This window comes from Mustela nivalis (assembly GCF_964662115.1).
Source record: "Mustela nivalis genome assembly, chromosome: X".
Classification (NCBI taxonomy): domain Eukaryota; kingdom Metazoa; phylum Chordata; class Mammalia; order Carnivora; family Mustelidae; genus Mustela; species Mustela nivalis.
Window position 1 is genome coordinate 29822272 of NC_139040.1, and position 143297 is coordinate 29965568.

The 143297-nt window shown below is 46.0% G+C and overlaps 2 protein-coding genes and 1 long non-coding RNA gene across 8 annotated transcripts; 2 read left to right on the plus strand and 1 right to left on the minus strand.

Moving 5' to 3' along the window:
• The first annotated feature begins 11325 nt into the window (after positions 1-11325).
• Positions 11326-13187, plus strand: LOC309855754. 2 transcript variants are annotated; one of them, XR_014306973.1, is made up of 5 exons: positions 11326-11387; positions 11462-11659; positions 11911-12265; positions 12686-12816; positions 12966-13187. It is a non-coding gene; the product is annotated as an uncharacterized lncRNA (long non-coding RNA). The 2 variants fall into 2 exon arrangements; XR_014306974.1 differs by having other exon boundaries at positions 12170-12265.
• Positions 13188-39642: 26455 nt separating this feature from the next.
• Positions 39643-109962, plus strand: KIAA1210. Of its 5 annotated transcripts, none has more exons than XM_082716287.1 (13): positions 59536-59608; positions 60478-60534; positions 61532-61602; positions 67571-67739; positions 74306-74432; positions 74754-74891; positions 78275-78430; positions 92700-92897; positions 95710-95818; positions 97142-102835; positions 103724-103923; positions 105773-105878; positions 108065-109962. In XM_082716287.1, exons 3-13 carry the CDS (start codon positions 61542-61544, stop codon positions 108235-108237), a joined length of 7131 nt encoding a protein of 2376 aa, XP_082572413.1. In that variant the 5' UTR covers positions 59536-59608; positions 60478-60534; positions 61532-61541; the 3' UTR covers positions 108238-109962. The 5 variants fall into 5 exon arrangements, with proteins under 5 accessions (XP_082572412.1, XP_082572414.1, XP_082572413.1 ...); XM_082716285.1 differs by having other exon boundaries at positions 59549-59608; positions 60462-60534; XM_082716286.1 differs by lacking the exons at positions 59536-59608; positions 60478-60534 and adding an exon at positions 39643-39796.
• Positions 109963-113710: 3748 nt separating this feature from the next.
• CT47C1 (cancer/testis antigen family 47 member C1) lies at positions 113711-117773 on the minus strand. Its single transcript, XM_082718428.1, has 3 exons — positions 116229-117773; positions 115330-115473; positions 113711-114326 (listed from the first exon to the last, which is right to left on the minus strand). Exons 1-2 carry the CDS (start codon positions 117319-117321, stop codon positions 115370-115372), a joined length of 1197 nt encoding a protein of 398 aa, XP_082574554.1. The 5' UTR covers positions 117322-117773; the 3' UTR covers positions 113711-114326; positions 115330-115369.
• Between the last annotated feature and the right edge of the window lie 25524 nt (positions 117774-143297).

A 143297-nucleotide genomic window follows, 5' to 3' on the forward strand; every position in this document is an offset into this window, starting at 1 on the left:
GGCTGGAGCAAAGAAAACAGTAGGACAAAATTGTGGCCCTTAGTGGTGATGTCCTAGTCAAAATTTCCTTGCGGGCCAACCAATCTCAAAATCCCATTCTGGAGGTGGAAAAGAATTAATCAGCTGATCCCTAGTGCTTTGTCCCAGGCAACATGGAACTTTAGGTCAGTGAAAATCCTCACATCCTGCACCTGAGTGGGAAAGACTTGGGGTCAGAGAGTCCTTTTTTCCTGGGGTCTTTTATGTATTTTATTTTATTTTTTAAAATTAAAAAAAAAAAGATTTACTTATTTATTTGAGAGAGAGAGGGTGAACAAATGCACATATGAGGGGGGAAGGAGCAGAAGCAGAAACTCTTCAAGCAGACTCCTGCCTGAACATGGAGCCCCACACGGGGCTCTGTGTCATGACCCATGAGATCATGATCGGAGTCAAAACCGTGAGTTGGATGCTTAACCAACTAAGCCACCCAGGCATCCCACTTTGTGCCCTTTAAATCAGGTTTTCACCATTCCCTTTTTGGTCCTCAAAACAGTGGGGTTTAATATGAGGGCTGCACTTGGGGCGCCTGGGTGGCTCAGTGGGTTAAAGCCTCTGCCTTCGGCTCAGGTCGTGATCTCACGGTGCTGGGATCGAGCCCCACATCGGGCTCTCTGCTCGGCGGGGAGCCTGCTTCCCTCTCCCTCTCTACCTGTCTCTCTGCCTACTTGTGATCTCTGTCTGTCAAATAAATAAAATCTTAAAAAAAAATATGAGGGCTGCACTTCATTTCCCCAAATATGGTTAAAAATGTAGGTGCCTGAGACAAAATCAGCAAGGATGGAGAATAATGGAATAACATTACCGACCAAAGAGATTTGACATTTCTAGAACACTCCAACCATTCCAGCAAAATACAAATTTTTTCAAGTGTATGAAGAATATTCATCAAAAGGGGCTATATCCTACGTTATAAAACAAACCTCAATGAATTTAAAAAGCATTGAAATCATACAGAATATGTTCTCTACAATGGAATCAAACTAGAAATCAATAACAGAAAGATATAAGGAAAATCTCTAAATATTCGGAAGCTCAATCTCAGATTTCTAAGCAATCCAAGGGTTGAAGAGAAAGAGTCAAGAAAAATGAGAAAAGATTTTGAACTGAATGAAAATGAAGGTAAAAGATATCAAAATTTGTTGGGTGCAGCTAAAGCAGTGTTGAGAAGGAAACGGATAGCATTATGCTTATGTAAGAAAAGAAGGAAGGTCTTAAATCAATAATCTAATTTTCCACCTCAAGAAACTACAAAAAGAAGAGACAAATAAACCCAAAGCAAGCAGAAGCCAGGAAATAATAAAGAGCAGAAATCAATGCAATTGAAAACAGAGAAAGAAAAGAGAAAGAAGAAGAAAAAAAGCAATGAAATCTAAAAGCAGTTTCTATGAAAATGACAGACCTCTAGCAAGATTGACAAAGAAAAAGCAAGAAGACATAAATGACTAATATCTGGAGGCAAATCGGGGATATCAATGCAGACACTGTAGATATCAAAGGAGTAACAAGGGAACACCACCAATAATTCTGCACATAATCTCGACAATTCAGATGAAATGTTCCAATTCCTTGAAAATCACAAACTATTAAGACTCAGTCAAGAAGAACTAGATAACCCAAATAGTTCTATAATTATTAAAGAGATTGAATGAGTAATTCAACACTTTCCAAAAAAAAAAGCACGGGCCCAGATGGCTTCATTGGTGAATTTTACCAAACACTGAAAAGCATAACACCAGTTCTACACAATTTCTGTCAGAAGATATAAGAGGAAGGAATACTTCTCAACTTATTTTATGAGGCCAGCATCAGCCTGATACCAAAACCAGACAAAGATGGTCCAAACATCAAAGTACAGACCAATATCCCTTGAGCATATAGACTCAAAAATCCTCAACAATGTATTGCCAAATAGAACTTGGCAACATATAAAAAGAATAATATGGCACAACCAAGTGGGGTTATCCAATAATTTAACGCCAGGCAGATTCTATATTTAAACATCAGGGGCGGCTGGGTGGCTCAGTCAGTTAAGGATCCAACTCTTGGTTTCAGCTCAGGTCATACTTGTGGGGTCGTGAGATCGAGCCCTGTGTCAGGCTCTGCACTAAGCACAGAGTTGGCTTAAGGTTATTTCACTCTCTGCCCCCAACTCCCACACTCTGTCTCTCAAAAAAAAAGAAGAAAGAAAAAGAAAGAAAAAAGAACAAAAAAAGAAAAAGAAAAAAGAAAATCAATGTAATCCACCATATTAACAGTCTAAAGAAGAAAATATAGATGGCTGGGTTCTATCACTTAGCATCTTTGGGAACAGAAGCAAGAAATCTGAATTTTCACACCTCTCTGACCCCCAGTGTTTCTGGGGATGTTTCAAGATCTACAACCCTTCAGGATAAAGAACGCTTTTCTTAGCTTGGCACACAGCACCCTTCATTAGCAGATCCCTGTTTACCACTCTGTCTTCATCTTTTCTCTCTTCGCTTTTAAAGCTGGGGAAATGGTCAGCAACTTGGAGTTACCACTACCTTCCAAACAGAGATGCTACCCCATCCCTCTGTTCCAGTCCCTTCTCTGGCCTTAGTCTAGCCCAGCCTAGCCTTTGCCTTGCAAATTCCCATTCTTTTTTCGTAACTTAACTTACATGTCACCTTCTCTGGGACCCCTTCCTGACCTCCCAGGCTGGGGCAGTTGCCCTTCTTGGGGATTCCATGGCCTCCTTGGGCTTTCCTGTCTCAGAGCCTTGGTCAAACTGCATTGGGATTGTCTGCTACTTGTCCACTTTAGCCATCTCTATCTCTCTCTCTCTTTTTAAAGATTTTATTTATTTATTTGACAAAAAAAGGTCACAAGCAGACAGAGAAGAAGGCAGAGAGAGAGAGAGAGAGAGAGAAGCAGGCTCCCCGCTGAGCAGAGAGCTCCATGTGGGGCTCGACCCCAGGACCCTGAGATCATGACCTGAGTCAAAGGCGGCAGCTTAACCCACTGAGCCATCCAGGCACCCCTCTCTCTCTCTCTCTCTCTTTTTTTAAAAAAAGATTTTATTTATTTATATATCAGAGAGAGAGAGGGGAGAGAGCGAGCACAGGCAGACAGAATGGCAGGCAGAGGCAGAGGGAGAAGCAGGCTCCCCGCCGAGCAAGGAGCCCGATGTGGGACTCGATCCCAGGACGCTGGGATCATGACCTGAGCCGAAGGCAGCTGCTTAACCAACTGAGCCACCCAGGCGTCCCTCTCTCTCTCTCTCTTTTAAATAAAATATTTTATTTATTTATTTGAGAGGAGAGCACGAGAGAGCACAAGTTGGGGGAGCAGCAGAGGTAGAGGGAGAAGAAGAGGGAGAGGCAGGCTCCTGACTGAGCAGAGAGCCCAGTGTGGGGCTTGATCCCAGGACCCTAGGATCATGACCTGAACCAAAGGTAGACACTTAACCAACTGAGCCACCCAGGCACCCCTTAGCCATCTCTTTAACCCAGGGTAGGGCCAACAGAGCAGTTGCCCAACCCTTAGGTCTTAGTGGGGAGGCAAAGGGTCCCTCCAACAACTGTAGGGCGAAGGGAATTAAGCAGTGGGAACCTGTGGAAATCCCTCCAAGGCCAAGGGACTAGCGACAGATAGACTCCTGGAAATCTTCCTCCAGTAAGGAGCTCCACTGGGAATTTGTTCTGAGCCTCATTCCCCCAGTTGTGCCTTAGTTTTGTGTGGTCCTTTCGCCTGATTGGAGGCTGCAATAAGCCTGGGGCAAGATTCCAGATGACTGTTCACTGTCTGTTTGAAGTGAATGGGGAGGTGAGGCTCAAGAGATAAGTGCAAGCCATTTAGCGAAACTGTGGCCTTTGAACAGTAATTCTTAACTGGAGGATTTTGACGCTCGGGAGTCATTTGCCAAAGTCTGGGGATCATTTCGATCTTTACATGGGGGTTGTGGAGAAGTGCACTCCCAGCTGCTGGTGGGTAGAGGGCAAGGGTACAGTAAACATCCTGGAAGGCAAGGGAAAGTCCTCACCCACGAAGAATTATCCAGCCCCAGGTCAATAATTCTAGGTTGAGAAGCCCTAGATTAGGTTGAGAAACCCATGGGGCTCAGAGTGCCTGGAATGTGAAAGAGATATCAAATTACTTGTCTGCCAAAAAGACCAGCTACCCACTGCATACCTCCAGGGTTGTTCAGTTCCCTCCTGGGGCTGAACAACCCTGGAGGTATGCAGTGGGTAGCTGGTCTCAGAGATTTTGAATAATTAGTAGGTAAAGGCCCCTACAAGAGTCCCATTCACAGACTGTTTACAAAGAAGTTCTTTTCAAGTAAAACAGTAACTCCAACTAATGTAACCGCATGAGAGTACGTAGAGGTTCCCTTGACTTTTTAAAAATTATTGCAATTAAAAAATTTTTTAAGTAATCTTTCTGCCCAACACAAGGCTCAAACTCATGATCCCAAGATCAAGTCACCCGCTCTGCCCACTGAGCCAGCTAACACCTGCCTTTGACTTGTGTTAATGAATATGTAAAGTAAATCATTAGCATATGATCAACATGCAAATGAGGCTGCTTCAGATCTACTCGAAGCCGTTTTTATTCAGATGGTTTATTTTTCATATCTTACTCCTTTTTTTCTTTAAAAGGGTGAACTTCTGCAGCCTATACTCCTCATGTACTGTGAATTACAGCTCTTTCAATTAATGAGATTTTGTTCGTTTTTCTGGATGTCCAGCCAAGGTCCCATCCTAATGTTGAGTGGCTGTTTAAAGCTAAGACCAAATCATGTAGCCAAAGAGCATAGGTGTATGAGATATATTTATATCTACATTGATTCAAATATCTCTCTATATATTTTTAAAGATTTTATTTATTTGAGAGCAAAAGAAAGAGAGTGAGAGAGCACAAGTCGGGTGAGGGGCGGAGGGAGAAGCAGACTCCCCACAAAGCAGGAAGCCCGACGCAGGGCTCGATCCTGGGTCTCCAGGATTATGGCCTGAGCTGAAGGCAGACGCTTAACCAACTGAGCCACCCGGGTGCCCCTACACTGATCTATTTTTAACTAGTGAGCTCACATGTGTGCGCATGCGCGCGCGCGCGCGCGCGCGCGCACACACACACACACACACACACGCCCCACACTCTCCAGCAGTGGGGAATAAGGCACACTATGGAGAACCTTGGCCATCTCACAAAAAGGGTGCTAGAAAGCACTCACAGGAGTCTGGGCTTCGGTTCTGTGACTTTGGGAGGGTTTAAGGAAGCCGTGGCTTGCTCTAGATCGGATACAGGCCACGTCTGTGAATGCGTATTTCTATAAATCTTATTTGGAAGGAGGGCAGACAAGAGCGGGAATGGGCAAAGCAGCAGCAGTTCCCGTAGTTGCCAGGAGAGGGGGCCGTTTGATCAACCACCGTGGTTTGGACCCCTGTCATGTTTTGTCTGGGTTGAGGCATGATTAAGGAGTGGTCTTGCTTTGGCCTTGGTCCATCACAGTCACCCAGTGGCCTTGTCTGAAGTTGCTGTTTGTGGAATTGTTTCTGTTGGACAGAGCGCCGGGGCCTCCCGATGAGTGCAGGGCCAGCAGCTCGCCAGACCTAGGCCTAACTGATATCGCCAGGACAGCTCCTGGCTGGTGGGGGATGCTTTTCTCTTTCTCAGCGCATTACAGTGTATTCTAGTCTATATATTATGTTAAGCATATCTCTCACACACAAATATATGTGTATATTTATCCATAGTCCCATACCAGACTCAGCTATTACTAACTTAGTGTTCTTCCCACCACTCATTTCGTCAGGGCCCTGTTTTTCATTTAGTGGTTTTATTATTTTATTTTCTTTTTGAAGATTTTATTTATTTATTTGAGAGAACGAGAGAGAGAGAAAGAGAGAGAGAGCGCAAGAGCAGGGGGAGGGGCAGAGGGAGAAGAAGGCTTCCTGCTGAGCAGGGAGCCCGAAGGGGGGCTCCATCCCAGGACTCCAGGATCATGACCTAAGCCAAAGGCAGACACTTAACCAACTGAGCCACCCAGGCATCCCTCGTTTATTGGTTTTCTTTGCATAAAGACCTTAAGCCTACTATGTGGTTACTGAGCTTGCCTTCTGGAACATTGGCTAAGTCTGAGCCTTCGTGAGCCCACCCCCACCATTCTTCTCAGGTCTGCCCTCACCCCATGGTCTTCTTTCTCCCTTCCAACTTGCTCACCTGTCTTTATCTCCATGTGCATCAAGAGTGCTCTCCTACTTGAGATTCACTATGAGAACACCACAGCCTGTGGTCTTTCCAGGGGCGGGGGCCGGAGGGACGGATTGCATTTTGGCAGCTGAGGGGACCTAGCTGGTCCCTACCCCACACAGGAGAAAGGAGGCCCTACCCTAAAGGAAGGAGGCAGTTCTGGTTCAGCACATGAGGGGAGGGACAGGCATCCTAAAATGGTACCATTCAGATTTGAGACCACCTAGGTTTCTAGTTGAACATTGAACATTGTAACATTGAACATTGGGACACTCGGGTTTATGAAACAGGAGGTGTGAAGCCAAACTTGTGACCAAATTGGGATCCACATTGTGCCATGACTTGTTAGCTGATGATCTCCATCTTACAGACTGTCACCAGGGAAATGGGAGCCCAGCAGCTGTGGGTGAGTGTGTGCTGGTTGACTCCCAAGGCTGGAGGGCACGTCTGGAGAACTGTTTTTTGGATGATTCCTCTAGAGCCTTCCCTGACTCCTCCATTGGATGAAGTCTGCCCTATCACCGTCTCTTTCAAGGCAGTCCTCTGGGGCCAGATAAGACCTGGGTTCCTAACCTGGTTATACCAAGCCCCTTGGCCTCTCTGAAGCTGGTTCTACACCTTTAAAGAGGTGCTAAACAATAGCACCCTTTTTGTGAGATTTGTTGTGAAAGTGAGAGAAAATACATGCACAGTTCCTGGCCCACAGTAGGTACTTAAAACATGGTAGCCCTCATTGTCATCACCACTGCCGTCATCATCATCAACCTGCTGGCTCTGCTATGCTCCACTGATCTCTAAGCAGTGAATAAGGGGGTGGTGAGGAATGTGCCTTGAACAGGACGACTTGTCCACAAAGACCATGAAAGGAAGCCTTCTCTCCCTTCTTACTCATATGCTCTGCTCCCTTCTTCCCTCAGCCAACAGCTGGCCTAGTTTCCTCTCATTAAAATCTACTCTTAGCTACAATTAAGGTTGTAACAGGGAGTCTGATCTTAAGCCAAAGGAATGAAACTCTAAGGGTGAAGTTAGTACCAACCAGTAAATGGCAAAGATCTGGATGGGAAAGACTCACCTCAGTGCCCCCCGAATCCTAGCCTACTGTACACACATGAAAAAAGTGAGTTGGGGGCACCTGGGTGGCTCAGTGGGTTAAAGCCTCTGTCTTCGGCTCAGGTCATGATCCCAGGATCCTGGGATCGAGCCCCACATCAGGCTCTCTGCTCGGCAGGAAGCCTGGTTCCTCCTCTCTCTCTGCCTGCTTTTCTGCCTACTTGTGATCTCTGTCTGTCAAATAAATAAATAACATCTTTGATTAAAAAAAAAGTGAGTTGGTTCAGGAAGTATTCTTAGTGAAGTAACATGGTCCCAGTAGGACGCAGTCATTGCCAATGACATGTCATCAGTGGGACTTCCAAGATTCCCTGCTAAGATTTCCCTTTGCTCCTCAGAATTTCCTTAAAGAGTTAATGACCTGTAAACAAATTCATAAATGCAGGCTGGTCTTTCAAAGACCTTTAAGGGGACCCCTTCTCTTACCTCAACTTGTAATTTGTCTAATTTGTCTAATTTGTATTATTTATTTATTTTTTAAAGATTTTATTTATTTGTCAGAGAGAGAGAGAGCGAGCACAGGCAGACAGAATGGCAGGCAGAGGCAGAGGGAGAAGCAGGCTCCCTGCCGAGCAAGGATCCCGATGTGGGACTCGATCCCAGGACGCTGGGATCATGGCCTGAGCCGAAGGCAGCCGCTTAACCCACTGAGCCACCCAGGCGTCCCTGTCTAATTTGTATTTTTGATTTAAAAAAAAAAAAAGCCCTTATGGATTCCTTTATCTGCTCTGTCCAGCTTCTGTCCCTTCTATTCAATACATCCTAAGTCTCCCCCCAACCCCAACTCAGAATGTCACCATAGCCACAGGCCTTGTTACTTCCCCCACAGGCCTGAGTTAGAGGTTCCTTGAAAACTTGGGTGGGTGGGGGGAGAGGCAACATCTATTTTAATAGTAATTACGTTTCATCAAATGTTTTCTATGCCACACACTGCGTTTTGTCTCTTTCTTCCTCCCAACTTAAAAACATTTTTGCAATAAGTATAGAGCCACAGGGAGCTGTGAAGATGGCATAGAAAGTTCTCATGCATTATTTGCTTAGTCTGCCCCGGTTGTTAAATCTTAGTTACTATAATACAATATCAAAACCAGGAAACTGGCCCTGGGACTGTGTGTGTGTGTGTAGCTCTCTGCCATTTCACCATGTGCATAACTGCCACCACCATGACCAAGGCACAGAACTACACAGTGTCACCACGAAATTCTCCCCTGAGCAACTCTGTACAGTCACACCCGCCCTCCGTCCCTCACCCTGGGAAACTGGTCATCTGTTTTCCATTCTCTATCACTTCGTCACTTTGAGAATGTTACATAAATGGAATCATACAGTAGGTAGCCTTTTGAGGTTGGATTCCCGCCCCCTCCCCCCAGCATAATGCCTTTGATGGCCTCCCAAGTCATTGCGTGTATTCATAGTTCAATTTGTTTTCTCACTTATGGGCAGTGCTGTGGTGTCTTGTGTAAGAACCCTCTCGGGGCGCCTGGGTGGCTCAATGGCTTAAGCCTCTGCTTTCAGCTTAGGTCATGATCTCAGGGTCCTGGGATCGAGCCCCGCATCGGGCTCTCTGCTCGGCTGGAAGCCTGCTTCCCTCTCTCTATCTGCCTGTCTCTGCCTACTTGTGATCTCTCTCTCTGTCAAATAAATAAATAAAATCTTAAAAAAAAAAAAAAAGAACTCTCTCAAGCCCTTGGTTCTGGATATTTTCTCCCATGTGTTCTCACCTGCCACTCCGGACAATGGGAACAAACTGAAGCTCCGCAGCCAAAGCTCCCCCCAAATGTCCTGTTGATTCCACTTCGTAAGTGTGTCTGGACTCTTCCACTGGCCTCCGTCTATCCCCGCCCCTTCTTCACCTCCCACCTGAATGACTGTAAGCCGCTTTCCAACTGTCTTCCCATTTCCACTCTTGACTGCCCCCCCAAAGCTAATGCCAACCTGATTCTGTCCCCTGCCAAAGCCCTTCGTGGCGCCTTGAAGTTCTTAGGCTGCAACCTAAATGCCTCTCAGGGACCATGAGGTCCTGCCCACCTGGCCCCTCCTTGCCTATCTCCCAGAATGCATATATATTTTTAAAAGATTTTATTCATTTATTTGAGAGACAGAGAGAGAGAAAGAGAGAGCAGGAACTGGGCAAGAGGCAGACAGAGAAACAGACTCCCCATTGAGCAGGGACCCTGATGCAGGACTCGATCCCAGGACTCTGGGATCATGACCTGAACTGAAGGCAGATGCTTCACGGACTGAGCCATCCAGATGCCCCCCTAAGGCTCTCTCTCCTGACTCCGCTCAGCTTCAAGCCCCAGCCTGCTTTGTGTTCGTTGAAAGTACCCCGCCATGGGGCCTCTGGGCTCCCCCTTGCCGTGTCCTCTGAGAGACAGCCCTTCTGGGCTTCAAATCCTGCCCATCCTTTGGGGTTTCACCTCCTCAGCCCCGAGCCCTGCCTTGACAAAGGGACTTCCTCTCAGTCTCTTCCAAAGTATTCAGCATAACTGTAATGAGCTCTTTCTTCATGAAATTCATTCATTCCTGTCACGTCCACTGGTGGAACTGGAAGCTTCCAGAGAGCCCGGGGCTGTCTAGTTGACCCTCAGAGCTCCAGTTGCCGGACAAGTGTCTGCGGTCTGTGGCCACGCTTTGGATTCTTGTCGAGCACAAGAATCAGGGGAAGCAGAACTGACTGGTCCTAAGTTACTGTGACTTTAAAAGACGGGGGAGGGACTTCGGGCGTGGAGGAGGAGATTGCTGAGGGACACACGGACTCCGCTCCACGGGCTGGGCTGGCCGGCTGTTCAAGGGGCCTCGCCTGCCCCTTTCCTCCCTCTTCAAACCTTCCTTTACAGGGTGAGAGGCCCTGAGAAGGGAGAAGGTTTTTATGAGGTGCTAGGGACCCATTTTTGAGTCTTTTCTGTCTGCAGACCGCTGGCAGTTTGAACGGGACACTTGGATTTCAGGTTTGGCAGCCCTGCCTGGAAAGCATCTGTGGATCCTTATGAAGCAGGGTGTGGCCTCATGGTGAGGGGGGGGCCTCTTTGAACCACCCGATCTAAAGGAGTCCCCCCCCCCACGACCCCCTGCGGCTGTAAGTTCCAGAAGGCACAGAGCCTGCCCTGTCCACCGCTGTTCTCCAGGGCCCAACACAGAACGGGCACTTCATAAGTATTTATAAAGTGGGGAAATGGTTAATGAACGAATGAATGAATGAACAAATGAATGGTGAGGCAGGCTGCCAGAAAGGTCCCTGAGTTGCCTGGAAGCCAAGACTGCCTGGCCTGAGCCTTCATACCTCCTGCCTCGCGCCTTCCCTGGGAGCTCTGGCCCCTCATCCCAAACAGAAAGCAACATAAGGGCAGGCACAGGGCCCCCCTACCCGGGGGCCCATCACGGGGCCAGGCACGGAGAGGGGGGTGCTTCAGCACGGGCTTGCTTGCTCCAAAGTCCTCCCCGCAACCCCACCTCCTCTGACTCCCCCATTTAAAACTTCCCAGCCGCTGCGGAGCGCTCTGCTTTCCAAGCTGGCAACCTGCTAAGGGGTGACCGAATCCAAGCATTCCAGTCTTCTCAGAGACCTGGTGTGGGTGGCCGTGGGGAGAAGGGGCCCCTGGGGAAAGCATTCAGACTGGGGAAACGGGGGTGCCTGTGGTGGTTACCCCTCCCTCAGCCTACCTTCCAGAAAGGCCCTGACTTGCTCTCTTCAGTCTCTGAGTTTCTAAGGATACTGTGGGCTTTCAGGGCCAGGGAAGAAGAAAAGTGCCCTCCCTACCCCACCCCTAGTGGTCACGGCTGAGGTGAAGTAGGAAGAGGGGCCCAGGAAGGCCCTGGGGAGCCACCTCACCTGTGAGAGGCACCCTGAAAGTGAGAGAGACCCAAACCCCAAATTGGTTTCTCTGTCTTTAAATAGGTCACCAAAAGCTCAGAGCCTAAAGGGAGGGAAGCCATCACCCACCCGGGACAGCCCCCCCCCCCCCCCCCCCCGCCAGGTCTGCTGTGACAGCAGCTCCCTCAGAAAGCACATTGGCTGGAAAGACATGGTGAGGCCTGGCCGAAATTCCCTCAGGAGAGGCTCTGGTTGGGGCAGGGAAGAGTTACATTTTTTCTGTCTTAGTGTTTCCATTTGGACACCGTCCCTGCTGTGGAAAAGTTTCTGGCTCTGGAGTCTGGCCCCAGCTGTGCCACTGACTCACTCGCTGTGAGTGAGAGCCTTGGGCAGGCCTCAGCCCTGTTTCCCTTCAGCGTTTGCACATGGACAACGGGGAAGCCCCCTGCTCTGCCTGCCTCAGGAGCACGGGGACAAGTAAAGGTGGTAAGGAATAGCAAAGCTCTTGGGCAAAGGGAGACACTTTTCTTCTCTCCAGTCCTCTCTGGTCCCCCAAATGGCAGGGCTGTTCCATGGGCCCTGCCTCTCTGTCCCATGATGTCTCTGAGTGAAACTATTCCCAGGGAAGGGAACTGTTGACATGGGATGCTACCAAGGGCTCTTCAATGTCTCAGCCGAAGACACGGCCAACGCCTGTGTCCCACGGCGGGGCTGAACCTTTCTTCTCCCCATTACAGCTGACTCCTGGTTTCAAAGAGTCTGCCATTATCAGCATGAGCAAGCATTTTCCAAGCATCTCCAGGGGCAGGGACTTGGGCTAGGCCCTGGGAATACGGAAGAACATCAGACTGCCTCCAGACATAGTCTCGTCCTCGGACTGGAAGGAATACAGACAGGGAAGAAGGGAGACAAGGAGAAAGACCTTCTTTGGTGTACCGCTTTACAATTTATCATGTGTTTTCACTTTTTCAGTTACTATTTAAAATTTGTTTACAGGGGATGGGATGGAATCTCAGAGAAGCCAAGCACTTTGTCTGAGGTCACAAAGCCTAGGAAGACCAGGCCTCAGGGTAACCTGATTTTAAATTCAAGGTAATTTCTTCTTTTTGCCCTTCTGTGATCACCAGGAAACCCCTACTGAGGTAGGTAGGAAGTGCAGATATCATCAGTGCCTTTGCTACCCACTAGCACCCTGTCTGGATTATTATAGGAGGGCCCAAGAGAAGAGGAGAAACAGTGGAACAGAGAGGTCTTTTCTTTTTTTAAATAAGTTTTGGAGATTTTAAAAAAAGATTTTATTTATTTATTTGAGAGAGAGTGAGCACATAAGCAGAGGGAGGGGCAGAGGCAGAAGGAGAAGCATGCTCCCCACTGAGCAAGGAGCCTGATGCGGGACTGGATCCCAGGGCCCTGGGATCGTTACCTAAGCCGAAGGCAGATGCCCAACCGACTGAGACACCCAGGTGCCCCCAGGTCTTTTCTTTTGGAACTAAAATTTTTATTTTGCCCTAGGTTCCTATGCAGTTGTAAGATACAGCACACAGAGAGAAGAAGTACCCTTTATCCAAGTTTTCCCAGTGGTGGCATCTTGCAAAACTATAGCCCATAGTCACAGCCAGGGTGTGGACATCAGTATGGCCAAGGTACAGAATGTCTCCATCCCTGCACATATCCCTCCTCCCTCCGGTTGCATTTTTACAGCCACACCCACTTCCCTCCCACCTCACCCCTCCTCCTCTACCCTGGCAGACGGCTAATCTGTTCTCCATTCTTCTAATTCTGTCATTTCAAGGTTATCTGAGCAAAATCAGACCATGTAACCTTTGGCTTTTTTCGCTCACGCGAGTTTTCTGGGAGTTCATCTGGGCTGTTGAATGGGTCAAGACTTCATTCCTTTTTGCTGCTGAGGGGTTTTCTGTGGTATGGACATAGCACCCTGTTTGCTGAACCTGTGGGAGGACATCTGGGCCCATTCTGGCTTTTGGCTCTTATGAATAAAGCTGCTGCAAACATTTGCGGACAGGTGTTTGTGTGGACATAAGTTTTCATTCCTCTGGGATGTGTGCCCAATGGTCCCGGCTGCCTGAGGTATGAGGCGCTGAGACGGATGCATAGAGAGGCAGGTGGGAGGCCCCCACACATGGCCTGGACCTTACTACCTCAACTGGATCATGCTGAGGCCTCCAAAGTCTTGGGGAGGCCCCCACCAGCGGCCCTGGCCTCTTGAGGGAGTCCGCCATACTCCCAGCAGCCTGCAGGTGGCGCCTGAGATCAGGGAATTCACATGGAGGCCTTCCAGATGGCCCCCTGGCTGAGGTCTTGGCTGGTTGGTTCCAAAAATGTGACTTTAGCCCCTTCAACCAGTCCTTTCTCTAAGCCCTCAGGGCCCCATGGTGAGACGGAGCCCCTACCTCAAAATGCAGAGATCACACCGGATGTGGCTGCATGGACAGCGGCAGTTTCTCCCAAAGCATTCTCCAGTAATTAGGGGCAGGAGGAGACTGCTTTTTTTTTTTTTTTTAAAGATTTTATTTATTTATTTGACAGAGAACACAAGCAGGCAGAGAGGCAGGCAGAGAGAGAGAGAGAGAGAGAGAGAGAAGCAGGCTCTGCACTGAGCAGAGACCCCGATGCGGGCCTCGATCCCAGGACCCTGGGATCATGACCTGAACTGAAGGCAGAGGCTTTAACCCACTGAGCCACCCAGGCGCCCCGCAGCTAGTCTTGATGCTCCAGTGAGGCCCGCTTGGAGGACTCCTGTCATCTTAGAGAGACCAAGAGGTTCTGATTATTGCTGTGACTTTAAGGAATAGCAGTCAGAACAGGTGATTCTCTCTGGGACTTTAGTGTGTCCACTGGCAGACTTACATAAGTCCAGAACAGGAGGTTAATTAAAACAAAACAAAACAGAACAAAAAAACAGCTTTATGGGCACCTGAGTGGCTTCATCATTTAAGCATCTGCCTTTGGCTCAGGTCATGACCCCGATCAGGTCATGACCTCCTGGGATGGAGGCCCACACTGGGCTCCCTGCTCAGTGGGGAGTCCATTTCTCCCTCTTCCTCTGCTCCTCCCTTGTGTTCCTCTCTCTCTCTCTCTCTAAAATAATAAAAAAAAATCTTAAAGAAAACCCCTAGCTTGAGATATAATTCACATAACACGTAATTCAACCTAATTGTTGATAGTTTTTCATTATGCACAATTATAAGCATATACAAAAGTAGAGAGGACAGTAAACTGAATCTCCCTGTACCCAACTCTCAGCTTCAAAATTGAAGAACTTGTGGCCCATTGTGTGTCTGTCCTGCATCTCCCCAGGTGTCTCGCCCCCACATAAATGACAATATTTTGAAACAAATTGCAGACAACTTATTATTTTCCCTAACACACTAGTGTGTATCTCTACACTTGATCATAGCCAAAAGGCCAAGAAGTCATTAGTGTGTATCTCTAACAGATGGGATTAGAAGAAAAAAAAAACCCAAAACCACAACCATAGGCCATAGTCTGTGTCCAGATTTCTAGAGCAAAAGTTTCTGGGATGTGGGGTTCTTGGGTTGAGCAGGCGGGCAGTTCATAAAGGAGCTTTAGATGATCTGTGTATCCTCTGAAAATATGAAAATGTGTGTGTATGTGTGTGTGTGTGTGTGTGTATTTTGTAAGGGGGCCACCAAGGGAGTGTAGGCCTCTGTGTATATGTTTCCTGGTCAGGGGAGGAAGGGGAAGAGCCAGAGTTTTCAACAAGTTCTCTGAGTGGTATCTGATCCCCATAAAAGGCCTGAAATCTGTGGTCTGGGTGAAGGGTCCGACTGAGAGAGCCCTGGTGTTCAGGGACCAGGACTGAGCAGTGGATGCCCAGAGAAGACTGCTAAGGGCATGGGGGCTGACACGGAGCCTTTAGCATTCTCACCTGTACCCTGGGCCCAACTCAGGAGGCAGCAGGGTGTCAACCAGGGCTGAAAATTTCCCTGTGCCTCAGAACACAGCCCACCCGACCCCTCCACACACCCGGCGTGTGATGTTGAGCTCTGAGATTCCCGGGCCCACCCTTCAGGATCCTGTCAGTGGGCAACCGTCTCCTGTATCTAAGCTCCTGCTTTGAGAACCGCAGGCACAGCAGCTAAGAGCGTGGGTCTCCGAGTCTCAGAGTCTGGCATCCGAATCTTGGCTCTGCTTCTGATTAGCTATGTGGCCTTGGGCAAGTCACTCAACTTCTCTGTGAAGTGCGCCTTCTTATAAATAGCTGCTCTGCCCTGGGGTGGTTGTAAGAAAGAGCATGAACAATACATGTAAAGCACACACAGAGCGCCTTGCATGAGGACTGGAGCCCAGTGGGACAGCCATCCTTATTAAAAAGAACTTGGAAGGGCTCTGTTTTCTCTCCCTCAGGATTGTAAGGGTTTATTGTCTTTCTCATAAAACTGAGGAGATTTTTAAAGTATCAGAAAGCTTATCTGATTTGTGGGTCCTCTTGGCTCCCGGCTCCTGCTGACAGCAATGACACGCAGAAAACTGATGGGCTCAGGTCCTGTTGTGAAGCTCCATGGGCCAGAGAGAAACTGGAATGTTTCTTTCCCTGGGTGCCTTCCGGACACTGGTGGTCTTGTTATCTCAGTTGTTGGGAACAGGGTGCCTCCGTCAGAAAACTTCCGATAGCAAAGCCTGTCCCATTTGGCAAGCATGTTTCCTTAGCTGCTGTGAAGACTCCATGAGAAAATGTGGCCCAATCTCCCTCGTGAGGAAAAGGACCCAAAGCGCATGTGCAGCTCTCCGGGGAGCGGGGATAGTGCCACTAGCTAGCATCCCCTCCATGCCCCAGGGCTCACCGTCACTCGCTGACCTTCTCTAGCTTCAAAACTGTGGTGGTCTTTGGGGGAACCCAGGACTGGAAGGCACCCGTGCTAGGTCTGGATTTCTTTATAGGAGGGACAGGCCGTGTTGAGGACAAGCTATAGATGGAAATGAGTACTCACGGGCTCCAGAGGGCACTTGTTGTGCAGGTCACTACAAACGTATGACCAGCGAAATGAGGGAGTGAGCGACTCTTCCTTCTTCTAGCCTGTGGGCCTACCTGTCCAACTGTGCTCAAAGATCCAGGGACAGGACAGTGGCCTTTTGGCCATGGAGGGACATTGAGGCCTGACTGGGGCTGGTCTTGTATCTGTTCTCTGATGCTTGACAAGCATGGAGGCCACTTTTCTTCCCAGAAGACTTTGGTTGCAGGGTCATGGAGCCTGTGGGGACATAGGCCCTGAGGTGTCTCTGGCCGTCTTTGCAGAGGGAAGACTTGACCGGTCAGAATCTTGGGGGATGGGCTCAGTGGGATTTTCTGGGAAACTGAGGCTCAGGCAGAAAGCATATTTTGTCATCCTCTTTGTTGGAAGAGTTACCAAAGGGTCTGAGGCCACCTTCCTGCCTTCAGGAGCTCAACCTGTGACTGTCATAGGCCTTTGGGTGGTGATTAAGCTTCCTGATTGTCTGGGATCACCGCCAAGGCTGGGGATACATACCAACAGAGTGTAAGATTTTGACCCCAGTGGATGTCTGGGTAATCATATGTTTATGTGCATTTGTTTGTGTATGTGTGTGTGCTTTGGAATGTTGGTTTTTTTCTCCCAAAAGGGGAGTTAAGAAAAATGTTTGAGAGGGTCCAAGTCATTGAATCTTTATTTTCCTAGGAAATAGAGTCTTTTGGCCTAAAACTGTTTTGGTCAGGGATGACCTTGGCTCTGGGAAAATCAGTCAGAAGGCAGACTTTGGGGAGTATGGCTAAAGCTACCTCTTCCTGGGCGCTTTCAGATAGACTAACTTCAAGTTGGATTTCTTTGCTCTTTTGAGTTTTCTCATGGGGAATTAGCCCAGAGACTACTGACTGAAGAAAACTTTTTAGGGCACCCCTGTACTTGATGTTAAGGAAGACACAGAAAGCTAGGGAGCAAGGTTCTGCCATCTAGTAACTTCGGGTAAACCTGTTGAGGAGACACAACACAAATGTAACATAGGGCAGCCCAGATTCCTCTACCAATACCCTCTACACCCTTATTCTGATTTCACGGATGAAGGTCGGGGGCAGGGACCTATTTGATCACACTCCCCAGGACACTTGCCGTCTATGGATTCCCTGGGAAGCCAACTAAACTAAACCAACAAGCTTGTCCATGATGGGTACTGGACTTGTGCAGGCAAATAGTCTTCCAGAAGTTCAGAGGCAGAGAACCCCCTTGCTTGGCTGGGGTGAGAATGCTCCCCCCCGCCCCACCCTGCCCATGGATAAGTTCCAAACTAGGCCTCCAGGAATGAAGGAAGGATTTGGAGAGAGTGGAGGAATACTACCACTAAGGACTCAAGGCCATTTGATTGCGTCTCCAGTTCTTTCTGTGCTTCTTATCTGGGGTGTGGAACGGAGAAGTTGAATTGAGGATAAGGAGTCACATCGAGTGCCAGCCGAGGCCTGAGCTCAAATCCCCTGATATTTCTTAGATCTTATGCCTGCCCAAGTCCAGGAACCCTCATTGGGCACTGACCTATTGTTATTGCAGATAGAGACTTAGTGAGGCCCTTAATTCATTCCACAAACTTTTATGGAATGCTTCCTTTGGGCTAGGTCTTTTGTTGTATGCTAAGGATACAGCGATGAGTAAGATACTGTTCCTGTCCCGAGAGGCCTCAGTTTGAGCAGACAGTGTCCATGCGATGGGTGTATTCAAGGCCTTCTATGAAATATTAGTGCACAAAAGAGAGGCTATGGTTGTGGGAGGGGACAGGGAAGACCTCCCAGGGGAGGTAGGTTAGACTCACCAGTCTAGACTCCCACTAGTCTGGGAGAGGAAGAGGAGAGCACTTTCTAGGCAGTGGTGGAAGAGAAGTATACACCAGTAATGCGTTAGGTCAGTTCAGAGCCCTATAATCTGTCCCTTGAGGCCCCCAGGAGAAGAGGGAATGATGGGTACCATTGAGCTGGGGTCATTGCTTGTGTCTTATCAAATGTTTACACTTCACCCCAGAGCCCTGGAGAGACAGGGAGGGGCTTTGAAAGCAGGAATAGACTTGGGAATTTTGGAGTTTCAGAATGTTCCCTCTGGTGGTTTTGTAGATGGTGGTGATGGATTGGGTTGAATGATAATGTCCTGCTTAGGAAGGCTGTTTGGTGGTAATTGGTATTGCTTTTCTTTCGGTAGGTCTTCTAGTTTTTTTTTTTTTTTTTAAAGATTTTATTTATTTATTTGACAGAGAGAAACCACAAGTAGACGGAGAGGCAGGCAGAGAGAAAGAGAGGAAAGCAGGCTCCCTGCTGAGCAGAGAGCCCGAAGCAGGACTCGATCCCAGGACCCTGAGACCATGACCTGAGCCGAAGGCAGCGGCTTAACCCACTGAGCCACCCAGGCGCCTCCCCCCCTTTTTTTAATCTTCAGTATGTAACCGCCTGATTTGTCACCTAGTCAATCAATAGCTAAGATGGCATACCAGTTTTAAAGGACAACTACGCTACATGTTGAAGATGGGGTTTGAGACCAAAGAATAGAAAGCACCTTTCCTGTACCCAAGGACCTACCTAGCCAAAGACACCCAGGAGATGAATGAGATTATGCTCTCTGGGGTTAGGACTGGGTGGCATTCACAATAAGGCAAGGCTTCCTGGAGGAGAGGAGTGTTGGCTCTTTCCCCATCTAGAAGGAAGGGACAGACAGATGGGAAGAGGCATGCTAGATTCCTATCAGGACAACTCAGAAGTCATTGGAGGGTGAAGGGACCATAGAAAACATCTGGTTACTAGATTCTGGCCCAAACTTCTCATTTCCAAGAGGAAGAAACATAGCAAGAGAAGAATGGGACCCTTCCTGGGTTAGGGTTCATGACATGCCAGCAAGGTTCTCTCTCTGGGGCAGGGGAGGTGGGAGACCAGCATGAGCAAAGACCCAGAGGTGCTAAGAGGTCTTGTGCAGGGAAGAATCAGACCAGGAGGAGCCACAAAACCAATTGTTTGGAATGCACGTCAGCAGAGTCTAGGAAGTTTTGTTTGATTTCCACCAACTCCATGGGCTTTCCTCAGCTGTGGTGATGGTGTGTGGTTGGCTCTTGTCACATCCCTTGCAGCCCAGGCTGACAGCAAACAGATCATTGGCCTGCTCATGCTGAAACCATACTGTCTGTGGAACATGCTTCTGGCTTCTACTTACCCAGCACAGAACATTTCTGATAAGGAACTAAAGCTTTAATTCCAACAACAACTTACATATTCTCTAACAAAGGAACCATAGAGTCCTCATTTATAACCCTCTGGCTGCCCTGGTGTTTGGTCAGGAAATACCAGTTTTTTACATGGTATCAAAAATTAATTGACTTCCCATCTCCTCCCACAGAAATGTTGCTCCACAGACATCAAGAAGTGGGGGTTACAATCCCAATGCATTTGGCTTCCAGACTACCTTTTCATGCTGTCCTCATAAATCAGAACCCAACCCTTTCGGCTGGGTCTGTATTTATCTTTGCAGATGAGCAGGGTGCCAAGTTATGGAGGAAAAATCTTCTCTTTCTCCAACTCCCATTTGGAATCTGCCAGCAGATCCCACCTGCCTTCAGTCAGTCAGGGCTTAGGGGCTGTGTGGAGACGAGAGGATGTATAGTCCTTGGCTCCAGAGTGGGTATGCTGTACTTTTTCCTTCCATCCATCCTTGGCTTTTATCTCTCAGCCCTGAGTGGGCAGCTCAAAGGAACTGCTGTCTTCTTGCTGTGGCTCACACTGACCCTGGCTCCTGCTTTCTACTTACTGGGCTAAAAGGTTGCCCCACAGAGGATGGACACCAACAGAACACACCCCTGTTGTATGGGGGAGGTGATACTGAGGGCCGTAGGATGGGGTAGAGCAAGTAGAGATACGGAGGGAGAGAAGTGGATTTCGTCTCCATGAACCCGTCCTACCTAATCAGAATATAGTCATTTGAAGGGAGAGAGTTTTAAGACCCAGGGAAACATTCCACTGCTTTTATTTGGGATTCTTTAAAAAAATTTTTTTTTTAATTTTCTTTCTTTTTTCTCTTTTTTAAAATCAACATATAATGTATTATTTGTTTCAGGGGTACAGGTCTCTGAATCATCAGTCTTACACAATTCACAGCACTCACCCTCCCCACTGTCCATAACCCAGCCACCCTATCCCTCCCCTCCCGCACCCCAGCAACCCTCAGTTTGTTTTGTAAGATTAAGACTCTCTTATGGTTTGTCTCCCTCCCTGGTCCCATCTTGTTTCATTTTTTCCCTCCCTACCCTTCAGGAACCCACCACCCTGCCTCTCAAATTCCTCATATCAGAGATGTCATATGATAATTGTCTTTCTCTGATTGGGTTATTTTGCTTAGCATAATACCCTCCATCCATGTCATTGCAAATGGCAGGATTTCATTTCTTTTGATGGCTGCATAGTATTTCATTATACACACACACACACACACACATACACACACACACACACACACACATACACACACACACACACACACACACACATACCACTTCTTCTTTATCCATTCATCTGCCAATGGACATCTAGGCTCTTTCTACATTGTGGCTTTGTGGACATTTCTGCTATAAACATTCGGGTGCATGTGCCCCTTTAGATTACTACATTTGTGGGCGCCTGGCTGGCTCAGTGGGTTAAGCCGCTGCCTTCGGCTCAGGTCATGATCTCAGGGTCCTGGGATCGAGTCCCGCATCGGGCTCTCTGCTCAGCAGGGAGCCTGCTTTCCTCTCTCTCTCTCTGCCTGCCTCTCCGTCTACTTGTGATTTCTCTCGTCAAATAAATAAATAAAATCTTTAAAAAAAAAAAGATTACTACATTTGTATCTTTAGGGTAAATATCCAGTAGTGTAATTGCTGGATCATAGGGAAGCTCTATTTTCAACTTTTTGAGGAACTTCCATACTGTTTTCCAGAAAAGCTGCACCAGCTTGCATTCCCACCAACAATGTAGGAGGGTTCCCCTTTCTCCACATCCTTGCCAGCATCTGTCGTTTCCTGACTTGTTAATTTTAGCCATTTTGACTGGTGTGAGGTGGTATTTCACTGTGGTTTTGGTTGGTATTTCCCTGATGATGAGTGATGTTGAGCACTTTTTCATGTGTCTGTTGGCCATTTGGATGTCTTCTTTGCAGAAATGTCTGCTCCTGTCCTCTGCCCATTTCTTGATTGGGTTATTTGTTCTTTGGGTGTTGACTTTGATAAGTTCTTTAAAGATTTTGGATACTAGCCCTTTATCTAATATGTTGTTTGCAAATATCGTCTCCCATTCTGTCAGTTGTCTTTTGGTTTTGTGGATTGTTTCCTCTGCTGTGCAAAAGCTTTTGATCTTGATGAAGTCCCAATAGTTCATTTTTGCTCTTGCTTCCCTTGCCTTTGGCGATGTTCCTAGGAAGAATTTACTCTGGCTGATGTCGAAGAGATTGCTGCATGTGTTCCCCTCAAGGATTTTGAAGGATTCCTGTCTCACATTGAGGTCTTTCATCCATTTTGGGTCTGTTTTTGTGTGTGGTGTAAGGAAATGGTCCAGTTTCATTCTTCTGCATGTGGCTGTCCAATTTTCTCAACACCATTTGTTGAAGAGATGGTCTTTTTTCCATTGGACATTCTTTCCTGCTATGGCAAAGATTAGTTGATCATAGAGTTGAGGGTCCATTTCTGGCTCTTTATTCGGTTCCATTGATCAATGTTTCTGCTTTTGTGCCAGTACCATACTGTCTTGATGATGACAGCTTTGTAATAAGTCTTGAAGTCTGGAATTGTGATGTCACCAAGTTTGGCTTTCCTTTTCAACATTGCTCTCATTATTTGCGGTCTTTTTTGGTTCCATATAAATTTTAGGATTATTTGTTCTATTTCTTTGAAAAAAATGGATGGTATTTTGATAGGGATTGCATTAAATGTGTAGATTTCTTTAGGTAGCATAGACATTTTCACAGTATTTTTTCTTCCAATCCATGAACATGGAACATTTTCCATTTCTTTGTGTCTTCCTCAATTTCTTTCATGAGTACTTTATAGTTCCCTGAGTCCAGATTCTTTGTCTCTTTGTTAGGTTTATTCCTAGGTATCTTATGGTTTTGGGTGCAATTGTAAATGGGATTGACTCCTTAATTTCTCTTTCTTCTGCCTTGCTGTTGGTGTATAGAAATGCAACTGATTTCTGTGCATTGATTTTATATCCTGACATTTTACTGAATTCCTGTATGAGTTCTAGCAGTTTTGGAGTGGAGCCTTTTGGATTTTCCACATACAGCATCATATCATCTGCAAAGAGTGAGACTGGACTTCTTCTTTGCTGATTTGGATGCCTTTTATTTCTTTTTGTTGTCTGATTGCTGAAGCTAGGACTTCTAGGACTATGTTGAATAGCAGTGGTTATAGTGGACAGCCCTGCCATGTTCCTGACCTTAGGCGAAAAGCTCTCAGATTTTCCCCATTGAGAATGATATTCACTGTGGGTTTTCATAGATGGCTTTGATGATATTGAAGAATGTACCCTCTATCCCTACCCTGTGAAGAGTTTTGATCAAGGATACTGTAATTTGTCGAATGCTTTTTCAGCATTAGTGAGAGTATCTATGGTTTTTGTTCTTTCTTTTATTAATGTATTGTGTCCCATTGATTGATTTGCAGATGTTGATCCAACATAGGATGTTGGATTCTATTGGGTAGCATTTTGGTGAAAATTTTTGCAACCCCGTTCATCAAGGATGTTGGTTTCTAATTCTCCTTTTTGAAGAGAGTCATTGTCTGGTTTTGGGATCAAGGTAATGCTGGTCTCATAAAATGAGTTTGGAAGTTTTCCTTCCCTTTCTATTTTTTGGAATAGTTTCAGGAGAAGAGGTATTAATTTTTCTTTAAATGTTTGGTAGAATTCCCCTGGGAAGCCGTCTGGCCCTGGGATCTTTGTTGGTAGATTTGTGATGACACCTTCAATCTCCTTACTGGTTATGGGTCTCTTTGGGCTTTCTATTTCTTCCTGGTTCAGTTTTGGTAGTTTATATGTCTTTAGGAATGCATCCATTTCTTTCAGATTGTCAAATTTTCTGGTGTATAGTTGCTCATAATACGTTTTTATATTTGTTTGTATTTCTTTGGTGTTGGTTGTGATCTCCCCCTTTTCATTCATGATTTTATTAATTGGGTCATTTCTTTCTCTCTCTCTCTTTTTTTGCTAAGTCTGGCCAGGGAAATATCAATCTTATTAATTCTTTCAAAGTACCAACTTCTAGTTTCGTTGCTTTGTTGTACTGCCTTTTTGGTTTATATGTCATTGACTTCTGCTCTGATCTTTTTTTTAAATTGTTGAATGTTTTTATTGAATCAACCCATAAAGGTGAGCTAGGAAGTGCTGATATTGTCATCAAGAAAGTAGTACAGCAAAGACAAATTGCACAATTTATTTTAATAAAGGCAGCTTCCAAGGAAGTGGAAGATGATTGCAGATTTAAACTCAGGCCTGAAGATGTGTGTGTAAAATAATTGGGACATCTTACTGGGATCAGGCCCTGTCAGGGAAGGGAAGGAAGCAAGGTTGGGCAGAAGGAAAGGTTGGGCTGTACAAAAGTCAATAGAAGAATACTTCGGCCAACCTATAGGGACTCTGAGGCTGGGATGAGCCTTCGGGTTGTCCCAAGTTAGTTTCAGACTTTGGGCTCCATTTTTAGATGCAGGTTGCCCCGTGAAGGAGGCATGATTCCAGCAAGATGGCTCTCTTCAACCTGGTACAGTGGGTTCTCAACTGGGGTGATTTTATCTCCAAGAGGACATTTGCCAATGTTTGGGAACATTTTGAGCTGCTACAATATTAGCGGGGGCAAGGGATTCTACTAAACATTTTATGATGCATAGAATGGCCCCACCACAGAGAATGGTGCAGTCCCAAATGGCAATAGTACAAGGTTCAGAAACCTTGGCCTAACATAAATCTTGGAAAGGCTGCCAGGCTTTCTTTGCTATTATTTTTCCAGCTCCTTTAGGTGTTGGGTTGGGGTTGTATAATCGAGACCTTTCTTGTTTCTTGAGAAATGCTTCTATTGCTATATACTTTCCTCTCAGGACCGCCATTGCCCACAGATTTTTAACAGTTGTGCTCTCATTTTCACTTGTTTCCATGAATTTTTTCAATTCTTCTTTAATTTCCTGGTTGACCCATTCATTCTTGAGTAGGATGTTCCTTAGCCTCCATGTATTTGAGTTCTTTCCAACTTTCCTCTTGTGGTTGTGTTCTAGTTTCAAAGCATTGTGGTCTGAAAATATGCAGGGAAAGATCCCAATCTTTTGGACTGGTTGAGACCTGATTTGTGACCCAGGATGTGATCTATTCTGGAGAATGTTCCATGTGCATCAGAGAAGAATGTGTATTCTGTTGCTTTGGGATAGAATGTTCTGAATGTATCTGTGGGATCCATTTGGTCCAGTGTGTCATTTAAAGCCTTTATTTCCTTGTTGATATTTTGCTTAGATGATCTGTCCATTTCAGTAAGGGGGCATTAAAGTCCCCTACTATTATTGTATTATTGTCAATGTGTCTCTTTGATTTTGTTATTAATTGGTTCATATAATTTGCTGCTCCCATGTTAGGGGCATAGATATTTGCAAATGTTAGATCATCTTGTTGGATAGACCCTTTAAGTATGATATAGTGTCCTTCCTCATCTCTTATTATAGTCTTTAGCTTAAAATCTAATTTATCTGATGTAAGGATTGCCACCCCACCTTTCTTTTATGTCCATTAGCATGGCAAATTGTTTTCCACCCTCTCACTTTAAATCTGAAGGTGTCTTTGGGTCTAAAATGAGTTTCTTGCAGGCAGCATACTGATGGGTCTTGTTTTTTTATCCATTCTGATACCTGGTATCTTTTGATTTGGGCATTTAGCTCATTTACATTCAGGGTAACTACTGAAAGATAGGAGAGGCGCCTGGGTGGCTCAGTCATTAAGCATCTGCCTTTGGCTTGCGTCCTGATTCTGGGGTCCTGGGATCGAGTCCTGCGTTGGGCTCCCTGCTTGGTGGGAAGCCTGTTTCTTCCTCTCCCACTCCCCTAGCTTGTGTTCCTCCCCCCCTCTCTTCGTCAAACAAACAAACAAACAAACAAACAAAATTTAAAAAAGAGAAAGATATGCATTTAGTGCCATTGTAGTGCCTGTAAGGTGACTGTTACTGTATATTGTCTCTGTTCCTTTCTGGTCTGTTACTTTTAGGCTCTCACTTTGCTTAGAGGACCCCTTTCAATATTTCCTGTAAGGCTGGTTTGGTGTTTGCAAGTTCTTTTAATTTTTGTTTGTTGTGGAAGCTTTTTATCTGTCTTTCTATTTTCAGTGATAGCCCAGCTAGATATAGTATTTGTGGCTGCATATTTTTCTCATTTAGTGCTCTGAATATATCATGCCAGTTCTTTCTGGCCTGCCAGGTCTCTGTGGGTAGGTCTGCTGCCAATCTAATATTTCTATTACTGTAGGTTACAGACCTCTTTTCCCAAACTGCTTTTTAGGATTTTCTCTTTGTCACTGAGACTTGTAAGTTTTACTATTAGATGATGAGGTGTTGACCTATTTAATTGATGTTGAGGGGGTTTCTCTGTGCCTCCTCAATTTTGATGCTTGTTCCCTTCAGCAAATTAGGGAGATTCACTACTATAATTTGCTCCAATATGCCTTCTGCCCCTCTCTTTCTTCTACTGGGATCCCAATTATTCTAACATTGTTTCATCTTATGGTATCACTTATCTCTCTTATCACTCCCATCTCCCTGGTCTCCAGCCGCACTCTGTGCTCACCCAGCCTGTGACTGATCATTTCTATCCCTGGCACACAGCCCTGTTTGGAGTCTCCAAACCCAGCAGATTTTTGCCATGCACTTCCACACTGCTCCCCCCGAGAGGAGGAAGATGAGTCTCCCTGGATCTGCCACTTGTGGGGTCCCTGCTTGAAGAGCAGTGGCCTAACTGTGCCTTGAATCATGGTTTAAGGCAACCTCAAGCTTAGAGCTCCCTCCTTGCAGCCAACTTCCCTGGTCCGATACCTGGCAGCTCCACCACAATGAGACACTGCTGGTCTTTCTGTGACCCTGTGGGTCCTGAGACCACACTGTACCCACAAAGGCTCCACCCCCTGCTTAGCCTCTGGAGAGATGTCCCTTGGTAGAGCAGACTTTTGAAAGTTCTGATTTTGTGCTCTGCTGCTCCACTGCTTGCTGGGAGCTGGCACCTCCCACCATGGTCTATCTTCCTGTCAACTCGGATTCATTTCTCTGCATGTCCTGTCTTCCCGAAGGTGGTCACTTTTCTGTTCGTAAAATTGCTGCTCTTCTTCTCTTCTATCCCCTGTTGAGTTTGAAGGTGTTTGGAATGGTTTGATAACTATCTAGCTGAACTCCTGAGACCCAGTGATATCTCCTACTCCTCTGCCATCTTGCTCCTTCTTCTTTATGTGGGATTCTTAAAATCAAAGATCTATACTTTGGAAACATGACTTTATACTATTTTAATTTTCATAAGTATTTCATTCTGTTCTTTCATCTATGCAGCAAATATTTGTTAAGCTGTCTGCTAGGACCACGCACTGTGCTGGTCACAGTGAGGAGCAAAACCACACATGGTCCCGGCCCTCAGGCAACTTATGGTCTAGCTGCCAAGCCGGGTCTTGAGCACATAATCCTGGGAATGAATGTTAAAATGCACTTGCAGATAGTTCTAGAAGGGGGAGTTATATGCTCTAGGGGTTACCTCCCAGTAAACCCAACATAAGTTGAAAGTGCATTGAATTTACCTAACCTACAGAAGAACACCATAACTTCACCTAGCCTCCTTAGATGGGCTCAGAATACCTACATTAGCCTGCAGGTGGGCAAAGCCATCCAACACAAAGCCTACTTTATAATGCAGTGTTGAGTATCTTGTAATTTATTGACAGCTATATTGAAAGTGAAAAATAGAATGGTTGTGTGGGTAAAGATTGGGTTTTAGTGTATTGGTTGTTGACTCTCATGATGGCATGGCTGACTGGTTGCTGTGGCCTCCCCTCCCCACCTGCCCCCCACCCAGCACCATGAGAGAGCATCATACCACCTTATCACTAGTCCAGGAAAAGATCAAAATTCAAAATTCAAAATATGGTTTCTATTGAGTGTCACTTTTGCACCATCATAAAGTTAAAAAATTGTAAGTCGAGCCATCCTAGGTCAGAGATCATCTGTATATGCAAAGGCCCCGTGGTAGGTCTGCAAGAAGGCCGGTCTGGTGGGGCAGAGAGAGGGGAAGCACAGTGGAAGCTGCAGCTACAGTCAGTGGGGCCCCAAGGCCAAACAGTGCGAGGGCCTTGAAAGACCTAGCTAAAGAATTTGATCTTTATATTAAGAGCCACAGGAAGTTCTTGTGGTAACATGTACATGACATAAAGTTTACCACCTTAGCCATTTTTTAAAAGATTCTATTTTTAAGTAATGTCTACATCCAACTGTGGGGCTTGAACTTACAACCCTGAGATCACCTACTGCTCCACTGACTCTTAACCATTTTTATTTTAGAGATCATGTGCCTACCTATGGAGAAGTGGGGGGACATGGAGGAGATGGGGAGAGAGAATCTTAAGCAGGCTCCAAGCCCAGAGTGGAGCCCGATGTGGGGCTCAATCTACAACCCTGAGATCATGACATGAGCTGAAATCAAGAGTCGGACACCCAGCTGGCTGAACCCACCCAGGAGCCCACATCTTAACCATTTTTAAGTGTGGAATTCAGTGGCACCAAGTACATTCACCACTGTCCATCCACATGAACTTCATCTTACAAAACTGAAACTTCCCATTAAATAACAGCTCCCCATTCTCCCATCCCCCAGCTCCTGCTAACCACCATTCTAATTTCTGTCTCTATTTTCTATTGCTTGAGGTACCTCACATACAGCATCTCACTGTATTTGTCTTTTGGAGACTGGTTTATTTTGCTCAGTAAAATGTCCTCAGGGGTCATCTGTGTTGTAGTATGTGTCTGTATTTCCTTCCTTTTTAGGGCTAATATTCTATTATATGTATACACCATGTTTTGTTTATCCATTATGTTGATAGATGTTCAGGTTGTTTCCACCTTTTGACTGTTGCAAATAATGCTACTATAAACATGGGTATATGAGTCTCTTTTCCAGTCCCTTCTTTCAATTCTTTTGAGTATGTATCCAGAAGTGGGATTGCTGGATCATATGGTTGGATCTATTTTTATTTTTTCTGAGGAGCCTCTGTAGTGTTTCCCATAGTGGTCACACCATTTTACATTCCTACCCATGGGGCACAAGGGTCCCAATTTCTCCACGTCCTTACCAACACTTATTGCTTTCTGGTTTTTTTCTCCCAAAGATTTATTTCTTTATTTCAGGTGTGGGAGGGGCAGAGGGAGAGGAAAAGATAACCTCTTATAGCAGACTCTGTGCTGAGTGTGGAGCCTGATGGGGGGCTTGATCTCATAACCCTGAGATCATGACCTGAGCTAAAGCCAAGAGTTAGACGCTTAACGGACCACACCCCCGTGGGTGCCCCTGTTGTTGTTGTTGGTTTATAGTAGCCATCCTAATGGGTGTGATGTGGTATCTCATTGCAGTTTTGATTAACATTTCCCTAGTGAGGAGTGATGTTGAGCATCTTTTTGGGTACATGTTGTCCATTTGTACATCTTCTCTGGCAAAATGTCTACTCAAGTCCTTCGCCCCTTTGTAAAAATTGGGTTGTTTGGTTTTTGTAGTTGAGTTGTAGGAGCTCTTTATATATTCTGGATATTAATTCCTCATCAAATATATGGTTCACAAATACTTTCCTCCATTCCATGGGTGCACTCGTTTTCATAGGATAGTTTTTCTTAGAACAAGGGTCCCAGTTATGGCCCTAACTCTACCATTGGCTAAAATGGGGATAACACACTCCACACTGTACAACGATAACAATAACAAACATTCATCAGGCATTTGCTAAGTGCCAGACACCACTCTAAGTGTGTTCACATATTGACTTAATTAATCTTCCCACCAACGGTGCGAAGTAGGTACTATTTTATTTGCATCTTTATTTTATAAATGAGGAAACTGGGTTAGGAGAGTTTGTGACTTGTCTAAGGCTACCCAGCCAGCCAGTGTCAGAGCTGCAATGTACCGAGGAGCTGTTTTACAACCCACGCGCTCACCCATTCCACTGGGCTGCCTCTTTTACTCTGCTCTGGGGATGAGCCACGGTGTGAGGCAGGCCTATAAACTGCTAAGTGCATAGGGAGACAAGAGATAGTTTGCATTGCTGGGCATATTCAGAGAACAGTGAAGCTTCAGTGATGTGGATAAGCCACTTCTTGGCACGCAAGGACCATGAGGATTCAGAGGAAGCTTTTTCAAGGGACAGAGCCCTTGGTGTGGACCGCGGGCTTTGGAGCCCAGCCACAAACACAAAGAACATGAGAAGATATGCTTCTTCTCCTGTGGCCTCCCTTGGCCAGGATCCCATTGTGTTTGTCCCCTGAGAATACTTCCTTGCATCTGTGTAATTAGAAAATTAAACATAGTCACCCACACATTATTCCCTCAGATCTACAAGGTGATCCAGCCAGCCAGGAAGGGTGGGGGTTATTGTTACTATTTTACAGATGAGAAAAACTGAGACCCAGGAACCTTAAGTGCCTTGCCAAAAGCCCCCGTTGGTGGGCAAGTCAGAAAAAAAAATCCTTGAATCTTTTCCTTCATTCTTAAATTTATTTTTTGTACATTCATCAAAAGTGCCCATCTCTTCCCCAACAGCAGGCCAAACGGGCAGGAAAAGCCTGCCCATGACCAGGACAGAAGCCTGACTCGTGGTTCCCACATCAAAGTTTTGCAGGTTATTGTTCACTTTTGAGCTCAGCAACGTGCCCTTGGCTAGAACCATTGCTCTGAGAGTGGGTTACACTGGCCATTATGACAATTAAAAAGGATGAAAAAATTTCCCAAGGCTCTTAAAAATACATGTCATTTCCCACAGACTTAAGGTGCTGTGATGCTGGAGATTTTTTTTTTTAAGATTTTATTAATTTATTTGACACACAGAGAGAGACAGCGAGAGAGGGAACACAAGCAGGGGGAGTGGGAGAGGAAGAAACAGGCCTCCCACCGAGCAGGGAGCCCAACGTGGGGCTCAATCCCAGGACCCCCGGACCATGACCTGAGCCGAAGGCAGACGCCCAATGACTGAGCCACCCAGGTGCCCCGATGCTGGAGACTTTTTAAAAAAAGATTTTATTTATTTATTTGACAGAGATCACGAGTAGGCAGAAAGGCAGGCAGGCAGAGAGGAGGAAGCAGGCTCCCCACTGAGCAGAGAGCCCAACATGTGGGGCTCCATCCCAGGACTCTGGGATTACGACCTGAGCCGAAGGCAGAAGCTTTAACCCACTGAACCACTCAGGCGCCCTGATGCTGGAGAATTTTAACACAGACCCTAACGGAGTTTGCATTTTGGGGTTGATTTTGTTGGACCCTTATGTGCCTGTCACTGGCCCGCATCACAAAGCAGTTTCCTGTGTATGGGAGAAGAGATGTCAGATAAAAGCTGTGTTTGGTGTTGGGGAGTGCAGGGAGTATCTGGGCTTTTGGAGCTCTGCTCAGTCTAATGAGACTAGGCTAGGGATTGGAGGAAGGCACTTAGGAGTGAACACCCCAAAATTAAGTGAGGTGGGCATGAAGAAGGCTCCAAGACATTTTCCAGCTGGGGCCCTCCATTCAGAGCACCGTTGCAACAAATCAGTTTTCATTTCCCCATGCAATGCCTCTCCGTGACTTTTCTTCCCACTTATTTAAATTAATTAACTTTGGTAAAGACTTCATTTTTTAAGAGCAGTTTGAGACTCAACACAAGATTAAGGGGAAGTTCCAGAGATTTCCTATACAATCCCTGCCCCCACACCTGCATAGCTTCCCTCACCTCTTACATCCCCCACCACACTGAGACATCATTGTCATCCAAGTCCATAGTTTACAGTAGGTTTCACTCTACGAGTTTGGACAAACGTATAACGACACGTATCCATCATCATGCTATCACATAGAGGATTTTCATTGTCTTAGAAATTCTCTGTGCTCTGCCTATTTATCCTTCCACCCCAAACCCTCACAACCACTCATCTTGTTACTGTCTCCACACTTTTGCCTTTTTCTAGAATGTCCTATAGTATGCACGGTATATTACATGTAGCCTTTTCAGATCGGCTTCTGTCTTCGTTTGTCTGGGTTGCCATAACAAAATGTAGCACAAGTGGCTGATCAACCATAGACATTTCTCACAGTCCTGGAGGCTGGAACTCCTCCAAGGTCAGGGTGCCAAGATGGTCAGGTGAATGAAGGCCCTTTTCTGGGTTCTGGGTATAGACTGTTGGGTTCTCAGCGTGCCATCATACGGTGGAAGACTAGGATAGCCCGGGGCCCCTATTTTAAGGGCCCTAAGCCCATTCATGAGGGCTCTGCTCTCATGACCTAGTCACCTCTAAAATACCTCACCTCCTAATACCATCATCTTGAGCATTTAGGTGTTCAACATGTGGATTTTAGGGGAATATGAACATTCAGGCCACAGTAGACTTCTTCCATTTAGCAATGCAAATTCCAGGATCTTCCATTCTTTTTGTATCTTAGTATTTCATTTCATTTTAGTGCTTGAATACTATCCCATTGTCTGTATATACCACAGTTTGTTTATCTAGTCACATACTGAAAGACCTCTTAGTTGCTTCCAAGTTTGGGCAATTATGAATAAAATGGGTATAAACTTCTGCACATACTTTTTTTGTGTGCGGGCATATAATGCAGAACATCTCTCCATATGTTTCTTTGCCATCTGTATGTCTTCTCCAGTGAGTTGTCTGTGAAGGTCTTGGGCCCATTTTTAAATCGGGTTGTTGGTTTCCTTACTGCTGAGTTTTCAGTGTTCTTTGTATACTGTGGGTAACAGTCCTTCAGCAGATGTGTCTTTTGCAAAAATTTTCTCTCAGTCTGTGGCTCATCTTCTCATTCTCTTGACATTGTCTTTCAGAAAGCAGAAATGTTTAATTTTAATGAAGTCTGGCGTGTCCATTACTTCTTTCATGGATTGTGCCTTTGGGGCTGTGTTTAAAAAGTCATCACCATACCTAGGTCATACAATGGTCATCTAGGTTCTTTCCTATGTTGTCTTCCCGGAGCTTTACACTTTTGTGTTTTACATTTAGGTCTATGATTTGTTTTGAGTTAAATTTTGTGAAGAGTGTAAAATCTATGTCTAGATTAATTTTTTCTTTTTAAAGATTTTTTATTTGAGAGAGAGAGAGAGAGAGAGAGAGAATGAGCCGGGAGACCAATGCAGGGCTCTATTCCAGGACCCCAAGATCATGACTTGAGCTGAAGGCAGACGCATAACCGACTGAGACACCCAGATGCCCCTAGATGTAATTTTTCATATGTCGCTGTCCAGTGGTTCCTGTACCATTTGTTACAAATGACCCATTGTATTGCCTTTGTTCCTTCATCAAAGATCATTTGAGTATATCTATATGAATCTATTTATGGACTTTCTGTTCTGTTCCATTGATCTATGGCTATTCTTTACCAATATCACACTGTCTGGCTTACTGTAGCTTTATAGTAAGTCTTAAAGTCGGGTAGTGTCAATTCTTCAACTTTGTTCTTCTCCTTCAATATTGTGTTGGCTATTCTGGGTCTTTTGCCTCTCCATATCAACTTTAGAATCACTTTGTAAATAGCCACAAAATAAATAACCTGCTGGGATTTTTATTGGGATTGCATTGACTCTATAGATCAAGGTGGGAAGAACTGACATTTTGACAATATTGAGTCTTCCTACCCATGAACATGGGATAGCTCTCCCTTTATTTAGATCTTCTTTGATTTTGTTCATCAGAGTTTTGTAGTTTTCCTCATAGGAAATTTGAAAATCTTGTACATGTTTTGTTAGATTTCTAGGTAAGCATTTCATTTGTGGGGGTGCTGATATAAATGGTATTGTGTTTTTAATTTCAGAGTACACTTGGTCATTGCTGACATATAGGAAAGTGATTGACATTTGTGGATTAACTTTGTATCCTGCAAACTTGCCATAAATGCTTATTAATTTTAGTAGTCTTTTTGTCGATTCTTTCAGATTTTCTACATAGACAATCATATCACCTGTGAACAAAGGCAGTGTTTTTCCCCTCTTTCCAATCTGTATACCTTTATTTCTTTTTTTGTCTTTTATTGCATTAGCTATGATTTCCAATAGGATGTTGGAAAAAAGTGGTGAGTGACAACCTTGCCTTGTTTCTGATCTTAGTGGGAAAGCTTCTAGTTTCTTGTCAAGAATGATGTAAACTGGGGCGCCTGGGTGGCTCAGTGGGTTAAAGCCTCTGCCTTTGGATCAGGTTATGGTCCCAGGGGTCCTGGGATCGAGCCCCGCATCGGGCTCTCTGCTCTCTGCAGGGAGCCTGCTTCCTCCTCTCTCTCTCTGCCTGCCTCTCTGCCTACTTGTGGTCTCTGTCTGTCAAATAAATGAATAAAATCTTAAAAAAAAAAAAAAAGACAGAGTGGTGACTTCCAAGCTTGTACATGCAGAACTGGAAACTAGAAGTTCTACTGCATGACATTTTTCTAGCTTTGCTGAGATATAATTGACATATATCACGGTATAAATCTAGGGCATACAACATGGTGATTTAATACACACACATACTGTGAAATGGTTACTGCAATGCAGTTAGTTAACCCATTCATTGCATCACATAATTCTATTTTTTTGTGGTGAGAACGTGTAAAATCTACTCTTAGCAACTTTCAAGTATAGAATACAGTCTCATTACCTAGAGTCACCATGGTGTCCATCCATCACGTCCCCAGAACTTGCTCATCTGAAGTGCTGAGGAAGCAGGACCGAGACTCTGATGGTGAGTATGAGAGAGAGACACTTCGTAGAACAAAAGCAAATGTAAGGGTAAAGCATGATTTGTTTGTTTCATTTCTGGTTTTGTACATAAATAACCCCAATATATACACATGGACACATATGTATGTACCCATACACCTTTTTTCTTCCCTGGAAGGAACCCAAGGCTTTGGGAGATGAAGGGTAGAGAGGGGGATTTCATGTTTATTTTATACCTTTGTATGCCATTAGAATTTTAAAACCATTTGTTTTCTTTCTTATTTGGGGAGTTCTTAGAGGCCAGCTGCCCTGGCTATATGCCTTTCCTTGTCCCACTGACCGGTCATTCAACTCAGGACGCCAAAGTCCTGGGAGGAAGTCCTGGTAACTCCTTCTCCAGGATGTTCAGTAATGGAGGGGATCAAATGACAGCAGGAGGCTGTTTGGGTAGGACCATGTGAATCACTGATTCCAGACCCTAGGGGTTGCTTCCCTCTCAGCTGCTTGGGTGAGGAAGCCAGAACTCTTCAGTGCCTGACTAGGAGGTAAAAACCCATTTACTGGGTCAGGCAAGTCTCCCTTCTCCGGCAGGGGTGGCATTCGTGGCTGGGCCTTTGTTCCCTGGGCTGATGGTTGGATAGAGGGGGGCGTGCAGGCTTTGGGCAGTGCTGCTTGTAGGGGAAGTGATGCTTGGCGTGGCCTCTGACCACGGAGGAGGCAGCTGTCCCCACAGTGGCCTCACGCCTCCAGGCTCTGGACGAAGTGAGGTGTGAAGGTTAAATGCATGTGCTTTCTCTTTCCTGGTGATTTGCAGGTTGGGGATTACTAGCTTGGCCATGGCTGAAGAGGAGGGAAAAGAATGTTGGTTCCTCCTTCCTGAGCACTGTTCCAGCCCCCAGGCTTTGGAGGGCCAGGGAGAGGAGGAGAGTGGAGCGCATCATTCTTGCCTGGCCAGGGGAAAGGAAATGAACGCATCCAGCAAGGAGCTGGCAAGGACCTTCCACGTTCTTCCACCTTCACTCCCAACATCGTTGGCCCCATCAGATTTCCAGTTTCTACTCAAGAAAAGGAGACTCTGAAAACGGGTCAACCAAACAGGCGGATGGATGGGTGTGGTTTTAGCAACATTGCACAGTGTTTACTTACAAATTCTTCTCTGTCTGTTCAGTCAGGCCCACACCTAGAGCCAAGTTCGTGTTATTGGATATATAGCCTAAGAGTAAGAAAACGACATTCTAAACATTCTATATAACACGGACTTCCTCGAATCTGGTTGCTTTTCACCACAAGGACAAGCCTAGAACATGGTGAGTGATGGTGATTTTCCTGGTGTTCCCCTCCCCTCCCTGATCCAAGGTGTCCAGGAGGAAGGACATACTCAGTGACTCTGAAGACCCCCTGATGGAGGAGGAGGAGGAGGAGGAGGAAGTAGGCAAGACTGGGAACTACTATTAGCAAATCTCTGCTATGTAAGCATTCCGTCTTGAATCCCTCCAACCCCGGGGAGGCGTCCTGCCCCTCCCCAGTTACCAGGTTCCCCCTCCCCATTCCTACCTTCTCCACCCTGAAAGCCAATCTACCTCAGACTTGACCTGTTTATAAATGTTGGGGGTTGGGGGGAGTCCTTGCCCTGAAGAGTGTAGTTTTCCCCAGTCCAGCTCTCTTAGAGAAGTTCCTGGCTCTGTGGGTCTTTAACTCCTGAATCCCACTGTCCTGCAGACTCCCTAGTGGGTTGTGAGGGCAGAGATTCTGGCGGCAAGCTGAGATGTCCCAATGAATGGTTCCCTAGAAGCCACAACCCAGCTCTCTAGCTTGTCCTCCTGGGCTTCGTGAGATGTCACTCTGTCTGGCTGAAGGTGGGTGCTGCAATCAGCAGGGAGGCTGACACTAAACAGCTTTGTCTCTCTCACGACTAGCCCCTAAATGCACAGCTTCATTGCCAGCCTTTAGCAGGAAGGGAACTTGTTCAGCGAGCCTCAGGAGGTATGACTGAGGGGAGAAGGAAAGAGGAAGGAGGAAGAGAGCAACCAAAAGGAAAGGGAAGAGAGGCACGGACTGAGAGGAACCTTCTGGAATGGTCTATATCTGTTCAAGAATGAGGGCATCTCACCATTCTCCATTTCAGGCTCTTGGGCTCACAGAGATTTTTCAAGAGCCAGATGTTTAAAAGTCCTGGCAGGGTTTTTGAAGTCGGTCCTGAAGGTTGCAGTTGAATTTACCCTGCCTGTTTTAGACTCACTGGAATCAACGGTTGGAGCCAGGAAGATCAGCTTCTCTCCAAAGGCAATGGAGGCATTCATCCACGAGCTGGGCTGAGGGTGGAGGGTCCCTCGCAGTGTCTGTGCTCTCCCCTTTGTTGGGAGGGAGCACCTAACCAACTTGCTTAGTCGAGTTCCTCCTCATCCAGCAAGCCAAGCAGCAGAATGTAAATCCTCCTGGGATTTAAAAAAAAGTGGACGTTCTTTCCAAAGGTATTGGACCTTCAATCTGAAGAATTTTAGAAACCTGCTCCCCAGCCATTGTCTTGGTAGCTTGCCTTCTTCTCCAGCGTCCACCATGCGACGCTAACATTTTCTTCTACTGGTCTGTTGTCAGGAATGGCTGGCCCTTGGGCATGTGATAATTTTCGAGGTAATGCTATGGGACCACAGATGTCACAGAACGGTAACTAACGAGGTACTCCTCTCACTAGCTCTGGGTTACTCAGGGCCGTGCCAGCAACGACCCTAGATACAAGAACAAGTGTTAGGAATGGATTTTGCGGGGACGTCTGGGTGGCTCAGGTGGTTAAGCGACTGCCTTCGTCTTAGATCATGATCCTGGAGTCCCAGGATCGAGTCCTAGGATGGAGTTCCACATCGGGCTCCCTGCTCAGCAGGGAGTCTGCTTCTCCCTCTGACCCTCCCTCCCCTCATGCCCTCCCCCAAATAAATAAATAAAATCTTTAAAAAAAAAAAAAAGAAATGCATCTTGCCCTCTGGAGGCTTAAATCGGAGTGAAGGATATGGGATGTTTGCATGTGAGACACTCGAGGACAACAAGAGACGGTATATGATCACAGGTGAAATGATGATGGCATGGTAACAGCAGTTGCTCCCAGTTCTGGAGGGACAGGCCCCATGAAGGACATGGCATCTGTTCTCCCAACTGAACCCCCATAAACAACCCTACATGGGGAGGTTCTATTAAAATGTCCATTTTCCAGCCGAGGAAACTCAGATTTGCAAGGAGTGAATAATCTGCTACCACAGGTGATCAGGGCAGGCGGAACTAAGATTTTATCCCCAACTTTTAATTTTGGAAACACTTCCAAACTACAGGGAAGCTGGAAGACTAGCATAGGGAAGGTCCATACCATCCCCCCTCCAGTCACCAAGTGTCCACTTCTTACTACATGTGCTCTCTCTGTCCATTCTCTGTCTCTCCCCCCTCCCAACATCCCTACCCATTTCTTTTCCTGACCTACTTGAGTGTGAATTGCAGACATCATAACAATTCCCCTCTGAATTCCTCAACACGGACCTCCTCAGAACCTCTTTTTTCACCAAATCCCGATCCAGCTATCCCATGGCAGAAACTTAGGCGGGATTTGAACCCTGCTCTGGCTCCCGAGCCCTTACCACAAGCGAGACAGGAGTTCAGTAGAAGAAGCCATCGGTGCAGTCTGGGAATTCCAGATTTTCTGTGGACCCTCGACTCCTGATTATTCCTAGCAATGGAAGAAAGGAGCTGGCTAAGTGATCACAAAACACGTGTAGTCAAAAAACAAAAATCTGAGAGTGGTGCCGGGGTGGCTCAGTTGGTTGGCTAGAGATCCCTGGGGTCTTGAGATCCAGCCTTGCCCTGGCCTCCTTGCTCAGCGGGGAGCCTGCTTCTCCCTCTCCCTCTCTTCCTCCCCTGCTCCTGCACTCACTCTCTCTCTCTGTGTCAAATAAATTAATAAAATCCTTAAAAAAAATTCTGTGGTAAAAAAAAAATTCTGTGGTTTTTGGAGTGCATTCTATTTGATTGGGAGGGATTTGCATGGATTTTCCTTCCTAATTAGCTTCTTCTCTGGCCAGTATTAAAATGGGTCTTTCCTAAAAATAATAATAACAATGATAAAAACAATAAAGTAAGTCTTTCCTAACAACCCGCTGACGTGACAAGTTGGGGTGGACAGAAGTTATGCACTGATTAAACCTTAATTGCAGAAAATCCATTAAGTGGGCAAGCCACATGTGAATCATAGAGAACTGACCATGAATTCTAGCTAGGCAGGAATTCTTGCTAGAAATCTTAGCCATGGGTGAGGATTAAGCATGCAAGGTGTAAATCTATTCCTTGGGCAGTTGTGTTCCCCCTCAACTACCAAGTTCAGAGGAGAGGGGCCTACGCTCTGCTCTGTTCCAGAGGGCAGCGTCTGCCCACCCAGTGAGATTTCAGAAGCGGGGTGTTGCCTATCGCGGATGGAAGGGAAAAGAAGGCCCCTTGCTACAGACTGGCTAAGACCCCTTGAGGGATGGGGACTTGGTTTTCTTTTTTCTTCTAACCCGGAGAAGCCCTGTTTAGAAAGGCCGTCAGATTAATGACCCCCCTGAACATGCACACAGGAGAAATCTTGACCTTTAGAAAGCCCTTGATTTCTCACAGTCATTTTAAAAAGCCCAAAGCCCGCATGTACGTTTCCTTGGCTTTTCACACGGTCACCAGACACTTTGCAAATCAAAATATTGCAAAATCAGATGTTGCCTCCACATCTCAGATGCCAGGGCAGAGACCCCTTTTTACTGAACTGGGGCTGGGAAAGAGGCCCCCACTGGGTCTTTCAGGCTGCAAGCCTTAGGTGGCACTTTTGCTCTTTCTCCAGTTCTCTTGGTTTTCCGCAGGTGCAACCCGATCAGCGGTATCTCTGAATCCACCTAATGCAAACTGTGTTATAATGGGGATCCACTGTGCATACACGATCTTTGCTGGGGACTTCCATCCAAAGGGCATTGAGATTTTATAACTTTAAGGACCGTCATGCCCCTTTCCCTTTCCCTTTGTCTTTCCCTTCCCTCTCTCTTTCGGCTTTATGATTCCAGCCTTCCTTAGGGTGTAAATCATTTTCCTTAAGATTGAACGAGAACAGCTCAGAGGGGTCAAAAACAGTGTTCAGATTGAGGGCGGAATGTTTGCAACAGGGCTACTTAAAATCCGCTTGGCCTCTCTCTTCTCCGCTCTGTCCCTCACGCCCCTCCCCCCTCCCCCCAGCCTGCAGAATCTAAAATGCCAGAAAGTGACTTGTTCACATGGCCTTCCCCAAGCCGATGGGTGTCCTTCTCTGCCCCGGGGTAAAGGTCTCGGCTAAGCCCAGAGGGCTTCCCACCTTGAGACTCCGCATACTCCTTAGCCCCGCTGGGATACAAACGGGCTAATACCGAGCATCTGGTATTTTGCACTGAGGATGCTGCAGTAGCGGGAAGTCGGAGGCAGAGGAAAAGGGGGAGTTAACAGTTCGCAGCCTTGTAAGGAACAAGCCCGGCCCTTTTTGGATCTAGTTCAGAAGACAGCGAAAGGCCTCGAGCAGAAACTTTATCTGGGTTTGTGCACCGGCCCGCGGGCGTGGGCTGTGCGTGCGGACCCCTGGCTGCCGAGCTGTCCCGCAGACATGCCCGCGGCACCCGCCCGGGGGTGGCGCAGCGGTTCCGAAGAACCATGGCTGGCTTCTATGCCTGCCTGAAGAATCAAGAGTAAGTCGCGGGGGAGCCGAGGGTGGCGGAGCGCTTGGCGGCAGCCGCTGGGGTCTCTCCCCCGCCCAGAGTGGGGCGCTCCTTGCCGGAGGGGCCAGCCCGGAGTCCGCCCGGGAAGTCGGGGCTTGAACTCGTCGCCCTGGGGCAGCGCGCTCCGGGAGCCGGGCGCAGGTGGACGTGGGAAAGCGGCGCAGGCCGGAGGTGGGGGGTAGCGGGGTGCGGGCGCACTCTCTGCCCCCCCCCCCCCACGGCCGCAGCACCTGGCTCACCTGAGTTGCCCTGGGCGGGCGGAGGGGGCCGGGCGGGGGAGGCGGGGCGTCTCGCTGGGGCCGCTGCGGTTGTCGATTGGTCGCCTCGCAGAGGGAAGGAGGGCCGCCGCGTAGGAAAGAGGTGGCCAAGCGGCGAAAGAGTTGGACCGAGGAGTACCGCTATACCCGGGGTCCCCTCCCCACCCCCCCAGCCCCGCACCGCAGGAGGCCCTACCTCTCTCCCAGGGCCAGGGTCGTCCGCAGCACCAGGGCAGCCTCCCCGGAGCACGTGACAAATGACTCGAGGGTCTGAGAAGGGACAGCAGCGCCACGAGGATGCTTCTATTCCAGGCGGGCGCGCAGCCAGAGAGAGAGACGAGGGCCAAGCTACAGGTTCCCACGTGCACGTGTAATAAACGTGCGTCCCCTTCAAATAAAGCGCCCAGCGGACTGGGATTTTACAAGGCTAATGTCATTGACTAGGGACACGGCTAAAATGACCTTCGCGGTGATCATTCATTCAGTGAAATCGTGGGTTTCAGTGACACCGAAGTGTTGGTTCTGGCCCTAGTCAGCCGCTGGCTGGGCTGAAAATACAGATATGGTGGGGGGGTGTTGGGGAGACGCTGTGGCAAAAAGTGAGAGAGACAAAGACAGAGACAGGGAGAGACAGAGACAGAGAGAGACTGAGAAGAAGAAGAAGAAGAGAGAGGACAAAGGAAGGAAAGAGGGATGGAAAGCGCAGAATTTGGATGAGTGGAGAAAAATCACTTTAACCTTTCTGAGTTGTCTTCATTTTCTAAATTTGGTGCCAGCTGTGAAAGCTGTAGGCTCCCTGTTACTGGGTGGGTACGGACGCCACACCATTTACACTCGCATTGCACCCACAGGGGTATTTTGGGGTGTCATGTGTACTTACTGCGGACAGTGACAACAGGAAAAGATATTAAGCCAGACAGACCCACCTGTACTGCTCGTTAGCAGGAGTGCGAGGTACGTGACTATTCTCCAGGGCCATTCATTAAGCTGTCACTTTCTGAATCAGGGCCCAAAACTCACCTCGATCACAGCAGGTCTCCAATAGCACATGGCCCCCGCTGCTCTCTCCTCTCATGGCAAAGCACTGGACAGACAGAGACTGGCAGCCTCTGATGTGATTTTCCGGGGTGTCCCCCTTTGGAGGTGGTTCGGGCGGGGAGGGTGGGGACACTGGCTGCCCCTTTCTGCTGTTGCCTCAAAACTGGCCCTGTAGGCTGTTCCTGTTGGGCCTGGAGTGTCTACCTGTGAAAAGTGCCCTTGGTATCTTTTTGAAAACCCCGCCTCTGGGGCTCACCTGACTGCCGTGCCCTTAGCCTCTGGCCTTGGACACACACGGTGGCAATGAGGGCGTTTTCTCTACGTAATTCACTGTGGCACCAGATGACAGAGAGGTTGGCCGTGGAGGCCTTGGGAGGCGAGGGAGATGGAGCCACTGCTGTGGGAAGTGGTAAGGGCAAGGTTATCGCTCCCAGGTGAGCGTCGGGCCCTTCTTCCCTGGCCCAAGAGTATTAGATTCTCCTGCTTGAACCAGGGGCCTTCCCCAGGGCCCCTTCATCCTGATGTCTGCCTTCCATGGAGGCGATCCAGGGCAGCCTGAGGCCTTTGGGGTGGAAAAGCGGCCCGCATGGACCAGCGGCTCTTCCTGTCACCCCGGCTGAAGGCCTGAGCTCATCTGACCGTTTACTGAAACAAGGCTGAAGGAACGGGAGACACCATAAGAAGGCATTTGAGGAGGTTAAGGAACCACGGTCTCTGTAAGTACGTGGATGGGAGTCCCTCGGGGGACTTAATGGGGAGAGAGACCCATAGACCTTCAAAAGCATGGCGCACCTGCTCCTTGGGAAGCCGTGTGCTCAGCACTGCGGGAGGAACGCGTGCTTTCCTTTCCCACAGCCAAGCAGGCACGGTGTCTGACACAAGCATTTGGTGAAGGCGTGTTGTCGACTGAACCAAGATACCCTTGGGAAGCTTGTCTGCTTAGGGAGCGGCCAGCCCGGTAAAGGGCGGTCTGCAAGAGGTGGGGCGGGGGGTATGAGCTCAGTCCGGGAGAGGTTTAGAAATTTCTTCCAAGCTCTACAAGATGCAGCCTCCCAGCCTCCATCCCCTCAGCACCTTCAACAAGAGGGGCTCCTAGAATCATAGCTTGGCCATATCAGGAGGGGAGCGCCCTTTCAAGGAACCCCAGTGGGCAGGACTTGGAAGTCGAAATGCGGGTGCAAACACAAGTTGGTTCAGTTTTCTCTGCAGATCGCACTTGCGGTCCAGATTTTCCAGGTGTGGACGGTTATTTGATGACTTGGAGGTGTTTGTTCGTTTGTCCCAAGGCGACCGGTTTTGGTGTTTAAATTCTGAACTGGCTATGGTGGATATAGTTCTTGCTTGAGGTAACTAGCCAGTAAGTCCTGTTATTTTCACAGACATGGTGTGATAGCAGGGGACGGCAGGAATTTATCAAGGGATTTATGAATATGCTTATTGGTAGAAGGGACAAAAATACTAGTGGTCTTGAATTATGTGCCACCGTAATTATGTGCCAGTACATGAGGAGATGACAGAGATCACTTTTTAAAAAAAGTGTTTTATTTATTTATTTGAGAGAGAGAGAGAGAGAGAGAGAAAGCTAGCAGAAGCAGGGGGAATATCAGAGGCAGAAGGAGAAGCAGACTCCCCAGTGAGCAGGGAGCCTGATGCAGGGCTCCATCCCAGGAACCCCCGGGATCATAACCTGACCCGAAGGCAGGCACTTAATCTCTTAACTGCTTAATTGACTGAGCCACCCAGGTGCTCCAAGCAAAAGAACTTTCTTAACCATACAAGATCCTATAATGGTGGCATGGGTGAAAATGTTTTTATTTTAAGAGAGAGGATATCAGGCCCCAAAGACATTCAGTGATTCTCCTTGGGCCACACAGTCAACGACAATTCCAAGATCAGAATCCTAAGTACCCTGACTTGCAGCATAGAGCTGTGGTGTGTAGCATGTGCTAGAGGAAGGATCATCTTTTGAGCAGAGAACCAGAAGCATGCGCCCCCTCCTCCCCACCACCCCAGGATGCTGTGGGATCTGGCTGGGGCTGCTGCAAAGGCAGCTCGAGCCCAAGGCAAAAGAGTGAGCTAGGGCAACTTTGTTCTTGGTGACCCCAATCTCTCCAGTTATAGCCCCTTTCCTACTATGGCCCCCTTCCCACTCCAGGTGTTCTGAGCCTGAACATTTCCCTTCCCTCCCAGCCAGTCTTCTCTAAGCCTCTGCCGTCCCTAGGCTGTGAACTTCCCCTTGGCTGACACCCTGGCATCCTTGGTTCTGGGGGCTGGATCTCAGTCAAACTGACCTGCAATGTTGGATTCCTCCTGGCAATGTGCGTTTCCATAGGATTTCAATGCTTCTGTGCCACTCTGATGCTTGGTGGCCATCTCGGGGAGCTTGCCAGGGCAGTGGGCCCCTCATATCGTGCCAGTCGGCTTCTCCGACTCAAGAACCGAGTTCAGGATGGTGAGGCTTAGCGCTTTGGCAACAGGCATCTGACAGCCAACGGGGGTGTAGGTATTGTAGTGGATGGGCCAGCGGGCTCCCCTTGGCTGCAGACCTTCCCTGATGCAGACCAGTACGTACTGCTGCTGGAGACCAGAGGCTACAAATACTGACTTTTTATGAGTTCTAGATGCAAGTTCTAGATGCAGGGGACCAATGCATTCCTTCTTTGCCCTGCGGAGGCCCCTGGCACCCAGAGGCTGGAGGAGGTCTCAACCCGCAGGTCCTTCCAGTAGCTGATGGTTTGGGAGCTGCTCCCCATCCACCTTCAACCTGTTCTCTTGTTCTCCTTCCCCTCCTCCTCCTCCTCCTCCTTTTTGTTTTAGAAGAAAAGCTGGGAAGTCCAGTTCCCTGGCAAGGGGCACAGCCTGGGTATTGCATTTTGCTAATCTGTGTTCTCCCTGTGGCATTTGCCCGAGGCAATTTCCATTCATGGAAGCTGTAGGAGAGCTGGTAGAGTGGCGGGTTCTAGTCTCCCAGCCTCTGGGGAGGCACTGTCTTAGGTGCCCCAGTCTCACCAGGGGCAAGTTCTTGAATAAACTACTTGCCCTATCAACCGGTTTACCAAAAGTTTGCCTTTTTGGACTATCTACAATATAGGTAAACTTTTTTACTCATAAAAATTCATTAGGAGGAAATTGTTTTAAAGCTTTTTTTTTTTTTTTTTTTAAGCTTTTGGAGATCTCTCTGAAGATGTCGTTGGCTTGGTTCATCTGGTCATTAGCAGTGTCCTGCGTGTTCCGTTTGCCGTAGGGAGGTTGAGTTTCCTCAAGAATACACTTAAAAATGTGGAAACGTGTGTTATTTTGTCAGGAACCAAAATTTCAGCATTTTATATGAGAATGTTCAGGCGGGTGTCATTTGAAGCCTTCGAAAGTCCATTTTGTGTTGAGCCAGCTTTAGCATTTGGGGGATTCTTTCGTTAATTTCTCAAGGGGCACAATTTTTGTCATTTATTATTTCTGGAAATCGGTAGCCAAAATGTGGTATGTGATCTGGTTGTTCCTGTCGTTTCCTAACTGATTTGCTCTTTTAACATTCTTCTAGTTTTTTAAACCAATCCAGTTGTATCTTTCCTTTACAAATTTTTAAAAAAATATTTTATTTATTTATCAGAGAGTGAGAGAGAGAGCGAGAGCGAGCACACAAGCAGGGAGAAGGAGCAGAGGCAGAAGGAGAAGCAGACTTCCCACTGAGCAGGGAGCCCAATGCGGGACTCGATCCCAGGACCCTGGGATCATGACCTGAGCCAAAGGCAGCTGCTTAACCGACTGAGCCACCTAGATGGCTTCCTCCTTTACAAATTCATACTTATGGTTGGTGGCTAGGAAACTGGAGGACCTAATTGAACAGGACATTCCAGCAATCCTCTCTTGGCATCCTCACTCATGTTCTGTTGCTTCCAATGCCTTTACTCTTTTAATGATGTCTCCAATTAAAATCACCCATTCAATGCTAATTGCTGAAAACCCTGATTCAGTAGGAGACATGAGTTTGGGTGAAATAGCTTGTTTTCAGACGGTGAGGTTAAGCTAGTGAAAGATTGGTTACAAATACACTGGTAACCATAAGCCAGAGGTTCTCAGCAGGGACATGGGGTCTGATCTTGCTCCACAGGGGACCACATGACAATGTCTGGAGACACTGTTAGCTCTCACGACTAGGGGGAGGGTGTGCTACTGACATCTAGTGTGCAGAGGCTAGGGAGACCCTTGGGCATCTGCAGTGCTTGGGAAGAGTCTCCCCCATACCAACCAAGAATTTTCCAGTCCCCAATGTCATTAGTGTCAAGACTGAGAAACGCTGCCTTCCACTAATAATGGTTTGCCCAAGTGGAAGTCCAAAGACGAGCACCCTAACCTTTCAGACCAGCATTATCTAATAGAAGCTTCTATTGATGATGGAAGTTTCTGGGCTGTTCTGCCCAGTAACAAGAACCAGTAGCCACGTGTGGCTGGTGTGATCAGGGAACTGAGTTTTTATTTTATTTCACTTAAACAGATTTAAAGTGAAACAGACACATGTGCCAAGTGGCTTCCATGTGACCAACTTCAGTAACTCCGTAGCCCTAGGCGTGCATGGCTCTGGGGCCAGACAGTCCTGAATCTGTGCTCACGGACCAACCACTTTCTTAGACAGTCTTGAGTCATCTAAACCTTCCGAGCCTCAGTTTCTTCATCTGTAAAACGGGGGTAATGATGCGACCTACTCCTTCAAAGCTGATGAATATTCCATGCAATAATGAATATTGCTCTTGCAAGAAAGCATGTAGTGCAGTGCCCAGTGCAGAAAGCATTTGAACGATGTTAATCATTGCCTGTGACCTGTGGTCAGTATAGTAATGGTCGACATGTAAGTGGGACTTGCTCAGGGCTTCCAAACAAGATGTCGCCTGCGATATACTTGAAAGGCCACCTCAGAGGCAGGGCCCTAACTCTCGGCTCTCACTGCCTGACCACAGGCGTGCTTCCTTGGGCCTTGCTGTTCTCATCTGTGAAATGGGAATAAGAAACGCGATCGTCACGATATGCTACTTCCCTCACCCTCAATTGCTGGGAGGACCAAATGGCTCTGGGGGTGGTCTGAAGAGGACAGAGCCCCTATAAGTGTGAGATTTATGCTCTGAGTTTACACGCAAGAATGCTTTCACTTAGAGTCGGCACAGAAGTTCTCGGGAGAACTTGGGAAGTTCTTGGGAGAATTGTCATGCATTCGAAACAAGGGTGCCTGAATGGGGAAGGTGCACTGGAGAGCAGCGGGGAAACCAGGAGCTCCTCACAATGTCACGCTCCCAGGCTGCTAAAGAAGGAGCAGGGCATCTGGCCCTAGGGGAGCAGGTGAGCCTTGAAGCAGCTCACAGCGGGCCATTCAAGCCATGCCCTCTGAGGGCATGACCAGCACGATGTCTAGCCTGAGAGCCACACACTCTGAAAATCCTGGGCACCATAGAGTGGAAATCACCTGACACTTTGGGGCCAGACATGGGTTTGAATCCTCACAGTATTACTTGCTAGCTGTATGGCTGTGGGTGAATGAAGTCCATAGCCTGCCTGAGCCTCAGTTGTCTTCTCTGTAAAATGGATATAAGGATTCCTACCTCCCAGGGTTGTCACAAGGATTGAATCAGGTAACTGATGGGGCCCATAGGTGGCCCTCAGTAAACATGAGTTTTTTTGCTGTCTGATGAGCAAATGTTAGCCACTTAATCATCCCCTTTCTGTTCCTCTGGGATGTAAATAAAGTGAAACTGTTGGCTGAGGGCCCTGGAAAACTGTTTAGGCCTTTCTGGAGAGGCGGAAGGGCAGAAGAGCAGTCTGGACCTTTTTGGGACAGGTGAGGGCAAAGGAAGAAAGTACGGGGCTCTGAGTGAGTCACAATACAGTGTTAAGGAGGAGACTGAGCAGCCTTGCCTGAACTTGGGAGGGCCCTGAAAGAAGTCCCCATGCTCTGTGTGCCCAGAGAGGGGCTTTCTGGGGACAGGGGGTTTCCCAGCATTGGGAATTTAAACTCCGGCCATATTCATGGCCAGCCGATCCAGTGGCGGCTCATGAGCAAAGGGCACATGTTGGACCCAGCAAACTTTGTACTCCCGCGGCCACCGGGCCCCAGCCTTCAACGCCACGGCCATTTTACAAAGCCCGCCACCAGGGGCCACCAGAGAGAGTATAGCTAACTGCAGGAAGTCTCATCCCATACTTTTCGGGAGAGCAATGGAGAACAGGGGACACAGGTCATCAATGCCATGGGATGAGAATGATGTTGAGAATAGCTAACAGGTCCTAAGGGCTGACTGTGTGTGACGCCCCATGCCGAGAGCTCTCTATGAGTTAGTTACCAAATCACCTGTGAGAACCGGACCCTTCTCTTTCCTGAGCACTGTTCTGATCTCTTAGTGCACAGCAGGTGCCCAAGAAACTTCTAAAATGAATGAGTCCTCACAGGTGGTGTAGGACAAAGGCACTACCCTTAGCCCCACTTCACGGATAAGGAGGTTTAGGTTTTGAACAGCTCACTGATTTGCCCCAGATCACAAGCAACTAACCGACAAGAGGCAGGATTCAAAGCTGGATTTGTGTAGCTCCACAGCCTAACCCTTTTGCAACTACATTATCCTTCCTCTTCAGAAGGTCAAGGTGCCAGATTTCTCTTTCTGCAAGAAAGGAAGGTCTGCATGGACACTACTGAATCACAGAATCAAGAACGTTAGAGAAAAACACGATATTGTGACCACCATACCTTCAAACTACCTACTCCCTCCACTTCCCAAATTCTGTCCCAAGACAGATTCATTTCATGGCTAAGGAAACTGAGGCATGGAGAAATTACACAATTTGTCCCAGGTCACACAGCTTGTGAAGATCATTATTAGTTTGCATTTCTGTCCTTTAAAAGGCTCAGAGCCTGAGAGGGAGAGGAAGAGTTTCTTCTATTGGGGCCAAGGCTAAATGGGGGAAAAAAAAATCAACAAAGGATGCCATACTATTAAAGCAGCTTACTTGACTTTTCTTTTGAAAGTAGAAACATAAACCATTCCACTCATCTGATTTGAACATTTGAAGCTGTATTCCTTGTTACAAACACGACAAGATTATAACAATATAATTCATTTATCCAGTAAAGCATAGAAGGGAGATGTTCAAAATGAGGAATGGAAACAAGAGGGGAGAAAAAGAAGAGATACAAGGCATGGGAACGTCTAGATATGGATTAGGAAAGAGCAACAAAGCAGCAGGCACTGTGTCTCACAAAAGATTGCTACTGAAGATTGCTCAAGTCATGTTGCATTCTTCCATCAATAGGGTCATTATCTCTTATTTTCTGTCCTGTGGACCTCAACGGCCAAGGACCAGCCTATCCTATAAGCTATGGGTCATGTTAGTTCCCTACCCTGCATCAGCTCTCGCTGCTTCAGATCTCCCTTTTCCCTAAGCTCAAGCGTTCTGGACGAATGGAGAGAAAAGTAAGTCAAAGGGGGAGTCTCCTCTGATGTCCGTGGGGGTTGGGGAAAGGAAAGGGCCCTGGGAGCCGGGGTGCATCTGCCTACCCACAGGTTAAGCAGAGCCCAGAAGAGGAAGTAGAAGAGTCCGCTCCCCCTGAGTTTGCATAAAGCACACGGACAGAGTTTTCTATGTGAGTTCCCTCTTCATGCGTGCTATTTACAGTGTGTCTCCAGAAACCCTCTAAGGGAGAGAAGTGGGGGGAGATCCCCACAAAGCCTCCATCCCCTGTTTTTGAAGAATATAGTTTTACTTTGACATATGCGGAATGTTTCCACTGTGCCCGTGGCTTCAGAAGCCCAAGTGTCAAAGACCTAAGACCTTATTTTATGCAGAGATGGCCTATGTTCTCTCTTTCAGACTCGGAGAAAGCAGGAAGGTCTCTGGGATGAGGTAGTTAGCTCCCCTATAGGGATGGGTTTCTAACTTGAGAAGATTTCAAAAATATATGTTTTGAAGGGGCAGAAAGAATGAGTGGGGAAGTTTAAGTCAAATCTCCTGCAACCCTGTGCAATTATTTTGTTGTTTTTTTTGAAACTGAAGTGTAATTAACATACAGTGTTCTATTAGTTTGAAGTGTACAATATAGTGATTCAATAATTCTGTATGTTACTCAAGGATCATCGTGATAGGTGTGCTCTGAATTCCCTCTATTTCCCTACCCACCTTCCCTCTGTCAACCAAGTTTGTTCTCCGTATTTAAGAGCCTGATTTTTTTTGTCTCGTTTTTTCTTTGTTCGTTTGCTTTGTTCCTTAAATTCCACATATGAGTGAAATCATATGGTATTTGTCTTTCTCTGACTTATTTCACTTGGCATTACAACCTCTAGGCCCATCTGTGTTCTTGCAAATGGCAATATTTCATTCTTTTACAGCTATTATTTCCACATATATATATATGTGTGTGTGTGTGTGTGTGTGTGTGTGTGTATGTATACATATATATGTATATATAGATATAGATATCACATTTTCTTTATTCACTCATTTATTGATGGACACTTGGGGTACTTCTGTGTCTTGGCTATTGTAAATAACGCTGCAATAAACATAGGGGTGCATGTAGCTTTTCAAATTGGTGCTTTCATTTTATTTGGGTAAATACCCAGTAGTGTAATTACTAGATCATACGGTAATTCTATTTTGATTTTTTTTTTTTTCAGGAAACTCCATACTGTTTTCCACAGCTTCTGCTTTTTTAAATGGAAAAAAAAAATAGCTTAGGGGGTAGTTGGGTGGCTCAGTCAGTTAAGCAACTGCCTTCAACTCAGGTCATGATCTCAGGGTCCTGGGATCAAGCCCCATGTTGGGCTCCCTGCTCAGTGGGGAGTCTGCTTCCCCCTCTCCCTCTATGCACTCTCTCTCTCTCTTGCTTGCTCTCTCTCAAATATATAAATAATCTTTAAGTAAGAGACAAAGAAAAGAAAAAAATTGTTTTCTAAAAATCGTTTCTAAACAATCAGAAAGTAGGAGAGTTTTCTGAAAATATTGACAGGATTCTGAAGGGTCTGTTCTGTAGGCTGGTCCCCTCTTGGCCAACTCAAGCTGGGCTTAGATGGGCCTCTCTGGCTTCTCCAGGAATGTACTGGGCATTTTCATCAATTATCTCAATGAATCATAAAATCCTAGAATGCCCAGGCTAAAAGGAATCCTAGACTCCAAGTCTAATTGAATCCTTTAGTTCTCAGGTGAGAAAACAGGCCCAGAGAAAGCACCCAACATGCCTAGGCCTCAGGGCTCAAGCAGAGCTAGGACATCAACTCTCCAAAAAATTGCTGCGGGCCTCATTAAAGGGTCAAGTTTTAGAGATGTTTATTAGAAGAACTAAATACCTTCCTTTGTGGTCACAGTCCTCTCTAGTTATCATTCAAGTTGCTTTTTCTTCACCATCTGGTCCTGCCATCAATGTCTTATGGCTTCCCACTTTGGCTTTTCTGTCCCAGTCATGCCCAGTTTCCCATATGATTCACCGCAGTGTTTCCCCTTTAAAGGGGTTGCCTAGACCCTCTACATCAGGATTGCCTGGGAGCTTCGAAAGCAAGCAGGTCTCTCTCTGGGCCTGCCGCTGCCGCCAATGAGGAGTGAGACTCCCCCGGGCTGAGGAGGGCCCAGGTATCCATGTTTGACAGACAGGATGTTGATTCAAGCCCATTTCTCACACCCAAATCCCTACCTGTTGTAGTTGTTTTAAAAAACCTACTGTTCAGTGGGCACTTCCTTTGTCCCGGGCACGGCACTCTTTTGCACACAGTATCTCCTTTATTCCTTAGATGCTGGCTGGGTCTTTCTCTGTCAGTCTCAAGTGGGCAGCAGAGTGGTGTCTGTGGCGGGGAGGGGCCAGGTGTCTCCCGCCCCCACTGTGCTCCCCTCAGTGGGCCTTCTTCTTCTCCTAGGCCATTTGGACCCAAAATTCTTCAATTTTAAGGAAACTTAGGAGATAGCTGCTCTCCAGTTTCTCACTGCCACTCTCCTCTCCCCTGAGGTGGTGACCCTACTGGGAAGAGCTTTGCGCACCTCACTGACTTCTTCCAAGTGGCAATCCTGTTCCTTTCCCTGCCAGGGAAGCGCGTGGCGGGTGGCAGGGAACGAATGGGCATGGGAATGTCTTGAGAAAACTGTGCGTTTTCTCTGCTTCTGCGGCCAAAAGTGAACACAGGAGAAGGGAACTGGGAAACTTTGTTCTGCCCTTGGCCCTCTGGGCCTTTCTCCCCTCCTCAACTAGCAGCCTTCTGGCCTGGCCTGGCTCCAGGAGAGCCAGGAGATCTTGGCTTCTTCAGGAGATTCCCACCTCCTCTGCCCTCCCGGTGTCTGGAATAGTGCCAGGCTCTGGGCCACTGTATTTTCTAGTCAGGTGCTGTCTGGTGTCCCCGGTTCCAGCACCTCTTCCCGTGGCCCCTTGGTATTGGTCCAGGAGCTTCTGACTTCTTTTGTTGGCGCTGGACCAAAGAGGTGGGACAGTCAGGTGTGAGAGCAGACTTGACCCTGGGGCAAAAGGGATGTAAGGGGAACAGGGGCCGCCATGCCTCATTGTCCCGAGCATATCTTCCTGGGCCAGGGTTCTCAGGCTCTTTCCGGTGGCCCAGGGTCTGTGGCTGTCATCTGTCCTCCCTGCCCCCACTCCCACCCCCAACTCACCTAGGCTGACTTTCAAGTAAGTGCCTCAGCGCTCAAGCTGACAACAAACTATTCTGCCCAGCAGAAGGCCCATCTTAAGGTGGGTCTCATCTCTCAGGCCTTTCATGATTCCTCCAGCCTTGTGCTACTTTAAAGGGAGCCACCCACAAAATCACCTTCTAGAACTTTCTATGGCTACACACTTTCCATTCCCGGATTCTTCCACCTGCTCTTTCCCTTCCCTCTCATCTTCCCTTGTTCTTTGACTTCGAGATCTTAGCTCTCTGGCTTAGTTTTGCTGTTCCCCTCCCCCCTTGGCAATGCACATTCGAGCTTCCTGTTCCCAGACTCTGGGGGCCTACAGACCTCTCTTCTATGTAGTCAGTACTCTAGAGTTTAGCCTTCGGGTCCTTGTCATAAAAACGTCACAAGAGAGCACGTGATAATTTAGTCTCACCACCTCACGTTACAAGTGTGGGAACTGAGGCCACAAAGGTAATCTGTCGGAAGGGCAGAATCAGGATCCAGGCCTTCTGATTCCTACTCAGAGACAGTTCTCAAATGTTTCACGTGTGCTTGTTTCTCGTCAGCAGGGAGTGGGTAATTTTATGTAGATCACATGGGCCCTGGAGTCAGACGACATCGCCTTGCCTGTGGACTTGCCCGTGGCCCTCAGCAGTTACTTAGCCTTTCGGGATCCTCCCCACAAAATGGGGAGGATCAGGAATCAATAGTACCCAATAGTACCCACCTCATAGGATCGAATTAGCTGATGTGTGCCCACATTAACTGTTCCGTAGGTGCTAACTTCTGTATTTCGTCACTGCAACTCCGAACCCATAGTAGGTCTGCGAAAAGACTTTGGGGTAGCAAAGAGAGGGGCTTTGGGAAAGATAGTTCTGACTTTGTGGCCTGGTTCAGAGGGAGTGATTCCAATGGTGGGGATTCAAGGCCATGTGGAAAGAGCAGGCAATGCCATGGCTAGGGGAAAAGGAGAGACTTGGGAATCAGGGAACCTTCGGGTAATCCCTCCTGTGACTCTAAGTGCACAGCTGCCTCTGCCTGGCTGTAGGGCTGTCTGCGGGGTTAAGGGCTAAGGAAATCTGGGGTCTCGGGCTCTCAGATATCACCTTGATCAAGAATGGCCAGGGCTCTCAGCTTCTTGGGTGCATCTTTATTTCAGGGGGCATGTACCCTTTGGGGACAGCAACCTCCCCCCAGGCCCCACCCTCTCCCCGTTAAGGCACAGTGTGTCCAGAGACCTCTGTTCCCTGCCCTTTGGAACTGGGAGGCCAGGGCTAGTTATCATAACCATGAGGCAAAGCTGAGACTGCGTCCCCTGGCCCCCACCCAGTGGGCTTAAAGGGCCTTAAGATGAAACCAAAAACCTACAAGTTGCCTTCGTCAAAGGTATGGATGGTGCAGCTTGGCATGGGGGGGCTTATTCCTGGGATCTGGTTTTCTCCCCCCTTTAGCTCTCCTACCTCCTCCCCCACCCCTTGCAAAAAATGACTACCTGTGTCTCATCTTCTAGGGGTCTTTCGAATTCAAAGGTCAGGAAGCCTCTGGGCTGTAGCCCACAGGCTCCAACCAGCCCTGGAGAGCTCATTCCCTGCACCAAGGCCACCACCTCCTTTCTTCTTTTGCCTTCCTTCCCCCACTTGGAGAGTTTTCACCCCCCCCCCAAACTGATGGATTATGGATCGCTAGAAGCTGTATTAATACCAGCTGTATTAATACCAACTGCAGCAAATACCTCATAAAATAAAAAGCCACAGACACACTCTGCTTGGGATGGGCTTGAGCGCTGACAGAGAGGTCGGGTGCAGAGCCCTCGGCGTGCAACACACACTTGAAGCTGTGAAATCCATCCTTGGGGCCCCTTGACTCAATCCTGGCTCTCCCCTGAGTCCCCCAGGGCCCCCATGCTTCCTGCTCCCCTGGCTGGTACCCTACTCCAGCCTGGCAGCCCAGGGGCCCATGCAACAGACATGTTCCCTTCAGCACGTGCGAGAGCTCATTGCAATACGTGTGGCTAGTGAGCTGTTGGGGGCAGGATTCTTTGTTGTTAAACTGGCCCACAAATCTTGATCCAGATGTTAGGGGCGGAGGGTGACTCAGCTAGTTGTCCTAGTTTTGGGTTCTGTCATAGGCCAGCATGTGAGATTCTCTGGGGGCAGGAGTGGGGGGGTGCATTTAATGTTTATCAGATTTTGCCAAGTTTGGAGGAAGGGGAGGGTGGTGGTTGAACTTCGGGCTCCCCGGAATCTTCCAGAACTGGGTTTGAGTCCTAGTTCTATTATTCCTTGTGCGACCTTGCACAGATGACCTCATGTCAGTGAGACTCAGTTTCCCCATCTGGGAAACAGGAAGGGACATAACAGTGCCCAGCTCACAGGGCTGTTGTGAGGCTTTAGTAAAGAATGCACGTAAAACCAGTTTTCACAGTGCTTACCTGGCACAGAGTAGGGCTCTGCAATTTCATTAACCCAAGGCTAACTGCTATCACTTGCCCCTGACTGCAAGAACAGAGACTTTAATCGTAGGATATGTGGGCTGACGAGACATAATGAGACTCCCCATCGGTTAGGCTCTGGGGCCACTGGAAAAATGGCGGAAAGAAGCTTTCTGGCTGAGCTCTTTACATGTGCAACCCTTGGAGGATGGAAGGTGTTAGGGGTGGCCTGGGTTGGGTCTTTCTGAGCTCCTACTGGCTTATTCGGGGGGCGGGGCGGTGGGGTGCAATGGGGAGGGAGGAAAAGCAGACATGGAGGCAAGGTAAAGAGCTTTTAAATGGAAGCCTGGGAGGAGGACAGGGCATGAAGAAGGAAGAAGAAGGAAGAAGAAGAGGAGGAGGAGGAGGAGGAGAAGTTGTAATCCAGGGCAGCTGTTGTAGCTATTCCCCTAGGATAAGGGGGGCATCTTTCCTCTTGCTGTCTTCTGGTGGTGGGACGTATCTCCACAGAAATTCTGAGCAGTCTTCCTGCTGAGACACCTGGTTTTGGGGGGCCACCTCCAGTCTCTGGGACAAAGCTCCACACTCCCAGGCTGATGATCAGGGTGCTATCTACGGTAGGGATGTGGAGGGTGGCAAGCTTGCATTTTTCTCTGGCCTCCTTGAGTGGGAGAAAGGCCTGGGTGACAATTTTTCTAGAGCAGGTGTCCTTGGCAGGAGTCCCCTAGAGCATGTTTAGACATCTGTTTGACAGTTGTGGCAGTCATGCGCCTGTAGGCATGGGTGTGGAGTGTAGAGAAGTAACCATCTATCCCTCATCTGTCTTCCTCCTGACACCTTTGGGCACTCAGAGGCATGGCTTTGTGGAAGTCACTGAAGATGTCACTGAAGGTGGCCTAAGGCTCCCTGCCTTTTTTTTTTTTAAGATTTTATTTATTTATTTGACAGGCAGAGATTACAAGTAGGCTGAGAGGCAGGCAGAGAGAGAGAGAGGAGGAAGCAGGCTCCCTGCTGAGCAGAGAGCCCGATGCGGGGCTCGATCCCAGGACCCTGGGATCATGACCTGAGCAGAAGGCAGAGGCTTTAACCCACTGAGCCACCCAGGCGCCCCGGCTCCCTGCCTTTAAAGCCATGCCGCACTTCCTGCTTCCAGCAGCTCTCCAGCCAAGGGCTCTCTGAGCCAGACTAAATGGCCATCAGGATTGTTTCCCTCCACCCAGGATATAGGCAAGCAGTTCTAGAGCTAACTGAGCTGGAGGAAGGGAGCAGAAAATCCCGAGGGCTGCTTACCAAGTTCTGTGGTTCATCATCTGTGGCTCTAAACCTACCCTGCTTCTGCCTCCTTCCTCAACTAGAGCTGGCTTGTATTCATTTTCTATTGCTGTGTAACAAGTCATCTGCGTTTCCGGGTCTTGCACAACATGGACGTACCCCTTCCTGGTGTCCGGGAGTCAGGTGTCCCGGCACTGTGTACATCAGGGCCTCAGCTGTGGCCGAGGGCTCATCTGAAGTCAGAGCTTTTCTTCTGAATGGGCTGGTGTGTGGCAGAATTTAGGCTTTGGAGATGGTAGGGCTGAGGTCCTCTGAGGCTTGTTCTCAGCTACTGGGGGCCACCTGCTAGGCCCTGCCACGTGGTCCTCACACCCCATGACATAGCGGTTTGTTCCTTCAAACCCAACAGGAGAGTGTCTCCCATGGCTTAGAATCTCTGACTTCTCTATCTGACCTCTGGACACACTTTTTAAAAAGAGCTTACCTGATTAGGTTAGGCCCACCCAGACAGGGCACGCCCACTTAGAATTCTGCCCACCACAGACTCTACTTCTTTTTTTTTTTTTAAGATTTTTATTTATTTATTTGACAGACAGAGATCACAAGTAGGCAGAGAGGCAGGCAGAGAGAGAGAGGACGAAGCAGGCTCCCTGCTGAGCAGAGAGCTGGATGTGGGGCTTGATCCCAGGACTCTGGGATCATGACCTGAGCCGAAGGCAGAGGCTTTCACCCACTGAGCCACCCAGGCACCCTTACAGACTCTACTTCTGAAAAGCGTTTCAGCCTACTCGATTATTTTCTACAAAGTGAGGCCAGCTGCTTTCCATTAGCATTCCCCACACTGGGAAGGTGGCAAAGCTGTCAAGCAAAAATCTGCTGAACCCTTGAAGTTGAACTAGGCTGTAGTTAAAAAATTTCAATGACCTTGGAAGACAGGCATTAGTCCCTTGTTGTTTCTCTCCTTTTTTCCCCCCATAAAGCCCTTGTTTAGCCCTCAAGTCAGACAGTCTGAGAAGCAAAAGAGAACTGTGAGGCCTAAGCCTCCAGGGTTGGCCAAGGGCAGGTAGGCATTTAAACGATGACCGATAATGAAACTTTATATCCCTGCTGGGCCAGCCTTCCTGACAACCGTTATTACATGATTTTACGCTCCCTGGAAGTGGTTCTGAAGGCCTCTCATTTACTGGATAAAAATGTCCTTTATTTCATCTTTCCCTATTCAACTTGCCAGCTTTTTCGTGGATTTTGTGCTGAGGGGATTTTTTCCCACAGTGTGTTTTGTATTGTCCCAGTGTGTTTTAAAAAGGGGACCGCTTTCCCTACTGATTTCCTGTTTGTCGGGGCAGCACCCCCTACTCCCTGCTCTAGTGTTCACCCATCCAGAAAAACACGCAGCGCGCGCCTCCCGTGCACCTGGCCTCGTTCTAGGTGTTGGTGACATCTGGAGAGGCAAGACATGGTCCTTATCTTCAAGGAGAGATCAGGTGGGATGGAAACATGCACAAAGGGCCACGAGCATGGGGCACGGGTGGTGACCTGTGAGCTGGGTCTGGAGGAAAGGGTAGGATTTTAAGGATGTGGGGATGAAAGAGTTGACATTCTAGGCCAAGTGGATAGAGCATCGAACTTGACAGCGTATGGTGCATCTGGGGAATGACGGGCAATTCTGGATGTGAGGGTATGAGTGGGGGATGGACTTCGGGTACAATGGAAGAGGGGTAGGGGACACCAGATTGCCGAGGACTTCAAGAGTCAAGGACTTGGCTCCCATCCTGCCGGAAGCAGGAAGTTGATGAACTAGTTGAAACCAGGGAGGCTCACGGTCAAGCTGGTATCTGAGACCAAACATTGTGACTTTTTTGAGAAACCAATGAAATGATAGCATTTTTGCTAAATATCATACACAAAAGTACAGAGCAGAGGAGGTGGCCCAAAGGCCGCTCTTAAAGAGGCTTGGTATAATGAAGGAACCAATACACCTTAGATTTATATTAGCTGTCCTAAGACACGTGAAACAAATACAACAATGGGCGCCTCGGTGCCTCAGTTGGTTAAGCGACTGCCTTCGGCTCAGGTCATGATCCTGGAATCCCAGGATTGAGTCCCACATCGGACTCCCAGCTTCATGGGGAGCTTCTCCCTCTGACCTTCTCCCCTCTCATGCTCTCTCTCACTATCTCTCTCTCAAATAAATAAATAAAATAAAATAAAAAGAAATACAATGATGCCTCTGTGGCGGGGGGGGGGGTACTTGGGAAGCAAATCTCTGGTTAATAAGGTCAGCCCGAGGGCGAGCAAAAAGGACTTTTGCCCGTGGTGGAGGGCTGTTAAGTAGGAGGAGGCAGGGTATCTGTTCCTGAAGCTTCCTCTGTGAGGTCCTAGGCTTAGCCCAGCTACAGGCTAAGGGCTCCCCATCCAGGGTTCTTGTGGCTGGGACATGTAGGAGTGGATTCTCTACACTGAGGACAGGAGGGGCCTGAGCGTGCTTGGTTCTACATAGACAAACAACCTAGGAGCAGGCCCCACCTCACTCAGCGAGAAGGAAGGCCCTGCAAAGCTGGGAAGACAAGGGGATCCCTCCCCCCGGATAAGTGCTCCTATAGCACGCCTCTACTTCTAAGACATTTCTGACCACAAAGATGGCTCCTGTGTTACTTCCCTTTCTTTTACTGAATTGAGGCATCCGTGCACCAAACATTTGAGTGCCTGCTGTGTGCTGGGTACCATTCTAGGGGCTGGGAGATCCAGTGATGGGCAAAATACACGAGGTCCCTGACCTTTTGGAATTTACCTTCTACTAGAGAAGACAGACAAGAAAGTGAATTACTATAGAATATGATTTTAAGTACCACTGAGGGCTGTAAAGGTGTTAATAAAGAACCATGTGATGGAGAGAAACCATAGGCTCCAGCCAGGATAGTCATGGAGGTCTTCTCTGGGAGGGAACATCTGAGCTGACTCGAAAGCTACAAAGGAGCCAGCCATGGAACTAGTCAGGGAAAGAGCTTTCCGGGCAAAGGGAGCAGCAAGTGTGAAGGTCCTGAGATCAAAAGGGGCTGGGTATGTTGGGTGAGAAGGCCAGTGAGGCTGCAGCAGAGGGAGGAAGGAGGGAGGTGGCAGGATTGGTGGTCAGGGGGGCACGAGCATGGGGCCAGATCACATAAAGTCCAGGGGTGGAGGTGGATAAGGAGCTGAGACTTTGAGCGTGCTGGCAAGCCACTGGGGGGTTTCGAGCAGGGGGCTGGTAGGACTAGCATGGCCACCGTGTGGAAAGTAAGGAGGCAAAAATGGAAAAGAGAGGAATCAAGAGCTCCCAAATTTCAGTCTGAGCATTTAGTTAGTGGCATTTTTCAGAGCTGGGGAAAACCGGGGTGGGGGGAAAAGTGAGTATGAGGGGAAGCAAGAGTTCCATGCAGATGTTGGCTTGGCAGTTGGTTATAGGGCTATGTAGTACAGAGGTGTATAAATGGTACTTCAAATCTGAATGAGATAATTTAGGATGTGGTAGCCACTAGTCACTAGCACTTGAAATTGACCAGCTCAAATTGAGATGAGCCGTATGTGTGAGATGCTAACTGGATTTCAAAGAATTAGCATGGAAAAAAAAAACGTTAAATATTCCCTTGCTATTAGTTTTATGATGATTACCTGTCAAGCCACTACTATTTTGGTTCTATTGAGTTAAATAAAATATGATAATGTTTGGGCTCTGCTGAGGTCAAAGTAACCCCTCCCCCCATTTTCTTTTACTTTTTAAATGCGACTAACTAGGAATTCTGCAACGACACATGTGGCTTGCAGTGATGGCTCACATTCAGGTTTCTACCAAGGAAGAGGTCACAGATAAAGAGGGCCAAGGACAGAGGCTTTAAGGGCTACAACATTTCAGATCCAGGGAGAGGAGAAAGATAAAGCAAAGGAGTTTGAGAAGAATCAGCCAATGAGGTTGGAGGAAAATCAAGGAGTATGATGGTCAAAAAGGCAAAGTGATAAAATTGTACAAAAAAGAGGGAGTGTCACATGTTGCTGGGAAGTCTGGGAACCCACTGTGGCATTCAGTAAGAGCCCTTTTGGTAGAGTCCTTTGGAAGGAGTTTGGGTTGGAAGCCTGAATTCACTCTCTGAGCCCAGGACACTAAGAAGTAAAGACATAAGGATAGTAAGTATAGATGACCCAACTTTTAAGTTTTCCTTAAAAGGGACAGGGAGAAATGGGGTGGTAACGGGAAGAGCATTTCAAATCAAGGGGAGGCATGTGTGTTTTGCTGTGGTGGTTTGTTGGTTGTTTGGGTGGTTGAGACAGGGAGACAGCTCAGCTGATGGTGGTGTTGTCTATAGTGCCCTTGGGATTCACTTAAGAGGGTGAAGCAAGGGTGCCAAGAAGGATGGGAGACGGTCTACCCTTGAGGGTTAGTCAAATTGAGAAATTCTATTAAGTGCTCTAAGGGATTCGGATACTGCCAAGATGTCCTCTTGCTTTGTTCTCTCTCTTGGCTTCTGTACTTTTCTCTTTGTTGTTGCTTCGCTGTCTTCTGCCCCTGCCTGTGTTGGGTTAAGGACAATAACCAGGACCATGGTCTGGTAACTTGGAAAACATGCTCCTTTTCTATGGACTTCTCCAAAGCTCAGAAAGAGTTTATTTCCCCAGTGTCTAAAAAGCCTTCTTTAGTCTTGGTTGGGGGGAGGGGTGCTGGTATGTTTTTAAACTGGCCCAGGAGCTCACCCATGATGTGAATTGCCGCTGGCCCAAGGAATTCTCCAGTCTTCCCTTGGAATTTCTGAGGCAATTCTGAATTTCTCCATCCCTTTGCTCCTCCCAAATCTCCAGGTGGAACGTGTGTGTGTGCATGTGTGTGTGTGTGTGTGTGTGAGAGAGAGAGAGAGAGAGAGAGAGAGAGAGAAAGAGAAAGAGAGAGATAGAGAATTTGTGAGTGTTGTATGGGCTTGGGATTAAGTCATCTGCAGGCAGAACTGTGATATTGGTTCATAGAGTTTGAGTGACTTGAACATAGTGTCAATACTTTTCAGCCAAGGCCGGCCGAGACACACCTGTCATCGAACGAGTTGGGTTTATTACTCACCACGGTAAGAAAGAACACACACCCTGGGAAATCACAGGACTTCAAAGTGAGAGGGTCTGAAGCCATCTTGACAGCAGGGCCCTGTCAGCCCTCACCGTGGTTTGGAAGCATTCGCTTTCCAAGGCCTCAGTCACTCTTGCTGGTGACCTCTCAAGTTGGCCTTAACCTCAGAGCCCACGGGCATCCCTCTCTACTTCCGGAGATGTATGGGTGGGGGGTGGGGGCGCATGTGGCTGGGGGCAGGACAGGACCCGCCTGGAATCCATCCATGAGATAGCAATGGCAGTTTGACTATGTCTGGGGGCTGAGCAGATTGGGGGTGGGAAAGGGCCTCCAGAAACTACCTAACCCCTACTTGATGGTCCTTCAGCTAGTCAGATCAAGACCCTTGGGGGATTTCTTATGAGGCCAGTCTCTGCCCGCCTCTCTACAGCTTCCCATGAATATAGCATCCTTTGTCTGGGCTAGGATGCTGCTCAGATTCCCCCTCCCCAATCCACATAAACTCCCATAAAAAATTTCAGTTTTGATTTTTAATGATCTGGTTATCCACAGACAGGTTTCCCTAGACCTGTCAGCCACCCCAAGCTTTTGCTAAAAGGTTAGATTGAAGGGAAAATTTACAGCCGATGCTCAATCGATTATCTGTACTGGTGGAGACGGTTGATTCTCCCATGACATAGAATCAGAGTCATGGGAGAATTAGCCTTTTGATGGTCACTTGGATGGCTTCCCATTTTTGGCTATTTAAAATGATGCAGTGATGAATTCTTGCATGTATATGTCTGTGTATTTGCCTGTTCTAGACATTTCATATACATGAAGTCATGATCTTTTTTTTAAAGAAGGGTAATTCTCTCTCATGGCAATTCTTTTGGTCTGGTTTTCCTTGAATGGTTTAAGAATCTAATGGAAGGATAAGGAGTGAGGTAAAATGAGTGTGTTATGCCCAGGATATCAAGTGATGATCTTTTGCTTTTTCACTCAATATTTTCCTTTAGTGATCCTACTATGGCTGAATCCCTTAGTGAGGTTTCTGGAAGTCTGGAAGTTCTGGAGGCCAATGATGAGGGTAAGTAGCCCAGTGGAATCGTGGAACTAGATTTGTTTACTGTGTTTAACCCCTAGGAAAAAAAAATGAAGTCACAAGCAAGCAAGTTCCTATCAAATTTCTAATAACATTAGACTCAGTCTGCATTTACTTCGCAATTTTTTGGTCTCTTTTTTGGGGGATCCGTCTCTGATGTCACAAGGTTTGTCTGAGGCCCTGTAATCTACTTTGGGGATGGTTACCAGTTTCTACTTACTAAGGCAGGAAAAGTATTTCTGCTTAATCAGCAAAAAAAAAAAAAAAAATGGAGCAGAACCATGATCTGAGAGATTCAACTGAGGTTTTACTGTAGATATAATCCAGATTTAACCAACAAATTTACGGTTTGAAGAATAAAGAGGAAATACAAAAAAAAGATGTCACCGTAGGCCTCTGTTAAGTGGGACTCAATTTACAAAACTTTTTGTAAAATTTACTCAGACGTGTGCCCATTCCCTAAATTGTGGGGCCACCTAGGACTGATATGTGACTGTGAGTGAATATCAGTTCAGTGAGGCAAAAGTCACTAGACAATGATAAACCTCATTGACATCCCCATCCCCACCACTGCAAAGGAACCATCAGGCATAATTAAGACTTTAATTTGAATTTAAAGAGGACTAAGTGCAACAGTTCATGGGGTTGTTTTCAATTTTTTTCTCAAAGATTTTATTTATTTATTTAACAGACAGAGATCACAAGTAGGCAGAGAGGCAGGGAGAGAGGGCGGAGGAAGCAGGCTCCCTGCCAAGCAGAGAGCCCGATGTGGGACTCAATCCCAGGACCCTGAGATCATGACATGAGCCGAAGGCAGAGGTTTTAACCCACAGAGCCACCCAGGTGCCCTGTTTTCAATTTTTATTAAAGTAGAACATGATGTGGGAGACTTGATTTGGAAGAACAAAATGGAACCTTCTTGTGGCTTCCCAGAGCCTGATTTGACTGCTGATATGGGGCTGATGTCAGGGTGGGGGGGAGGGGATGTTGAACCTGGGGCATGGATCCTTGAGGGCAGGGCCTGGGTCTTCGTTTCTGTGTCAACCATCGTTTAGTACTGGGTCTCAGAGACAGAGGGACCTTTGACACCACAAATACTCAATCAATGAATGGATTTAAAAAAAGGAATGATGGGCCTCTTCACCAAGGCAGACCCCTACCAAACCAACTGACCTATTGTTTTGGCTATGAGCTAGACAGATGGCTACAAAAGAAGGTGGTAATGCAGTACGTCTTGATGTAGAGTGAAGGTAAGGAAATGCCTTTTCTCTGTTTGCAAGATTTTGTTGTTTAAAAGCCCAGACAGTTGGGTATGCTTTTAGAGCTAATTGTTGCTGGCCAGAGGATAGTATGGCTGTTTGGAGGTTGATGGAGAGAAAGGCCAGTTAGAAATGTTTTCTTTCTAAGCAGTGATGCAAGAGAACAAAGTCACTGTCACACGATGCATTTTTAAAGCCTATCAAGTTCAATCCAGGTGGGCTGCCTATGTGCGCGGTGGGTAAGCAAATATACGACCCAGCAGTGATGATTTCTTCATTGGAGTTAACTGTGTTTTGTTGTGGCATGTGATACATTGTCCTCATTGGATGAGGATGTTGAGAGCTCCTGCCTGTTTGGGAATAAGTAGTCCTCGGACTTGGACAGGGAATTCAGTGGCTTTGTTATAGGAAAATTCCAGAAGCTGGCAGTGGGTACCTCACTGACCACTACTGCGGTGCCTGGGGTCTGGGGGAAGGGGGCACAAGTTCCCCAGTGTGGAGGTGACCTACATAAACATTGCTGGATACAAACGTGGGCTGCGACCTCTACATCTACTGGCTGTTTAAGTCTATCTAGCCTTTGGGACTACAGCAGCTTTTGAAAACCAGCCTGGGCGGGGCTCAGCTGCTGATGATTTAAAGACACCCCTTTTGCAAAAGAGAGCTTGAAAGGCAATTCATACTCTCCAATATAGGGCAACGTCTCAGAGTTCAGTGGGGTTTCAGGAAACATAACGTGTGGACCTTTCCTAGACCGGTAGCTACTTCCCAGGGCCCATCTTCACACATGGGGTCTGATGTGGTTGGGGCTCCGGAGTCTCCCAAGCCAAAGCCATCTCTGCCAACAAATCTCTTACCCCCCAACCTGGTCCAGCCCCAGTACTCAGAGCTATCCCCCAGGGACGAATGGAAACATTGTTTTCCTTCTAATGCCCATGATTGAAAGAGATACTTAGGGTACTTAAGTATAAGTACTTAAGAGTACTTAAGGTATTTTGCATCCTCATGGGAAAATAGGTTGGTTTTGGTCAGCAAAAATAGAAAACTGGGGGCAGCGGGACAGAAATTGAAATACATGCATCATTAAGGCTAGTCCCTGGTAGAGTTCTAAAGTCACTAGCCATTTTGCTGATTTAGGGACATAAAAAGGTGTTGGTGCCTAATTTTGTCTGCCCATAAAATGCTTATGCTTGGTACATTCAGTTTTAGAGACCGAATGTTTATTAGAGGTGTTTTTATTCCATTATTAAATGTTTGTAGATTGCATCCTAAGTGCAGCTACTAGCCACTGAGGCTCTCCTCTCTGCCTTTGCTGGTTTGTGAAAAGCAGGTTTGCCCTCCTCCCATCTAGTCGGGGATTTTGAAGCAAGAGGGGCAACAACCAATATGTTTCTAAACACTCTGAGCATAAAGTTGTTCCTCTTTTAGAAAACTGGAAGGAGACCACCCGTCAAGAATCAATAAATCTTATTGGTTCTGGGTGAAAACTGGCCGGGACTTGTACCCCAGAGAAATAGGCAAATACTGCAGATAAGGGCACTTCCTCCAAGATATCCAGTTGATAAATCTTTTCCAGCAAAGACTCAATTGTATCAGTACAGTAGAGTAACTTCTCAATCTTTTTTTAAAAATTATTTAATTTATTTATTTGACAGAGATCACAAGTAGGCAGAGAGAGAGAGGAGGAAGCAGGCTCCCCACGGAGCAGAGACCCCGATGTGGGGCTCGATCCCAGGACCCTGGGATCACGACCCGAGCCGAAGGCAGAGGCTTTAACCCACCGAGCCACCCAGGCGCCCCACTTCTCAATCATTTTTGAGCCACCCCAGCATCTTTCTAAATAATTTATCATTATAGAAATTAGTTGAATTTTTCCTGAAAAAAATTACAAAAGGAAACTTGAAAAAAATGTTTCCTTCAGTGTCTTCGTGTTTTAATCTTTCCATCTGCAGGTAGAATTGCCAAGTTGGTCCCATCATGACCCTATTTAGATACATCCTGGTAGATGAGAAATGGCCCAACCCATCCCAAACAGGAATTACTTAAGAAGAGATTGTCAAGCACACAGTCCTCTATCTTCTTGTATTGCCCCACCCCACACCAGCTTCTGCTTCTAATCATTATACTGTATAGATCACTATTGACTGATAGATATGGGGCTGCTTCTCCTTATTTATAGATAAATAGAACTGATAGACCAATTGTCCAGATATAATTGATTCTGGTCTTAATAAACAAGAAATTATTGGGGCACCTGGTCGACTCTGTGGATAGAGTTTGCAGTGTGTTGATCTCAGGGTATTGAGTTCAAGCCCCATATTGGGCTTTGAGTTTATGTGAAAACAAACAAACAAACAAACAAACAAACAATTTTTTAAAGAATTGAGTGATTATTGATTCCCTAGTACTAGCTCACAGTTACTAGCACTTGTACCATGCCAGATCCTATGCTAAGCTCTTTACCTACACTTTTTACAACTTATATGAATCCTCACAAGGGCCAGTGTTTAAATTACTGAATTACTGGATGCTTAAGGATGACTCTGCTTGGTGACCTCAATTTAAGGGAAGTGACAGATGTCCCTTGGGTGTATGCCTTTCATGGTGCTGGCTGCTGAAGGGAATGTGAAGAAGGGCCTGCCTACAGCCTTGATGTGGGGGGCAGTAGCTAAGACATGGAACTGTATCTTATTCCTTCCTCATTGATACCCAAAGCATAGTAAGTGCTTGGTCTTAAATATTTGTTGGATGAAAGGATTAGTGGATGGATTGGTGGATGGATGGATGGATGGATGGATTGGTGGGTGGATAAATGGATGGATGGTTGGATTGGTGGATGGATGGATAGATAGATGGATGGATAGATGGATTGGTGGATGGATGGATGGATGGTTGGATGGGCTGGTGAATGAATGGATGGATGGAAGGATGGATGGATGGATGGATAGGTAGGTGGATGGATGGATGGATGGGCTGGTTAATGGATGGATGGACTAGTAAATGGATGGATGGATGGATGGATGATAGATTGGTGGATGGATGGGCAGACTAGAGGGCATTCAGATGTAAAACTTGAAAGGCCAACAGTCAAGTTTTAGGCATGCAGAGAGAAGGGCTGATTTTTGTGATTGGTGGACATTGGACTGAAGGTAGGCCTTGAAGTGTAGAAACCTTTCTCACAGGCCATAGGATTCCAAGCTAGAAGGAACCCTAGCTCAGCATTTCCCAAAGTGTGTTTTGCCAGATATTTTGTTGACATGATTTTGGGAGACAACATGGCTTCCCAGTATCTTAGAGCATCACTGTTCACACAGGCATATTGAAGTTCCAGAAAAGTCTTATTGGAAAGCAGAGACCTAAACTTTGCTTAATCCAGCATTATTCAGAATGACTGGCCTGCAGATCCCTTTCTCATTCAATAGACCAATGATAGCCCTCTGAACACACTTTGGGAGATGTTGATTTGTGTGATCCCTTCATTGCCCTGCTTCCTTCCAGGAGGTTGAATGGCTTACCCAAAGTCACCAAGCTAATTGTCCGTAGAGCCAAGTCGAGGATTCCAGACTGTTCTGACTCTTGGGTGGTACTCTCTGTTATACCGCTAAGCCTTTGTAATGGCTGCCCCACTGGCAAATCCCTTGCCTGGGCCGTTGCCTGCCGGTGCAGCATTGCTGTGTTGGCAAGAGGCCTTTCAGAGACCAGACTGTTGGGAATTCGGATGAGACACCTATGCTGGTAAATTATTGCATGTGAAAGCAGTCAGAGCTGACTTCTTCCCTCTGAAGAATGCAATACGCGCTCCCCTCTCCTCGCCCCTCTTCTGCTGAGCCCCACTAAAGACACATGTGCTTGTTAGGAAACTAAGAAATGCCCTAACAGAGCCTTAGGAACATTTAAAGCTCCCATGCCTCACTTCTGCCCTGGTGGTTCACGCAGATGGAGCAAACTTGCAGTTATTTGCAGGTGCAGAGGGCGGTAGCTGATCCAGACAAAACAGCAATAATGAAAGAACACACAAAGTGCACATGGCGCATGCATGCACGCACCCATGCAGACACACATGCACTCACACATGCACACAGTCACTTACGCATGCACGCACGCACTCCTTGCAAAACACTTTGGTATCTGATTCTGTCATGCCTTTTGCATGGATAGCTTCTTTACCCCATGGCCCTTTCTTCCCAATTCCAAGCCCTCTCCCTTGCTCCCAAATTCCCTCCTTGAGGACGGCTTCCCTGACTGCACCGCCCGGACAGCCCTTACCCCATAGATCTGCATCCTTTCAGCACACAAATCTGAGCAGTCCCAGATCCCACCTGCAACTCCAGGGGTCCTGAGGGGCTTTCTTGCATGTAGAAGCTCATGTGAAATCAGGGGGGTGACCTCTGTTTAGGTGGGCTCAGTAATTACTGTAGATGAGTGAATTTCTTGGGTCAGGAAGTCTCCCCCAGATACTCAGACACTTGGTCCTATGGAATTATAAAAAAGGGAGCAGGCCACACGCATGGTGTCACGGTGTCGTGGGCCCAGGGAAGGGTATGGGGCAGGGCGGGGTGGGGGGGTGGGGACGAGAGCCAAGTCTGCAGGCTACCTAGGATCACGGTCCTTGTTCCTGTCCCAAAGACCCCATTTCCTCCCCATCTTCCCTTCTACTGTCACACTCGGCCTCGCTTTTGTTCCCTAACTTCCAGTAAAGAAGAAATCCAAATTCAAAGCCTTCAAGAACTTTTTTGGCAAGAGGAAGAAGAAAGAGCCGGAGGGTGCCCGGGGAGGGAGGAGGCTAAAGCCAAGCTTGTCCAGCGGCAGTATTAACATCTCTTCTCTGAAGCCGGTTCGGGAAGGTCAGCGCGCCGAGGCCAGGTAAAGGCCAGTGGGTGGCAGTCACTGCCCGGGGTGGCCGGGGCCTGGGGGCCTTTCTCCATGCTCACACCAATGCTTATTGTTGGGGCATGCGGCTCAGTAGGTGGGCAGCTGCAGGACCTTGGCCCCCCAGAGCACTGGCTACAGACAGACCAGGGTGTCCCTCCTGTGTCACAGCTGAAGGAACTTGACCCACGAGGTGTCTCCCTAGGGAGGAGCTGGAGGCCTCCCTCCATTCATTACAATAAAGGCAGCCTGCCTCCTCCTACAGGCAGCCAGGCCTGGTTTGCCTGACAGGCCCTCAGACTATAGATCTGCAATTCCTTCTCCTAATGTGGGATTCAGATCTCAGATGCTGAAGCCAGTCTAGCCTGAAATCGCTTGTGTTACTGTAAAAACAAACAAAGAAAGGATCAGGCAACATCCCAGGAGACAGGCGGGTTATGGGGGTGGCGAGAGGGAGATGCTCTAACTGGTCCCAGAACGGGGAAGACCCCTGTCCCACTTTTCATCTGTGATGCCCCCATTTCCGTATCTGACCATCCAGTACCCCCGGGTGTTCCTGGTTCCATCAGCTTCCTCCTCTGCGCAGTTCCCTTTTGGCCTGTTCGCCTGGCCCGAACATTCCAGACTTACCTGTGCTGCCCAGAGTTCACCTGTGCTGCTAGGAATGGGACAATCAGCAAACCTGACAGCACCTTGGTCTCCTTCAGGAGGTCCTTCATGAGTGGGTTGACTATGAGGAATTTCAGATAGCTTTGCTGGTGGGGGGATGGTTTTGGACAGAGAGGCTTGTATCATACTTCACAAATCATGCCATGATATAGACCAGAGCAGGGAGGAGGGTAGAGGGGAGTTTGGGTCTACTCTGAGTTGTCTCCATGAATTGGCAAGGGCCATCTCCACTAAAGTTTTGGATTTCCCCCTTCCTACTTGTCCCTCTGCCTCCAAAGTGGCCAACTGGTCCCACACTAAGAAGGCAGGTGCACGCACAGCTTGCAGGTTGTGGGGAGGACAGGAGGGACTTGGGGGACAGGAAGAAGGAGAGGAAGGGGTGAACGGAAGTGTGTGAAATAATTGATATATGAGGAAGAGTGTTTTTCCAAGGGTCCGAAATAGGTCTTTTTGGGGGGGGGGCAAGGAGCATAAATTAATTAAGAGTATAATGTAGGAGTACTGACAATCACCCCTGACCCCAGTCACTTGCTTCACGTGTTAGGGGGAAAACCCTGGAGAATGTCACTCAGGAGTTGGGAAGAAAAATCCGCCTCTATCTGTGGAAGCTAACAAAACGTAAAGCCAGCCTTCCGCTTGCCTATACGATAGGAACTGTATCCATTTCTAAGTCTGTATTAAGCCCTATCTGATAAAATAGAGAGACCTCATGCTGCCATTTTGATATTTTTTAAAAGATTTTATTTACTTATTTGAGAAGGAGAGAGAGTGAGAGAGAGGATGAGAGGGAAGAGGGTCAAAGGGAGAAGCAGACTCCCCACGGAGCTGGGAGCCCAAGGTGGGACTCCGTCCCTGGACTCCGGGATCATGACCTGAGCTAAAGGCAATTGCTTAACCAACTGAGCCACCCAGGCACCCCTGACTTTTTTTTTTTTTAATGGGTGCTGATATAATGCACTTTATTGCCTTTAATTAAGGCCAAGGTTTTGTTTGGAGTTTTGGATGCATTTTCTTCCTCTTGCCCCCAGGAAGCCAATCGGTAGGTATTAGATAGTTTCAGCGGGTGGGCGATTTAGTTTCTGACAAACATGGCCACAGCCAGAGCTACAGGAATCCTTGGTTCAGGGAGGGTCTAGCTCTACAGAGTCACTTCAGCAGCCGCACTCTGGCTGGAAATGACGGTTTCTAAGCCCACCCATGACCCAAGATTTCCTTGTAGATTTTCTTCCCAAAGCAGGGGAGGCCAGGTAGTCACAGATGGTCCTAAGGCTGGGACATCTGTGGGACCACGATACTGGTCCCAGGCCTGATTTGAGCTGGCGGGTCATAGAGCAACAGTGAATGACAGCATCTCTGTGCGCAAAATGAGGGAAAGTGTGTCTAGAGAGGGTCTGGGAACATTGCTCTCCCAATGCCGCATCAGTCTTGTGTCATCATTAAGCATTTAGCAAGAGTCCGGTGAATTTTCTGCAGGACTGCTATTTTGATAAGACAGAGCATGTTGCCCTCACCACCAGAGCCACCTGGGTAGCACAGTTTTACAGGGAAAAAGTGGGTAAAACAAAGGCATCTGCCTCCTCTCTTCTTGTGGACCTACAAGCCACCTTAGTATGGGTGCCATTTTAATCCCTGTAACACCAGATCGTCCTCAGAGTGTGTTGTGATCAGATCTAGCCATGTGCACATCCCACAGTCAGACGGGCTCACAATGATGGGGTGGGTACTGGTCCTACAGAGCCCGAGCTGCTACTCTGGGTACCATTTACAGATTGTTTTTTAGGGGGACACCTGGGTGCCTCGGTCGGTTGAATGTTGGACTCTTGATTTCAGCTCAGGTCATGATCTCAGGGTCGTGAGACTGAGCCCTGGGACAGACTCCACACTGGGCATAGAGCCTGCTTAAGATTCTCTTTCTCCCTCTGCCCCCTGACCTGCCACTCATTCTTGCTCTCTCCTTCTCTCCAAAAAAAGAAAAAAAAAAAGATTATTTTTTAGGGGCTCCTGGCTGGCTCGGTAGAGCGCACAACCCTTGAACCCAGGGTCACGAGTTCAAGCGCCACGTTGGGCATGGAGCCTTACTTAGGGGAGAAAAGAAAGATTATTTTCTAAAGCACTAACCTATATTATTAAATGTTTCATAATGAAGGTAATATGTACAAAAAATGTACATGAAATTTCAAACAATTATTTTATCTAATTTAAAAACATTTCCACCCCTCCGTGAAAGAAATCATGGACCCATTAGCAGTCAGCCCCCATTCTTCCCTATCCCCCTTTCAGCCCAAGGTGATCACTTATCTAGTTTTTGTCTCTCTCAGTTTGTTTATTCTGGATACTTTCTATAAATGGTATCATACAGTATGTGGTCTTTTGTGACTGGCTTGTTTCCCTAAGCATGTTTTTGTTTTCCAAGGTCATCCAGGTGGTAGCATGAGTCCAATAGATAATTTCTTCATACTACTGAATAGTATTCCAGAGTATGAATACACCACATTTTATCTGTTCATCAGATGGTAGATACTTAGGTGTTTCTATCTTTGGCTATTATGGAGAATGCTGCTATGAACATTTGCGTACAAGTTTTTGGACGGATATATGTTTTTCTTTCTCTTGGGTATATACCTAGGGGTGTATTGGGTCATATGGTAATTAAAGGTTTAAGGTTTTGAGGAACCATTAAATGATTTTTCTAAATGCCTGCCCCATTTTACATTTCCACCAGCAGTGCATAGGGGTTCCCGTTTCTCCCCAACCTTGCCAACACTTGTTACTATTTGAGTTTTTGTTTCTAGCCATTCTGGTGGGTCTAAAGGAGCATCTCATTATGTTTTGGATTTATATTTCCTGATTGGCTAATGAATGGTCAAGCATCTTTTCATATGCTTGTTGGCTATCTGTATATCTTCTCTAGAGAAATATCTATTGAGATCCTTCATCCATTTAAAAAATTGGGTTATTTATCTTTTTATTAGTGAATTTTAAGAGTTCCTCATGTATTCTAAATATGAATCCTTTATCAAATATACAATCTTCGGGGTCCCCTGGGTGGCTCAGTGGGTTAAGCATCTGCCTTCAGCTCAGGTCATGATCCCAGGGTCCTGGGATTGGGTCCCACATTAGGCTTCCTGATTGGAGTGGGGGAGTCTGTTCCTCCCTTTCCCTCTGCCCCTCCTCCCTCCATTCGTGTTCTCTCTCACTCACTCACTCTCTCTCTCTCTGAAATATATAAATAAATAATCTTTTTAAAAAAGATCTACAATCTCCAAAAATCCCCCCCTTTGTGTGTTTTGTCCTTTCACTTTCTTGCTAGTATCCTTCAAAGCTTAATTCTGATCAAATCCATTTATTTATTTTTTTCTTCAATTGCTAAAGCTTTTGGAGTCATAGTCTAAGAATCCATTGCCAAATTCAGGTCATGAAGATATATGCTCCCCCAATATTTTCTTCTCAGAGTTTTAACTCTTCTATTTAGGTCTTTGATCCATCTTGAATTTGTGTTTATATACAGTATGAGATAGGGTCTAACTTCTCCCTCCTATATGTATCTATCCAGTTACCTCAGCAACATTTGTTGAAAAAACTCTTCTTTCCCTATTGAACAGTCTTGGCACTCTTTTTGCAAATCAATTAACCATAGATGAATGAGTTGATTTCTGGACTCTTAGTTCTATTCCATTGATCTATTATCTGTCTTCATGCCATCTGTCTTGATTATGGCAGCTTTGTATTAAGTTTTGAAATTGGCAAGTGTGAGTTCTCCAACTTTCTTCTTCTTCTTCAAGATTGCTTTATCAGTTTGTGGCCCCTTGCATTTCACTATGAATTTAAAGATCATCCTGGTCCACTTCTGCCAAAGAAAATAAAAAAGGCAGCTGGAATTTCAATAGTAATTGCATTAAATCTGTAGATCAGTTTGTGGACTGTTGCCATCTTGACAAGATTGAGTCTTTTGAGCTTTGAGCATAGGTTGCTTTTTCATTTACTTAGGTTTTCTTCTTTAATTTTCTTTCATCAGTGTTTTAGAGTGCTCAGAGTATAATTTTTACACACTTTTCATTAAATTTGTTCCTAAGCATTTTATTCTTATTGATGTTATTTGTAAAGGTTGAAAATTGAAAGTGTTTCTGTCATTTCATTTCCAGGTTCTTCATTGCCAGTATATAGAAAGACAATCAATTGTTGTATATTGGTCTTTTATCCTCCAACTTTGCTGAACTCATTCATTAGTTCTAGTAGTTTTTTTGAATTCCTTAGGAATTTTATACACAAGATTGTGTCATCTATGATTGGAGATAATTTCACTTCTTCTTGTCCAATATGGATGTCTTTTATTTAATTTTCTTACCTAATTGCCCTGGCTAGAACCCCCAGTGGTGAATTGAAGTGGCAACAACAGACACCTTGTCTTCTTTCTTCCTGCTCTGAGGGAGAAAAGATTCAGTGTTTCATCACTAAGCATGACATTAACTGAGAGTTTCTCACAGATATCCTCTGTCAGGGTTGAGTGTATTTATCATAAGTGTGTTTATTATGTATTTAGATTTTACAAATGCTTTTTCTGTATCTATTGAAATCACTACACGGTTTTTGTTTTTATTCTGTTGATATGGTGTATTATGTTAATTGATTTTTGCATATTAAGATAACATCATATTTCTTGCAAGTTCTGCTTGGTTAATAGTGTATAATTCTTTATGTGCTGGATTCAGATTATTAGTATTTTATTGAAGATTCTTACATCTATTTCGTAAGAAATATTAGTCTGTAGTTTCCTTTTCTTGTGATGTCTTTGGTTGAAATTTTTAGCAAGTAAAACATATTCCCACATTCCAAAAGGAGTCTTTTGTGCCTTCAGCTTTTCATTTGTTTCTAACTTTTCCCTGATTTGCCTTAGCACTTAACTGTCATCAACCTGGCTTAATTCCCAGTCAGAAGGTATTTCCTTCTGGGTTTAGTAAGCTGGGGTGGGGGGGGGTTGGGGGGATGGGTGCCCAAGATGGCTTAAAAATGAGCCAGATGTATCCCAGAACCCTTGTGCAAAAGAGGAAAATATCTAGTGAATGAGAGTCTCCAGTATCTGGGCAGATGTTTGGTATTTTAAATAAAAACAAAACCACTAGAGAGAAATTTGGGTGTGAAAGATATTTTATGATTCTTACCTTAACAACAGAAAGACTTAGGGTTTTCCCTCCCATTCCACTTCCCTCCCATTCCTGTTGCCACTACTGTACACTTGAAATGGGTGAATCGTATGGTATGTAAACCATAACTCAAAACCATTATATAAGAAGCTATGTGTTGATAATTTTAAAAAAATCAAAATTATACAGAATTACATAAAGTAGGAAATTAAGGTTCCTCCCCCTGCCCCTAATGCCATTCCCCAGAGGGAACTGCCACTAATTATTTGGTGGCTATCTATGAACATAAACTACATATGTACGTAATATACATATCTATGCACACGCATATATTATATATATAATATATATACACACACATATAATTTATTTAATTATTTGTTTATTTGAGCAAGAGAGAGAGAGAGAGAGAGCACACACAAGTGGGGGGAGGGACAGAGGGAGAAGCAGACTCCCCGCTGAGCAGGGAGCCCGATGCAGGGCTGGATCCCAGGACCCCAAGACCATGCCTGAGCCAAAGGCAGATGCTTAACTGACTGAACCACCCAGGTGCCCTTGGTTATATATATTAAATGAGACCATACTATTCCTTATTTTTTCACTTAATATCTCATGGAAAACCTCTGTCAGCCCATGTGCCTCCTTTCCTCCTTTCTGAGGTGTCTGGTATGTCATGTTATGGATATACCCATGTCTTCAGTTCCTACGGCCCTTGGGCTGCTCTTACGAGACCTTTTCCTTTCTGTTCAGGGCCAAGAGCAGCATGGGCAGCAAAGCCCTGTCCCATGACAGCATCTTCATGCTGGATCCTGAGCCTGAAATATCAGTGCATAGAATCTGCCCCTCTCCAGAGCGCCAGAGAGGCAGACCTCGACAGGTAACCATGAACTCAAGCATCAGTGCCTGATTAGACCCCTCCTCTTTCATCCTCCCCACCCCCCACCCCAACTGCCAAAAAACAAAGAGTGGGGAATTTGGCCTTGCTCCCCAGCTGATTCTACCCCACAGGGTTACCATAAAGAAGGGAGAATATAGAAATACGCAATGTGTTGACCTAGTGCCCAGCACAAGACATTGGCTGGCATTACCATATTCACTAGACATGTCCCAAGAATGAGCTAAGTTTTAGGATGGTGACATCCCACTGTTGGTTAATGTGCAAGCATTCCAACCACCATGTTCTTTCGTTCTTCTACAGAGATCTCAAGCTTCCAGAACTCTGCCTAGATCTGGGACTAGTGATGTGCATGGAGGTGTTTCGGGACTTGTGTTTGGAGCTGTGCCACGATATGTGCCCAGAAGTGGAATCTGGATTGGGGGCTCCAAGGTCGCTGAGGTAATAGAGTGGAATTGTGCCAAGTATGACAGCCGAGTGGGACAGACCTATGCTTGAATCCTCACTCTGCTACTTACTGGCTCTGTGATCTTGGGCTGGTTGCTTAACCTCTCTGAGCCTTCCTTTCCCCTCACCAACAGCGGGTATAATATTAATATCTACCTCAGACTGTTGCTTGTGAGGATAGAAAAAATACTCAGAGAGGTTAAAGAAATTGCTCAGTCTTCCCCAGAGAGTAAATAGTAGACCTGGAAATCTGACCCAGATGTGTTGACCTCAAAACACAGTCTTCCCAATATCCCAGGCTTTAAGATATTCCATTTCTTTGTGCCTGCCTCAACAGGGAGAATGGTCTATGCATATGCTTAGAACAGTCTCACCTCTGGATAACCCTAACCATTGCTCAGATAGACCCATATGGAGCTCTAATCTAGAAATCTCGCAGCGGGGAGCAGGAAGCATTGCCAGGGAGAAAAGCCTGAGCGGCTCCTTTCCTCCTTCTCTCAGCTTGTGGGTGGGTTGACACCCAGATATCCCTGAGTAACTGAGAAGGCCACACAAGGGGGGAGACCCTTTTCCATTGAGGAGCTGATTAGTTTGCATTTGGCAAAAGGTAACCGGGGCTTATTCGTGACATGTCTGTAAGACCCCCTATCTCTCATTCTGGTCTATACTGCCTGTGAAAGTTCCATGGGCTACATTATCCATGGAGGGTCGACAAGCAAATGTTGAGATGGTCACCAGTGGGGCCAATCTTATGGCTATAAGGCAGCCCCTAGGTCAGTAGACTGTTGTCCTCTCACACTACAACAGGAAAAGTCGCTTCCAGTCCTCGGTTTTGAACATGAGGACCAGCTTTTGCTTGTCTCCACAGCGACACTCCCTCGCCACATGACCAAATGCTAGAGGGTTATTTCTCATCTGCAGAAAGGAGAAGCCTGTGTCCTGGAAGCCTCCTGCTCGCCCTCTTCTCTTAGTCCCAGCTGCGAAGAGAGGGCTAAGGAAAGTCACAACAGCCCAAAGACAAGTTTTCTTAACTGGCTGGTTTGGGCCCAGTCCTCACATCTTTGGCCTTTTCCATAGTCCCTCTTCTGAGAAACAGGGCTGAAGACAGGGTCGGGTGTCAATGGAACCTAAGCCAGCCACCGCCAGATCAACCTTTGCATGGGAGACTTCCCTTAAGTGCCAAGGTCACAACCCTAAATGATAGGGTGGTTGATAGCATCAAGTCGAGAGTCCTGACCGCCCCCCCCGCCCCAGTGCTGCACAGACACTGAGCAAGTATGGAAATGGCCAATGTCTGGGGTTCTCGAAGAGTCAGGATCCATAATGGATTATGTGACTTTCTGAGCAGCTGGAAGGTTGTGGGAGAGGAATTTCCAGGATATCATTCTGTTAGAAATACCAAGGCTGAGCCGCGTTTTATTCCCTACCAGATTTTCACCTGCTGTCTTATCTGAAGTGTTAGGAATGTGGGTGCCTAGATGACCCTCCGAGATGTTGCATGTTCTTTTTGTTTGAGAACAAATAGATAAGAAATACTGGCAGGTTGTGAACACCTTCTTGTGGAATCAAATTGAATTGAGTAATTTAAGAGACTGCAAAGGTTGCAAAGCAGTCTTCTTACTGCTCACAGACTTGACACTCCCTCTGCAGCCCTTCTTAAGGAAGGAGGCACACCCTCTCTTCTGGTTGTTGCCTTTAAAGTCCCTGAACTTGAGTATGGGACATCCCCCCTTCCTGGCTCTTACAGTTAGGAGACCGGAGTGTGCAGAGATTAAGAACATGGGCTTCACAGGCAAGCAGACCTTTCAGACACTTGCTAGGCCAGCGGGGACATTAGGGCCAGTCATGTCATCTCTCAGACCTGATCTTCCCCATCTGGAAAGAGCAGGTATTTCAAAGAATCGTCACAAGGTTTGCATGACATGCATCTATAAAGGGCACTCCCTGCCTGGCAGGGAGAAAGATCTCAAACCAATTACCTAAACACCATCCCTTCACCCGAAGGAATGGGAAAGAGAAGAGCAAACAAAACCCAAAGCTAGCAGAAGGTAGGAAAAATACAGATTAAAGCAGAGTAAAGCCCTCAGTAAAAGTGAGTTGTCGGTATCGTTATTAGAATTGGGCTTGGTGCTAGTGAAGCTCCAAGACTTCTTCTCAAGAGTTCCCAGTGGGGCCTGGTGGTGATAAGGGGGCACTTTAGACACTAGCCAGGAGTGATCCAGGGGAAGAACCTTGGACAAACCCTCCTCGGGGCCTCTTGTCTTTGACTTTGAGAGTTTGAAACCCATCTGTCCTGAGCAGGAGACAGAAAAAAGCATGTCAGCACCAAGACAAGAAAGATTTTGTTTTGTTCATTGCTATAGGCCCAATGCTTAGTTAGAATGGAGTATGGCCCACTGTAGATGCTTAGCAGTATTTGTTAAAGATCAAATAAGAGATTTGGATCCACATCCAAATGACCATGGCAGAGGCCAGCACATCAGATTCAAGTGTATCATGAGATTCAAATTGGAATGAACTAAATTAGTGTGCTGAAGTCCAAGGGAAACCCAAATAATCCATTTCATCCTCTTAGGAAAGTTAGGAAATTAGTTCTAAGCAAGGGTAGTTCTGTAGATTTTCTAATAATTCCAGAAGATCGATCTTGACAGGATTAAGATAAACAGCCAACAGAGTCAAGATCTAATCCAGACAATTCCTGGAATGATAGGAGCAAGGATTATAGTTCGGATGCCAAGCCTAGATCTTACCCCCAAAACTCAACCTCCATAAGAACCAGACTTCTGAAGACAGGGACAAAATGAAAACAAAGATCAGACTCAAAGAAGATTTGTAGTTAGCAACACAGAGAGAGAACACCAGAATTCTGGTTTTTTAAAAAAGATTTTATTTATTTATTTGACAGAGATCACAAGTAGGCAGAGAGGCGGGCAGAGAGAGAGAGAGAGAGAGAAAGAGAGAGAGAGAAAGGAGGGGGAGGAGAAGGAAGCAAGCTCCCCACTGAGCAGAGAGCCCGACTCGGGGCTCGATCCCAGGACCCTGGAATCATGACCTGAGCTGAAGGCAGAGGCTTTAATCCACTGAGCCACCTAGGTGCCCCCAGAATTCTGGTTTTGATCAAACAAGCAGTTCGAAGTTTCTGTCTTTGTTTGGGGATTGGCAAAAGTGTACTGCAGCCCAGAGGGTGACTCAAGCTTATTGGTCTTTGGTCTGCATAGGTCAAAAAGTGAGGACAGGGAGGAAGGAGATTCTTTCCATGGCTTGTTTTTTCATGTTGGGGTCTTGGTACTTCAACCATTAAGCAACAAGAGAACACCAGTAATTTGAAGGGAAGCACACAAGTTCTAACATTTTCCTTCTACTCTCCTCCTTCCCAGTTCCCCTCACTGCGCCGACGCCACTCAAGCAGCAGTCCCCCTCTGATCCGATCTCACACAACCTCTGCTGACTTTGAAGAAACCTCTGTTGATGAGGAGTCACCTAAGATCCCACAGAGGAAAGATTTACCAATCAAGATTATGTCAATGAGGAAGGTGAGTGTTAGGCACATTCTAAGTGGTGGGCTTGGTTGGGGGATCCAGGTCAGAAGCATAATCCCTTTTGCTCTCTTCTGCTGTGGCTTAGCACTAGGGGGCCACTTGAGGAAGGAGCAGCCATTTTTGACTTCTGATTTGCATGGTGATTTACATTTTCTGTCCAATTCTACAAATGAAATAATCAGCACTTTGGTTTATAAGCAACGGAAGAGAGTATTTCAGAAAACAATAATAGTTTGCAGATGTTTTCAGTTCTTTTGAGAAGAAAACAATGGAGATTTTTGTGGAAGTAAAGCCTCTATGTTTGCGAATGCCAAAATCTCAAAGGTTGGGCCATGTAGTATTGTTTGGTAGACACACACCTATAAGAAAAACTATTTGACATGTACATTTCATACATCTAGGTTGGTCAACCAAATAATATCCATCACCAATTGAAAAATTAATAGATGGTGCCCATATCAATACTTCCATTCTCAAACTAATATGTGGTTAATTTAATTGGTTGTTGTTGAACTTGAGAAGACTTTTTTAAAGATTTTATCTCTCTCTCTCTCTCTATCTATCTATCTATGAGAGAGAGAGCAGAGGGGCCGAGCGGGAGGGAGCTGGACAAGCAGACCCTATGCTAAGCCCAACCCGGGGCTCAATCCCACGACCCTGAGATCATGAACCAAGCTGAAACCAAGTCAGAGGCTCAACCAATGGAACCACCAGGCATCCCAAACTTGAAAGGACTTTTAAAGTGAAGTAGAGTTTAGAACAATTAACCTTGGGAATTGATAGGTAATTGATAATAAAGATCACTGGTCAGTTAGCACAAAACTGCTTTGATGCTAAAAGATCCTATGGAATGAAGTAATCATTTTAGAGAAAGAAGAAGAAAAAACAATCAAGTTAGGAACAAAGTTAAAGCACAGGCAGGTGGTAGGGGGATATGGATGCTCACTGATTTATGGATTTAGACTATATGTATTTTCTATAGAATACCACTAAATCAGACAAATTAGTCTGATTTGGTAGAAAGATTGAATTAAGATAACATTTTTACTGTGATAAAATAAACATAACAAAACTTATCATGGTACAGTATACAATTCAGTGGCATTAAGTACATTTACTATGCTGTGCAACCATCACCACTATCTAGTTCCCAAATGGTTTTGGTTCCCCCACACAGAAGCCCCCTATGTATCATTCCTCTCTCCTCTCAGCCCCTGGCAACCACCATTCTGCTTTCTGCCTCTGGATTTGCCCATTCTGGATACTTCATAGAAATGTAATCACACAGGGGTGCCAGGGTGGCTCAGTGGGTTAAAACCTCTGCCTTCAGCTCCGGTCATGGTCTCAGAGCCCTGGGATCGAGCCCCACATCGGGCTCTCTGCTCAGCAGGGAGCCTGCTTCCCCCTCTCTCTCTGCCTGCCTCTCTGCCTACTTGTGATCTCTATCTGTCAAATAAATAAATAAAATATTTTTAAAAAGAAATGTAATCACACAGTATATGGCCTTTCGCATATGGCCTCTTTCCCTTAGTACCAAGTTTTTGAGGTTGTACTACCATGTTGTAGTATTTCAATCATTTTTGTGCTGAATAACTCTCCATTGTATGGATATACCGTGTTTTGTTGAGCTCTTCATCAACTGATGAACATTTGGGTCCTATCTCCCTATTGGTTATTATGAATAATGCTCTCTGAAGGTTCATATACGAGTTTTTGTTTGAACACTTGTTTTCAAGTCTTTTGTGTGCATACCTGGGAGCGGAATTGCTGGATGGGATGGTAATTCTATATTTAACTTTTTGAGGAACCACCAAACTGTTTTCCCCAGCAGCTACACCACTTTATATTCCCCCCTGCTTAGGTGTAATGGTTATAATATCTGCAAAAGTTGCCCAATGCTTGTTATTTTCCACTTAGAAAAAAAATAGTCATTCTTGCAACTGTGAAGTGGTATCTCATTGTGGTCTTGATTAGCATTTCTGTAGTGGCTGACAATGTTAAGCATCTTTTCATGTATTTATTGTCCATTTGCATATCTTTCTTTGGAGAAAGGTCTACTCAAGGCCTTTGCCCATTTTTAACTGTGTTGCTTGTTTTTTTCGTTGTTGAGTTATGAGTCCTATACGTATTCTGGATACTAGACCCTTTTCAGATATATGATTTGCAAATATTTCCCCCATTCTGTAAGTTGTCTTTTAATTCTCTCAAAAGAATAATGTTTTAAAAAACAGTTTAATTTTGATGAAGTCCAATTTATTGATATTTTTTTTTCTCTTGGTACTTGTACTTCTGGTGTCATGTCAAAGAGATCATTGCCCAATCTAAGATCATGAAGATTTACCCCTATGTTTTCTTCTAAGAGTTTTACCTCTTATATTTGTCTTTGATCTATTTTGAGTCCTTTTTTATATATGGCATGAGAGAGGGTCTAACTTCATTCTTTTGCACGTGGCTATCCAGTTGTCCCAGCACCATTTGTTGAAAAGACTATGATTTCTTCCACTTAATGTTCTTAGCACGCTTACTGCAAATCAGTTAACCACACAAGAATGGATTTAATTTTAGACTTTCAATTCTATTCCAATGATCTGTATGTCTCTGCTTATGCCAGTACTACTCTGTCTTGATTACTGTAGCTTTGTAGTAAGGTTCAAAATCAGAAAGTGAGAATTCTCCTATTCTGTTCCTTTCTTTTTTTTTTTTAAGATAGTTTAGGCTTTTTGGGGTCTCTTGCAATTCCATATCAATTTTACAATAAGTTTTTCCATATCTTCTAAAGTTCACATTGGGAGGGGCACCAGTGTGACTCAGTGGGTTAAGTGTCTGACTTCAGCTCAGGTCATGATCTCAGATCCTCGGATTGAGCCTCACATTTGGTTCCATGCTCAGTGGGGAGTCTGCTTCTCCCTCTGCCCCTCCCCCAGCTTGTGTGCATGCTCTCTCTCTCTCTCTCTCAAATAAGTAAATAATATCTTAAATTTTTTTTTAAAAGCATATTGGGATTTTGACAGGGATTGCATTGAATTTTGAGGTCACTTCGGGGAGTATCACTATCTTAACATTAAGTCTTCCAACTCATGAACGTGTGATGACTGTTCATTTATTTAGGTCTTTAATTTCTTTTGGTGATGTTTTGTAGTTTATATGTACAAGTCTCACACTTCTTTGGTTAAACTTATTTCTAAGTATTTTTTTTAAGATTTTATTTACTTATTTGAGAGAGAGAGAGAGTATGAGAGGGGAGAGGGTCAGAGGGAGAAGCAGACTCCTCACTGAGCAGGGAGTCTGATGTGGGACTTGATCCTGGGACTCCAGGATCATGACCTGAGCCCAAAGCAGTCACTTAATGAACTGAGCCACCCAGGAACACTAAGTATTTTTTTTTTTTGGATGATTTTGTGAGTGGAAGTGTTTTCTTAATTACCTTCTTAGATTGCTCATGATTAGTGATTTTTGTGTGTTGATCCTGTATCTTTTAATTTTGATTAATTCATTTATTAGCTCTCCCAGATTTATGGGGATTCTTTAGAATTTTATTTTTTGTTAACATTTTAATTTCTTCTCTTCATATTTTGCCTTGTTTATTGACTTCTCTGTATAAATTCACTTGGTATTTTCTTCTGCTTTTATGAGAATGCAAAATCTATCTGGGATTTTCCCCCTCAAACATTGTAATTTTCAGTTCTAGGATTTTCTATTTGGTTTCTTTTTTAAAAAGATTTTATTTATTTATTCATGAGAGACACAGAGAGAGAGAAGCAGAGGGAGAAGCAGGCTCTCCACTGAGCAGGAAGCCTGAGGTAGGACTCAATCCCAGGACCCCAGGATCATGACCTGAGCCAAAGGTCATGACCTAACCATCTGAGTCACCCAGGCACCCTCTATTTTGTCTTTTTTTTATAGTTTCCATTTCTCTTTGAAATTCCCCACCTGACTACCTATTATAATTATATTAACTGCAACTATATGTACATATATAATTTTTTACATATGAGATCGTGTCATTTGTAGATATAGTTTTACTTCATCCTTTCCAATTTGCATGGTTTTGTTTCTTTTCCTTACCTAATTGGCTAGCACTTCCAATAGAATGTTGAATAAAAGTGGTAAAAGCAAAAAAAAAAAATTGCTAAGAGCAAACGTCCTTGTCTTATTCTTGATCTTGGGAAAGATTTCACTGTTTCACCATTGAGTATGATCTTAGCTATGCATTTTTCACATATGTTCTCTATCCCTAGTTTGTTAGGTGATTTTGGCATGAAAAGGTTTTAGATTTTGTCATATGTTTTTTGGTATCCATTAGGATGATTATGTTATTTTTTCCCTTCATTTTATTAATATGGTATATTACATTGAGTAATTTTCATATGCAAACCTCTTTGCAATCATGGGATAAATCCTAGCTGGTCATGCTGTACAATTGACTTAATAGGCTGGTGGATTTGGTTTGTTGGCATTTTTGCATGTGTTTTTATGAGAGTAGTGGATTTGGTTTGCTGGCATTTTTGCATGTGTTTTTATGAGGGATATAAGTCCATATAAGTTTATATGTACAAGAATATACAGTGTGTACAAGGATATATAGTGTGCTTTTCTTGTGATACCTTTATCTAGCTTTGAAATCATGGCAATGCTAGCCTCACAGAACTGGGGTATTCTCTCTTCCATTGTTTTTGAAATATTTGTTTCAATTGGTGTGAATTGGTGTGAATTATTGGTGTGGATTGGTGTGAATTATTCCTTAAAAATTTGGCCAGTGAGGCCATCTGCTCCAGATATTTTTTGTTGTTATTGGGAAGTTTTGATTACTGATTCATTCTCTTAACCTGTTATAGATGAATTCAGAGTTTCTTCTTGGGTCAATTTTGACAAATTGGGTGTGTCTAGGAATGTATCCCTTCCCCTAGGCTATCTAATTTGTTGATATACAATTATGTATAGTATTGTCTTATAATTCTTATTTCTTTAAGGTCACTAGTGATTGTCTCCTTTCACTTCTGATTTTAGTAGTTTGTGACTTCTCTTTTTTTTAACATGGTAAATCTAGCTAAAGATTAGTCAATTTTGTTTCACTTTTCAAGAAACCCACTTTTGGTTTCATTGATTTTCCCTATTGTTTCTCTATTCCCTTTTACGTTATCTCTGCCTCTAATTTTTATTACTTCTTTCCTTTTGCTAGCTTTGGGTTTAGTCTTCTCCTCCTAGTTCCTTATAGTGGAGAGTTAGGTTATTGATTTGTGAACATTCTTTTTTGTTAATATAGGCATGTATATCTATACATTTCCAAGAACCGTTTTTACTGTATCACATACATTTCTTTATGTGGTGTTTTAGTTTTCATTCATGTGAAAGTATTTTCTAACTTTCCTTTTGATTTCTTCTTTGAGCCATTGGTTACTTACAGCTGTGTTGTTTAATTTCCACCTATTTGTGAATTTTCTGGCTTTCCTTACGTTTTCTGGTTTCAATCCATTGTAGTTAAAAAGATGTTTTATATGATTTCCATCTTTTAAAATTTATTAAAATTTTATAATTTTATTATAATTCTATATAATTATAATATATACTAATTTTATAAAATTTTATAATTAAAAATTATTAAGACTTATTTTATGGCCTCACACCTGGTCTATCCAGAAGAATGTTCCATGTGTACTTCAGAATAATATGCATTATGCTCTTGCTGTATAGAATGTTCTGTATATATCTGTTAGGTTTACTTGGTTTATAGTATTCTTTCAAGTCCTCTATTTCCTTATTGATCTTCTGTCTAGTTGTTTATTTACTATTGCAAATGGGATACTGAAGTCTGTAACTACTGTTGTAGAACTATTTTTCCTTTCAATTCTGTCCATTTTTCTTCATGTATTTGGGGGAGCCTGTTGTTTGGGGTGTATGTGTTTATGATTGTTCTAGCTTCCTGATGAATTGACCCTTTTATCAGTGTATCCAATCTATCTTGATCTCCTATAACAATTTTGAAGTTAAAGTCTATCTTGTCTGATATTGGTGTAGCCACCTGGCTCTTTTGGTTACTATTTGCTTAGAATATCTTTTATCATCTTTTCACTTTCAACTTATTTGTGTCTTTAGATTTAAAGTGAGTCTCTTGTATATGCATATAAAGAAATCATATTTCTTAAATCCATCTTGCAAATTTTTGTCTTTTGATTTGAGGGTTAATTTATTTACATTCATAGTAATTGCTAATAAAGAACTGCTTACTGCTGCCATTTTGTTCTTTTTCCCCTGTGTATCTTATACCTTCTTTTGTTCCTCCGCTCCTCCACTGCTACCTTCTTTTGGATTTAATTACTTTGTCTTAGGGTACCCATTTTCTTTTTTTTTTTTTTTAAGATTTTGCTTATTTATTTGAGAGACAAAGAGAGCCCAAGCAGGGGGAGGGGCAGAGACAGAGGGCGAGGGAGAAGCAGATGCCCCACCAAACAGGGAGCCCAATGTTGGGCTCTGTCTCAGGACCACGAGATCATGACCTAAGCTGAGGGAAAACACTTAATGGACTGAGCCACCCAGGTGCCCCAGTGCACCCTTCTTATTTTTATTCCCGTATTTCCTTCTTCTTGTACTTTTAAATTCTTGTCTTTAAAAGTAGGTAACATTTGAAGACATAGGGTTTTCTCTTTCCGGAATTTGAGTAGGCTACGTATTTTTAGGTCAAAAACAGAGTTAAATTATTTATAGTCAACATTTCCAAGCCTCAGTCTAAACATTTGCCCTATTAGAATGTAACCAACTTTCTTTCTTTTTTAATTTTTTATTAACATAAAATGTTTTATTAGCCCCAGGGGTACAGGTCTGTGAATCGCCAGGCTTATACACTTCACAGCACTCACCATAACACATACCCTCCTCAAGGTCCATAACCCAACCACCCTCTCCCTACCCCCCTTCCCCCCAGCAACCCTCAGTTTGTTTTGTGAGATTGAGTCTCTTATGGTTTGTCTCCCTCCTGATCCCATCTTGTTTCATTTTTTCCTTCCCTACCCCCCACATCCTCTACTCTGCCTCTCAAATTCCACATATCAGTGAGATCATATGATAATTATCTTTCTCGGATTGACTTATTTCGCTCAGCATAATACCTTCTAGTTCCATCCATGTCATTGCAAAAGGCAAGCTTTCATTTCTTTTGATGGCTGCATAGTATTCTATTTTATATATATATATATATATATATATATATATATATATATATACACACACACATACATACATACATACCACTCCTTCTTTATCCATTCATCTGTTGATGGACATCTAGGTTCTTTCCATAGTTTCACTATTGTGGACATTGCTGCTGCTATAAACATTCCAGTGCACGAGCCCCTTCGGATCACTACATTTGTATCTTTAAGGTAAATACCCAGTAGTGCAATTGCTGGGTCATAGGGTAGCTCTATTTTCAACTTTTTGAGGAAACTTCATGCTGTTTTCCAGAGTGGTGTAACCAACTTTCTATTAATAAATTCAAGTATTCAGTTTTCTTGCAATAGGTTACATGTTGGGCTACCAGGCAGAAAGTCTATTCCTGGGTGGTATGGTCAAACCCCTCCCACCCCAGGAACGAGCGTTTCTCAGCTGCCTCCACCATGCTCCCTGGTTCATTTGTTCATCATGGTGAACACGAGGGGGCAGGTGGTAGCAGCAGCAGCAACAGCGGCATTCCAAGAAGCAACTGTAATCAGTATCCCAACCAGATGTGCTGGCCCAGATGCTAGTCTAAGCTTCCCATAAATTATGACCCCCAAGTAGTCTATCTTCAGAGGCTTTCCCACAAACCCAGCTCCAACTGCCTTCTCGCTGAGGATCAACTAGGGAGCTAGGCGCAAAACCACATCAAGTACGGACGTCAGACTGAAAGATACCTGAGTCTCTGGGTGGGTGCGCGGAGCTGGGGCATGCTGCTGAGGGCGAGTGGGGAGGGTGTCTTTCCAAGCGGCCCATTTTATTTTCCTCTCTAAGCTGCTGCCCCCTGCTGGTGGCAGGAGGAAACACGTTCTCTTTCAAGAACTAAGACCTGTAATAATTAAAATGGCATAAAATAGCGATAAAGAGAGAATTTTAAAAGGACACAGAACACCTTTTACCCTAGGTTCGCTTTTTCTTTCAAACTCCTGGGGGCAGAATAGGAAGGATTGCCGGAAACCTTGCTGTCTCCGCCTCTTCCTTCCCCATTTCCCTGAGTGAAGAGTTGAGTATTTTTCCCCCTTTGAGTTTTGGTTGAGCAAAACTTGCTATTTCTTCCCTGAGTGATCTTCCTCTGGGGGCGTCCCAGGCCTCTGTCCCAGTTCAGGGGCTTCAGTTCTCTGAGTACAGGCAAGACAGGCCTTGAGGATGAACAGGTGTCCCTGCGGGGCGTGTGTGCCCTGATGAGCCACCGTGACTCTGCTCGACTTCAGCTTTTCCTGCACAGAGAGACGCGAAAGCCCAGGGCTCGCGCAGCAGGCAGTCTACCTTAGCAGGGCCTGACTCATCCACCCCACCGGCCATCTTTAGCCCACCCTTGGACCAGAGGATCCTCCTACTTAGACCTTCCCCCACCCCTCCCACTTTCCCAACCCAACTCATCTTCCTCTGTATTCCCTAATGAGCAGGTCAGATATTTTGCTTCAATAGTGTTCTTCATGGGGAAAAATAGTTGTGTGGAAAAGAAGGCATGCACATGCAACCCAATCAGTTTTCACTCTTGAGAAAGGGATGTATCAGCTACTTAGTGCTTAAAATTTGAGCTGATTGAACTCCTGGGCCCATAGGGTTCTCCTGCAGGACAAATGTCACTTTTGAACATGGTAGGGGTTAAGCAGCTCCTAGTTAGGGGCGTCTGGGTGGTTCAGTGGGTTAAAGCCTCTGTGTTCAGCTCAGGTCATGATCCCAGGGTCCTGGAATTGAGCCCCGCATCAGGCTCTCTGCTTAGCAGGGAGCCTGCTTCCTCCTCTCTCTCTGCCTGCCTCTCAGCCTACTTGTGATCTCTGTCTGTCAAATAAAAAAAATTTAAAAAATCTTTTAAAAAATTAAAAAAAAATAAAACAGCTCCTAGTTAGCCCGTTGTATTGGCTGCTGAAGAGTTCATTTAGATGGCTGTAAGGCTGCCTCCTTGTCATGTCTCTTTCTTTATTCTGGGCGGCCTACTCCATAATTCACCTTTGTTATCTACAGATCAGTCTCTGATACAACAAAGGAGAGCATAGTGCCCCCCTCACCACTGTTGTGTAGGAATTCATAGCTTACAAAGTGATTTTGTATCTATAGGTGCATTTGATGGTCTCAGGAGCTCTGTAAGATAGATGGGGAAAGATTGCATTGTTCTTGTTTTAGGAGAAAAAAAAAAGGTTCAGAGAGAGGAAATTACTTTGGCCAAGGTTACAAAGCCAACCAGAGAGAGAGAGAGAGAGAGAGAGAGCTGGGATTCAAACCCAGGAGTCCTGCCTAAATTCACAGGACTTTTCACCAAACCGTGTGGACTCTAGCAGCTTTCTAAATTTGTACAACTAACACCCACGACAGCAATAGCCACTCACATTTACTGAGACTTTCTTCTGTGAAAGGCAGTTCCCTTGGATTGTTGAATTCCATCCTTCCAACAGCACACCGAATTATATATTATTATCATCCCTCTCAGAGACATAAAGATATGTTGTAGAGACATAGAAACTGAGGCTCAGAGAGGTCAGGTAACTTGTCCCAGGTCAAAGGGCTAATAAATGGCATGACTAAGACCTCGAATTCAGGTCTATTCATTTCCAAAGTTCATGTTCTTCCTTCTCCATGCTAGTTAAGAAACTGAGACAGGCAGAGAACGGGGGCTGCAGAGAATATGTGGAAGTCCACCTCCCAGAACTTTCTAGTTGGCAAAATCATGACCACAACAGGTTTTATGAAACAGAGATTCTGAATGAAGCAACAGTTGCACAGGAATTCTCAGGAATGGGCACAGAAGCTCCGTGACACACCTGGGAAATGAATATCCCAATGGCCAATATCGGGTCTCATACCCTGTGCCAGTACGTCTTGGTAGAGAAGATTCCCACTGAGAACCATTGTTTCCACCAAGAGCTGCCGCTCCTTCTGGAGAGCTTTCAATGGATAATTACCTTTCCAGCCTTTGGCTGAATGACTCACACGGAACACAGCTCTCCAACGTCCCAGTATCAAAACCTCCTTGGCAGTCTCAGAGGCAGCTTTTCCCCAGGATGACAGTTTGGGGGGCCCAATGGATGATGAAATCTGGGCCTAAAGAGCCACCAGTTCATGCCCTTATATAAGATGTAACCGTGGGGGCTCTCCTTTGTTCCGAGAATCGGCCAAAGTGCTCTCTAGCTTCCCTCAAGTGTTTCTTATCAATAGTTAAAAGAAAAGGGGGGAGAAGCTAGCGTTATACAACAGATAAAGAAACCATCAAAAAGGTGGATTATTGACTGAACTATTTTGCACTGGGTCTAGAAACTTGACAGAAGGGAAAAAGGGGAACTGAAATGTGTTTTAATTTTCCGAAGAGCAGCCCTTATCTGAACTAATACAAAGGGGTATCTGGCACCACTACCAACCAATGCTGAAGGATCCCTTCCTCTGACCCAAGGCCTGACCCAGCCTCCTTCCCCAGGAAGATTCTGGGTTAGTAGGGGCCAGGCTTGGCACCTCTCCCGATGTTGAGGCAAAAGGAGCTCATTTAACTCCAGCTGTTAGTCCGAAGCTGTCTGTGCTAACTCCCCTCTAAAACCCAGGAGAAAGAATGAAAACATCTTGTCCTTCTTTAATAAAATGCGCACCGGGTAGACAGCGGGTGTGTTAGCTCTCAGAGTATAGCCAGGGGTTGCATGAGGGGAAGGAAAAGTAGAGAAAGGAGTCCCATTTCCTTCACTTGACTTTCTTGCAGGTTTCTGCTTGCTTTTCCTGGGTAGCTCATAAAATCCTCCGGTTGGCTCCTGTGGTGACTCTTCTAGGTTTCTCTTAACCAATATGGCTGACCGAAAGTGTAGTGCCCCAGGAAAGGGCCCCACTTCCCAGAGGGAATCCAGATATGAATGGTTCCTGTTTTGAGGCAACTGGTGGGGTTATTTAGGATTTTGCTATGCTTCTGTTTGAAAATGAGAGCCTTTCTCATCACACCAGAGAGTGAGGAGTGAGTCACAACCCAGAAGACTCACTTGGAGAGGCCCACGGAGCCACCGTCAGGACCCTCCCCTGACAGGCTTATTCATCAGGTCTCTATGTGTCCTTTGAAACACATTTTTTTTCAACACTCTCTCCAGATGATTCTGATGCTGGTCATTATGGGAATCCCAGACCATACTTACAGAACCACTGCCCAGAGTTCCAGACAGTTTATTTGAATCATTTATTTAATGAGCTGCTTATTCAGTTCACTTCTGAGTTTCAGGGAAATCGTAAAATATACACATACTCTATATCCATACAACATACTCTGACCTCAACAACAGAGATCCTCTTAGGGCTGTTTCGAATCCTGTGCCTGAGCTGGGGCACCATAGTTCAGTGGGAAGAATGTTTGATGGCTTTGCTCTCTTGATTTTAGCCCCGTTTCAAAGATAGTTGTGGGTCTGTGTTTAGAGCTAATACCCAGAGATTCCTTAACGAGAGTCATTCAAGCACAGGGAGACTAGTGGCTATTTTTAAGTCTGATGGACTCTTGGCTTAGGCTGTGGCTGTGAACAGCTAATTTCTGTCTTGCACACACTCAGTCTACCATTGGCCAGAAGTTTGCTGAACCTGATTTCTTTGTTTTGCTATAAAGTGAGTTTCCCTAAACAGTGCTTTTGTCTATAGTGTTTACCCGACAAAGTTTAGGTTGCCAACCTAAAGTGAAGAGATTTTTAAATTCAATGTATCTTTGCTTACTGTCTAGGCATCATAAGTTCATCTTCATGGAAAGCCAGTTGCCCCGGGGTCCCTTTAGGGTTTCTGGAGCCACAGACCTCTTTGACTCTTTCCATTTACCTTTGGGTGGAGCTAGGAAGGTTTCAGGAAGAGTAAAATGATAACAGAGAACCAAAGAGATTTTTCTGGCAATTTCTCAGACAGGCAACATCTGGTGGAAGCTTTTAACATAATCAATTCACTGGTTCTGCAAACATTTATTAAGCAACTACTATGTACCAGCACGTTTCTAGGTGTTAGGGATCCTGTAGTAAATAAAACAAATGGAAACCCTTCTTCATGGAGTTTATAGTTGTCATGGGGGATATGGACAATAAACAAGAAAAATAAGCAAAATACACAGTATATTAGTGATCAAAGTGCCCAAGGAAGACTTGTCAGGGTGAAGGGCTAAAGCTTTGACTGGGTAATCCAGGGAAGGGATTGGCAAGAAGAAGAAGATGGCCTGTGTATGGAGATCTGAAGGAAGTGAGAGAGGAAGCCGCATGAATGAGCGGGGAAGAGCATGCCTGGCAGAAGGAACAGCAAGTGAGGACGCCCTGAGGGAAAGGCACGCATGCCATGTTTGAGGCACAGCAAACCAGCAGTGTGTCTGCAACAGAAAGTCACAGGAGACACAGGCACAGAGACAACAGGGAGACAGATCATGGGAGGTTAGTAGGAGTATCACGTTGTCATCCAGTCCCCAAATACCAGAACTGTGCGACCCTCCTGCCCCGAAGCATGAGCACCTTTCGGAACCACAAAACAAGAGACCTTACTCTGTAGACTAAGTATTCAATGAACAACTCCTCCAGATTAACACAAACAAATATACAGTGCCCAGAAGAGGTATTCTCTAAATTCACAGATGAGAGTTGCATGAAGAAGTTAGAACAGACCTGGGGGCCACTCCTAATTTTGTATGACTAACCCCACCAAAAATAACTAGCATTCCTTCCCCTTTCCCTAGAACCCCAAACAGAGAAGGGACCTGGATCTCTCACTGGCCCCATTAGCACTGTGTTGTGCGTCAGGCTTCGGAATCCCAGGCCATAAAAGAACCACAGTTGGAACCAAGATAGTAGCTGAGGTTATCACCGAACAGTGGTGGGGAATTGTGGAGAGAGGTCAAAGCTGCAAATGCCACAGGTGACCCGCTGGAGTTGTGGAAAGCTAGAATGAGCTAGTGTAAACAGAGATGGAGATTGTGTCCACCTGCTAATCTACGTCCTTCACCATTGCTGTCCAGGAGAGAGATGATTTATCCCTTGGCCTTTGAGGAGGCTCTCCTGACACCAATACTGGGAGCTGCTCACGAGTGGGACGTGTTCTGGGGTGTGTCTTGGAGGTGTACAGAGTGCTATGTCAAGATACCCAGAGGAGACCAGTTTGAAGCTCTTACAGAGGAACTGAACTGGGAGCCCTGGGACCAGACTGTTTGGAGAGGCGGAGGCCAGCCATAATGACAAGGTGACGGGCTTCCTTCCCACCTCCTTGGAGATGGGGGCACATCACGTCCGCCTGGCGTGCTTCAAGAGTAACCGGAAATAAAGGTAGCCTTTTTAAAAAAAATTCCATTAGCCAACATATAGTACATCATTACTTTCGGACATAGTGTTCAATAATTCATCAGTTGCCTATTACACCCAGTGCTTGCCACATGCACATGCAGATTACGCACAAGCCCTCTTCCGGCCTGATTTTCTCCTCTCCACTCAGCCCTCCTATGGAGAAACCTCACAGCCCTGATGGATTTTCCTGACCCACACTGTGCCACTCACCCCAGCAGGACCCTCCAGTTAATCAGAAGGGCATAGGGGACAAGAGAAAACACAAATCCTTTGCCCTTATAAACTCCATTAAATGGTTGATTTCCTGTCCTGAGGGCAAAGGGGAGCCCCTGAGTCCTTTCTAAGCAGGGGAGCAACCCGGATTTCCTCTTTCTCGTTTTTCACCTATAAGGAACCCAGCAGAAGTGTGCACTTTGCCTCTAAGGAGCCCATGGACTAGAAGGGTCAATATTGCTGGAGGACAAGGGACTACTTCATGAAGGATTTCTTCTTTATTTAATTTTTTGCAACTTTTTATTTATGTATTTGTCAGAGAGAGCGAGTGTACACAAGCAGGAGGAGCAGCAGGCAGAGGGAGAAGCAGGCCCCCCGCCGAGCAAGGAGCCCGGTGCAGGGCTCAATGCCAGGACCCTGGGATCATAACTTGCACCGAAGGCAGCCGCTTCACCGACAGAGCCACCCAGGCGCCCCAAGGATTTCTTCTGTAAGAGCCCTTCAGCCAAAGAAGTTCCCAGCTTTCGGAACCAGTGGTAGCATAGGGAATTGACCCACTGCTTTTGTCCCCCTCTCTCCAGAGCTCCTTTGAGCCCTCACCAGGACCCACCCACTCACAGTGCATGAGCACGTATGCCCTGATTGCCTCTCCCAGCCGCACTCACCTGCCCATGAGTCTCAACAGCCCAGCCAGCACCTGCTTGGACTCCTCACCAGCTCAACACAAGATGGCCTTAAACCCCCGGAAACAAAAGAAGAGAAAGAATCCTCAAGCCACTGTAAGTCCTTCAAGAGGCCTGGGGATAAGCTCCCATATAATAAGAGATGAGTTCCGACCTTCCCAAACTGCTGCTAGGGGAGTGGTATGGTTTGAGGAATCCAGGCCCTAAGTCAGGATGGTGAAGTCAAGGGCACTGTCCCAAGCTTGATGCCGACCTCCCACCCCTCCCTGGAGAGGTGAGCAAACTTGCGTCTAGCGGGTGGGATGTCCTCTCCATGTGGAGCTTACACATAAGGGACTGAAGAAAGCAGAAGCAGGGACCTGAACCCCAGGAACTGCTTCTGGGCTTAGCATCTGGGAATCCACTACACCCTCCTCCTGGAAGATATTCAACCGTGGTCCAGAAGCCTGTTGGTCTACCCCCAGAGATCTCTCAGTGTCTCGTAGATGTCCCCAAGTTGTGTCACATGATTTCCTAGCTGCCAGAGCTGCGTCGAGGCTGGCCAGTTATGTTAAAAACATGGCCACCAGACTGGGAGATGTGACAATAGAGTGATGGGACCACTGACAGCAGAGAAAGAGGGCAGAAATGGTTTGGGAGCAGAGGGTTCCAAAACCTTACACACCTCAGTAAATCCCTCAGGGCTACACCTTATCACAGTCCAATGTGATAGATCGTGTTCATTGCTTATCCAAGTTATCAAGAAATGTTTACCTGTGTTTCTTGATACCTGTTTAAGAAGAGAGGGAAGTAACATCTTTGGGAAAGATTTTTAGCAAAAGGTAAAACGTTAGTGTTTAATTTTAATTTACTGGAGATGGATGTCAGTGTTTAAAAAGATGGGTCAGTTAGCTGCAAGTTTCACTTGGGTCAAACACCCAATTCCTTAGTGACTCTGGGCTATAAGTTAAGGGATGTATTCAGAGCTGGAAGACACTAAAAGGTGTTCCTATGTGGGAGTTTATTCCCAGGCCTCTTGAAGGATTTACAACCCTTTTATAGGGAAGGACATTAAAGCACAAATAATTGACGAAGGTCACACACCTTGATGGTAACAGATCTGGGGCCAGAACCCAGTCTTGACTTCCAACCCCATACTCTCTTCACGCCATCACGTTGCATCGAGCTCAGACACTGCAATTTAGCTTTAAAAAGACAGCAAGGGGGGCCTCGGTGACTTGGTCCGTTAGGCATCCGACTCTTGATTTTGGCTCACGTTCAGATCTTGGGGTCACGGAATTGAGCCCCACGTCGGGCTCTGCGCTCAGCAAGAAGTCTGTTTGAGGTACTCTTCCCTCTCCCTCTGCCCCTTCCCCCACTTGTGTGCTCTCTCTCTCTAAAAAACAAACCAAAAAAACAGTCTTTAAAAAAGAAAGAGAACAACATATGAGTTAAAGAACAGTCAGCAGGACAGCAGGTCTGTGGTGCCCTCTGGTGGCTCCGAGAGGATCTCCTTGGTCGGTTGTCAAGCAGAAGGTGGTCCATTACTAAACACTAAACCCTGTATATGCGTTTTCACAGGGAGGCCTCACCACAAACCTGGGAGATGGCAAATGTTGGCTAAAAGAAAGGTAGTATGAGCCTCTGACTCTCTTCTTCTGCATAGCCTAATCAAAAAAAGGCCCAGGAAGACCGCCTGGGTGGCTCAGTCCATGAAGCGTCTGCTTTTGGCTCAGGTCATGATCTCAGGGTCCCGGGATCAGGCCCCGCATCAGGCTCTCAGGCTCCCTGCTCAGCGGGGAGTCTGCTTCTCCGTCTCCCTTTGTCCCTCCCCCTGCTCATTCTTTCTCTTTCTCTCTCTCTCTCTCTCTCTCTCTCTCTCTCTCTCTCTATATATATATATATATATATATCTGTCTCAAATGAATAAATAATAATCTTTTTGGAAAAAGAAGAAGAAGAAAAGACCTGGGCATCCCTCTCTCAGAAGGTCAGGACATCTTCCATGTGACTCCCCCGAGACATGGCTGAATGTAAAAGGGTCCAGGACCATGTTTGACATGATGGCCACTATCATTTGCTCCTTGCTTTAGAGTTGCTTAGGTTCCCCCCACCCCTAATTTTCAGGTGTGGGCATAGAGATTTAGCGAACAACCTGGCCAAGCTCACGTGGTGAGTGAACAGAGGAGCAGAGATTGGAACCCAGGGCTGCCTCACCTCATTCACTGAAGAACGAATCCCTCCGTGCTGAGCGAGTCTGCACAGGCACCGTGAGTGCGAGCGGAAGGCGTAGGACGTTAGTCTTCAGAGGCACGTCACAGAGGCTCACGCTAGCAGTGTCCAGCTGCTGTCCAGGGCAGCTTTGCTCTGACATTTCCAAAGCTGCCCCGTAATCATCCGTAAACCTTGTTTATATGAAACCAACTTCAACCCTCTCAGCGGAAGGGCCGGACCCTTCGTCATTTTCTCTCTCCTTTCCCAGTGAAACCCCAGCCCTCTTCCTTCTCTGGAGCTGGAGAGACGTACTTCATGCTTTCACTAAATTCCCTGAAAAGAAGCCAAATGGGTTTTGAGTTTGGCTCCCAGATCCGCCGAAACGAATTTGGGGATTCCGGTGTTGCCACCAGTAGGACTGCCATCGGGCTTGTTGTGTGGTTCAGCGGATTTGGGGCTGTTTCTGCCAACCCCTCAGAGATCAGAAGCTTCCATTCTGGGCGAATCACTCCCAATGAGTAAAATGATCACTTCCAGTAGGTAACATGATCGGCAAGGGGATGGAAATCATTTCTGTGGTTAACGGTGTGGTTGTGTTCCCAGCAGAGCCCTTTGGAGATCAAGGACTTCTTTTCCTGAGGTCATCCTCTTCGGCAGCCACGCAGAGGTGGGTGGGAAGCACTTCTGTCTGAAGCTCTTTCTTTCCCTCTTTCAGGGGAAAGCAAAGCAAGAGGAGCCCATCCTTCTAGTGGCTTCTGGAGAAGAGAAGAGTACAACCAAGGCAAGAGAAACGGACAAATGGAAATCGAGAAGAGACGGTGCAGGTTAGCGCACACTTACCCTCATTCAGAAAGGTGTATTGCACACGTTCTGTGACAGGCTCTGTGGAATGAGATTGACTAGGCTGCTGTCTGTCCCTGGCCCTTAGAGAGCTTTTGGTTTAAGATGCATATCAAAGGGGGTCTGGGTTCCTCCAGCCAAACTGCCCGACTCGTACCCTTGCCACTGGTGTGGGATTAAGGTAAAAGATGATGCCTGGATCGCTCTTTTATCTAAATGAATTTGCAACCAGAGAGATGTGCTGTGCTTGCTTATTTGTTTGTAAGCTTGTCTAATCCTCTCTAAGGCTAAGGTATATCTGAGGCAACCAGTGATTTCCCCCTTCCATATCCCCTGAGCTCCAGAACCAGACTAATAACAGAAATAGCCCAAAACTAGGTTTTTGGGGAAAGATTTTATTTATTTATTTGGCAGAGATCACAAGTAGGCAGAGAGGCAGAGATGCAGGCAGAGAGAGAGGAGGAAGCAGGCTCTCCACAGAGCAGAGAGTCCGATGCAGGGCTTGATCCCAGGATCCTGAGACCATGACCTGAGCCGAAGGCAGAGGCTTAATCCACTGAGCCACCCAGGTGCCCCTCAAAACTAGTTTTTTTTTAAGGTTTCCAAATCCCCCAAGCCACACAAAGCACTGGAGCAAAAAATGTGTGTGTGTGTGTGTGTGTGTGTGTGTGTGTGTGTGTCTGTCTGTGTAAGGATAGTGGCTCCCGCTGACAGCAACCCAATTTCAAGCGATACTTGATAAAACAAAATTCCAATTCCACAATTAAGTTGAAGAGTTCTTTCCTATTTTTTGCTACAAAGGATTTTACACGTGGGTTCAAAAAGAAAGGGGGGGATATCCCTAAATTCGTTTTCCATGAAAACTAACAAAACCACCAAACTGTCCTGAAACATACACACACACATACAGAAAAGAAATGGAAGGAAAAGTTAAATTTACTTTCTTTTTCATCTTTTTCTCTTATTTATCTTTAATAATCGTCCCTTCTACACCCAGAGGATAGAACCCATTTGGTGTCCTTGGGTTCAAAAATCGTGTTTCACCTAACGGTGGCCCAGACCATTGATTGGCGGTTGATGAGATGACCTCGTAATCCATTCATAAAATTGGGATTTCGCTTTGATGTAAACATTTCCAACTGTAGAGGCTAATAGCAGCCAAGTCCCTGACCCCGTTCTGCCTAGAAGCTTCTTTATACCAAGAGATTCAGTAGTGACTATGTACCCACGGGGCGGGGGCGAATCCTCTGATTTTAGGATGTCCCAGGCATGCATATTTTTCTTTCCCTTATTTCTATTGGGTACAGGTGTCTCAAGCCTGAAACACAGCAAGAGAACCGAAATGCAGGATAAGAAGCCAGTGGACAAGGCTGCATGGGCCAGCGGGGCCTGGGGTGAGAGCCGGGAGTCAGCGGCACAAGGGAAACTTCGCAGCAAACAAGGATCGAGTGCTTCAGGATCGACTGAGTGTGCGCCCCGAGGAAGAAGGTTTAAACCATCCAGTCGAGGGCTTGTCCCCAGTGAGAGGGCTGGGTCCCCACCTGCCAATAAGAATGCCAGGGACTGCCGTCTCCGGAACCCGTCTCTGGAGCGGCAAGTCATGGAGCAGCCTGCGACTCGGCAGGCCCAACGCACTTCTCCCCAGGAGCCGCTTCCAGATGGAGATGGCAAGAGAAAGAGAAAGGCTGGCATCGATTTGAACACCAGAAAAGCCCTAGTGTCCCAGTCTGTACCCGAAGCCCGGGCAGAGTCTGTGGTTTGGGGTCCATCGCCAGGCAGGGAGGACGGGGCCTCCGGAGCCGAGCAGCCAGAAGCCAGAGCTCCTCTTTCATCGGGGACGGAAAGCCTTTCTACAGCTTCGGAGGATGTCATCTTCTCGGTGGCTATGGAGGCACAAGTGTTTATGGATTCCTCCCACCTCCAGTCAGAAGGGGAGGAGGCTTTCAGCTTTGATCTGCAAACTATCAAGTTGAAGATGGAGTCAGTTCAAGATATTCCAGCCGTCTGCAGAGAAAGGTCACCCGCAAACATTCTCCGGGCCTTCACAGCAAGCATTTCAGGCCCGGCGAGCGCTCGGGCCGAGGGAGGCATTTCTGCCGAGAGGCTGAATCCCAGAAGCCTTTCCTGGGTCTTGAGAAAGCCTAGAGCCGGAGACGGGTCCTCGGATCCTGAGAGCCCGTCAGAGGAGGACAGCGGACCCAAGCAGCAGCTGCTCCCCCGGGGTTCTCTCCAGTCCTCGGGGAAGCCTCACGATGACCAAGACGTCTTCACAGGATCCGAGAGTTCAGCTAGGGAGCTGAGCAGCCCCGAGCGGCAGCTGGCCGCCAGATACTCGGCGGGGGCCTTTGGGAGCACGGAAGCCGAGGAAGCATCCTCGGATCCAGAGAGTGCATTGGTGGAGGAGGAGAGTGGGTCCGAGCCGCAGCGGGCTCCCAGCCACCCCTTCCAGCCCTTGGAGGAGCCTGGCGATGACCAAGAAGCCTCAGACTCAGAAAGTTCCAGCAACTCGAGCGGTTCTGATGAGCTGCTGACTCCCACCTCAGCTGCCCAGGCCTTGGGGGAGCCTGAAGACCAAATGTTCACAGAATCCGATGGCTACGTGGAGAAGTATGACAGCGCTGAAGAGTGGAGCAGCGCGGACGAATTAGGGCCTCCCGGACCCCCTTCCCAGGCCTCGGCGAAGCCCGCAGACCAGCAACAGGTGGCCTCAGTTTCCCAATTCCTCTCGGCAGAATGGGGTGTGTCCGTGGAGCGGCTGGCTCTGTCCTTCTCGAAGCCGATCCTTCCGCAGCAAATGTCCAAGGGTTCGGCGAGGCCTCCTGCCCCCAGCAGCAGCCCTGTGGAGCCCACGCCCACCCGTCAACCGGTCCAGCCCCGGCCGAGCCCTCAGGCAGAGCCACAGACCTCCGCGGGCCCCGACAGCACTGCTGCACAGTGGGACATTCCTCCGGAGCCGCTGCCTGCCAGAATCTCTTCCAAGCACCTGGGGAGGCCTTGGGTGGAGCAACCAGTCTCCAAAAGTCCAGAAATTTCTACAGCTGTCGGGCTCTTTTCCGCGGAGCTGCTGCCACCGCTGCCTCCGAGGCCACATTCCCACCCGCTGCTGGAACCCATCACCGAGCAAGCGTTCCAGGAGCCTGTGTGGGTCCCGGCTGTCAAGGGGAGCATTTGCGTGGAGCTGCCGCCTCCCCGACGTCCCTCCCAGATGGTCCTGAGGCCAGTCGTGGAGCAGCAGGTGTGCCTGGGAGCAGAAAGTGCTGGGGTCGACCAGAACGCCTTGGTGCAGCTACCGCAGCTCCCCAGACTCGACTCTCAGTCCCCGACGCGACCTCTGGTCCCACAACAGGCCCCCGACGGTCCAGAAATGCCGGCCACTCCTGCGGAGCCTTGGTCTCCACAAGGCCTTGCCCAGGCCTCCGTGAACCCCATAGCGGAGCCCAGTGTGTTCTCGGGTCTGGAGGCCACAGCTGCCGCCACGGAGAAGGTCATTTCGATGGAGCCCCTGCTCCCCACATACTCTGCTCAGGCCTTGACCAATGCGAGAGGTGCGCAAGCGTCGGAGGCTGATGGCACCTGCACTGAGGGCGCATCCACAGAGCTGCCGCCCAGAGACCCCTCACAGCCCGCCGTGTGGCCCAAAGTCCCGCCACAGCCCGCCCCACCAGAGCCGGTGGGTGCCTCCACCCCAGGTGCTGCCCTGGTGCCAGGCCCGGCATCTCCCAGAACCGTCTACCGGTCCTGGTTGAGCTCCTCATTCGAGCAGCAGGACTCCGAGCGCGAAGAGAGCGCTGCTCTGGAGTGGGGCATTGCTCTGGAGCCTCGAGCTCCCCTGCCTCCACTGCCTCCCAGAAAGACTTCTCAGAACCCCAGGAGGCGGGCAGTGAAGCGAGCCGACTCTCGGCGATCAGCGAGTGCCCCCCCAGAAAGGAGCAGTCCTCCAGAACAACGGAGCACGCCTCCAGAACAACGCAGTCCTCCAGAACAACGGAGCACGCCTCCAGAACAACGCAGTCCTCCAGAACAACAGAGCGTGCCTCCAGAACAACGCAGCCCTCCTCCACAACAACAGAGCGCGCCTCCAGAACAATGCAGTCCTCCTCCACAACAACAGAGAGTGCCTCCAGAACAACAGAGCGCGCCTCCAGAACAATGCAGTCCTCCTCCACAACAACAGAGAGTGCCTCCAGAACAACAGAGCGCGTTTCCAGAACAATGCAGTCCTCCTCCACAACAACAGAGAGTGCCTCCAGAACAACAGAGCGCGCCTCCAGAACAACGCAGTCCTCCTCCAGAACAACAGAGCACACCTCCAGAACAACAGAGCACGCCCCCAGAACAATGCAGTCCTCCTCCAGAACAACAGGGCGTGCCTCCAGAACAACAGAGCACACCTCCAGAACAACAGAGCACGCCCCCAGAACAACGCAGTCCTCCTCCAGAACAACAGAGCGTGCCTCCAGAACAACGCAGTCCTCCTCCAGAACAACAGAGCGTGCCTCCAGAACAACGCAGTCCTCCTCCAGAACAACAGAGCGCGCCTCCAGAACAACGCAGTCCTCCTGCAGAACAACGCAGTCCTCCTCCAGAACAACAGAATGCGGCTCCAGAACAGTACAGTCCTCCTCCAGAACAACAGAGCGTGCTTCCCGAACAACAGAGCGGACCTCCAGGGCAGTGCAACCCGCCTCCAGAACTAAGCAGTGCTCCTACAGAACAACAGAGTGCACCTCTGGAACAACATAGTGCTCCTCCAGAACAAAGGAGCGTGCCTCCAGAACGACGCAGTGCCCCTGCCGAGCCAAAGCTTCCCAGATGCTCTGTCAGGTCCCGGGGCAGCACAAAAGTCAAGCAACCTGTCTCAGAGGCTCTAGAGGGCGCAGAAGCCCTGAGGAGAATTGCTATGGAACAGCACTCTCTCAGAAGGTCTTCTAAGACCAAAGCAGTGGTCAAGCAAGCAGCTTTCCTGGCTCCAGATGGCTCTATGGCCCAGAAGAGCATTTCTACAGAGCAGCCCCCTCCCAGAATGGCTTCTCAGGCCCCGACCAAAGCAGTGGTCAAGCAACCAGCCTTCCTGGTTCCAGACGGCTCCCTGACCCAGAGGAGTGTTTCCTCAGATCAGCTCTCTTCCAGAATGGCTTCTCAGGCCCTGACCAAAGCAATGGTCAAGCAAGCAGCCTTCCTGGCTCCAGATGGTTCCATGGCCCAGAAGAGCGTTTCTACAGAGCAGCCCCCTCCCAGAATGGCTTCTCAGGCCCTGACAAAATCAGTGGTCAAGCAACCAGCCTTCCTGGTTCCAGATGGCTCTCTGACCCAGAGGAGTGTTTCCATAGATCAGCTCTCTTCCAGAATGGCTTCTCAGGCTCTGACCAAAGCAGTGGCCAAACAACCAGCCTTCCTGGCTCCAGAGGGCTCCATGGCCCAGAGGAGCATTTCCTCAGATCAGCTGTCTCCCAGAATGCATTCTCAGGCTCTGACAAAAACAGTGGTCAAACAACCAGCCTTCCTGGTTCCAGACGGCTCCCTGACCCAGAGGAGCGTTTCCACAGATCAGCTCTCTTCCAGAATGGCTTCTCAGGCCCTGACCAAGGCAGTGGTCAGGCAACAAGTCTCCGCAGCTCCAGAAAAGTTTGCCACCAAGAGGGTTGCTTCTACAGAGCCCTGGCCTTCCAAGAAGCCTTCCCAGTCCCCTGGGAGATACAGAGTCCAGCAAATATCATACAATTTTGAGAGTGTTGCCGCCCAGACAGCCATGTATGCGAAGCCAGTGGCTTCCAAATATCCTACCCAGTTCTCTTCAAGGTCTAAGGTTCAGGAGATGTCCTCACGTATAGAGAATACCGTTGCTGAAAGATCCGCTAAGAAACCGCCAGTGTCCAGGCATCCTTCCCAGTCCTTTGTGAAGTTTATGGCAGAAAAAGTGTTTTCGGAGAGCACTGCTAATTCTCTATCTACAAATCAACTTTCCAAATCTTTCTTGAAGTCTAAAGTCCAGTACCCAGTTTTCTTGGGCCCAGAGAATGCCAGTACCGAGGGAGCCGTCTCTTCCAAGCTGCTGCCCCTCGCACACCCTTTACAGCCCTTGGGGAGGCCGGAAGGCCCCAGGGAAGTTCTCCCACGTTCAGAAAGTGTCCCCACCAAGCCAAAGCAGAGCAGTTCCAAGGAGCAGGGGCCCCCCAGACACCTTTTCATGGCACCGGCCAAGCTCGAGTACCAGCAAGTCTCCTCAGCCTCTCAGAGCTCTCCTGAAATATGGAAGAGTTCTGAAGAGCCACTGCCTTCCAGAGGCCCTCACCAAGCCAAGGAGGGGGCTGAATTACAGCCACTGCTTTTCTTGGCAGGTCCAGCGAGCGTCCCTGGAGATTGGAACAGGTCTGAGGAGCACCAGCCTCGCCATCGCAGATACCCTTGCCAGGTGTTGACAGAGCCTGAGTACCTGCCACAGGTGCGTCCGGGCTCTGTGAGTGCTGCCGCAGTAGGCGCCACCTCTGAGAGCCATCCAGGAAGCTGGTCCCTCTCAAGAGGCCCAGCTTCTCCAAACAAGACCAGGAAATTTCGACAAGTCTCTGAAGACCTCCTTAAGAATACCCTGCTTCCAGATCCCAAACCCATGAAGTTCACTACGGCTTCTACCAGGCAGACCTCCACTGTGGGGGGCACTTACTCCAAGGGAGAAGGTCTCAAGAGCAGTGATCGAAATAATAGCCATCCATATGAATCCACCGGTGAGACTGGCGTTGAAACCATTTTTGGAGTTCGCCTGAGAAAAGTCCCTTCCTTGAAGAAGTACAAGAGTGAGAAACAAGATGACATTTTAAAGTTTTCTTCACTCTCCTTGGGCATGATTTCATCTTCCACAGAACAGCAAATCAAAAGAAGCTTTTCCCAAGGGCTCCAGGGCACTGCAGAAAACCCCAGCACAGCATCTGACCTTGCAGAGAAGCAACAGACCAGGCCCCAGTCTGAAAGCATGGCCAAGAAGCAACCCATTTATAAGGTCCCAGGTGAGACTTTCTCTCTCTGGAGGACAAGGAGGTACCAAGTAGAGATCAAAGTCTGTTCTAGCCTTGCCTGCTGAGCTGTCATTTTGATAGTGGCTTGATGGATTTGGGGATAGTTAATTTTGAGTCATCCCTTTCCCGGGGGCATCCATCCATCCACATTCTGTGATGGACACACCACCATCTGCCTATTCCTTCTGGGCACCTTCCCTTTCAATAGGATATTATGCCTTTCCCGAAATACTTAGACACATATTATGCTCTCCCCACAACACCATGTGTTTTTTAAAAGCCAACTCATTGGTAGAACACTACGTTCAGACTCTCAGCTTGAAATCTTAATTTACTTCCACAGCTGCTTCCAACACCTGAAATGCCTAAGAATCCAGAGCTAGGTGATCTTTTGAGCACTAATCTCTCTCAAAGCCTTTGTATCTTCACATGGACCATCCCATGGTCTTCACACCTAGAACCACACCCACGTAATCACATGATTGCATAAGGGAATATGTAGTGTCAAATATCATAAGATACTGCTTGGACTTCGAGGAATGATATCAATAGCCTGAGCCTCTGGCTTCCTGGTAGTTTTCCCAGCCCACTCGGCCACCCCACTCCTACCCTAATCTGGGGATGGGAAGAGGGATGGACAAGGGAGGGCGAGGGGCCAGTCAGAGGATGGTACGCAAACTGATCTATGCGAGGAGCTCCTGCCTTGCCAGGTTGTGGGGATGGCGCCAAAGAAGGGGACCCTATTCGATGGAATCTCTGTTCATTTTCATCTGGCAATTAACAAGGATCCCATCTGGTACATTAACGTGGTGGGCTCCAGCCCGGCTCGAGACCCTGCCTGCCTCACTTCTGTTCTAACTGCTCTCCTTCCTTTCTCAGGGAAGGCTCTTGGCCAACACTCAGATTGCACAGCCTCAGAGCCAGCTTGGATAACCATGGTAAAGCAGAAGCAGAAGAGTTCCCAGGTCCAAATTCCCAAGAAAGAGACAAAAACCAAGAACAAGGCTGGAGCCAAGCCTGAGGCCAAAGAGCCTAGACATGGGGGAGAACTTGCGGCAACCCACAGAACACTCCAGAAGGTTACTAGAGTTTGTTGGCTACGCTTGCATTGGAAACTTTGCTGAGCCCACAGCTCCCCACCTTTCTGGGTGCACTAATCAAGGCGCGGGCTTCTTTGTGGGGAAGAGTCTTGCTTGGTACTCAGACAATAACATGTCCAATCTATGCTCTGAAAGGGTTTATGAAACGTAATGGCTATGAGAAGTTTCCGAACATCAAACCCTGTCCTGATTATTATTCCAGAGCAGGATTCCGTGAAATCAGTTGAGCAGTGAGGAAAGTAACAGTAACAGTAAGTTACAGAAAAAAAAAACCCAAAGGTAACCACTGGGGGGAGAATTGAATAACTATCCCTACAGGTATTTTATGCCTATGAATATGTGTATATTGAAGAAGATATAAATGTGATCAAACCATACATACTATTTTTTATTTGACATTTCATTTCTGGGCACCCTTCCATATCATCCAGAATGACTGACCTTATAAAAGTAACGCTTGGTATCTGGGGCTTTGACTATTGGTTCGCTTTAGTGAGGCTCATCCCTAGAGGCAAGAAGCAGAGTTACGTGATGAACTAGACTAACGGTCCCACCTGTGGATCAGGGATGACGGGATGGCGTCTAGCTTTCAACATCCCATTTGCCATGTCTTTGGAGGTGCTGGAATAAGAGCCCCTCTTGTCAAAATCGCAGAACCCTGACATAAGAAAACATATCATATTTACATACCAAGAGATATGTCTATGTTCCTGTACTTTCAACTGCTCACTCTATCTCTCAAGGGATCACATTAGGATCTGTTTAACTCTCCTTGAAAGATTTTTTTCATTTTCATCATTAGTTTTTTTATGGGAGTAGGACATACAAGGGCAAAGCGTGCCTCGGTCGAAGTTTTCATCGGGGGAAATGCACTAGGGTACCTAGACTCAGTAATTTAGACCAGTTGTGGTGAGGTGCATTCAAAAAGTTTAAACTGTACAATTCTGGAAAGACCCGTAGCTATGTCTCTTTCTGGTAAAAGGAGTGCAAGTCAGGGGGCGCCTGGGTGGCTCAGTGGGTTAAGCCGCTGCCTTCGGCTCAGGTCATGATCTCAGGATCCTGGGATCGAGTCCCGCATCGGGCTCTCTGCTTGGCAGGGAGCTTGCTTCTCTCTCTCTCTCTCTGTGCCTGCCTCTCCGTCTACTTGTGATTTCTCTCTGTCAAATAAATAAATAAATAATCAAAAAAAAAAAAAGGGGGGGAGTGCAAGTCAGAGGTCAACAGTTTTGCTAAGTGAGATCCTGTGGAACTCACTTCAATTCCTTGATAAGATTTGTTCGTAATCCCCACACTCTGTTAGCGTGCTGTTAAGTGTTGGTAATGTGCTAGGGAGAAGGTTGTTTTCAAGTTAGATAATTACATTAACCTGTTTTCACTATTTGTATGTTTAGACAACCTTTTCTTCCAGATCTCAAAGGTGGTAAACTTGAACCAGCTGAGGTTTTGTGAACCTAAATTCTTTTTTTTTTAAAGATTTTATTTATTTATTTGACAGAGAGAAATCACAAGTAGATGGAGAGGCAGGCAGAGAGAGAGAGAGAGAGAGAGGGAAGTAGGCTCCCCGCTGAGCAGAGAGCCCGATGCGGGACTCGATCCCAGGACCCTGAGATCACGACCCGAGCCGAAGGCAGCGGCTTAACCCACTGAGCACCCAGGCGCCCCGAACCTAAATTCTGAGCCAAGTTCCTCTCGGTGCTATTTCCTTCCCTCGCTCTCTTTCCTTTTGCCTAATGTGGAGCTCATAATAGGACAGGGCTTGCCGCTGAATAACCAATCACTCCTCCATGTCAGGCCTTAACAAGTTTTTGTTTTCATTGTTGTATTAAAGGGAGCTGGCCTTGCAACTGAAAACCAATCCAGAAAGACTTTTGCTTCTGATGTCAATAAACTGGAGAAGACGGCAGAGAAGAAGCTACCTAAGTTTACCAAAGCAGGTAAAAACAACCCCCCTCCAAAAAAAGTCCTGGCAGCATATTGGGAAACTTCTGCAATTTCCACTTCAGACAAAATAGGTCTTTCCCCAACCCCTCCTCCGCCCCAAATCAGCCTTGTAATTCACATGGCTCTTCCATTAGGCACAGATATTAGCTTGTTTCAGGAAAATCCAATTGTGAGGACCACTCTGGGTCCACTGTGTGACTTTCCCAGGGTCTCCCAGTCCTCTGCCTCATCAAGGACACTGGAATAGACACAGAGTTGTGATCACTCACTAAAATGTTCCCATGGCTGTGATTCCAGAGGAAAACACCAAGCTCCTTTCCAGCTCTTAGCAAAGCAGTACTTTCTCACCTTCCACAGCCCCAGGGACACTGTAAAATAATCCACTATATGGGCCCAGTGGTGTCGAATTGCTCCTTTTCACTATTTCAGAGGCTTGCTTCTCCACCTTCTAAGCAGGGAAGATGTTGAAAGCCAAGCGAACACAGGACTCGGATAGAATAGAATGTGGTCTCAGCAGTACAGGTGTGTGCCAGGGGGATTTTCTTTACAGCAGGAGCAGGGGGAGGGGAGGGTGGATTTGTACAGAATCAGTTTTGTCCTCTGCCTTGATCCCCTTCATAAAGGAATTGGACCAGGAACTTAGGAAGCCATGATCTGGCCATGAAATCATGGGGCCTGGCCTGCTGATAGCTGTTAACAACCTCACGGACCCTCTGCTCCTGTCAGGTGGTTCTCAACTGTGCATTCGAATCATCTGCTGAGCTTTTAAAGCATTTACAAAATTACAGATGGCCCTGGCGCCATTGCAAAAGATTCTAATTCTTGTAGTTCAGGAAATGGTGTGGGCATTGGTGTTTTTATTTATTTTTATATTTTTAAAGGATTTGTTTATTTATTTTGCAGATGGAAGGGAGGGGCATGGGGAGAGGGAGGGAGAGAGAGAAAGACAGAGAGAGAGGGAGGAAGAATCTTAAGCAGGCTCTAGGTCTGGAGCCTGATGCAGGGCTTGATTCTGAGACCCTAAGATTAGGACCTGAGCTGAAATTGAGAGTCAGATGCTTAACCAACTGAGCCACCCAGGCACCCCTGGGCATTGGTAGTTTTAAATAAAAGCTCTAGCTGGGGGGCACGTGGGTGGCTCAGTGGGTTAAAGCCTCTGCCTTTGGCTCAGGTCATGATCCCAAGATCCTGGGATCGAGCCCCACATCGGCTCTCTGCTCGGCAGGGAGCCTGCTTCCTCCTCTCTCTCTGCCTGCTTCTCTGCCTACTTGTGATCTCTGTCTGTCAAATAAATAAAAAATCTTTAAAAAAAAAAAAAAAAAGCTCTAGCTGGGGCGCCTGGGTGGTTCCATCAATTGGGCATCTGCCTTCAGCTCAGGTCTTGATCCCAGGGATCAAGCCCCACGGCAGGCTCCCTGCTCAGCAGGGAGTCTGCTTCTCCCTTTCCCTCTGCCTGCCACTCCCCCTGCTCATGCTCTCTCTGTCAGAAAGATAAATTCTCAAAAAAAAAAAAAAAGAGCTCTAGTTGTAAAGCAGCAGTCAGGCTTTTACCCAAATCTGTGTCTCCTGATCTACTAATTGACCAAATAAATGTCTGATTGATTAAAAAGAGAGAGAGAGGGAGCCCTGGGCAATTCTAATGCGTCTCCTACATGTGGGTTGAGTCAAAGGCACTGAGTCAGTCAGCAGTAAAGCAGGATGAAGGAAGGAGTAGAAGCAGGGACTGGGAGGTCTTGTGTTCAGCCACAGTAGTTGGTCCAGTGTTCGTTAGCACAGACTTGTACTGGGTGGATCTACTAAGTCCTTACTAGTCATTTCACATGACAAGGATCAGCAAAACAGAGATAGCATGACCTGATTTGAAATGTAAAAAAAAATGAATAGATGACATATTTTAAGTTTCCTCTCTGGTCTCAATTTATAAGTGTGAACCAGTCCAGTAATAACCACCCAAAGCTTGGCTGGTATTTTCTCTTGGGCCTTCCCATGCCCAGGCCTCCGTGGCCAGAGCCAGGTAGATTTTATCCCTTCAAGAGACCGCACATAGCAGGCCACACGCACGGGACTGTTAGAAGCTCGAGGAAACCTGAAAGGAGAACTTTTACTGTATCCCATACACTTCCCCCATTGTCTCGGGAGCTTCCTACCGCTTGTGTGTCACTCGCTGTGGTTCTTGCAGGATTCAAAGATCAGAAGATAGCTCAAATGCCTTCCATGGCCAAAGAAACCAGGCGGTCTTCCACTCTCCCAGCTGTGGTCCAGGCGCCAGCAGAGCCGGAAGAGCCAGTCTGGTTCTCCCTGGCCAAGGAGAAAGCCAAAGCTTGGACCCATATATCGGAAATCATGCAGTAAACAGCTCTCGGTGCGAGGAATTGTTGCCAATAGTCGCATTAATGCTATGTAGTGATTTATTTCCTACAACCACTTTCTATTAAGCAAAAGCACCTTAAAAGCACAATTAATGCCAGTAAGTATTTTAACATAACAAATGACGTGAAACCCTAACCCTCACTCAGTACAGTCACCGCCAACATCTAAAAACCCAGTCTTTCCTCTACAAAAGCAATGTGACATGTTTCACTCTGGACAGCGAGCTTTAGAAGAGAGGAAGCAAAAAACATTTTGTGGGAGCTACTGAGAGGTGGTGGTCATTTCCCTTGATCAAATAAATTCCCTCGGATGCAAATGGCCAGATGATCTGGCCCAAGGACTGGCCTTCAAGTCAGGAGCCTGGCTAAATGCTTACGTTCTTTGATTGCTGCTCCAAGCTTCACAAAGGCCCTGAGAAGAGGTGGTGGGACGGAAAATTCTGGGTCTCTGAGAAAAGTTTTGCACAGCCAGTCCCCCAGTTAGCCATTGCCCTTTGAGACACCACCCTCGTATCCCTGCACAGCCCCCCGAATCCCTGCAACTTCTAGAACGTTCTCTCTTTGCACACGCCCACATTGCCAATTTCGCACCAATTTCGCACCTCCCTAGGAGGCAGAACTTTTCTTGATGATTCTCGTGCTCCCCTAGATGGTTAGCTCATCAGTATTTGACCTCTTATCCCAAGACCATTGAGACTCTCTAGTTGCTGAGAAATATACCAAATGTTGTATATATGCTGTTTTTTTAAGCACTTAAGACCCCGGGCTCCTGGAGAGCTCTTGACGCCAGCTTTAAGGAAGACACCTTCCCATAGCCCAGTTTCTAGTCTCTCCCCCTCAGCAGCTTCTGTTTCACAAGATTTTAGCCCAAAGCCAGATTGCAACCCCAAAGCCTGAGAACAATTAACTTTCTGCAAACTGGAAGCCTTAGGTGATGAAATCAGATAAGCTTCTACTTCCCCTCATTCCTGAAAGCACATACCTCAGAAGTCACTAGACTGGATAGGTCCCTGCACACCCTGTCCCCAGTGAGCCAGTCCCCCAAGTCCTTTCCCGCTATTCCATCTCCCAAACATACCAAACACTAAGGGAGCGCTCCCCTTGGATGCCTGGACAGGCCCTGGCTCATTTTCTTAGGAGACCCAAAAGTTTCTTCTCGCTATACCTCTCACTGTGTCTGCCATCTAACCGTAACTTTAAATTCTGAGTGGGGTGCTGCCTTCTATAAGAGAAAAAAATCATAGAAGCAGTGAGGTGCCAGAGCAAATTTAAATCCTTGGGGCTTGGTTTTGATGATGGTATAACATGACATTGTAGAGTCATATGCTGGCTTTTGCATTTTCTTGATAAAACATCTCTTTTTTCTGATACTGTATCTTTGCCATTCTGATAATGTTAGGTTTTAGAGTGGCTGAGTTGGATTTCCTTTCTACTTCCATAGTGAACAGTTTATTTAGGTAGATGCCCTTTAGTCCAGTGACCCTGGTAATTAGTTCCTACCCCCTTTCTTTAGAGTAGACCACTATTAGTTTTTTTTCTCACTCTGAGAGCTATCCATTAATAATTTCTTCTCCACAGTTAACCTCCTTACTTAAAAACAGAGTTTTGTTAAGTTTTTTTTAATGCCTGGATGCGCATTCTTACAAGTTTTCAGCTTCTTTTAGCATTTGTGGTTTTCACTGTATATATGCAACACAAATAAATTCAATAAAGCTTGTTCTGCAGTCTGTCTTGGTCACGTCGGGAGGGAAACGAATAAGATACGGACAAGTCAGACCTGAGGGTTGTCTGAGAAGCAAAACATTAGGAGATGAATGCCCACTATTTTTATCAACATGGGTGGACCTGGAGGGGATTATGCTAAGTGACGTATGTCAAGCAGAGAAAACTATCATAGGGTCTCACTCATGCATGGAACATGAGGAACAGCACAGAGGACCATAAGGGAAGGAAGCGAAAACTCAATGGGAAGAGATTAGAGAGGGAGACAAACCAGGAGACACTCAGGACTCCAGGGGTGGGGGTGGGGAAACTGAGGGTTTCAGAAGGGGAGGGGGGAGGGGGTGAGGGGATGGGGGTAACGGGGCCAGCGGGGGTGAGCGGGGTGATGAGCATTAAGGAGGGCACATGTGGTGCCAAGCTCCGGGCGTCCTGCACAACTAATGAATCATTGAACACTACATCAAAAACTAATGATGTACTATATGTTGGCTAATTGAACATAATAATAAAAAAGATAATTAAAAAAGAGAGATTGTGGGCGCCTGGGTGGCTCAGTGGGTTAAGCCGCTGCCTTTGGCTCAGGTCACGATCTCAGGGTCCTGGGATCGAGTCCCACATCGGGCTCTCTGCTCAGCAGGGAGCCTGCTTCCTTCTCTCACTCTCCATCTGCCTGCCTCTCTGCCTACTTGTGATCTCTGTCAAATAAATAAAATCTTTAAAAAAAAAAAAGAGAGAGATTGTGTGGAGGACAAAGGACTTCCATGCAGGGGCACCTGGCCAAGCTGATGGCCAGCAGGTGGGTGTTTGGGTGGGGAAGAAGGGGTATTAGAGAAGTGTGGTGTATAAACACCTGGAGAACAAAGAAAGGGACTAGTGGGAAGAGAGGGTACTGCAGTTGGAGGGGTGTGGGGGGTGGTTAGGGGTGGGAGGTGGTTGGTGGTTGTTCTCCAGCCTGGGCTAGGGACAAGATCCAAGTCTTCTAGCAAGATGGGCTATTAGAACAAGTACTTTCAGAAGCAAGCGCCCCTCCCCAGCCCTTGAGCCAAGAGGGGGAAAGAGGTGATGGACCAGATATTTAACCTGGACTTTCTGAACATTTGTAACATCTGCAAAATGTTTTTTTTACAAAAAAAAAAAAAAAAAAAAGTCAGAAAAAGAGCTCAGCAGGGGACCCACATACCATGTATCTATGTATTTGAAATGTTGAAATCAGCACATTTTATTGAATGATTTATCTCCTTCCACGACGTAAGTACCTCCATAATGACCTGAAAGTATTTAGAATTCTCAGACTCCTCTAAATCCTGCTCCCATGATATAGGAAGAGCTGCCCCCACCCACTCTTCCTAGACCACACCCCATCCCCTGTTTCAGGCACACGACCCCCTCCCCCTTAGGCCTGGGAGCACACACACCCCGCCCCGTGCAGTCAGCCCTCTCAGGGACAGTTCCAAGAGGAGCACACAGGCCCTGGCAGCAGGCCAGGGATGTGGGGCGGGGGCAGGGCCCTGGAGCGTGGGCGAGCAGGGACACAGCCCTGTCCCTGTTCCCCAGGGACTGGGCTTCTGGTCCAGTAGGGAGGGGCATAGCCAGAGGCATAGCCGGGAGAGGACCAAAGTGGGGCCCAGGACACAGGTCCCTCTCCCTTGGGTCTTAAAGCAACAGTCTACCGCAGCTAGCACCGCAAAAACACCAACAAACTGGAACCACTTTGAAGGCCCTCGAATCACACCGTGCTGTTGACCTGCCCTCTCCGTTTAGGTGCTGATGACCAGGCGTCTGTGCCTCTGTGTCCCCCCCTGGGTCTAGTCATAAGGAACACGTGCGAATCCATTTTAAAACAACAGTTAAAAGAGAAAGTGTTCAGTTTACTTTAACAGGCAGTAGTAGAGTACCTACTAAGCGAAAAACTCAGGGCCTAGGGTTCTGGGGGTGGGGGGAAGATAAAAGCTTATAAGGTCCCAATCATTTGGAAGTTCACTGTGGTGGGGCAGTGGGGAGCTGGGGAGGGGTCAATACACACATGTATGAATAATGCACAAATACTTGAGAAGGACTGTTCATAGGCACTGTTCACCGCAGCCGGGAACAATGTAAATTTCTCCGGACGGAAGAATGGATCAACGAATTGCCGCAGAGACACACAATAAAACATGATTCGGTCATAAAAAAGAGTGAAGTTTTGGTGCCTGGTAGGACATGGAGGCGTCTTGAAAATGTGATGCCAAGTGAAAGAAGTCAGACTCAAAAGGTCACATATCCTGTGACTTCCTTTCTACGAAATGTTTGTAAATTCATGGAGATGGAAAACAGACTGGCGGCTGCCCCGGGGCTGGGGGAGGGGCAAATGGGGAGTGGCTACTTCATGGGTACAGAGTTTGCGGCCCATGGAAACGTTTTGGAATGAAAGAGGCCACGGTGTCACAAAATTGTGAATGTCTTTGAAGTGCTCGCTTTTAAATGGTTTATTTAGAGGGACTTTCACCTCGATTAAAAAAAATAATGCTCGGGTAAGTTAGCATAGGAAATGTGCTGGCACAGAATGTGAGAGAAGGTATCAGTGCTGTCAAGGGGGTAGCAGGAAGCCTTAACTAAATGCAGAAATAGGCCCTCTCCTCTCAAACCCCCGGGGCCACCATCCTAAATGAGTTCTTTGCCTTTTCCTGCGCATGCTGTCACACATGCTGCATTTGTATGCTTCTCTCCTGTGTGTGCTTTTTACCCCAGACATCTGTAGTTACAATCCAGACCTGGTGGTCATTTTGCATGTGTCTTAGACGTCATACATGTGGTATCATGTCTGTATCCTTCTGGAACAGCTCCTTATGCAGCTTTCAGCCGCCACCTCCCCATCGGAGGCCCCCTGTGTCTCAGCCCCCTGGGCATTCTGGCCTCCTCCCCCCAGCCAGCTCACATCCTGTTCAGTTTACCTGCCAGTCCCAAGCCCGTGAATGAAGGCTGGTTCTACCATAGATGAGTCTCGGCTTCTTCCCCTGTGGCTCTTAACCAGCGCTTCTGAGACCTCGGCTGCATCAGCGTCCCTGAAGGGCTCGTTCAAACCCAGAGTGCTGGCCTTACCCTCAGAGTTTCTGATTCAGTAGCTCTTGGGTAGAACCTAAGAATTCCCGGGTGATGCTGTTGTGGGGACCGAACTTCGAGAACCACTGCTCTAACTCCGTGTCTGGGCCCAGGCTCAGCAGCACAATCTGGCCTCAAGGCCAGTGGAGCCAGCAGGGAAGTTTCCTTCAAAACCAGGCTCTAGGGCACCTGGGGGGCTCAGTAAGTTAAGCCTTTGGATCAGGTCATGATCCCAGGGTTCTGGGATTGAGCCGCATTGGCTCCTTGCTCAGCGGGGAGTCTGCCCCTCCCTGTGCCCCCCCAACCCCGGTCAGGCTTTTTCTCTCTCTCAAATAAGTAGATAAAGTTTTTAAAACAAAACAAAACCATACTCTAGAGCAGCACTGTCTAATAGACATATAACACAAGTCACATGTGTAATTTTAAGTCTTCTAGTAGCCACATTAAAAAGTAAGAAGAGGGGTGCCTGGGTGGCTCAGGTGGTTAAGCATGGGACTCTTGATTTCGGCTCAGGTCATGATCTCAGGGTTATGGGACCAAGCACCATGTCAGACTCTGCACTTAACACGGAGTCTGTTTGTCCCTCTCCCTCTGCTCCTTACCCCCTCCCAATAAATAAATAAAACTTTTTTTAAAAAGTGAAAGGAAATGGGAAAATTAATTTTAATAGTACATTTTAACTCAATATATTATCGTTTCAACATGTAATCCATATGAAATTATCAGTGAGTTAATTTAACATGTTTATACTTAACAGCACATATCAAGTTAGACTAGTCATATTTCGGTCACCACATATGGCTAGTTACTAATGTCGTGGACAGTGTAGCTCTAAAGACTTGACCTACATCTCTCTCCTTACAACAATTGTTTTAAACTTGACATTTTCTTATATTTGGAGCTGTAAGAAATTAATTTAAAACAGGCTCACCAAATGGTGGAGAGTGATACCTTTCAGTGAAGGCACAGTGGGCTAAAACAAAGAGGAAAAAGAGAGATCTGAGTCAAGATAATTTATCTAAGCAAAATCTGCCTACACTCCATTGCATTCATTTAAAACAAACTTATTTTTAACTTGAACAAATGCTATCAGATATATCTGTCAAACATAAGCGAAGAGTCACATTTCATTGAATATCAGTTTTTGGATGATGCAGTTTGGAATGACATCGGTGTTAATAAAATTCCCATGGGCTTCTAAAAAATGAAAAACCTAAAAATAACAAACAACAGGTTCTTTCTTTTTTCTTCATCTTCTTTCTTTTACGCCAACTGCAGGATGAAATGAGAGAAAAGGAACCATGAGGCAGCATTAACCAGCACCAGTGACCTTCTAGACCCTGTGTCTGTGGGCTCCATCTGTGTGCTGTATCTCAGCAAGGAGAGACAACACACTTTCCTCTTGTAACCTGCGCCCTTGTGTAGAGGGCGCTCGTGCAACCCATGGCTTCAATTCTGGGATAATACCAACCTTGCCTCCCTCTGGCCTGACACCATAAATCCCTCCCTGCCCTCCACCCCCACCCCTAGAGGCCATTCTGGAATTAGTGGAAATCTCTTCACCTTAAAAGCCTCTGCTCATTCCACAAATGATACTCCCTTACTCTCCCAGACCTTCAGTTTCTCTATCTACATACAAAAATGAGGCTGTGATTATGAAATACACAGCTGTGAAAATGCAAAGAAGTGTACATCATTTCCAAATATTCAAAGATAAGATATTCTTCAAGACCTAATTGCCAATTCAGTGATAAGTAATTGCCATACGATGACTAAGTGTCTTTGGACTGTCACATAAAATACAAACATCCACACCTGAATATTTAGGTATTAATCATTGTGTGGTCCTACTTGGAATTCCTGACTTTTTGCTATTTGTATGTAATCACCTTTGCAAAGGCACTGTCTCTCCTATGAATGTCTGACTAGTGTCCAGCTAGCCAATTTCCTTACTGCTTCTGCTAACCGTTCTCTAAAGAAATATTTTTCTTGGTTACTGAGACACTTACCACTTGTTAGTAGTCTTTCAGGTAGAGGACAAAAGACCTCACAAGAACGAATGAGCAACCATGAAATATATTTCAGAATATACTGTATTTTCTATTACTAGGTACATGAGTTTTCTGTTAATGGTCTAAGCTGGTAAAACTGAATTTTTAAACTAATTCTGAACGAACTTCTTAATTTATTGGGAGACCTGGGGGGTGGGGAAAGGACTGTCAGTAGCAGGTAAGTGCCAGGCAAGGTGGGGTGATGTGCAAAGCTATTGCGATACCTGATCTTCTGGGGCTGTTCTCTGCTGGGGCAGATCTTCTTTAGTCGGCTCCTTCTTGCTTTTTGTTAAATTTGTCTTTTTCTTCCTCCCTTTCAGAGTCGTTGGCCCCTTTGGCAGGCTTCTCATACTGAAATTTAGTTGTTCCTTTGGTAAAGAATAAGACAGACGTTGGAGCAGACATTCCAGGGAAAACCATCCCGATGCATAAGGACTAATGACACCCAGTCCTCTCCCCGAAGCAGGAGCGTAGAAGAAACTCTGAAAAGCGGAGGTGGGAAGCCTCCTCCGGGTTGATAGTTCTGCCGCTCGATCCCTTACTTTCAGGGTGACATTCTTCTCAGTCACCCTGTGCAGCTGACTATTTCTGGCCCTTCCCCGAAGAAGGGATCAGAATCATCAGGGTCTGCGGCCTTCTCTAAGGTTTTGTCAGAAATTTCTCGCAAAAACGTTTTGCCTCAAGGACACATTCTATAGCGAAGCGCATTCACTCAACACCTGAATATTTCACTTGTACCAGGCCCACGCGCATCAGTGCGTAATGATGGGGGATGAACTCTGAGACTCTGGACATTTTCAAAGCCGCGCGCAGAAACCAGGTGTGCCATTGGCTGGCGCTTTTCCTCCAGGCCCCGCCCACTCCCCGCCCCCGCCCCGCCCCGCCCCGCCCCCCGGGCGGACAGTGGCCTGCGGCTTGACGGCTGCCCCGGGGCCCTCAGCTCTCTTAGTGGAGGCTGCCAGAGGGCCGCACGCTTCCTTCTCAAAAGCTGTAGGTCCCCAGGGAATGGGGCTCCCGCTCGGGCCCTCGGCCTTGGGTTTGGGGGAACCCTGGCTTCCGCGTCCCGGCCACCCGCAGGGCCGCCCGCCGCCCCGGCCCCTCGGGCACCCGGGTCCCTCCTCACCCTTGGCGGTCTCCGGGCCTTCCTCAGACTCCTCGTCCGGCTCCTCCGCCGTCTCCCAGGCGGCCTCCTCCTCGGACGAGGCCTCGGACTCGTGGGCTGCAGCCGGAGCTGCCCACGCTGGTGGGCCTGCGGGGGCTGCGGGGTGCCAACGGGGGCTGTCGGGTTGCCGAGCCCGAGGCCGGACCATCACGCGGCCGCGGCGGGGCCGCACAAGGATGTGGTTGTTGTGGTAGATCCGGTGCAGGAGCGAGTGCACCAGGTCCAGGAACATGAAGCGGAAGCCAACCATTGGGAACTGGTGGGCGTCCACAAGGATGTCCAGACCCTCCTCCTGCTGCTCCTCCCCGTCCTCCTCCGCAGGCCCGAAATCCGAGTCGTCCTCCTCGGCCTCCACGCTCATGCCCGCCGGGCCACCGGCCAGACCCAGACCCAAGGCAGCCTCCCCGAGGCCTCCCACAGGCCCCTCCACTTCGGACACCTCCATGGGGGGCAGTCCAGAGTGGAGGGCCACCTCCATCTCAGGGGGCTCGGTCTCGAGGGCCACCTCCATTCCGGGGGACCCTGACTCAAGGGCCACCTCCATCCCGGGGGGCCCGGACTCGAGGGCCACCTCCATCCCAGGGGGCCCGCACTCGAGGGCCACTTCCATCTCGGGCAACCCTGACTCGAGGGCCACCTCCATTCCGGGGGACCCTGACTCGAGGGCCACCTCCATCTCGGGCAACCCGGACTCGAGGGCCACCTCCATCCCGGGGCACCCAGACTCGAGGGCCACCTCCATCCCGGGGGGCCCGGACTCGAGGGCCACCTCCATCCCGGGGGGCCCGGACTCGAGGGCCACCTCCATCCTGGGGGGCCCGGACTCGAGGGCCACCTCCATCTCGGGCAACCCGGACTCGAGGGCCACCTCCATCCCGGGGGGCCCGGACTCGAGGGCCACCTCGGGCCCCGCCACTCCAGCCACCTCAATCTGGGGAAACCCGACCCCGGGGGCCACCCCGTTGCCACCTCGGGCCTCCAGGGACCATGCCCCCACAGCGCTCACAGGGCTATCCTGGCCAGGGGCCTGGCCGGGATCCCCGGAGGAGGACATGGCAACAAGAAGTACCTCAGTGGGGCGGCGACCGGGCTGAGGAAAAGCCAACCGCAAAGATGGTGGCAGCCGAGGGGGCCACCGCTTTCAGGAGGCGGTGGGCAGCGGGCCCGACGTGAGGTGGACGGGGAGGCCGAGGAGCCGTCCACGGAGGGGACGACAGTCTGCGGCAGTGCCTGAGGAGGCCCGCGACGGGAAGGGAAGGGGGCGGATGTCGCCAACGGCCCACCCAGGCCTCCCCTCGGGTAACAGTGGACAGGGTTCCAAAGGGGCCCTAGACCAGGGACGGGGGGCGGGGCCAGAAGCGTCAACAGTGGGCCTACGTCGCGCTGCTGGACACCCGGGCTCATTGGTCGAGAAGCGAGGATTGACATGCGCAGCCTCCAATGAGTGACCGAGGCCTTTAGGTTCTAGGGTTGCTCGTGGTTACCTCTGTGTTCTTCGAGGCCTTAGGGTTCTCCGTGACTTTCAGGTCCACACGACTCCTGTCCCTTTAATTGAACCAGTGTCTGAGAAAGTAGAGTGATCCAATACATTGACCACCTAGGTTGGGGACAGAAAGTGAACATTTGGGTTTGGGGAAGCTCAGAGGTAAAGATAAGACCATTATGTAATTACTTACACAAAAAGAGAGAAAACAAATTTCCACAAATATTTGATTGTTGAAACTAAAAATATAATAATAATGGCATAGGTTTTTTTTTATAGTAAAGTCCTATTAATGAGAAGAATGGAATTCTTTGGGGAGAATAACATTTTAATTGGGGTTCACAGTGTTCTCTGTCATCAAAATTGATTACAAATGTCCGTTTGATCTCTATTGAGGTTTTCCATAGTTCACCTTTGGAAATGTCTTTTCACAGAGATACTGGCAAATACCGATATCAGTTCACAAACATATGATTTTCATTGAACGTATTCATCTCTTGGAAGGCATTTACAGAATTCTATTAGAGGTTTTTGGTTTTTGTTTTGTTTTTTTTTTTTTTTTTGCCTTCAGCATGTCATTACATTACAGATTAATCACTCCCGCTTGAAATTTACATGGAAGTCTTCAATTGCACAGTTAAGTGGATTTGAAATATGAAAATGTCCTTTCTACTTGCATAGCAGTCCAAAAAACGCTGCTGGAACTATAGTCTGAGCTTGGATACTTATCCACTGCAAATCTGTGTGAGAATAGAGATCTCGCTTATTTTAACTTCTGACAGCATGGCAAGTACAAAAAGCAGCCTGACGTACTTTGATTCAAGCAATGTTAGTTGTCATTGAAATGACTTTGTCAGTGTAAGTTTCGTACATAACCACTGTTTGCCTTGGAGTTTTAAGTTGAATTCATTAAGAAATATTACCAAATCCACAACAAAAGCTAATTTCCAAAACCATTCCCTGTTCAATTATAACAGTTGCAGGAGAATTTTCTCAATCAAAAATGATTCAATCTCCACCTGGAACTCAAAAAAAAAAAAAAATCACACACACACACACACACACACTCACACATCCTTTTACCACTGTGAAGCCATCGAATTGCTGTGTGATAATGCAAGTCAGGATATCCAACTTCCACTTAGAGGTTCCCAGAACTGCAATGGTTAAATACAGGAGAGTGAAGTTCCCCATCGATTTAGTAACACACGAGGCATTCAAGCATCATCAAAATAATAAATAAAATAAAATAATAAATAATATTGTGAATAACCATTAGAGATAAAGACCTTATATTTTCACAAGCTTTTGAATATTTGTTCACCAACCTTTTTTGTGCTCCATCAGTTGTAACACATCATAGCAGGTTCCATTTCAGTTTATCCTACGTGTTTTTTCAATTTCTTCAAAAATATTCTCCCCAGAGCAGTTCCTAGTGGACTGTTCATAGATACTTTATTTTTTTTAATTTTTAAAAGATTTTATTTATTTATTTGACAGACAGAAATCACAAGTAGGCAGAGAGGCAGGTGGGGGGGTGCGAGAGAAGCAGGCTTGCTGTTGAGCAGGGAGCCTGATGCAGGGCTCAATCCCAGGACCCTGGGATCATGACCTGAGCCGAAGGCAGAGGCTTTAACCCACTGAGTCACCCAGGCGCCCCCAGTCACTTTAAACTCAGCAGCCACTCACCTCTCAGTCCGGCTCTGCTCAGTCCCATTATTGCCAGTTTCCTGGGATTGGCAAGTATGACATTTTTGACAAGGTTTGTCAGTGTGCAAGTCCTGTCAGGACAGTGTCGGGCAGGTCTTGAGACTCAAAGCTCTCCCAAAGTAAATCATGCTCTCTGGCTGGCTACACCCCTCAAATCTCTTAAGAAAAGCCCATAGCCCTGCCCCTGGGCATCCCAAAGATGAGCTCATTAGGAAGCTGCCACTGGAAAGCGATGGCTATGAAATTATTGGAGATTACCGTGAGTAGCTATTTCAGAGCTGAGTCACTAGTGACTAAGTCACACAAAAGGGGCTGTAGTGCAAGTATAGGCTTTGGTGCTAACACAGTGCTTCAGTCCATACAATGAAAAGTGGGCTTCCGTTCTGAGTCCAAGTGACCTCCAAGTCCCTTACCCCTGACCCCGATTTAACAATAAACTGTTACATGGCTTCACAGCATCAGAGTCCGTTCTCTATGTCACTCTGCATGCAGTGGACATGGCAACAGTTAAACCGAAGACATTGAAGGAACTCAAATCACTGTCAAAATACTTAGTAATAAATGTCCGCTATTGGTAGAAAAGCACAAGGTGTGGGCTGGCCTTTATATAGTGATTTCTGCCTTTTCTTTTTGTCAGTTTATTGTCAATAAGTTTAGCTATCGGGTAAGCACTTTATTCATGAGTGAGCACCGTACTTCACTGCATCCAGTTCATCAGAAAATTTCTCTGCCTCTTATGATCAGAAATGAGAAGTCTCACAATAGTTTATGGAATTGTTAAAAACAATCCTGTCCAGTGCACTCTGTCCGTCACAAAACCCCAGAAACACAGTGTAAAAAAAAAAAAAAAAAACAAATCAAAACAAAAACAAAAACCCTCAACCACCAACAACTCAGCATTGACTCCTCAAATAAAGAACAACTTAGCCATATTAATAATATCTGATGGCTCAGGAAGCTTCAGGACATAAACTGCAGACTCCAGTCATTCAGTCATTCACCAGGCATGTATTGAGCACCTACTGTATGCTCATTCACTAGTGAGTCCCCATTCACAGACGCCTAAGCTTCGTGGCTTGCCTTAGTTCCTGGTCTAGAGGGGCAGAACAGACACTTGGACACCGATGACACAGGTGGCAAGTGTTAAAACAGGGATGAACACAGAGCACTATGGGAGTACGGGAGAGAGAATGATTAGGGGCGGGGGTGAAGGGAGTGGACGGGTGCCTGAGAAGGTGCCCAGGAGGAGGCATTTCACCCGGATTCTGAAGGATCATCAGTTTACCTAGCAATCAAGGATGGCAAGGGAAGTAGGAGGGAGGTCACTGCAGGTGCAGGGAACAGCATGAATAGTACAAGAGGTATGCGTGTGTGTGTGTGTGTGGGGTGTGTGTGTGTCTGAAAATATGTGTACAAGTCCAGGGAATTAAATGGCTCCAGCATGGGCAGAGTTGCAGATAGGCCTGGAAAGCAGATTGAGGCCATAATTACTAATAATAATAATTAATTATTAATTAATATTAATAATTAATGTTCTTAATTAATAATTAATAATTAGTAATTATTACTACTAATAATTAATTATTACTAATAAGGTCTTCTGCTTCCTTTATAAGCACATATCCCTCTTTGTGCCACCATTCCCTTCCCCTCCCGCCCAGCATGCTGCCTCCCATCCACGTCACCTCCTACCTAAACTCATCAGCTATATTCATGAAATCACACATCTACACATCTACCAAATTTATAGGGTACCTTCCGATGTTCCAGTGCCGTGTCCCATTGGAACTGTCACATACCTGTCCTTGTTTGACCCGTGCAACCCAAAGATGGAAGAACTGTCCGTGGTCCCCATCCTAGAGTCTCCCCCATCATCACTCCTGTGCCCCTCTGGGGTAGCGTGGGAGAGGGCCAAGACCTCTGGAAGTCGAGCTTTCCCAGCTGCACGCAGTGTCAGCGTTGTGACAGATTCGCCAAGATTCTGTATCTACTCAGTCATATCCTCTCCAGTCGCCCCCTTCCTTGATCAGCGGGGTTGAAACACGGGGTGATGCAGGCTGTCGCTCATGAAGTCTCTGGTAGAGAACGTGGGCACCTGCAGCCTCCTCTTTGCTCAGGGAGGAGGGCCAGGGCCCTAGGGATGCCACAGAGTGAGCTGCCATCAATGACAAACGACGGCCATGAAATGACAGGAGGTGAGGAGGACCCTGCAAGAGATTGTCCTCTCACTGCTGCAGCGAGCGGATTCCCCTGGTGGCTGGAGCTGGCCGCCAAGTCTTTGGGAAGGAGACCTAATTAGCAGCGGCGAACAGCAGAGGAAGGAAAAAGCTGAGCCTTTGGGAAAGGACCTGAAGCAAAACTGAAGGAGAGTGTCCTCCCAGCTCTGACACTGAGGCTCTCTTCATGACAAGTATGTGGCCCCCGGGGGTCCTTGGGACAGGGCCTAGGGCTTCAGGCAACTTCCTGAGCCTTTCCCAGGGGTGCAGACATGTGAGGATGCTGCCCCCCCCCACCCGCCGCAGGAACCTGCAGCCCTCAGGTAAAAGGCCTGGAGCCCAGTGGCCCTTGCTGCTGATGGAAGCCGGGGGAGACGGGGGACCTTGCTTGTGCCGTCCCAAGAGGGTCACCACACAGGCCCGGGACTGGAGCCCAGGGCCTGGGAGTGGGGCGGATCGTCAGCTCTCCATCCTTGCTGGTCCTGGGTGAGGGGGCATGGCCAAAGACCCCTCTTCCCTCCCAGGCTCCCCTAGCTCGTGGGCCGTCCTAAGCTCGGCTGTCCTCCCCGAACTGAGGCTCACTCAGCCTTCCGGGTGATCTTAACAGCCACACGGACTGCCCATTCCTCACCCTGAGCTTTCACCTCCTTGACCTCCTCTAGCCTTTTCGACAACCTTACATTGCCTCCTCTTCTCCACCGTAGGACCCTACCCTGGCCTTTTCTTCCCCAATCACCAGAAACGGCCGTGAAACAGTTTCTCCTCCAGCACTACAGTTTGTCAGTGCCGTCAGATACTTCTGCAACCCATTTTCCCTACCAGTTTTCCCTCTTCATCGCCTGCCATTTTCTGCCTTTGCCTCCTTACGTGCCTTAGACTCCATCTGCTGACTTTCGTCATAACCACCGGCTGCGGTGCCCTCATCCCTGAGACCCCGGGACTCTATTTGGTTACATGGCAAAGGGGAATTCAGGGTGCGGGTAGAATTAGGATTGTTAGTGAGGGGTCTTGTTCCTTTCAGTAGATCCTCTGCATGACAACCAGTGTGATTTTTAAAAGTTATATATATAAAAAATATATATAATATATAAAATATATTCATAAATTATATTATATATTATAGAATATATAAATACATTTTCTTATATATCATCCATTTAATATATAATTAATATATAAAATTTAATTAATATATTAGTATATAATAAATGTATGCTATATTAAGATATTATATTTATATTAACAATACATTAAATCATACATTAATCAAATATTGATACATTAATAATATATTATATGATATATTAATATATAATTAATATGTTATTGATATATTAGATATAATATATGATATATATTTATATAAAATATATATAATATTTATTTATTTATGTTATGTGTGTTCAGAGGGCAGTTCCTTTTCCTTTGAGAAAAAAGGCACTGTAGCGGCCAGCAGAGGGCCTGGGTCAACTCTTCCCATAGCTGACTGCTCCTTCTTTCAAGTCTCAGCTCCAATGTCACCTCCTCCAGGAGGCCTGCTCTGACTTCAGGCACTCTACGCAGCCGTAGACCTCTTTCCTTCGTAGGGCCCGTCAGCACCTGAAAGTACAGACTTGCTCTCTGTCCTTCCCACTGTAAGCTCCGTGAGAACAGGGATGGCGTTTGTTGCGCGGAATACCGTATCTCCAGCACCAGATACAGAATCACCCACCGAGGGGCGGCATGTGAAAGGAAAAGTCCGAGGAGAGAACGAGGCTCCGGCTCCGGCTGCCTGCCCTGTCGAGAGATTGCCACTGGGTGGAGCGGTATGACTGTGTTTTGGGATAGCGACTGGGCTTTGTCACAGGGAAGACAAATCCGGTTTTGTGGTTTGGGGGGGGGGGGTGGTTGCTGCTGTTGTTTTCTGTTTGCGTGTTTGTTAGGCGACTCTGAACTCAGATCCCATTCCGGGGGCGGGGAGGGGGGGCTTGGCTAGCCAGCCAGTGCCTTCAGGAAAGCTATAGCCTTGGGGTCTCCCTTTTCTTCCAGGTCACAGTAAAAGGTCACGGACCCAGAGCTTCCCTTACCTCTCCTCACCCACCCCCACAAAACTCAGCCACCATTTTCTCACCTCTGGGCCTCCTCTTGACCTCTTGCCCCTCAACTTCATTGAGATACAATTGAAAGAGAGCACCCGGCAAATTCAGGGTCTATAATGGGATGGTTGGATGCTGGTATGTATTCGGAAATGATTACGTTCGCTTAGGTTAACTAACGGGATTAGTTAACACTTTCAACACGTCACATCATGACCACTTTTCCCACTGAGAAGGTTCAAGATCTACTCTCAGCACCTTTCAAGTATATAAGACAGTACATTGCAACCGCAGGACTTATTCGTCTTAGAAAGTTAGAGCTCTTTGATCAATATCTCCCCATTTCCCCCATCACAGCCTCAGCCCCTGCCCCTGCTGACCACCATTCAACTCTGTTCCTATGAGTTTGACCTTTTAATTAAAAAAAAAAAAAAAGTTTTTATTTATTTATATGGCAGAGAAAGAGAGAATCACATGTAGGCAGGCAAAGAGAGAGGGGGAAGCAGGCTTCCTGATGAGCAGAGAGCCCAATCCGGGGCTCGAACCCAGGACGCTGAAATCATGACCTGAGCCGAAGGTCAGAGGCATAACCCACTGAGCCACCCAGGCGCCCGAGTTTGGCCTTTTTAGAGTCCACATATAGGAGAGCGCCTCCAGCATTGGTCCATCTCTGTCTGACTTACTTCACTTAGCATAATACCCTCAAGGCCCATTCATGTTATCACAAATGACAGCATTTCCTTGGGTTTTTTTTAATGGCTAAATAATATTCCATTGTATATTCCACATTTTCTTTATGCATTCATCCATCGACGGACACTTAGGTGATTTTCATATCTTGGTTATTGTGACTCATGCTGCCATGACCATGCAATGACATTATCTCTTTGAGACAGTGATTTTACTTACTCCAAATATACACCCAGAAGTAGGATGGCTGGAATCACAGGGTAGTTCTATTTTTAACTTTCTGAGGAGACTCCATACTGTTTTCCAGAATGGCTGCGCCAGCTTGCATTCCCACCAGCAGGGCACGAGGCTTCCCTTTCCTCCACCACGGCCCCAGGACTTGTCATCTCTGATCTCTTGGTGACAGCCGTTCTCAAGGTGTGAGGTGGTGTCTCCTTGCGGTTGTGATTTGCATGTCCCTGATGATGAGTGAGTGGTGTTAAGCATCTTTTCATGTACCTGTTGCCCATCTGGATGCCTCCCCTGGAAAAATGTCTGGTTAGGTCCTCTGCCCATTTTTAAATTAGACTATTAGGGGTTTTTTTTGTTTGTTTGTTTTGATCTGTTTTCGCTATTGTGCTGTATGAATTCCCTATGTATTTTGAATATTAACCCCTTATCAGATACCTGGCTTTCAAATATTTTCTCCCATTTCGTGGGGTTGCCTTTGCATTTTTCAAATGGATACTTCTGCTGTGCAAAAGCATGATAGCACTAAAAGGTTTGAGGTAGTCCCACTTGCTGACATTTGCCTTTGTTGTTTGTTCTTTTGGTGCCAAGACCAATGTCAAGGACAGGATTTAATTTCCTTCTTTTGTGTGTGAATATCTAGTTTTCTTAACTTTTATTGAATAAACTATCCTTCTCTGAGTCTTCTTGGCTCCTTTGTCACAAATATGATATGACTATATACGGGTGGATTTATTTCTGGGCTCTGGATTCTGTTCCATTGCACTGTGTATATGGTTTAGGCCACTACCGTCTTGTTTTGCTGTCACTTCATAATATAGTTTGAGATGCAAACGTGCGATGCCCAGAGCTTTGTTCTTTCTCAGGATTACTTTGGTTCTTTTGTAGTTTCATGTGAATTTTAGGATTGTTTGTTGTATTTCTATGAAAAATGTGATTAGGATTTTAATAGGATTGTATCAGATCTCTAGACTCACTTTTTCGCCCTCTTTTTTATGGAATTTCTATTCTATTTTATTTATTTGACAGAGAAATCGAGAGTGAGAGAACACAAGCACGGGGAGCAGCAGAGGGAGAGGGAGAAGCAGGCTCCCTGAGCAGGGAGACTGACATGGGGCTCGATCCCAGGACCCTGGGGACCACGACCTGAGCTGAAGGCAAGCACTTGACTGACTGAGCCACCCAGATGCCCCACCTCTTTCTTACTTCTTTAACCTGTCTTCCTCGTTTCCTGGGAACCACTCTGTGCTTTGGTTTCCTTACCCAGAAAATGAGGATAAGGGTAGCATCATGAGAGTCTAAGGAGATACTATGTGCAAATCACATTGATCTAACTTGGCACATAGTGTCTTCATAGACTCTCATAATATTGTTACCTTGACCCAAACAGCTATGCTGGCTAAGCAAGCACAGTTTATTAATGCCATTTTTTAAGAACGTGTGACACATAACATGAGTTATTCCTGAATAGTATTTGGGGAGGAAAATGCATGCCTACTGCTTCCCTGCCTTTTGCCATCCATCATGAACCAGCCTCCGACTGTCCTGGATGGGGGAAGGGCAGAAAGGGTGACAGAAAGGGCTAGGAAAACATGTTTCCTTTTCATCTGAAAATGGAGCTCATCTTCGTTCTTACTTGATGGGCCTGTTGCATTAAATGCAAAAACCTCAGAACAGAGTCTGGGGTATAAAGGAGCTCTCAGCACATAATTCCTGCCCTCGAGTAGCTTCGAGATCAGTCGGAGAGGGAAGACTCTTGCAGTATAATGCAATTAACAGTACATGCCACCACTTAGCACCACACATAGAGAACGTACCTGGTGTTAGGCCCAAGACATGCTAATGAGCCAGATAGCCTTGGTATAACTCTAAAAGTACCAATGAAATAAAGCAAACAATAAAGACCTCAAGAAGAGAGTGGTGAGAAAGTCTTTCAGGATGGAATGGTCAGAGATAGCGTCACGGAAGATGTGGGACTTGGGGTAGGCCCTAGGAAGATGCCAGGGGCTGGGTAGATGGAGACAGTGGTGGTAGATGTAGACGCAGTGGAGGCAATAGAATATGGACTTAGGGACAGAAATGCCTGTGGGGTGAAAAAGGAGGAGAAACCTATTTGAAACATGCATATGGGAACCCCTTGCACGTGGCTTTCTACTGAAACACTTAACTAAGTAAAAGAAGAGCATGTCTTAGCATCCAAGAGCTAGCCTGACATCATCAGTTAAGCCTTGGTGTCTCCAGGGGCTAGCCCATCTCTAGGAGCAACACCAAACTAGGGCTTGGTGTTTGGCTGAACATAAGTAATTTCCCAGGACATCAATATCAGATAGGGCAACTCCACGACTGTGATGGATGAAGACAAAAACAAGACGACTCCATACTATCTGAACCCAGACAAAATAAGAGCATTGTTCAAACCACAGAAATGACCAACACTCTCTCTCTCTCGGATAATATGAGTGATCACTCCTTCTTTACCAATGGCAGCTTCTGTTTCCTTCTTGTCTGACCTCTCCCACCCCAGATAAAATGCACAGAAATAATAATAATAGTAATAACAATCACGGGATTGTCCTGCTTACAGACAGCGCCCGATCTAGAGCGAAGCATAGCTTCCTTTGACCTTCACCTGAATCACCCAACCAAAGCTTGGATCCTAGTATAAGAAGTCGTATAGATACCTCTTTCTTGAGATGCCTCAAAGCTCTCCATAGTGTACATTCCCTCTCACTGCAGCAAGAGTTAAACCCAGTTCGGTCAGTACATGTGTATTCCTAGTAGTTTTTGTCCAGAGAGAATCGATATCCACACTAAAATGATTGAGGGCGGTGGGTGCTGACCCACCACCCAGTTTCATTTCAGAAATGCCCAGAAGCAGTTGAAGACAACCTGGAAGCAAAAGCAGCCCCAGCTCTTATGACACAGCATAGTAAATAAAATGACAGAGGCAATCCCAGGTGTGGCAGAGACAAGAGAAAGCCTTCCAGTAGCAACACATCACAATCTCACAATCCATCAGGCAAAGTATTTTCCATTTATCTTGATCATGCCCCAGTTCCAGAAATGACTAGACTCCTGCCTGCTGCTGGTCCTATACCAATACCTGGACACCGGCTTTGCACTTCCCAACAAGGCATTCATCTGAGGCTGGGTTTTCTCTGATCTCTGACTAAGGGTCCAGGGGAGATGGGGCCACTTCAAGCTGGTTAAATACAGAACTCAACATAATTTGCTTATGGCTTTAGTGTCAGGAGAAAATTGCAATTAGTGCTCATGTAGGAGCCCTCTTGTAGCTACTTTTTTTCCTAAGTAGGCTCCATCACCAGTGCAGAGCCCAACACGGGGCTCGAACTCACGATCCTGAGATCAAGACCTGAGCAGAGATCAAGAGTTGGATGCTTAACCGACGGAGCCACTCAGGCACCCCTGCAGCTATTTTTAAAATGCTTTATAGGGACAGAGACATCGTGTTTGTGACTTCCCCAAGCATGTTCTCAGTTGTTTCTGAAGATTTGTTTGGTTCCAAACCATGCTAACCCATTGAGGTGGTGGAAGAGGCGGTGTAGCTAAAGCATCTGACATTAGGGATGCCTGGGTGGCTCAGTGGGTTAAACGTCTGCCTTTGACTCAGGTCATGATCCCAGGGTCCTGCATTAGGAATCTTTGCTCAGTAGGGAGCCTGCTTCTCCTCCTCCCTCTGCCCCTCCCCTCTCCCTTCTGCTGGTGCTCTCTCACTCTCTCTCTCTCAAAATAAATAAATAAAATCTTTATAAAGTATCTGACACTAATCTTGTTCTCAGGGAGTGTACACACTGACTGGGGAGGTAGCAAATCGTTGGCAAACAGAGCAAGAACACGGGCACAGAAGACGATGCAAAATCACATGGTTCTTCAAATGCCATCTGAACTCGTCCCATAAATGCAGGAGGAATTCTCCTAGCAAGAGCTCATGGCAGGCCGGGTGAGTCTAGGGAGGAGGAACAGAGGGAGAAATACAATTTAGATCCAAGGGTTTGGGGGAGGAAGAAGAATTTTATGCTTTAATTTATCTCTAGTATAAATAGAAGTGGGATAACTAATTAATTTTGAGGGGATTGTACAGGCTCCTTTAGGACAAGTGCAACCAACGTGGGATGTGCTAGAAATGTTCGCTTTTTATTGCAATCCCAGCTCCTGGGAAATGCCGCCAAGCAGCTATCTGCACGTTTCATCAAATATCAATTTTCCTTACATTTGGAAAAAATCATAGACTCAGAAGCATACAAAGGCCTGCGATATCTGAAGTGACCGCCAGGAAGAATTCCTGGATCCCTGACATCCTCCAGCCTACACCTGTCCCAGATGACGGATACTCATCCTCACCGTCATCATTTGTTGTCACCAAGTTTTACTTTAGCAATTCCAATAGATATGTAGTCTCATGCTTATTTTTATTTATAACATTTCACATACTTTGTTCTCATACAGTTCTCTGTAGCTTCATATTTTTAACATGTTCTACACAGGATTCCATGTAGTGTGGTTTTGAAAATGTCTTTCTGACTGCAGTATAATTTTCTTTTTTTTAGGTCTTCTTTTCTTTTTTTTTTTTTGATTGAAGTATAATTAACAATATCATTTGCTTTTCAGGTGTACCACATATTGATTCAACAATTCTGTACAGTGGGGCACTTGGCTGGCTCAGTCGGCAGAGCATTCAACTCTTGATCTCAGGGTTGTGAGTTCAAGCCCCACACTGGGTGTCGAGGTTACTTAAAAATAAATTAATTAAATCATTCTATACATTATTCAGTGCTCGCCACCATAAATGTTGTCACCATACGATGTTACTACAATGCGATTGACTATATTTCCTAGGCTGTACTTTCATCTCAGTTTCTTACTTGTTTTATAACTCGAAGAGTGTAATTCTCTTTAGTTATACTAATGGCATACCTTTAGTGAAACAAAAGTGAAAGCTCTTCCTTCCAGCATGGTAGTTGACATCATTTTTAGTTATCTTTTTAAAAAAATTTTATTTAATTGTGGTAAGAACACCACATACGATCTACCTCCTTAACTTTCTTTCTTTTATGTTGAATTAGCCAGCATATAAGTACATCATTAGTTTTTGATGTAGCACTCAGTGATTCATTAGTTGTGTCTGACACCCAGGGCTCATCACCACATGTGCCCTCCTTAATGCCCATCACCCGGATACCCCATATCCCACCGCCCTCCCCTCTGTAATCTTCAGTTTGTCTCCCGGAGTCCAGAGTCTCTCATGGTTTGTCTCCCTCTCTATTTCCTCCCATTCTGTTTTCCCGCCCTTGCCCTGTGGTCCTCCATGTTTTTCCTTATGTTCCACATATGAGTGAAACCCTACAATTGTCTTTCTCTGCTTGACTTATTTCACTCAGCATAATCACCTCCAGTTCCATTCATATCAATGCAATTCTCAACTTTCTAATTGTACAATACATTATTGTCAGCTATAGGTGCAACGTTGTACACATAATTTCTAGGGTTTTTTTTATCTTGCTTAATGGAAACTTTCTGCCCAGTGATTAGTAACTTCTCATTTCGCTCTACCCCCAGCTCCTGGCAACCACCATGCCATGAATTTGACTATTTTAGATACCTCATATAAATGGAATCATGGTGTTCGTCTTTGGAGCTGGCTTATTTCATTTAGCATAATGTCCCCAAGGTTCACCCATGTTGTTGCATACTGAAGAATTTCCTTCCTTTTCTTTTCTTTTCTTTTCTTTTTTTTTTTTTTTGAGGCTGAACAGTATTCAGTGTATGTTATATACCACATTTTCTTTATCCATGTACCTACTCTCCATGTTTTTACTATTAATATCATTCTTAATCTATGTTTTTATCTTACTTTCTTGGGTTATAGTCCACATGAGAGAGAAAAGGAGGAGATGTGTGTTTGTCACTTTCAGTATGTATGTCTAGTTTTCTCCACAACATTTGAACTGCTTAAACACATCTCCCGACTGTGAAAATGAGATCCTGTTTGGCTACATCGCTAACAAGAGCTTCTGACTTTTTAAATTTATTACTGAAAGGTGCATTCATTCCTACTGTTAAGGTTTTGCTTCTCCTATCAGTATAGGACACTTATGTTATGATGTAGATGCAGCATGCTTCCCACTTTGTTTTTTAATGATTATAAATATATACGCAAAGAAAAAAGACTAGGAAAGATAATGGTGATTCCTGGGTAGTAGGGTTCTAGGTAAATTTAATTTTCTTCTTTGTACTTTCTAATTTTAATTTTTTAGAACAAGTCTATATTACTTTTAAAATGGGAAAAATATATCATTAAGGAAAACCAAATACAATATACAGGGAAAAGCATATTTCATAGTAAGCATAAACTAATGCTTATTGAAACTAAAAGATAAAATATTTGCCCATTTTATACATTTTCCTTTTTTGTTGTTGTAAAACATAGGGTCATCAATGTACAGAAACCTATTGCATTTCTATACACTGATAATGAAGCAGCAGAAAAAGAAATCAAGGAATTGATTTTGTCTACAATTGTACCTAAAACCATTAGATACCTAGGAATAAACCTAACCAGAGAGATAAAAGATCTGTACTCTGAAAACTATGGAACACTTATGAAAGAAATTGGAGAGGACACAAAGAAATGGAAAAGTATTCCATGCTCATGGATTGGAAAAACAAGCATTGTTAAAATGTCTATACTACCCAAAGCAATCTACACATGTAATATAATCCTTATCAAAATACCACCGGAATTTTTCACAGAGCTAAAACAAACAATTATAAAATCTGTATGGAACCAGAGAAGACCTTGAATACTCAAATCAATCCTAAAAAAGGAAACCAAACCTGGAGGCATCACAATTCAACTTCAAGCTGTATGACAAAGCAGTAGCCATCGAGACAGTATGGTACAGGCACAAAAACACACATAAATCAATGGAACAGAATAGAGAGCCCAGAAATGGACCCTCAACTCTATGGTCAACTAATATTTGACAAAACAGAAAGGGACATCCAATGAAGAAAAGACAGTCTTTTAAAAAAACCGTCTTGTCAAAGCTGGACAGCAACATGCAGAAGAATGAAACTGGACCACTTTCTTACATCATACACAAAAATAAATTCCAAATGGATGAAAGACCTCAATGTGAGACAGGAATCCATCAAAATCCTAGAGGAGAACAGAAGCAGCATACTTTCTGCTCTCAGTCACAGCAACTTCTTCTTTTTTTTTTTTTGGTTACTTATTTGTATTAATATATAATGTGTTATTTGCCCCAGGGGTACAGGTCTGTGAATCTTCAGGCTTACACACTTCACAGCACTCACCATAGCACATGCCCTCCCCAGTGTCCATAACCCAACCACCCTCTCTACCCCAGCAACCCTGAGTTTGTTTTGGAGATTAAGAGTCTCTTATGTTTTGTCTCCCTCCTGAACCCATCTTGTTTCATTTTGTCCTTCCTTACCCCCCACACCCTCCACTCTGCCTCTCAAACTCCACATATCAGTGAGATCATGATACTTGTCTTTCTCTGACTGACTTATTTTGCTCAGCTTAATACCCTCTACCTCCATTCACATAGTTGCAAATGGCAAGATTTCATTTCCTTTGATGGCTGCATTTTATATATAATATATATATATATATATATATATATATATATATATATATATATATATACCACTTCTTCTTTATCCATTCATCTGCCAATGGACATCTAGGTTTTTTCCATAGTTTGGTTATTGTGGCCATTGCTGCTATAAACATTCCGGTGCACGTGCCCCTTCGGATCACTACATTTGTATCTTTAGGGTAAATACCCAGTAGTGCGATTGCTGAGTTGTAGTGTGGCTCTATTTTCAACTTTTTGAGGAACCTCCATGCTATTTTCCAGAGTGGCTGCACCAGCTTGCATTCCCACCAACAGTGTAGGAGAATTCCCCTTTCTCCACAACCTAGCCAACATCTGTTGTTTCCTGACTTGTTAATTTTAGCCGTTTGACTGGTGTGAGGTAGTACCTCATTGTGGTTTTGATTGGTATTTGCATGGTGCCGAGTGATGCTGAGCACTTTTTCATGTGTCTATTGGCGATTTGGATGTCCTCTTTGTAGAAATGTCTGTTCATGTCTTCTTCCCATTTCTTGATTGGATTATTTATTCTTTGGGTGTTGAGTTTGATCAGTTCTTTATAGATTTTAGATACTAGCCCTTTATCTGATATGTCATTTGCAAATATCTTCTCCCATTCTGTCAGTTGTCTTTTGGTTTTGTTGACTGTTTGTTTGCTGTGTAAAAGATTTTGATTTTGATGAAATCCCAATAGTTCATTTTTGCCCTTGCTTCCCTTGCCTTTGGCGATGCTTCTGGGAAGAAGTTGCTGTGGTTGAGGTCGAAGAGGTTGTTGCCTGTGTTCTCCTCAAGAATTTTGATGGATTCCTGTCTCACATTGAGGTCTTTCACCCATTTTGAGTCTATTTTTGTGTGTGATGTAAGGTATCGGTGCAGTTTCATTCTTCTGCATGTGGCTGTCCAATTTTCTCAACACCATTTGTTGAAGAGATTGTCTTTTTTCTGTTGGACATTCTTTCCTGCTTTGTTGAGATTAGTTGACCATAGAGTTGAGGTTCTATTTCTGGGCTCTCTGTTCTGTTCTATTGATCTATGTGTCTGTTTTTGTGCCAGTACCATACTGTCTTGATGATGACAGCTTTGTAATAAATCTTGAAATCTGGAATTGTGATGCCACCAACTTTGGCTTTCTTTTTCAACATTGCTCTGGCTATTTGGGGTCTTTTCTGGTTCCATATAAATTTTAGGATTATTTGTTCCATTTCTTTGAAAAAAAAGTGGATGGTATTTTCACAGGGATTGCATTAAATGTGTAGATTTCTTTAGGTAGCATAAACATTTTCACAAGATTTGTTCTTCCAATCCATAAGCATAGAATGTTTTTCCACTTCTTTGTGTCTTCCTCAATTTCTTTCATGAGTATTTTATAGTTCTCTGAGTACAGATTCTTTACCTCTTTGGTTAGGTTTATTCCTAGGTATCTTATGGGTTTGGGTGCAATTGTAAATGGGATCGACTCCTTAATTTCTTTTTCTTCTGTCTTGCTGTTGGTGTATAGAAATGCAACTGATTTCTGTGCATTGATTTTATATCCTGACACTTTACTGAATTGCTGTATGAGTTCTAGCAGTTTTGGAGTGGAGCCTTTTGGGTTTTCTACATAAAGTATCATATCATCTGCAAAGAATGAGAGTTTGACTTCTTTGCCAATTCGGATGCCTTTTATTTCTTTTTGTTGTCTTGATTGCTGAGGCTAGGACTTCTAGTGCTATGTTGAATAGCAATGGTGATAGTGGACAGCCCTCCCATGTTCCTGACCTTAGGGGAAAAGCTCTCAGTTTTTCCACATTGAGAATGATATTCACTGTGGGTTTTTCATAGATGGCTTTGATGATATTGAAGAATGTATCCTCTATCCCTATACTGTGAAGAGTTTTGATTAAGAAAGGATGTTGTGGGTCGCCTGGGTGGCTCAGTTGGTTGAGTGGCTGCCTTCGGCTCAGGTCATGATCCTGGCGTCCTGGGATCGAGTCCCGCATCAGGCTTCTTGCTCCGCAGGGAGCCTGCTTCTCCCTCTGCCACTCTGTCTGCCTGTGCTCGCTCGCTCTCTCTCTGACAAATAAATAAATAAAATTAAAAAATAAAAGAAAGGATGTTGTACTTTGTCAAATGCTTTTTCAGCATCTATTGAGAGTATCAGATGGTTCTTGTTTTTTCTTTTATTAATGTAGTGTATCACATGGATTGATTTGTGGATTTTGAATCAGCCTTGCAGCCCAGAAATAAATCCCACTTTGTCGTGGTGAATAATCCTTTTAATGTACTGTTGGATCCTATTGACTAGTATTTTGGTGAGAATTTTTGCATCTCTGTTCATCAAGGATATTGGTCTATAATTCTCCTTTTTGATGGGGTCTTTGTCTGGTTTGGGGATCAAGATAATGCTGGCCTCATAAAAAGAGTTTGGGAGTTTTCCTTCCATTTCTATTTTTTGGAACATTTTCAAGAGAAGAGGTATTAATTCTTCTTTAAATGTTTGGTAGAATTCCCCCGGGAAGCCGTCTGGCCCTGGGCTCTTTTTTGGGAGATTTTTGATGACGGCTTCAATCTCCTTACTGGTTATGGGTCTGTTCAGGCTTTCTATTTCTTCCTGGTTCAGTTTCGGTAGTTTATATGTCTCTAGGAATGCATCCATTTTTTCCAGATTGTCAAATTTGCTGACATATAGTTGTTCATAATATGTTCTTATAATTGTTTGTATTTCTTTGGTGTTGGTTGTGATCTTTCCTCTTTCATTCATGATTTTATTTATTTGGGTCCTTTCTCTTTTCTTTTTGATAAGTCTGGCTAGGGGTTTGTCTATCTTATTAATTCTTACAAAGAACTAGCTCATTGTTTCATTGATTTGTTCTACTGTTCTTTTGGTTTCTATTTCATTGATTTCTGCTCTGATCTTTAGTATTTCTCTTCTCCTACTGGGTTTAGGCTTTCTTTGCTCTTCTTTCTTCATCCCCTTTAGGTGTAGGGTCAGGTTGTGTACTTGAGACCTTTTTTGTCTCTTGAGAAAGGCTTGTATCTCTATATATTTTCCTCTCAGGACCACCTTTGTGGTGTCCCAAAGATTTTGAACAGTTATGGTTTTGTTTTCATTTGTTTCCATGAATTTTTTCAATTCTTTAATTTCCTGATTGTCCCATTCATTTGTCAGTAGGATAGTCTTTAGCCTCCATGTATTTGAGTTCTTTCCAACTTTCCTCTTGTGATTGAGTTCTAGCTTCAGAGCACCGTGGTCTGAAAATATGCAGGGAATGATCCCAATCTTTTGGTACCAGTTGAGACCTGATTTGTGACCCAGAATGTGATCTATTCTGGAGAATGTTCCATGCGCACTAGAGAAGAATGTGTATTCTGTTGCTTTGCGATGGAATGTTCTGAATACATCTATGATGTCCATCTTATCCAGTGTGTCATTTAAGGCCTTTATTTCCTTGTTGATCTTTCGCTACGATGATCTGTCCATTTCAGTGAGGGAGGTGTTAAAGCCCCCTACCCCTACTACTATTGTATATTGTCAATATGTTTCTTTGATTTTGTTATTAATTGGTTCATAAAACTGGCTGTTCCCATGTTGGGGGCATAGATATTTAAAATTGTTAAATCTTCTTGTTGGTAGGTCCTTTTAGTATGATATAGTGTCCTTCCTCATCTCTTATTATAGTCTTTAGATTAAAATCTAATTTTTTTGATATCAGGATTGCCACCCCGCTTTCTTTTGATGTCCATTAGCATGGTAAATTATTTTTCATCCCCTCACTTTAAATCTGGAGGTGTCTTTGGAGTTTCTTGTAGACAGCATATCGATGGGTCTTGGTTTTTTTTTTATATAATTTTTTATTTTTTATAAACATATATTTTTATCCCCAGGGGTACAGGTCTGTGAATCACCAGGTTTACACACTTCACAGCACTCACCAAAGCACATACCCTCCCCAATGTCCATAACCCCACCCCCTTCTCCCAAACCCCCTCCCCCCAGCAACCCTCAGTTTGTTTTGTGAGATTAAGAGTCACTTATGGTTTGTCTCCCTCCCAATCCCATCTTGTTTCATTTATTCTTCTCGTACCCACTTAGGCCCCCATGTTGCATCACCACTTCCTCATATCAGGGAGATCATATGATAGTTGTCTTTCTCTGCTTGACTTATTTGACCCAGCAATTGCACTATTGGGTATTTACCCTAAAGATACAAACGTAGGGGTCTTGGTTTTTTTTATCCATTCTGATACCCTGTGTCTTTTGATTGGGGCATTTAGCCCATTTATATTCAAGGTAACTATTGAAATATTGGAATTTAGGGGCGCCTGGGTCACTCAGTGGGTTCAAGCCTCTGCCTTTGGCTCGGGTCATGATCCCAGGGTCCTGGGATCGAGCCCCACATTGGGCTCTCTGCTCTGCAGGGAGCCTGCTTCCTCCTCTCTCTCTTTCTCTCTCTCTCTCTCTGCCTGCCTCTCTGCCTACTTGTGATCTCTGTCTGTCAAATGAATAAATAAAAGCTTTAAAAAAAAAAAGATTGGAATTTATTGCTGCTGTATTGCCTGTAAGGTGATTGTTATGTATATTGTCTCTGTTCCTTTCTGGTCTTTGCTTAGAGGACCTCTTTCAATATTTCCCATAGGGCTGGTTTGGTGTTTGGCAGTGCTTTTAATATTTGTTTGTCCTTGAAGGTTTTTTTTTTAATATTTTATTTATTGACAGAGAGAGAGAGATCACAAGTAGGCAGAGAGGCAAGCAGAGAGAGAGGAGGAAGCAGGCTCTCTGCTGAGAAGAGAGCCCGATGCGGGGCTCGATCCCAGGACCCTGAGATCATGACCTGAGCCGAAGGCAGAGGCTTAACCCACTGAGCCACCCAGGCGCCCCTGTCCTTGAAGTTTTTTAAATGTCTCCTTCTATTTTCAATGATAGCTTAGCTGGATGTAGTATTCTTGGCTGCATATTTTTCTCATTTAGTACTCTGAATATATCATACCAGTTCTTTCTGGCCTGCCAGGTCTTTGTGGATAGATCTGCTGCCAATATAATATTTCCAACACTGTATGTTGGAAATATGACCTCTTACCCTGAGCTGCTTTCAGGATTTTCTCTCTGTCACAGAGACTTGTAAGTTACTATTAGATAGTGGGGTGTGGACCTATTTTTATTGATTTTTGGAGGGGTTCTCTGTGCCTCCTGGATTTAGATGCTTGTTCCGTTTGCCATATTAGGGAAATTCTCTACTATAATTCACTCCAATATACCTTCTGCCATCTCTCTCCTTCTTCTTCTTCTGGGATCTCAATTATTCTAATATTGTTTCATCTTATGGTATCACTTATCTCTTGAATTCTCCCCTCGTGATCCAGTAGTTGTTTGTCTCTCTTTTGCTCAGGTTCTTTATTCTCCATCATTTGGTCTTCTATATCACTAATTCTCTCTTCTGCCTCATTTATCCTAGCAGTAAGAGCCTCCATTTTTTATTACACATCATTAATAGCTTTTTAGAATTCAACTTGGTTAGATTTTAGATCTTTTATTTCTCCAGAAGGTATTTCTCTATTATTTTCCAAGTCTTTTCAAGCCCAGCTAGCACCTTGAGATTCATCATTCTGAACTCTAGATCTGATATGTTACCAATGTCTGTATTGATTAGGTTCCCAGCTATCATTATTGCTTATTATTCTTTTGTGTGTGTGTGTGGTGAATTTTTCTGCCTTGTCATTTTATCCAGATAAGAATATATGAATGAGAGAATAAAATACTAAAAGGGTGGCAAAGACCCCAGAAAAATGTATACTAATCAAATCAGAGGAGACCCAAAATGGGGGGAGAAGAAAGGTGGGAAAAAGAAAAAATACGTATGTTAGACTGGTAAAGAGAGCAGAGCCACCCACTTGATTTTGGGTATATTCTGGTCTCTTAGAAGAAACTACCTCCCAAAATTTTAAGAAAGATAAACTTATATATATACAAAAATAAAGGTAAACATGATGAAGAGATGGAATATGACTGTAAAGATGAAAATTTTAAAAAATACTAAAAAAGGAATTGATAAGATAAGTTGGTTGGAAAAAGGAAGAGAAAAAAAAAGAGGAGAGAATGTGATCATGCTGGAGACTAGAACAAAGCCATGTGCCAGATTTAGGGTATCTTTTGATCCATTAAAAGAAATTGTATCCCAAAATTTAAAGAAAAAAAAAACCTATATGTATACAAAAAATAAGGTTAAATACAATGTAGGGATAAAATATGACTAGAATATGAAGATTTTAAAAGACTTTTAAAAAAAGGTATTGTTAAGATAAACAGTTAAAAAAACATTCAAAGAGGAAGGAGGAAAAGTTTAAAAATAGAATAGACAAAATTTTTTTTAACTTAACTTTGCAAGAGTAAAGGATCATGGGGGAAAAGCCATTAATTCTACATGTTGCTTCCCCTAGCTCTGGAGTTCCCCTGTTTTCTTTGATTGAGAGCTTGGTCTTGGCTGGATGTTCTTGCTGATCTTCTGCAGCGGTGGGGGGCCTATTGCAGTGAGTCTCAAATGTCTTTGCCCAAGGCAGAATTGCACCACCCTTGCCAGGGGCCAGCCTAAGTAATCTGCTCGGGTTCGTTCTTGGTAGCTTTTGTTCCCCAAACACTTTCCATAGAGCTTTGGAGAACAGGAATGAAAATGGTGGCCTCCTAATCTCCGGCCCCATAGGAGCTGAGAGCTCGCCCTCCCCCGCCAGTGCGCCCTCAGAGAAAAGTAGTCAATCCCTCCTATCTCCCTGGTCTCCGGCCACACTCTGTGCTCACCCAGCCTGTGATGGAGCGTTTCTATCTCTGGCACATGACCTCATTCGGAATCTCCAAACCCAGCGGATTCCTGCTATGTGCTCCCACACAACTCCTCCCAGAGGAGGAAGGAGGGGAGTCTCACTGGATCTGCTACTTGTGGGGTCCCTGCTTGAAGACCAGTGGCCTAACTGTGCCTTGGATCATGGTTTAAGGTAACCGCAAGCTGAGACCCCACTGTTCAGCTCCATCTCTGTAGCAGCTTACCTGCTCTGATACCTGGCAGCTCTGCCACACTCAGACACCCCTGGTCTTTCTGTAACCCTGCATGTCCTGAGACCACACTGTCTTCATCAGGGCTCCACCCCCGCTTAGCCACTGGCGTGATGTCCGTCAGTGGAGCAGACTTCTAAAAGTTCTGATTTTGTGCTCTGCTGCTCCACCACTTGCCGGGAGCTGCCCTGCCCCCCGCCCCAGTCTACCTTCCCATTGCTTTGGATTCACTTCTCTGCACGTCCTACCTTCCAGAAAGTGGTCGATTTTCTGTTACTAGAATTGCTGCTTTTCTTCTCTCTGATCTCCTTTTGAGTTTGTAGGTGTTCAGAATGGTTTGATAACTATCTAGCTGAACCCCTGGAACTTGACGTCATTTCAGTCTGCTACTCCTCTGCCATCTTGCTTCCTCCTCTCTGATTTTAGAAACTTTTGAAGTATGTTAAGTGTTCTTAGTAAAATGTTCAGTCCTCTTATTTTTATGTCATTAATGGTTTTCTAGCAACCAAAAACCAGTTCTGAGGGACTCATCTCTCACTGTGCAACCTTTCAGTTGTCTGCTAATGTGCATCTATTCTTACTCCATTAACACCACCCTTTCATTTCAAACTGCAGCGCCACCAAGCAACAGAGATCTGATTGCCTTAGAGGTATTAAAAACCTCCCACACAGTTAGGGCCATACCCAGCAAGTGTTCCCGAATTTAAGTTTCAAGTTGTAACAAACACAGAGTTGTACTGAAGCTAAAACTAGAAGCAACCAAGGTGTCCCTCAATAGGTGAGATGAACAAACAAATTGTGGTATTTGCATGCAACGACACTCAAGGATACAAATGAACTAAGAATCCACACAACGTTATGGATGGATCTTGGAGGCATTTCGGTGAGTGAAAGAAGTCAGACTAAAAGCCTACATAATGTAGGATTCCATTCATTAAGTCTGGAAAAGGCAAAACTAGAGAGGTAGAAAACAAGTTTTTGATTGCCAAGAGTTTGGAGAGGAGGAGAACTTGGCTAGGGAGGCCCAGATTTTTCTAGTGAGACAGAGCTAATCAATATGGCACTATGGTGGTGATATATGATGGTATGCATTTGTCAAAGCCCTTAGAGCTTTGCAGCACAAAAAGTAAAACCTTAATGTATGAAAAAAGATTTAAAAAAATTTTTTTAAATTAAAAAAATTTAAAAAAAATCAGCCAGGAAGTTGGAGGATCCAAGGGTGAAATTCAGATTGTGGGTAATGGATCGCATTTTCTTATCAATAGATGATATAATGTCCCTGAAGGGAGTGTGGGGAAATGAGGCTGGCTGAAGTAACTTTGCAAAATGGTGTTTTGTCTGGTTAATAAAAAGCTGAAGACAAACAAGTACATAAATCCTCTACTCTGGTTGTTTCCCATGGAGGCACAGGTACAATTCTGATACTGCTGTATAGGTCTGCATGGAGAAAGTAAGTAAATGGATGGCAGATGGTGGGAGCCGGGTTCCCACCTGTAGTGGGAGGTTGTAGGGGGATGCTACAGAGAAGCAAGGACAGGATGCTAGAATGGCCCCTGTGATAATGAATTGGAGTTGGCGATACCTGTATGAACTCGTGTTCAGCTAATACAGATACAGGTGGATAGATACAGAAAAAATTACTGATACGTGTATGCATGGGTTGGTATTCATGCAGATACATCCTAGCTCTGTTCACTGAAGGGGCCCAGAAACAACTGTAGCCCAATAGCAATGAACATACCCAATCCCGTGATACTGGTTTATAAGGCTATTCTCTAATCAAAGGAGCCAAGGCTCCTTGGAGAAATAGCTGATTCTAGGATGGTGGTATGGAAAATCCAAGATGAATCTGGAATGGCTTATCTTGCTGGAAAGTAGGGAAATGCTAAAATATATCCCCAAATGATGGGGGGGATGTCCAAAGGATACAGGAGCCAATCTGAAATAGTTTCCAGTGAACAAAGGTGAACCAAATATGCAATGCTAGTGTTGGATTATAACCCAAACTAAAAAAGCACTATCTATGTGTCCATACTGATATACATAAATGATTGAATAAATAAGTAAATATGAGAGGAGAGAGACAAATCTCCCATGTGGAAGAATTCCAGATAATTTATGTAGATATCCTGCCCTTAAATAGGTGAAACATAACTCCCTACTCTTTAAGCACGGGCTGGGCATAGTGCAAGAGAGTGTGGTATGGAAAGTAATATTACAGTGAAGAAAGCTGATAAACACTTCCTCCAGCCAGGTGACCAAAGTCAACATCAAAAGTGATAAGTTACATTGACGGAATGTACTCTAGATATGATGTGAGGAGAATGGGGCCCTTGACTTCTGTGGTGTTCCTCTCCCCACACCCTTTTATAAACTCATGTTTGAAAAAAATGATCACATGTGGGGGGGCCTGGGTGACTCAGTCAGTTAAGCATCTGACTCTTGATCTCAGCTCAGGTGTCAATCTCACGGTCATGGGTTCAAGCCCCACACTGGGCTCCATGCTGGACATGGAGCCTATTTAAAAAACAACAACAACAACATATGTAAATCCAGTACAACTCCAACAAAATTTTTCCTTCACAGGATAATTGTAAAATCTATACCAAAGAATAAAAGGCCAAGAATAGTCAGGATAATGACAAATACTAATGATACAATAATGAATACAGGATTGACCCCACTCCCCATGAAATCAAGACTTATTATAAAACTATAATTATTTTTAATTTTTTTATGGAATATATTTGACATAGGTTATATGAAAAAAAAAATCAGCTCTATCCCAACTAGGGACAGGCTAAAAAATACCTGACTCTAAACTTCAAAACTATCAGGGTCTTCAAGGTCTTTCCTTGTCAAAGACAAGGAAAGTCAGGAACTGTCACAGCCAAGATGAGTCCAAGGAGGTATAATGACTAAATGTAATGTGCTATCATAATGTGACCTTAGAACAAAGAAAGGATAGTAGGTAAAAACTAAGGTATTCTGAATAAACTCTGGACTGTAGTGAATCATAATGTGCCAATATTGCTTCTCTAATTGTAACAAATGCCTCATTCCAGTGTGTGATGGTAACAGTGGGAGAAACATGGGACACCAAGGAGAGGAAGTTCAACCAGAAATCTCTGTGTCCTGTAATATTTTCTCAACTCTGAAACTATTCCAAAATGAAGTTTATTTCAATAATGATTTGCATGTTTAGCATGTGTTTAGTTTTTACTGTGATTAAGGCATGGGAGAAAACACAGCCGTGGAGGGAATGGGGGAAAAAAAAATCCCTGCCTCATGAACTAGACATTCGAATGGAGGTGGGCAGACAAGGAGCAAAATCATTTCCCGTATGAGCTGATGACAAATGATATGAAGACACATAGGTAGAAGAGATAGAGATAATGGGAAGCTGATATATATATATATATATACGTGTATATATATATATATATACCTCCTTGGACTATATATATACGTATATATATAAAAAATATATATATATTATACCTCCTTGGACTATATATACATATATATATTTTATATATATATATATATATATATATATATATTATACCTCCTTGGACTATATATACGTATATATATATATATTTAAAGGTTTTTATTTTTATTTGTCAGGGATAGAGAGAGAGGTAAGCAGAGGGAGAAGCAGGCTTCCTGCTGAGTAGGGAGCCAGATAGGGGACTTGATCCCAGGATCGTGACCTGAACTGAAGGCTGACGCTTAACTGACTGAGCCACCCAGGAGCCCTAGGAGCTGAGCTTTTTAAACAGGAGTATTAGGACAAGAGCAAGAAACAGGATTCATACATTTTTCAGGGAAATTGTTTTTTAAGGACCCAAACGTAGTGAATGGTACATTCTCTCCTACCCTCCATTACTCAGAACAGGGCTCCCTCAGGCATGCCCAGTAGTTGGTTTCCCTGCATGGTGCAAAGACACGTTGTATATCT

Bases quoted from the DNA above. Each gene is read 5' to 3' on its own strand.
- KIAA1210 (XM_082716285.1), top strand. The intron at 95,819-97,141 runs GTTAGCGCACAC...TATTGGGTACAG, and splicing joins ATCGAGAAGAGACGGTGCAG to GTGTCTCAAGCCTGAAACAC. The intron at 103,924-105,772 runs GTTACTAGAGTT...GTTGTATTAAAG, and splicing joins CCCACAGAACACTCCAGAAG to GGAGCTGGCCTTGCAACTGA.
- CT47C1 (XM_082718428.1), bottom strand. From the start codon at position 117,321: ATGTCCTCCTCCGGGGATCCCGGCCAGGCCCCTGGCCAGGATAGCCCT. The intron at 115,474-116,228 runs GTGAGGAGGGAC...TCTTTACCAAAG, and splicing joins AGGCCCGGAGACCGCCAAGG to GAACAACTAAATTTCAGTAT.